Source organism: Chanodichthys erythropterus, chromosome 16 (assembly GCF_024489055.1).
Source record: "Chanodichthys erythropterus isolate Z2021 chromosome 16, ASM2448905v1, whole genome shotgun sequence".
Taxonomy (NCBI): domain Eukaryota; kingdom Metazoa; phylum Chordata; class Actinopteri; order Cypriniformes; family Xenocyprididae; genus Chanodichthys; species Chanodichthys erythropterus.
In genome coordinates, this window is record NC_090236.1 from 15,350,790 (window position 1) to 15,494,968 (window position 144,179).

At 41.5% G+C, this 144,179-nt stretch overlaps 1 protein-coding gene and 1 long non-coding RNA gene across 2 annotated transcripts in view; both read right to left on the minus strand.

Moving 5' to 3' along the window:
- Positions 1 to 217: 217 nt before the first annotated feature.
- Positions 218 to 64,654, minus strand: pex5lb (peroxisomal biogenesis factor 5-like b). The gene is made up of 13 exons (XM_067362937.1): positions 64,568 to 64,654; positions 61,092 to 61,203; positions 60,423 to 60,635; positions 54,715 to 54,844; positions 52,624 to 52,714; positions 49,828 to 49,914; positions 39,595 to 39,714; positions 33,661 to 33,804; positions 23,955 to 24,025; positions 23,120 to 23,338; positions 9,192 to 9,354; positions 556 to 713; positions 218 to 407 (listed from the first exon to the last, which is right to left on the minus strand). The coding sequence occupies exons 1-13, from the start codon at positions 64,634 to 64,636 to the stop codon at positions 218 to 220; spliced, it is 1,767 nt and encodes a 588-aa protein (XP_067219038.1). The 5' UTR covers positions 64,637 to 64,654.
- Positions 64,655 to 139,201: 74,547 nt separating this feature from the next.
- Positions 139,202 to 144,179, minus strand: part of LOC137003640 (uncharacterized) — a 5,082-nt gene continuing 104 nt past the window's right edge. Inside the window, exons 2-3 of the long non-coding RNA XR_010892016.1 lie at positions 140,932 to 141,119; positions 139,202 to 139,225 (exon numbers count right to left, since the gene is read on the minus strand). This is a non-coding gene — a long non-coding RNA (uncharacterized lncRNA). The remainder of the gene's footprint in view (positions 139,226 to 140,931; positions 141,120 to 144,179) is intronic.

Here is a 144,179-nt window from a genome sequence, read left to right on the forward strand (position 1 = left end):
TCCTCTAGTTTCAAAAACCTTCACATACCTCTTCTGTTTGTGCTCTACAGAATATAAACGCCCTCTTCAGTGGCCTCTGAAGAAAGCAAAGGCTGCCCATAAATACAACAAAAATAGCTGTGTACACTCTGCGTATTAAATTGACATCCTGTATTCACTCGAGCCTAACTTTATGCCTACTGTAAGTGAATAATAGATTTCACAGGTCCGAGTTTGATCACATGTCCATGTTGAAGGCCCTCATTAAAAGGTCCAGATCTCCCACGCTTGCTGCCTGGAAAAGTTCTGGCTGGTCCATGAGTGAGAGGGCGATCCGCAGAGCCGCCCAGATGTTGCTGGACATTACCTGATGACTCCTGCTCTTCCTCTGCTGGTGCAGAGCTGTCAGGAAGTTACTCACTGCCTCGCTGCGAGAGAAAAGAGAGAGTTAAAACATTGAAATAAAGTTTCAGACTTTAATTGTTCAGCCTTCTGCTTTAGTCTGCTTTAGTATCCACACTAAGGAGACATACAGTTCTTTTCCATTAATCCTTGCTCATTGGTTCAGTTCATTACCGATGTGCCCCCAGGTTGATGCAGCTGATGCCGAGGTTGTATCTCGAGCGGATGAAGCCTGGCTGGAGCTCCAGGGCTCTGGTGTAGGCCTCCACTGCCTCCTCACTGCGGTCCCCATTTGCCAGTGTGGCCCCAAGCCGATTCCAAAGTAGATAGTCCTATGAAAACACAGAATTGGCAGAGTAAAGGGCAGTCTAGGACAAGTTTACCAGCAAGGACCACTAGGGGGTCGCAAGATGGTATTAATGTTATATTAAACTTTATTTATATCTCAAAGTGTTTTAAAATAAAGCAAAGCATTACAATAAGCGTAAGTCAACCTACCATAATTAAATGATTAGTTCACTTTCAAATGAAAATTAGCCCAAGCTTTACTCACCCTCAAGCCATCCTTGGTGTACAGTTATGTTCAAAATAATAGCAGTGTTTAAAAAACCTGAGTAAAGCTCAAAATCCATATAATAACCTTTATTTCAACACACACAAATGCATTGGGAACACTGCACATTATATTCTTACGGAAGCCCTGAACCGCATGGTTAAAAAAAAAAAAAAAAAAAAAAAACTTGGTAGGGAGGGAAAAAAAAATCGAAAAGTTATCTCGTTATTTCAACATAATAAGTCGTTATAACGACATAATATCTCGTTATTTCAACATAAGTCGTTATAACGACATAATATCTCGTTATTTCAAAATATTAGGTCGTTAAAACGACATAATATCTCGTTATTTCAACATAATAAGTCGTTATAACGACATAATATCTCGTTATTTCAAGATATTAAGTCGTTATAACGACATATTATCTCGTTATTTCAACATAATAAGTCGTTATAACGACATAATATCTCGTTATTTCAAAATATTAAGTCGTTATAACGACATATTATCTCGTTATTTCAACATAATAAGTCGTTATAACGACATAATATCTCGTTATTTCAACATAATAAGTCGTTATTTCAACATAATAACTCTTCATTATCTATCAAGTATGATAAAGGAGGTTTGCTTTTTAACGTCCCCAGTGGCGCAACGCTAAAGTATTGGACCGCCAGTCTAGCTTTTACTGCGATCGCCGCGGTTTCAAATCCGCCTTTTGCCGAGTTCGTTCTTCTCTAGTTTCACATCACATATCAAAAAAGGCATTTATTTTCAAAGGAAATTAAAACAATGTTATAAAAGTGCAAATAACCTGCCTAACGAGTGTTTAATAACATTAAACGTATTTATTGGGCAGGGTTAGCAGCATGTTCGATATTACCCACTAGAGGGCAGAATAACACAGGGAATCAATTAAAGAATGCAATAGTTATGTTGAACTACTGTTACAATTTGGTGCTCCAAAATCACAGAGGTTTATCATGGGAATTTGCGTTCATCCCAGGCTAACCTTTATTGAGGTTAAATTTATTAGACCATAGTAAATAAAACAATTTACAGTGCAAATGTCAGGGGTCCAATCTGATTTGAACTATAATAAAACATAGAGATGCACTAGTCCAGGGGCCAAAAACGTTTTTAAGCTGGGTTTTTTTATTATTATTCTGGGCTTGCAAACAAACTGCTTTGTAATATTTTCCCAAAATTTAATCTGTGTATTTACAAAGTATGTAAGCATGTATGTAATTTAAATTAAAAACAACTGCTCATGCTCATGTGCATAACATCTTTGACTATGATAAAAAAAATGCCTCTAATATCCAAATGCCAGTGTTTGCCTCAAATATCAAAGATATATTTGTTTAAGACCTGTTTGGCCTGTGAAAAAATAAACAACAAATAAATTTGCTTTAAAAAAAAACTGCAACCAGTATCAGAATCAGACGTTTTGCTTCTTATAAAAATTTAAATTGGCCATGATAAATCAAAATAGTAAATAATCATAAAAATCGAATAGACTTTTCACTGTAAAAAAACAAAAAAAACAATGCAGTTTTCTTGCAAATTAATTTGTTGTTCATATGTTTAATATTAATGCAACTATCTGCACACTAAGGTTATTATAAGAAGAAGGTAATTCGGCCCGCATATGGTTCATTTCTTTCCAGTCCGTCCCTCAAACTAAAATGAGTTTGACACCCCTACAGATGCTATTTACACTAAGTGAAAATACCGATACATCCTATTTATACTAAATGACAATAGCAGCATTTTCACGATATGCTATTTATACTAGGTGAAATAGCGATATATTCTATTGACACCATGTAAAAGCAGCCTATCAGTTCTTTGCAAGAAGTGTAAATAGTATTTATGCTGTAGGCTAGTATTGGCAGATAATAATATCAGAGTGATTATATTTATTAAAATTATTAAATGGATGCTGCATTATTGGGAGAATAAAACCCCTCCACTTTCCACCAACCCCATACTCAATGAATACTTTTAATATTATTAAACACTTGTTCACAGCGATCGCTGTAAAAGCCAAAATCTGAAACCACATGTTATTGTTATGCCACTGAATACATTAAATTACAACTGTCCCTTTTTAAACTTGAGTGGCCCAACCAGACACTGGAGCTATACTGTAAAGAGTGTTTGTCAACAAGGGACGCTATTTGCACTTACTGTAAATAGACACTCCGTGTCCTATTATTTCAATATATTAGCACCTATTTTGATTTTTATATCTTTAGAAAATATTACACAACAGTTTGTTTGCAAGCTCAGAATAATAATAAAAAAAACCCAGCTTAAAAACGTTTTTGGCCCCTGGACTAGTGCATCTCTATGTTTTATTATAGTTCAAATCAGATTGGACCCCTGACATTTGCACTGTAAATTGTTTTATTTACTATGGTCTAATAAATTTAACCTCAATAAAGGTTAGCCTGGGATGAACGCAAATTCCCATGATAAACCTCTGTGATTTTGGAGCACCAAATTGTAACAGTAGTTCAACATAACTATTGCATTCTTTAATTGATTCCCTGTGTTATTCTGCCCTCTAGTGGGTAATATCGAACATGCTGCTAACCCTGCCCAATAAATACTTTTAATGTTATTAAACACTCGTTAGGCAGGTTATTTGCACTTTTATAACATTGTTTTAATTTCCTTTGAAAATAAATGCCTTTTTTGAAATGTGATGTGAAACTAGAGAAGAACGAACTCGGCAAAAGGCGGATTCGAAACCGCGGCGATCGCAGTAAAAGCTAGACTGGCGGTCCAATACTTTAGCGTTGCGCCACTGGGGACGTTAAAAAGCAAACCTCCTTTATCATACTTGATAGATAATGAAGAGTTATTATGTTGAAATAACGACTTATTATGTTGAAATAACGAGATAATATGTCGTTATAACGACTTAATATCTTGAAATAACGAGATATTATGTTGAAATAACGAGATATTATGTCGTTATAACGACTTATTATGTTGAAATAACGAGATAACATTTCGATTTTTTTTTTTTTTCTCCCTACCAAGTTTTTTTTTTTTTTTTTCACCATGCGGTTCAGGGCTTCCGTATATTCTAAATCAAAACATGAAGAAAAAAATTATCAAATTTGTTATTACTTTTCAGAAAGTGAAGGAAAAGGAATATTAGGCTGTTCAAAAAAATAGCAGTGTCTGCATTTTTCTTTACAAAGTCACATATTTACTGTATAAACTGAAAAATGCTTAAAGATTTTGCTTTCTTGTGAATCACTGAACTAATATTTAGTTGTATAACCACGGTTTCTGAGAACTGCTTCACATCTGTGTTGCATGGAGTCAACTAACTTCTGGCACCTGTGAACAGGTATTCCAGCCCAGGGCTGGGTTTCCCAATAACGATGTATCTTAGCTCTTAAGAGCGCTTTCTAAGTGCGAGGTTACGAACGCTCGCTGCAATTCCACGTGCGTTTCCCAAAAATGCCCTTAACATGAACGCGCGAGAACGCGCTCTACGTGCTACTTAAGAGTCGCTGTCCGTTTCTCAAGTGCTGAATATTACCTTATAAAATCGTATCCTTTAACGTTTAACCTAATAATCGTCACCTGATGTGGTTTAAAATAAATAAATAAATAAAGATACCTTTCAAAAAGATTAAATTAATGTTCTTCTGGAGGAGGTAGAGCTAAACAAAGATGTAATTTTCAGACGATTTCTTTAAGCTATATATATATATATATATATATGTGAAGACTTCAGATGCAAAAGCCTATAAGTGCCGTCTGAAATGTTCTTCTAAAATTATCATTTTTATCAAGCTTGTATGTTTAGGTTCAGTAATTTCACTTTAATGGCAATTAATAGGTCATTTTCTTTTCCATTAATGTGAAATAACTGAACATAAACATAGGCCTACAAGCTTGATAAAACTGTTCATTTTATAAGAAAATTTCAGATGGCACTTAGAGGCTTTTGCATCTGAAGTCTTCATATATATACACACACACACACACAGTCAAACCACAATTTATTCAGACACCTTGAACATTTCATTCATTATTACAGATTATTCACTATAGTTTTTTTTTTTTAATGGTAGTAAAATATGACAAGATCTCAAATAACACTTTAGCAAAACATGGTCAGGTCAAAGTGTCTGAATAATTTTTGGTTCCAAATTTGTATCAATTTTACTGGTAGTCCACTGTATGAAGAATTTTTGGGCATAATATGTCACAGTTTAATTTATTTTGTCATTCTCACTTACATAAATTAACTATAGTGTCTATATTTTACTTAAATTAATTATAGTTTATATATATATATATATATATATATATATATATATATGTATATATGTATATATGTATATATGTATATGTATATATGTATATGTATATATGTATATGTATATATGTATATATGTATATATGTATATATGTATATATGTATATATATGTATATATGTATATATATGTATATATGTATATATATGTATATATGTATATATATGTATATATGTGTATATATATGTATATATGTGTATATATATGTATATATGTGTATATATGTATATATGTGTATATATATATATATAGTGTATATGTGTGTGTGTGTGTGTGTGAAATCAATCAAACTGTGATTCAGTGTTTTTGAAGTTAATATCTAAACTTGTTTATGTTTTAAAATTTAGTTTATAGTTGAAAAAAGTCAGTCACTTCAGAAACATTTGGAAGAACTCCTATAGTATTTCATAGAGCTTTAGGCCATGGGTGGTAGGCCTATATAAAGCCTATATAAAGGGTATATAGGGTGACAGTAGTACAAATTATGTACTTCATCTAGCCAATTTCTACAGGTGTACAGACAATTTTTTTATTGCAGACATGTTTTATCAGCACTATTTATGACATCATGTGTATTTTTATTTTTTTATTTTCTTCCGTTTTCTTTTCATATTAAACAACAAAGAGGATTTAAGAGGAATACAGTCAAAACCTTAGCTATGTTATACACATTGCACTTGAATAAAGGTGTATTCTGCCGGTTGTCCTGTAGGTGACCTCATAACTCTGTCTTCTTACGATGCACTTAGGGCTTAACGATTACTCCTGAGCACTCGTAGATCTACGATCATTTTCAAGTGCAACTTAAGTTACGATGCTTTTGGGAAACAGACCTTAATATTAAGATCACTCGTACGATCGTTTTTACGATCAACTTAGGCTTACGATGCTTTTGGGAAACGCAGCCCAGGACGATTGCACTACACACCACAATTCCTCTGCATTTCTTGGTTTTGCCTCAGAAACAGCATTTTTGATGTCACCCCACAAGTTTTCTATTGGATTAAGGTCTGGGGATTGGGCTGGCCACTCCATGACGTTAATCTTGTTGGTCTGGAACCAAGATGCTGCTCGTTTACTGGTGTGTTTGGGGTCGTTGTCTTGTTGAAACACCCATTTTAAGGGCATTTCCTCTTCGGCATAAGGCAACATGACCTCTTCAAGTATTTTGATGTACTCAAACTGATCCATGATCCCTGGAATCCGATAAATAGGCCCAACACCATAGTACGAGAAACATCCCCATATCATGATGCTTGCGCCACCATGCTTCACTGTCTTCACAGTGTACTGTGGCTTGAATTCAGTGTTTGGGGGTCGCCTGACAAACTGTCTGCGGCCCCTAGACCCAAAAAGAACAATCTTGCTTTCATCAGTCCACAAAATATTGCGCCATTTCTCTTTAGGCCAGTCAATGTGTTCTTTGGCAAACTGTAACCTCTTCAGCACGTGTCGTTTTTTCAACAATGGGACTTTGCGAGGGCTTCTTGCTGATAGCTTGGCTTCACATAGGCGTCTTCTAATTGTTACAGTACTCACAGGTAATTTTAGACTTTCTTTGATCTCCCTGGAGCTGATCATTGGCTGAGTCTTTGCCATTTTGGCTATTCTGCGGTCCATTCGAATGGTAGTTTTCCGTTTTCTTCCATGTCTTTCTGATTTTAGTTGCCATTTTAAAGCATTAGATATCATTTTAGCTGAGCAGCCTATCATTTTCTGCACTTCTTTATATGTTTTCCCCTCTCTAATCAACTTTTTAATCAAAGTACGTTGTTCTTCTGAACAATGTCTGGAACGACCCATTTTACTCCGATTTTCAGAGAGAAATGCACAGTACAACATTTGCTGCCTTCATCCTTAAATAAGGACCATTTGTTTGACATCAGTTTTTTCACAGAATTAATTGAAATTGATTAATCTCTAATTGAACTCTACACTGCTATTATTTTGAACACACCCATTTCAATTAATGATTCAATTACACATAATCAGCAGCATGCATGTCATGACTATTGTGTCTGTTGGTTTTCTATTACTCTACTACATCTATTAGTAAAATATTTGCCATGTAGAAATATAATTTCTATCAAAAACAATGATTGATCTGGTTAGTGATGTTGGACTGCTATTATTTTGAACACAACTGTATATGACTTTGTTCTTTCTGATGAACACAGGATATTATATTAATATCCTGACACATCCGAGCTTTATAATGGCAGTGAGCGATACCAACGAGTATGAGCTAAAGAAAGTGCCTCCATCCACATTCATCCATCATAAACATATTCCACACGGCTCATGGGGGTTAATGAAGGCCTTCTGAAGCAAAGCAATGCATTTGTGTAAAAAAATATCCATATTTAACAAGTTATGAAGTAAAATATCTAGCTTCCGCCAGACCGCCTTCCATTTTCAACTTAGGAAAAAAGCACAATGCCTCTCACAGTTCAAAAAGCGTAGGCTACGTCCTACGCCTTCCATAATCAACTTATGGAAAAAGCTTAACTGATGAGACGCCAGTTCAGTAACTTGAATACGGAAGGTGGAAGCTAGATATTTTACTTTGTAACTTAAGTATGGATTTTTTTTTTTTTAACACAAACGCATCGATTAGTTTCAGAAGGCCTTTATTAACTCCCCGGAGCCGTATGGAGTACATGTTTATGATGGATGGATGTGGATGGATGCAGTTTCTTCAGCTTCATACTCGTTGGTATCGCTCACTGCGATTATAAAGCTCGGATGTGTCAGAATATTTATTAATATATCTCTGATTGTGTTCATCAGAAAGAAAAAAGTCATATACCGCTAGGATGGCTTGAGGATGAGTAAAGCTTGGGGTAATTTTAATTTGAACTAATCCTTTAATATAACATAAGTTTAAAAATTAAACTTACTTTATAATGATAATAAAAGATAAAACTATTATACATAAAATGCATAACAAAAAATGGAAATTAATATTTATTAGAATTTATAATAAAAGTCAACATATTCTGTATGCTTCAGAAAAATTTATTTCCAAAATCATTACAAGCTAAAGTAAAAAGATTAATTTTTAGCGTTAATTGTGTATAAATTTCAAATATACATTTAACAGTAAGTAGAAAAGGTTACACTATCAGCTTAATAAAAAAAGTACATTTTTTCCAGGTACAATGACATGAAAGCCCATCATTTATTTTTGAAAACAACATATTATCTCGTTAATCATAAAGTATGTTAAATAATGTTTTTTTTATACCATGGTCTGTCTGAATGCTTGATTCTGACTGGCTGGAAGGTGGTTCTTTTCCTCCACATTGTGCATTAAAACCGTTTAATGCACAGCTAGCAATGGATTATACCTTAAATTACATACCACATTATTTTAACAAAGCTAAAAGTGGTTAAACACATTTTTTTGTGTGTGTGTGTGTTTTCAGTTATCCTTTGATTATCAAGTTCAGCCACCTAGCTTGAGTGACTGCCTTTGATTTGGAAATCATGATTAAACTGTACATTTTTTAGCATGCAATGAGGAAAGGGGGATCTTGCACCACAATGACATATCATAATAAATTCTTTTCAAAATTGTTTAAAAAAAAAAAGTAATGACCAATAAATAATGCATATGGTTTGTATGCATGAACTCCTAAATTAAAATGCATTACAGATTGCTATATATATATATATATATATATATATATATATATATATATATATATATATATATATATATATATATATATATATATATATATATATATATATATATATATATATATATATATAATAATATATAATAATATATAATATATAATTTTTTTTTAACAAGTTTAAAAATGCCCAGAGTGCTGTTAGGAGAAAATAAAAGATCTGTAGCATTAAAAATAGTGATGAATAGGACTTTCTGGCTTACCTCAGGTCGAACAGACAGTGCAGCGTTGAAGGCGTCCACAGCTTTGTCAAACTCTGAACTGAGGTTGAAGAGCACACCCAAGCCTGTCTGGAGGTCAGGGTCCACCCCTTCAGTGTTCTGCACTGCTTCCTGATACAGCTCCAACACCTCCACTAGCTGAGAGCTACACACAACACATCATGAACTACAGCAGGGCGATATGACAACATATATCATGATGATGATATAAATTGTCATAGTTGTGATAGTGTAGGGAACAGCACATTCCAGGACTCTTACTACAGCAGTGGAAAAAGGTTTGCTACATTTCGATTGCATCTTGGTGAACTAGCACAAATAATTGTCCAACACCATCAGGTAAGGATGCTAGGACAACTGACAGAAACAGGACTTCTCATTGGCTTCTCAAGGACAGGACTTTTCATTGGTCCACAGCCAGCTACTTTCCTGCACCCATTTTGAGACTAAACCCTAAGGTTTAAAGGGTTAGTTCACCAAAAAATGAAAATTCTGTCATTGATTACTCATCCTCATGTCATTCCACACCTGTAAGAATTTTGTTCATCAAATTAAGATATGTTTTAAACAGAAACGGTGGTGCGTTGAACACCCTGTTCTGATGACGCAGGAGTTGCAACTATGAAAAGGCCATTCTTTGTGTTATTTTTGAAGAATTTTTGGAGCCTGATTAAATCGGTATAAATACGTGTTTAATACTGCAAAATACGCTCAATGTTACGGTCACTGCCCTTGCCGTTCAGGATAAAAGAGAACGTCCCAATCGAGTGAAGGAATTTGTGGAAACTTCTAATTATTGTGATACAACATTTGCCTTGCATTTCAGCATGAAAAAAGACAAACATTTCAGGTGAAGGATAATCCACTTCTTACCTCCGAGACTGTGTTGATCTATATTATTTTTATTGTGAGTATTAGGCTTATCATTTTTCTGATCACTGTTGTTGTGCTATGATATTGTAATATTTACCATTATATAATCAGAGGAGTATTGAAAAGTTTATTAAAGTGTCACTTCACAATACAAAAGCAAAATATATAAGTATAGTATTTTTATGTTACATTAATACTCATTGTGTGAGCTGTCTCTTTAATACCGCGAGGTTTATATACAGGTTGCCGCTGATTGGGCTAACATTTCTGACACACCCACCAATCAAGAGAAAATGTATCTCCAACCCGTTGCACACCGTTGCACACCATTTCCAGGAAACATGTCGTTCAACCCGGAAAACGTAGCAAAACGTTGCGCACAGGTTTGAACTTGAACGTGCCCCAGTTCATATGACTACAGTGGTTCAACCTTAATGTTATGAAGTGACGAGAATACTTTTTTGTGCACCAAAAACACAAAATAATGACTTTATTCAACAATATCTAGTGATGGATGATTTCAAAACACTGCTTCATGAAGCTTTATGAATCTTTTGTATCGAATCAGTGGTTCAAAGCATGAAACTCATGTGATTTCAGTAAACATGTAAAAGTGTTTTGAAATTTCAATGGTTCATGTGACTTTGGGAGCTTGATACATGTTCCGAACCACTGATTCGAAACAAAAGATTCATAAAGCTTCAAAGCTTCATGAAGCAGTGTTTTAAAATCACTCATCACTAGATATTGTTGATTAAAGTTTTTATTTTGTTTGTTTGTTTTTTTGGTGCACAAAAAGTATTCTCATCGCTTCATAACATTAAGATTGAACAACTGTAGTCACAACTGTTTTTAGTACCTTTCTGGGCATTTGAAAGTATAAATTAACTTGCTGTCAATACAGGTCTCACTGAGTCATCGGATTTTATCAAAAATATCTTAATTTGTGTTCTGAAGATAAACGAAGGTCTTACGCGTGTGGAACGACATGAGGGTGAGAAATTAATGACAGAATTTTCATTTTTGGGTGAACTAACCCTTTAAGTCAGCCTCCATAAAAATTCTTTAGGACTTTTTAGGTGCAAGAGCAGTGGCCGAAACAAATAATCCACGTTTGGAAACCTTAAAACTGATGTAAACTAAAGCACATTCATTTCATACTCATTTAGCAAAATAACCCTTATGGAACTAAAATATATGGGAATACATTGTAAATTACAATGTGATATATACAAACCTGATTCCTAAAAAGTTGGGGCACTGTACAAATTGTGAATAAAAACAGAATGCAATGATGTGGAAGTTTCAAATTTCAATATTTTATTCAGAACACAACATAGATGACATATCAAATGTTTCAACTATCATTTTAAGGGAAAAATAAGTTGATTTTAAATTTCATGGCATCAACACATCTCAAAAAAGTTGGGACAAGGCCATGTTTACCACTGTGTGGCATCCCCTCTTCTTTTTATAACAGTCTGCAAACGTCTGGGGACAGAGGAGACAAGTTGCTCAAGTTTAGGAATAGGAATGTTGTCCCATTCTTGTCTAATAGAGGCTTCTAGTTGGTCAACTTAGGTCTTAGGTTAGTCTTAGGTCTTCTTTGTCACATCTTCCTCTTTATGATGTGCCAAATGTTTTCTATGGGTGAAAGATCTGGGCTGCAGGCTGGCCATTTCAGTACTCGGATCCTTCTTCTACGCAGCCATGATGTTGTAATTGATTCAGTATGTAGTCTGGCATTGTCATGTTGGATAATGCAAGGTCTTCCCTGAAAGAAACGACGTCTGTATGGGAGCAAATATTGTTCTAGAACTTGGATATACATTTCAGCATTGATGGTGCCTTTCCAGATGGGTAAGCTGCTGTTGGAAATCTCAGAAGCATAGACCAGGAGACTTTGGGATCTCTTGAAGCAGAAGTTACTCTTTATTGAGAAACACGCTGTGCGTCACTGTGGTCATCCAAAGTCTAACTAAGGCAGTGACTTGGTAGTTCATATACATTCAAGGGGGAGGGATACATAGAGTAGAGGTGTGGACAATCTAAACAAAGGATGCAAATGCAGTACAGGAATCAGATCATTGCCTACATTTCCCAGCCATGATCTAATTAGCATAACTGTGTCATTCAAATGCATAGGTGCTAATCCAATCAGTCTGGCAGTATCACCTATACCTTTACATTATCATAGAGACAAAGGCACTGCTGTATCTTGAGCTTGTCCTGCCAAATGGTCAGGATGTAGGATCCGCAGATCTTAAACAGATTCTTAAATTTGTAATTCCACACTGCCCATGCCACATGCAACCCCATACCATCAGAGAAGCAGGCTTCTGAACTGAGTGCTGATAACAATTTGGGTTGTCCTTGTCCTCTTTAGTCCGGATGACATGGCGTCCCAGTTTTCCAAAAAGAACTTCAAATTTTGATTCGTCTGACCACAGAACAGTTTTCCACTTTGCCACAGTCCATTTTAAATGAGCCTTGGCCCAGAGAAAACGCCTGCGCTTCTGGATCATGTTTAGATATGGCTTCTTTTTTGATTTATTCTTTTTTTGACTTATTCATTGTATTTAATGAATTACCCATAAACTCACTCTCACTATCAAAGTTCTCTGAACCCATCCCCCTAAAACTGCAAACGGCATCCCAAATGTAGCTAGCACACAGGCCAACCTAGGTGTCCTGTTACAGATATATGGTACTTTTATGATCCGGAAGAATGCTGTAGAGACTAGCGACTCATTCTTCCTGAGAAGGACAAATAAACTCTCTTAATCCTATGTATTCTCTATATAACCACTTGGGAAATGTATAAACACGTATCCAATTTTCCCATCTCATGACTTTCCTTTTATATGCTTTATTCTATGTATTAATTCTCTCTTTTAAACTATTTTGGTATTAATGTTCCATAGTTGCAAATGTATAGTTAACTGAGATCGCATTGGCAGCATGTTTGGTATCTACGGACTCCAACTTTCATTTCCTATTTGGTATTTTATGTTACATGTTACTAACTCTGTGACATGTTAGTATTATAAGAATCTAGAAGGTTATTCTCTCATTCATCCAATCCAGTGTCTTATGGTAATATCTTGCTACAGAACAAAGACTCGTAAAACTTCCCTCTGAAAGGGAGACTCCTTATTGGCTCAGACACCTCAAGAGGGTGTGACATCTTCACCCCTTATATTCACTGATCACAAGATCAAACCCCCTTCTCTTCCTGCTCTTCCTCCTCTTTTTCTCTTTTACTGACAAATGCTGACGCCAAGATGACGCTGTAAGAAGCTAGAAGCTTCTAAGGAACTCAAGCTTGTGCCAGGCCTCGGCCTCGGCCTAGACCTTCCATTCACCAAAGATCCTCTGAGTCCAACTGGTTCTCTTTCGTCAAGACAATATCAGCAAAGATTCAACAGAAGCCTCCACAAATTGCATCAGGACAGTTTTAATTCAACTTGGAGAGACATGCAAGTATCAAACTTAGTCTCATTATCAGATACATTGAGTATCCTTACCCCTTTTAAAGAAGGGCCTGTTAAAACTAAACTGATGGTTTGCTCAAGGCTGTTGATCTGCTGAATGTCAAACAATGCTGTGACCTCTTGCTTCCTGTACTCTGCTTTAGCTCTCTCTCTCTCTCTCTCTCTCTCGCTAAACTGTATGCATGTATGTGTGTGAATGTTAGAGTAGTTTAAGTGTTTAGTCTAGTTAATAAAGTCTTGTTCATGTCACATGTAAAGTTGTCTGTGTTTTGTGCTCATATACTGGAGTCCCTATTCATGTCGATCCTGACTACAGGCTTTTAGTAGAATAAGATTATTTCCCATAACCTGGAAATGAACATTTCTTAGAATTAATAAACAATTAACACTGTGTGTTCATTGGACAACAGGTTAATTGATTGTAATATTAATTTTATTACATTAAGTTAATTTTATTAACTGATTCAAATATTAATAATTAATTATAACTAATTATGATTAATTATTCATATTTATTTTTAGCCAATTTGCTACACGGCCTTGACCCTACAAACAGAGATTGTTCCAGATTCTCTGAATCTTTGGATGATATTATGCACAGTAGATTATGATAACTTCAAACTCTTTGCAATTTTTCTCTGAGAAACTCCTTTCTGATATTGCTCCACAATTTTCCGCCACAGCATTGGGGGAATTGATGATCCTCTGCCCATCTTGACTTCTGAGAGACACTGCCACTCTGAGAGGCTCTTTTTATACCCAATCATGTTGCCAATTGACCGAATAAGTTGCAAATTGGTCCTCCAGCTGTTCCTTATATGTACATTTAACTTTTCCGGCCTCTTATTGCTACCTGTCCCAACTTTTTTGGAATGTGTAGCTCTCATGAAATCCAAAATGATATTTGGCATGACATTTCAAAATGTATCACTTTTTAAACATTTGATATGTTATCTATATTCTATTGTGAATAAAATATAAGTTAATGAGATTTGTAAATGATTGCATTCCTTTTTTATTCACAATTTGTACAGTGTCCCAACTTTTTTGGAATCGGGTTTGTAATACATTTCCATATGGGAAACTAGTGCTTATATTTTTCAATATATGCATTGACCATGTATGGCTATATATTGATACATATAACATATTTAGAAATGAAGACAAAAATAGCATTACATGTAATATTCATAAAGTTTTATCCTTTATTGTGTACACATATTGCACATACATGTTCCCATATAAATGTGAATGCACAGAATAAGTTAAAGCAGATGCTTTGCGGCAGACTGTTAAAGGAGAGTAAATAAAGTGTTATTTCATGTGTTTTGCTCAATATTAATATAGGGGAGATCTGTTAGTGTTTAATATTCTATTATTTTGGAATATAAAAGGGTTTCTGGTTTGTCTGAGTTTTTTGGGTGGTTATTGTGCTGAAGAGTAGAGCCTGTGGTTAGGTTGACAATGGCTGAACACCATTAAGACTATAATTAATTTATTTAAAAAGTAATGGCTTTGCACTCTTCAACACAGTGATAGTGTCTTTACTAAGCACTTTAGCACATGCAGGTGTGCTTGTGCTTTTATTAACTATCTTGAAAATATGAAACATTTATAATGTAAATAATTATAAAACATTACAAATATATTACATATATTTAATATATTTAAACATTAATATATTTCTGTGTTTATACTGCATGAGTAAATATATCTGCAGTATATTTATGCACATACAGTACCATATCTGATCACATACATCTATATATTATGAAGTGCATTACTGAATATAAAATTACATACATTATGATATATTAGTAAATATTTTGTCAAATATTTTCAATATGTGACCTGATCCAGCAAAATGAGTCACAGTGACCAAAATTTCAAAATTTAGATTTTGGTATCAATGGAAAGATGAGACAATAAGCTTTAAAATGATATCCTAGTCAAAGTCATACCTTGAATGGTTTTAAAGATATACCCATTTGAATTATGGTCGTCTGCCCTCTTTTTCAAATTGAAAACCTGAGAAAATCGCTTTTAAAGTTTTTTGCCCGTTTTTTTGTTGATATCTTTCAAAATCCATTGCATTTAAAGGGATAAACTATTTATTTTACAGCTTAATTTATATATATATATATATATATATATATGCTATTAAACCAGGCTGAAGCTCAAATTATTTTAAAGTATTTATTTGAATTAACCCTTTAAGACCTGAAGGCTTTTTTAGAGTTCTTTTTTTTTTTTTTTTTTTTACTGAGCGACACACACAAAAGTAAAGACTCATAACTCCAAAACTCTAGCAAGGAGAGTCAAAAGGTAGGTATCATTTGATACAAAAAAATTTAATTTTAAGAAAATATAAATTACATTACATTTGGCCATTTTCTTGCCGAGAAACAGCTGATAACAGACAAAAAAATATATAATTTTTTTTAAATAATTTTTCTTTTTTTATTTGACATGGAATAACTCAGGAACACAATAAGATCGCTAAAAAAATCTTTTTTGGTGATGCTCTCCTATATGTGAGCTGCATCTGGTTCAAATTTCGTGGTGATATTATAAAGAATAGTTTGAAAAATTGTTGTTCATTTTTTCCGCAGCCAGGTGGCGCCAACGGGCGGTAAACTCCGGTTAAGAGGTGCTTCTCAGCTAGCCTGACTACGTCAGACTTCATACTTCCGCTCAATTTCATTTCGCTTCTGTACTCAGTCTGATACAGCGTCAGAGCTTTCTGTTTGCCACCGGTCTGGAAACAACCGGGCCAATCAACGAACAGAGGGCGGGCTGAGAGCCGTGACGTAGATGCTAAGCGCCGAGTTTTACATTGTAGGTTAGAGAAATCGAAAACCGAAACGACCGTGGAAATGGGAAACGAGACACGGGATGCAATTCGCTCTGTTATGGAGAACATTCAACTCTTTTTTCAAACTGAAGCCAGAACAAGAAGAGTGTTTGATAAACATTTATTTTATTAAGTGTTTACAACAGGTTTACAGTGGAAGTTCAATCATAGATTTGAGTTCGATGCATGATGTCTGTGCTTCGATGCGGCTGTACAGGCACAAAACATACGTCATGACTAAACGTATCTGATTGGCTTACGGGTAACCAATGATTTTAAACTTCAGACAAGCGCCCCCTAGCGAGAGAGAAAACACTTCTCTATTATGCCATTCCAGACTCTGTCTACGAAGCAAAGTGAAGTAGCAGAGTCTGGTATTACCAGGCTACTTCTCAGCACTCGTTAGGAGTTTTTCAAAATGGTTAGATGCATTAAAAAGATGAGATTCTAAGCTTTAAAATGATATATATTTTTATGTTATTCCACGTTGGAAAACGAACATGGATGGGTCCGGGATCATTGGATACACACTGCATCCCGGAGAGATGAGAGACATGTTTGTAGCCAAGTATGTTAAATCATTCCGTGAGTAATATCTTGTGATCAACGCAATATATTATATTGATTTTGGATTCATTTTAATCTTGAGAATCTGCTTTAAATATTGATGTGCGATTTTTTTATGATCTGTGCATTTTTCATGAAGTTATGAGCACGTGAAATATACATACTTGTATTCATTTAGCGGCTGTGCTATTTTTGTTGTAAACGCATATTACTCAGACTCATTAGAGGGTGAAAACAACGCAACAGAAGCATGTTGGAGGCTTGATATGAAAGTTTAAAGTCTTTGCTTTTGTATGCAAAAATAATTTTTGTGCTTCCTATATGGATTCAATTTTTATTGGCTTTTAAAGAGAGACACGCAAATGGGAGTTTTATTTTATAAGGCGCGCTAGTCTGACAGGAGGATGGCTGGACCGATCACGTGCCTGTCAGTCGAAACGGGGCTTCTCATTGTTAAAAATAAGCGTTTAGGTCAGTGTGTTTACATTTCTAAGCTTTTTGATTGGTTCTGTACAACGTGTAACACCACATTTGTAGAGCAGAGATAATGCCGTTCCAGGGGATACCGGGAAATGCTCATAAGTGACGAGAGGAGTTGAGAAGTTCATTTCCAGCTAATTTAGTGAAACCATGTCAAATTTAATAGCCATTTAAATACCTTTACTCGATTATCTGGACTACGGAACTTTGGGAGATTATTTCTGAAAGTCTGTTCTTTGAAATTAGCTTAAATTTTTTTTTTTCATTGTTTTTCCACATTATCGGCCCATATCTTAAAATAGAACGTTGCGACTTCCGACTCATTTCGCCAGATCGGGTCACATATATGCAAAGTGGCAACTCCTTATATTATTCAATATATTGTAATATATTAACACAATATATTTTTTCTGTATATTTTCAAATATACTATTAAATCATTTAAAATATTAATCATTCATATTTAGGGAATTCATATATTTGTACATCTTACAAATTCAAGCTGATAACCAGTTCAATCTTTTTCTACCTTGTTTGGACTTAAAGATGAAAATCCTGTCATCATTTATTCATGCTCATGTCTCCAAACCCATAAGACTTTTGTTCATCTTCAAAACAAAACAAAAAATCAGCCAGGATTAAGTCTTAGTTCAATTAGGGCATTTAAGTAGCTTTTATAAACATTCACTAGAAAAAAAAAACATTACTGGTGTGCATCTTAAGATAAAACAATGCCACTGGTATATATTTTAAGGTATGTCAGTGCAAGTTACTTTCAGTTAGAACAGCTCAAACATGCATTTATTCTAGCTTAAGCCTTGTCTGTGAAACTGAGGGTATATCCTAGATCCCCTCACTCTACAACAAATCCATTCAATTTAACGGTATTCAGAACAGAACAAGAAAGAAAAATAAATAGCTATACAATTATATATTAAATTATAAAAAAAATAAAATACAAATTAGACTATAGTGGCATTCATTATAAACAACATACAAATGTCAAAATGAATTTATTTAAAGCGAAGCTGAAACGGCATCAGGCTCACGTAGACTACCTCTCTCAATCGGCACAAATCCGTTTAAATATTCCTGATCATACATTTGGTTGCTAAACTATATTTTTTATGAAAACAAGGCTTTGTACTTCACTCATGTTCTAATATCCACGTAAACAGCATCCTTCACATACGTAAAAATGTTTGGTTGGGTGCTGGGCATGCTGGGCAGTAGCCTAATGATAACCATTTCATAGTCTTCCCAACATTATGAAAAATACCATTGTATTTAAAGGATAGAATTTGAAGGAAACTGTAACTTAAGATGCACGTTTTATTTTTAAAATGTTTTGCCAGTGATGCGCTGGGTCAGACCATTACTTACACTGAAAAAAATAAGGCCTATCTGTTTCCATTCAAAATATATAAACATCCTAAAATATATGTTTACTTTATTGGCAAAATTGCATAAATTTGATTTGTTTAAAGCAAATAAAATACTATTTGGCTAGTGGAAAAAACTGAGAATAACTCTTCTCTGAAAACTTTCTCTTAAAAATATATTTTATATAGTTTTGATTTATTTATTCTAAAACAAGGCAAGGATACTGACAGCACATAGTCCGTATCTCATATTTTCCGAATGTCTTGTACCGTTAAACATGGTATCACATGGATGGGAATATGAGTGGAAATTATATGCAGATGATGTCATGCTTAATAAAACTAGCCATTGTAAGCTCCATATATGGTTCAGTCACAGCACTGGAATGGAGAAGTGCTAAATTGCAATCTCCTCCTCACGAGAAAGGGATAAATGTACCCTTTCAACAAACAATCCTTGTTCTGAGTCTCAGTCCTGTAAGGGTCGGAGTTCAACAGGTTCTGAGTCTCCCATCTGGAGAGAGTTTCACAGAAATGTCATTGTGACATGAGTCTCGGGCCTGCAAAGGTGTGACATTAGCAGATACAATGTTTTGAGTATCTGGCCAGTGAAGGAAGAGACAACAACAAATTCCATGTTCTAAGTCTACAGCTTGTGAGGCAGGCACAGATATGACCACTTTCTGAGCCTCCAGTCTGTGAGGAAAGAGACATTAACAACTACGTTCAGAGTCTTCATCAAGCGAGACAATAACAGATGCAGCATGCCAGGAGTCTGCATGCCAGAGAGACAAAAGCGGATTGACCAAGTTCTGAGTGAATCTATTCCCCACAGAGGCAGAAGACAAACAGACATTTGCAACAAGATTAAGCTCAAGAGAGCAAACCTTCACTTCAAGGCACCTTCGTCTGCATGTTCTAGATTAAGGACCCTCTGCACCTACCTCAGGGCCTCATCTGCATATTCCAGATTTTAGGACCCCTTGTGTTGCTCCAGGAGATCAGGGGGCGGATTACAGAAAGATCTAAACTTCAGAATCCTGTCTTATCTGTTTGGTAACCATAGCAGTTTCAGTTAGGACCTCATTTAGGACAAAAGTAATTACAGAATGACATTTCTTAAGTGCATAATCTTATCTTAATTATGGATAGGAAACGGGTATTACAGAAGCATCCTAACACAACAAAAAATCCTAAAAGCCGTCTTAAAGGGATAATTCACCCAAAAATGAAAATTTGATGTTTATCTGCTTACCCCCAGTGCATCCAAGATGTAGGTGACTGTTTCTTCAGTCGAACGCAAATGATGATTTTTAACTGCAACCGTTGCCGTCTGTCATTCAAATAATAGCAGTGATTGGGAACTTCAACTATAACAGTATATAAAACTTGCTTAGACAAATCCAAATTAAACCCTGCGGCTCGTGACGACACATTAATGTCCTAAGACACGAAACGATCGGTTTGTGCGAGAAACCGAACATTATTTATATAATATTTACCTCTAATACTAACTCCTGTTAGTGAGGTCAAAAAACGCGTTGTGATGACGGAAGTGAAGCTGAACGCAGTTGGACATAGTGGCGTATTAGAGGTAAAAAATTATATAAATATTGTTAGGTTTCTCGCACAAACCGATCGTTTCGTGTCTTAGGACATCAATGTGTCGTCACGAGCCGCAGGGTTTAATTTGGATTTGTCTATGGAAGTTTTTTCGACTCTTATTGTTCAAGTTCCCAATCACTGCTATTGTTTGACTGACAGACGGCAGCGGTTGCAGTTAAAAATCATCATTTGCGTTCGACTGAAGAAAAAAAGTCCTCTACATCTTGGATGCCCTGGGGGTAAGCAGATAAACATCAAATTTTCATTTTTGGGTGAACTATCCCTTTAAGACGGCTTGTGGAGGTGTTGAGTCCAGCGATCCATTTCGATCGTGAAAGTGAAAGTGCCCTATGTGGTCCCATCGCGGTAGAGACCTGCACTCCCGGATCCGCAGGACCGAACGCAACAGAGCGCGGCGCGGGCGGTAAGACACTACTCGCGTGCGAGTTGCAGTCAAATGATCGGGATCAAATGATCGGGAGCGGAACTGAAAAACCGGTCCCATCCGATGTAGGTCTCTACGTTGCGGTGCCCCCACGTTCCCATTTCTCCTCCCCCAGAACGCGATTTCGCCTCTGCCCTCGCGGAGGTCTGTGCATGCCACTGCGTGGAGGTTCATGCCTATTTATTGGGAAAATCTTAGGCCTAAAATTATAGGCCTATGTAGTGTCCCATGCACTGACAGACATTCGCGGTGCTATCTAGGTAGTCCGGTGGCTGACGATTCTGTAATTTCTGTCAAATGCAGGCAAATTTCACTGTGTATAAAACATACAATACACTTCAAATGATTACACACATAGGCCTATGTAAATGTTCATGTGCAATTTTTTTACCTAGGAAGCTCGTATTTACGATAATTCCGATAATAGCATGTGAAGGCAGAATTAATTGACGATTTTGCACAAATTCTAGAAAAAAGATTTTCTGCTTAAGGCTTTTTTACCATTATTTCTTGGCAAATATGTGACGCTGTTGTCGATTTTAAATTTTTAGAATGGTTTTCTCTTTTAGATGGTTACTTGTTAAGTTCAGTGTGTGTGTTTTGCTGCTGTGTGCGTCTGTGGTGCTGAATTCAACTGTTAATATGATTGCTTGATTGCAGCAGTCTTTCTGTCTTTCTTGGGCTTGCTTATTTATTTTTTGTTGGGGGGGCACTTCAAATGTGGTCACCCTAGGGCACTACACTGTGTTAATCCGGGCCTGGTGGAAAGACTTTTGAAGGACCCAGGGGATGTGCTGCGCTTTGATGATAAAATATTTCTATATTTTCGTGAGTGAGCGAAGGTGAAAACTTGCCGAATAAAACAGGCTTCACCTTTTCAATGGAACACTGAAATGAAAAGCACGCCATTGTTTCTCCATTTTGATTTTAGGTTTACCTCAGAAGCAGTTTACATGTTGTTGGTTGCTTGGTAACAGACCTGACAGTTGATTATATATATTTGTGTTCCGAAGATGAAATATATATTTGTGTTCCAAAGATGAACAAAGGTCTTACAGGTGTGGGACGACATGAGGGTGAGTAATTAATGACAGAATTTTCATTTTTGGGTGACCTAACCCTTTAAGTGAACTTAAACACTTATGTTTATGTATAAAATATAATGTGTATCAATTAGTGGTGGGCATAGATTAATTTTTTTATTCTAGATTAATCTGTAATCTTGGAATTAATCTAGATTAAAATGGCTCATTTGAATTCTGCCGAAGACATTCAGAATATGTGTGCTACCCAAATAATGACTAAAGGTAATCCGCCATTTTGTCCGACAAAGCAGTCAGGAGTTAGAAGATTAACCTCAGTGGAGTTAAACTTGAAAAATTGTTTAATATCATAAGTAACCTGCTCTGTCTTGTCTGTCAATGTGTTGTCAGTATCCTCTTTGCTCCGCGATGTATTTTTCACTGTGTGTGGCGTGACGGCGACACGGCTTGTCGGACAATGCAACAGTAACTAAGGGGGGCGGGTCTTTGCGAAGGGTCAATTAGGCTAGGTATACATCCACGCTAAAATATCAAGGTGAAAGTCATCATAGCTTGCGTAGTATAGACCCAGCTCCCAACCCAACTTTGAGAATAGATTAACGGCGATATTTTTTTTAATCGCCCGATAAGAGTCTCACGTTAACACAGCACATTAACGCCGATAACGGCCCACCACTAGTATCAATATATTGAATTCATGCATTAGATCTAAAAGCAGACTAATAAACCTGCTACTGTCTGGGTCGTTATTGTTAATCAAACAAAAAAAAAAGAAAAAGAGAAAATCAAATCTTGACTGAATGACTTTCGTAGCTCCAATAAGGATCCATATTTAATTTAGTGAAGATTAATATAGTGAAGATTATACCGTAATTTATTTTAAATCTATCTATCTATCTATCTATCTATCTATCTATCTATCTATCTATCTATCTATCTATCTATCTATCTATCTATCTATCTATCTATCTATCTATCTATCTATCTATCTATCTATCTATCTATCTATCTATCTATCTATCTATCTATCTATCTATCTATCGTGAAATAAAATTACGCAATCTACGCCACACCACTCCCATCTCACAAAACAAACCTCATACATACAGTATGCTTTATATATGCAGCATGTGGACATTGATTCATGTGAGTGAATGTGAATCGTACCATCCGAGAGTGGGAATGGGGGAGATGGAAGACCCTCTGCGGCTGGGCAATGGGGAGCCATCCAAAGGGCTGCGGTTCTGGAGCAGATGTCTGTATCTGGGGTTGTATCTGATCCAGCGATGAAGAGCCTCACAGGCCTCCGGCTGCTGCCCTGTGTTGGTCAGGCTCACCGCCAGAGCCATCAGGGCCTTCAGATTGTTTGGGTGCAGCTCCAAACATCTATTTGAACAAAGACAGATAGACCAAACATAGCAAAATAAGTGAGGGACTGAGTTGATCCAACATGTTTTTTTTGTTGTTGGTGTTGTTTTTTTCTGATTTTTCCAATAAATGGTGCACAAGGGGAGTGTTCTAAAAAACCTGCTTGAAAGCAATAATTATTTTTGCAAATACCATTTGTTACCACTAATTATGCAAAAGCCCATTAAGCTTTAATGCAATTTCCTCATCCATAATTTAATATGTTTGTGTATTACAGACTTTTGGAGCTGATTGAGATTTTTAAGGCTTTAATTTTAAAATGAACAATTTAAGAGATTTTTAAAACTTGCAGAAACCCTGCAAACTACAAATGTGACTATTTGTACAGCCTTTCACCTAAAAGATGTTTCAATGTTTAGAGAATCAATCTAGCAAAGAAATCTTGATCAATGCTCTTGTTATAAGATTATAAGGTTTGCTGGAGTGTCTACTAAGTGTGTAATCCCCAATGAAAGGACCTTAAAATGCTGTATTTACAACATCTTTCCCCCTTAGAGAACAGAGCATTAATGCTCCTCTGTCATATATCAGACTCAAGCATAAATAGCAAAACCCCTGATTATTGTCTACTCACCTCTGAAGACAAACAATGGCTGCCTGCTCATTCTCATTATCTGCTTGTGTGGTGCCCAAAACCTGCCAAGCCTTTGTAGAGGGAAAAAAAACACACTATAGTTTGAAACAAAACCTCCAAAATTATTAGAGCAAAGCAGAAATAAAAAGTCTTAAATATAAATAGCTTGAAGGGCACTGTAAAAACAGCCTTCAATTATTGGGGCTGCCAGTTTTCTAAAACATATTGTTGTTCCCTTTCTTTATGTGCTTGGCCATTGCATTTAATGGCATGTCACTCTGGGGTGATGGCATTGGACTTTAATGTGGTTTTGTTTCAAATTAAACAGGATCATATTCATAAGCCATCCCAGAGGTTTACGCCATCTGTCTGGCATCACTGTGGCTCATAAAGCATTGGAAATTTCATTAAATGTTCGATGGTGCTGACTGGGCAATAATAAGAGGAAGTCAGGAAGGAAATGGAACTGCACTGTCTGTCACTAATCTGTTTCATCGTTTGTGAGGTGATAAAACATTCTGAGGAAACTGAGACTGGACATAATAGTTACGTTCGAAATCCAAATAAGATCAGCTGATAAGAGGCTGATTTAGAAATATATAATGTCCTTAAACATTCAGTCCCCCAAATTTGTTTGGGTCAGTAATTTTTTAATGTTATTGAAATAAGTCTCTTTTTTTTTGGATTTACTGATGGAACCCAAATGCAGAACAGCCAGGGAAGCTCAAAAAGGTCTTGGTTTCTACAAAGAACACAAGAACACCTGACCAATGAACACAAAGACCAGTGCCCGGTTGCATAAAGCACCTTAAGTGTAATTTTCCCTTAAGATCGCCCTTATGTTTCCCTTAAACTTAAGGGTGTTGCAGAAAATAACCGTTAAGTGTTACTTAAGGGTTTCTTTAGGCGAAACGTCATAAACCCTTAAGAATTTCCCTTAAGTATATATTTTTCACTTAAGTAATGCGTAAGTGTTGCATAAAGCCCCTTAACCTTCATTTCCCTAAGTATATCGTAAGGTTCGTAAAACTTCACCTTAAGTGTTACACAGAGTGAGCAGGTTCAATCCAAGTCGTATAACGTGCCACGATCGGCCGCTTTATATGATAGACAAATTGTACTTTAGCGGTTTATTCACATAAACATTGATGAAATATAACATATCTTATAACATATCTTATATGGTCAACGGAAGCGCAAACGTGCGTGCATCACAAGCAAAAACAAACCTCATTGGTTCTTGCGCGCACATTTGAGCTTCCGACACAGCCGTAATCATATGGATGTCTTTCAATAAATGGACATAAATGATGAGAGAATATTAAAAATATCTTTATTTGTTGTCCAAAGATGAATGAAAGTCTTATGGGTTTGGAACGACATGAGGGCGTCAGGGTGAGTGAATGACGGCAGAAATCTCAATTTTGAGTAAACAATCAATTTGAGTTTCTCGTCTCTTTCATATTTGGTTTTCTTTTTTGTTTTCCTTATCCATATTATGTTGTTTTCTGTGAAAACTTACCACGATACGTATTAACAAATAACGTGTCCATGGCAACAGTAGAATTTTTTAACGGCAAAACCTGGGATGCTGTCGTTAAACACTTAACGGTTTCCCTTACCTAAGAGAACAGTTTAAGAGATTATATGCAACACCCTTAAGTCATTCCCTTAGTTAAGGGGAAATCACGCCTTAAGTGTCATACTTAAGGGAAAAACTTAAGGTGCTTTATGCAACCGGGCACAGGCCCTTGACAAAAAGACATGAGACAAGAGTGCATGGTGAGTGAACGAACACTCAACCTGTGCGCTCACAACAAAAGAAAAAAAAAAAATAGAGTGTGAATATCTGAACCCCGACACTATCCTCCCTTCAAAAGGGATGCCCCCTGTCGTCTCCAATGAGGAACACAAAACACAAGATTGATAAATCAACACAAAGACATACACCAAAACAACACAGATACAGACACAACAACAGAAGACAGACTGGGGTCAGACAGAGACAGGAAGTGGAGGGAAGTAGGGAAACCAGGCTGGTGTTGTGGGTACAATCCAGGAAAGCTCTGGATGGTTCAGAACCCAGATGGATGACCAGGAAGGGAAGGGAGGGTAGAGCTAGGGAGGATCTGGCCACCATGGCCAGACACCGGACAAATTTTACCCACATCTCCTTCTCCTCTTCAGAGAGCGAGACAATGTGGTGGGGTTAGGCAAGAGGTTAAGAGGTGAGATTGAAAGGGAGAGGGGCCCACTCCTCCTACAGAAGCCCCATCTCCCTTAAATGGCAAACATGGTCAACCACTTTTACTAAGTCCATGATTTCAAATTACCCAAAGTCAATTAATGCAACCTCGCCAAAAACCAAGCCCCTGGGCAAATTCATGGAGATCTAGTGAATATAATCCAAAGGTGCAATGATTTTGGCGGCAACTTGACATCCTGCTAGCCTGGGATATGTTATGGGATGACAGAAAACATAAGGGGAACAAATAAGGAAGGAAATGAGAAGGGTAATGATGGAGGAAAGTTGAGTAAAACAAACCAATAAATGAAGGGCAGAAGGGCGTGGTAAGAGAGCACACAGAGAGTGAACGGACACACGTGTGCTCACAACAAAAGACAAATCAGAGAGCATGAAAGTCCAAACCCTGTCAAACCTCTGTCAAAAAAAAAAAAAAGAATAAACCAGACCAAAGTGTCAGAACCCTGTCACTTAGTCACTTATGCTAACTAAAAATAAAGTAAATACTACAATATTGTGAAATCTGAATTTACAGCAGTCATTACTCCAGTCTTCACATGATCCTTCATAATCATTGATTTGCTGCAATTAGTTTAAGTTAGTTTAAGTGTTTGGGGTCAGATTTATGTGTTTTTTTCATATATGTGTGTGTGTGTGTGTATATTTTTTATATATATATATATATATATATATATATATAATATATATATATATAATATAACACAGTACTGTACAAAAAGTCTTAGGCACATTAGTAGTTTTAAGCCAGTTATTTATATCTTTTGCTGTAGTGTATCAGTAGGAAATATCAGTTTACATTTCAAAACATTAATTTTGCTATTAATTGTAACGATCCAGTGATATTTTGTATGCATAAGCAGTCTGACAACAGCCAGTGCTCCACACAGAGAGATCTGATCCCACCATCATTGAATCCATCTGGGAATACATGAAGAAACCGAAAAAACTAAGACTAAATCCAGAAGAACTGTGTCTTCAAGAGATTTTAAGAAACCTGCCTCCAAAGCTTTAAAAAAAAAAGATGTGATCCGAAAAATTATGTGCAAGTGTACCTAGACAAAAGCTGTTTTAAACACAAAGGGTGATCACACCAAATATTGATTTGATTTAGTTAATAACTGATAACAAATAACTGGCTTTATATACTGGCTTTTTAATATTTAAAATATCAGTAAGCTTATATATAAAAATAAAATCATCATTTATTGGGTACTTACAGTTGGGAAGTGGCTGTCCTGAACCCTTTCAACTTGTAAAAATGATATATACTTTTTATTTTTTTTATTTTTTTATTTTAAAGTATAATTTATTTAAGAAAAAAAAAAAAAATGTGTCTCGCAATTTCATGTCAGTACCAAAACTACATATTTTAGTCCATTGGCTGATTTTAGTCCATTGACTGATTTTAACCACATCCCTACATTTTTTAATCAGGAAATATTTCTGTGTCCCTCCCTCTGTTACAACAGAGACACAGGAAGCAGAGATATAAGCAGTTTCGGTGTTTATTGAAGTGACCAGCAGAGCAACAGGTAAGTAGATGGTGATGAAGATGGTTATTGGATTAGAATGCAAGTTAATACTGTCCTTTTTTGTGCTGCAGGTGATGGTGGATGGAGACGCTGGAGATTGCAGACAGGAACACTCACACACACAGGCAGGTAGGAACACGAGGAGAACTGGAGACAATGGAGACGAAGGAGACGATTGAGGCGGGTAAGTATCACTTGGGAAGTCCTTGAGGTAAGCATACAACAAGTTGTACAACGAACGAGACCGGACAATGTGTGTGTGTGAGTGTGGGGTTTTTGTAGTGTGGCTGATGACTGTGATGATGAGCTTCAGGTGGCGGTGATTAGAATTCCGGTGATTGAGTGCGCGGGTAAGGGAGTGAGGTGGAACCTGACGTGTCTGTGACAGTACCCCCCCTCCCACGGCCCGCTCCTGAGGGCCGAGGACCCCGACGTCGTGGTGGTCGTCCTCGAGGTCGTGGGGCAGGTCTGTCTGGGTGGTTGGTGTGGAAAGTCTGTAACAGAGTAGGATCAAGGATATCATTCTTGGGGACCCATGAGCGTTCTTCGGGGCCGTAGCCTTCACAATCCACCAGATATTCTAAGAGACCACCACGGCGCCGGGAGTCCAGGATCTCTCAAACCTCGTAGGCAGTCCCATCGTCCAGGATGAGTGGAAGGGGGGGGCTCGACGGCTGCCACGTCAGGTTCTGTGGAAGGAAGAACAGAAAGGTGGTGAGGTTTTAAGAGTGACACATGGAAGGTTGGATGAATTCTTTTGTACTGTGCAGGAAGTTGTAACCGGTAGGTGACGGGGTTGATCTGTCGGAGGATGGTGAATGGGCCAATGAAGCGGGGACTCAGCTTCTTGCAGGGCAGGCGCATCCTGATGTCTCTGGTGGACAGCCAGACCTTCTGCCCCGGTTGGTAGGTTGGAGCGTGGGAGCGCCGAAGGTCGGCTGTCATCTTGCGGCTGCGCAGGGCTCTCTGCAGCTGGTGGTGAGCTGAGTCCCATACCCTCTCGCTCTCCCGGAACCAGTAGTCGACTGCAGGCACGTTGGAGGGTTCCCCGTCCCAGGGGAACAGTGGGGGTTGGAAACCGAGTACGCATTGGAAAGGTGTTAATCCAGTTGTGGCTTGACGGAGGGAGTTCTGGGCGTACTCGGCCCAACCCAGGTACTGGTTCCAGGAGTCCTGGTGGCCGTGACAGAAGGTACGCAGGAAGCGACCGATCTCCTGGATCTTCCGTTCCGTCTGCCTGTTCGACTGAGGATGGTATCCAGACGATAGGCTGACGGTCACACCCAGGAGGGAGAAGAACGCCTTCCAGACTCGAGAGACAAATTGAGGTCCTCTGTCAGAGACTATGTCTTCGGGGATTCCATAATGACGGAAGACATGATTGAACATTAATTCCGCTGTGGCCATGGCAGTGGGTAGACCTTCCAGGGGGATCAGACGGCAGGCTTTGGAGAAACGGTCTACGACAACCAGAATACAGGTGTGACCATCAGATTCGGGGAGATCCGTGACGAAGTCCACTCCCAGGTGTGACCAGGGTCTCTCAGGAACGGGCAGAGGATTGAGCTTGCCGGTTGGAAGATGGCGTGGGCTCTTGGAGATGGCGCACTCCCTGCAGCCCTGCACGTACCTTCTGACGTCGCTGGCCATGTTTGGCCACCAGAAGCGCTGTTTGAGCAGCGAGAGGGTCTCATTGACCCCCGGGTGACCAGTGCCAAGTGATGAGTGAACGGAGTGCAGTAGTGGAGTGCGTCGTGTCCTGGTGATGTAACGCAAGCCCTGGGGGCAACCCGGCAGAGTGCGTGAGGAGGCATTGGAGGAGGGTAAAGTCTCTTCTGACCATTCAATGGGACTCATGAAGATAGATTCAGGTAGAATGGTTTCGGGGTCGTCATTCTTTTCCTCGGGAGCGTGGAGACGTGAAAGAGCATCGGCTTTGAGGTTCTTGGAACCAGGGCGGTATGAAATGGAGAAGTTAAATCTTGAAAAAAAACATTGCCCATCTGGCTTGGCGTGGGTTGAGTCGTTTGGCAGCTTTCAGATATTCAAGATTTTTATGGTCTGTTAGTACTTGGAAAGGGTGGTTTGCTCCCTCCAACCAATGCCTCCATTCTTCTAGGGCGAGCTTTACAGCTAGGATTTCACGGTCCCCGATGTCGTAATTCACCTCCGCCGGGTTGAGCTTGCGGGAGAAGGCGCATGGATGGAGCCTACTTGGATTCCCCTGCTGCTGTGAGAGGACCGCTCCCACTCCGGTGGTGGAGGCGTCCACTTCTACGACGAATGGCAGGTCCGGGTTAGGGTGGACGAGGAGGGGAGTGGTGGTGAAGGCCTTCTTGAGGGTCTCAAAAGCTTCTGTGGCAGGCTGGGACCAGGACAGAGACTTGGGCTGCTTACGGAGTAAGTTGGTGAGTGGACTGACTATGGTGCTGTAATTCTTGATGAAACGACGGTAGAAATTGGAGAAGCCAAGGAAGCGTTGGAGTTCTTTTATGGTACTTGGAGTGGGCCAGTTCTGGATTGCAGAGACCTTCCCCTCGTCCATCCGGATGCCACTGTGGTCAATCACATATCCGAGGAAATGGACAGAGGGCTGGTGGAAAGAGCACTTCTCTGCTTTCAGGAAGAGATGGAATTGCCGTAAGCGCTTGAGGACCTCCGCAACGTGGTGGCGATGTTCGGCCAAGCTCCGGGAGTAGATGAGGATGTCATCAATATACACCAGCACGAACTTGTGGAGAAACTCCCGGAGCACCTCGTGGATGAAATCCTGGAATACGGAGGGGGCGTTGACCAGGCCATACGGCATCACAAGGTATTCATAGTGGCCGGTGGGCGTGACGAAGGCGGTCTTCCACTCGTCCCCCTCGCGTATCCGGATGAGGTTATACGCGCTGCGGAGGTCCAGCTTGGTGAACACAGTGGCACCGCGGAGATGTTCCAGGGCCGCTGGGACGAGGGGAAGTGGATATCTGAATTTTACTGTGATCTTGTTCAAGGAGCGATAATCGATGCAAGGCCGCAAGCCTCCGTCCTTCTTGGCCACGAAGAAGAAGCTTGAAGCAGCAGGGGAAGTAGACGGGCGGATGTATCCTTGGTTAAGGGCCTCTTTGATATATTCCTCCATGGCCTTCTCCTCCGGTACTGATAGGGGGTATATACGTCCCCTAGGCACTGGCTCACCCGGTAACAGATCGATGGCACAGTCCCATGGCCGGTGTGGAGGAAGCTTGGAGGCACGTTGCGGGCAGAAGACGTCACTGAAGGGGGCGTAGTCGGGTGGAACATCGACGGAGCGCTTTTCCACAGGACTTTCGATGGAAGTGGCATTGATGGAGATATTCTTGGAAGAAGGAGATCTTGAAACTGGAAGTTCTGGGAAGCAGTTGGAGAAACAGTTATCGCCCCACTTCAGGACTTCGCCCGTGCGCCAGGAGATGGTGGGATTGTGGAGTTCCAACCATGGGCGCCCTAGAACCACGTCAGCGGTGGATTCCTCCAGAACCAGCAGATGGATGTACTCTGTGTGGAAGATGCCCACTTGCAGTTGAAGGGGTCCCGTGACATGACGAATCATCTTGCGGCTCAGGGGTTTACCCGTGATAGAGTGGACCTGGTAGTTAGTCGGAGAAGGCGAGGTCTTGAGCCGAGGTGTCGACAGAGGGCGCCGGAGATGAAGTTTCCTGCTGACCCTGAATCGAGGAGCGCCACCACTGGAACAGAAGCATTATCAGCAGTAAGGTTTACTATAGTAGTGAGTGGTTTCATCTGTTGTATAGAGGGAACGATAGCACTCACCACGGGCCGAGGAGGACGGGTTGGGCATGTGGAAATGACATGCCCAGGGGATCCACAATATAAACAAAGATTCAGGGTCAGCCTTCTCTGTCTTTCAGCTGGGGACAAACGGGAGTTATCCACTTGCATTGACTCAGTGGCTGGTTCTGGAGGGCTGACGGGCTCGGATCGACGGAGGGTGGTGGTCAGTGGCTGGCCCTGGTGCTCTAGGAGACACGACTGCATACGAGAACCCACGCGGATGGCGAGTTGGATGAATTGTTCGAGTCCAATGGAGTCCTCGTATGCAGCGAGATGCAACCGCACATTAGGCTCCAAACCTTGTCGAAAGGTGGTGAATGAGGGCTTGTTCATTCCATCCGCTGGTCGCGGCGAGCGTTCTGAACTGCAAGGCATAATCGTTAACAGTACTGTTTCCTTGTTTTAAATTGTACAATTTCTCACCAGTTGAAGAGTCAGTTAGGGGTTTTCCGAAGACTTCTCTGAAGTGGGACACGAATGCAGAATAGGATTGTATGACAGAGCCTTTTTGAGTCCAGAGGGAATCCGCCCATTGAAGGGCCTTACCTTGCAACTGGGAAATTATGAACGCTATTTTCGCCGTATCGGTGGGATAGAAGTGCGGCTGCATCTCCAGGACCAACTCACACCGAAGGAGGAATCCGCTGCAGTCCTCCGCCGATCCTGAGTAGGGCGCCGGTTTGGCCATGGGACTGGCGGTGTAAACAGGTGAAGCAGCGGTGACTGCGGATGAAGAGGCAGCGGCGGTGGGTGCTGGTGACGGTGCTGGGTGTTGAGGAGTGAGTGCTCGGAGCAATGCGTCCACGAGCTCTTGAAACGGGTCCCGGTTGCTCATGCTGATGGGTAGCTGTTATGGTCCGGTCTTCTGTTACAACAGAGACACAGGAAGCAGAGATATAAGCAGTTTCGGTGTTTATTGAAGTGACCAGCAGAGCAACAGGTAAGTAGATGGTGATGAAGATGGTTATTGGAGAAGAATGCAAGTTAATACTGTCCTTTTTTGTGCTGCAGGTGATGGTGGATGGAGACGCTGGAGATTGCAGACAGGAACACTCACACACACAGGCAGGTAGGAACACGAGGAGAAATGGAGACAATGGAGACGAAGGAGACGAAGGAGACGAAGGAGACGAAGGAGACGAAGGAGACGATGGAGACGATGGAGACGATGGAGACGATGGAGGCGGGTAAGTATCACTTGGGAAGTCCTTGAGGTAAGCATACAACAAGTTGTACAATGAACGAGACCGGACAATGTGTGTGTGTGAGTGTGGGGTTTTTGTAGTGTGGCTGATGACTGTGATGATGAGCTTCAGGTGGCGGTGATTAGAATTCCGGTGATTGAGTGCGCGGGTAAGGGAGTGAGGTGGAACCTGACGTGTCTGTGACACCCTCTCATAGCCTCTCTTTCATAGTAGATAGGTACCATCATTTTAGGTTAAATGTGTTCAAAAGTCTGAAAATCTGTGTGTAACTTTAAGGAATGTCACCAAAAAAACTTTTTTTCTGCAATTAAGCAAAATTTTTGTGCGTGTTATTCCATAAAAATTAGTTTTTAAGTGTGTGCAACTGTTCAGAACTGTGCTAGGTAACGATGCGGTGATTGTCATCTTTGTCACTACCGAAACAGTCATGACCAAAACATGTCATCATTGTTTTGGTAATGACAAAGGGAACACACAATCATTAATTCGGGGGAAATAAATTAAATTTTAGTACAGTTATGCAAATCATTATTATTTTAGTATGTTTTAGTGGTGTTTTAGTGGTTAAAATTCTGTAATGTGATGTGGTCTATCATTACTGTCACTACCAAAAATGTGCAGTCACGAACTAAACATGGGATATTTTGTCAAAAATAAAGTATATTGAATTATCAACTAAGATGTTATTATTGTGTTTGGTTCAATTTATATTCAAACTAACAAATCTTTAACTTTGCAATCAGTATGATGAACTTTATGCGTTTTACGCCCATGTCATCTAAGTAGGCCACGTACTAGGTTTTGGAACACAGATAATGTGTAAGATGGCTAAAATACAACTGCTCAATAAATGGGCTGGTCAGATTACAAATGGGGTTCATTACCTCTGAGTCCTGAGAGTCTTGTAAGATGGCTGCCTCCAGCAGTAGTACGGCACTGTTCAGATCCCCGTCCTTGCACTTCTGCAGCCCCTGTTCAAAAGCATTGGTGCAGTCTTTGTAAGGGTTATTGGCATGGAAGTAGTAACCCTGTAAGCAACAGAACCAAAGAACAATCTTAAAGAAAACAATCGAAACCACAAGTAAATATCATGATGATTTTAATAGAATACTTGAGCGGAGAACTCAGAGTAAGCCTCTCATAAATCTAGAGAGGTAGACGGTGGAGTGTTGATAATTGGATCACGCTGAGGTCTTTAATATTGCAGTGAAAAGTGCAGTCGAACTAATCAGTGGCGTGGGGAGAAGAAAAGGGCACAGGAACTCACACTTCAGATGATCCACTGCAAAGCCATATGCCAAACATTCACCACATCCAGTGAGACTTCACAATAAACTTGAAAGCAAATTAAAAACAATTATTTTATTACATACTTTTTCTTAAGACTGTTTAAACTAAAAACTTAAAAAGAATTTTAATTTTAAAGGTAATATTTTCAATTAATTTATTGTGTTGTTTCAAATATTAACCATGAATGAAAGAGTGTAAATGATTGCAACAGGTTAGAGCTAGACAGGCTCTTTAAAAATAACTATTTAAAGGTGCAGTATGTAATATAGACAGCTAGCAATTAAAATGGGTACCGCAGTCCAAATTCAAAATATTGGAGAGAGTTGTTTCCCGCATCCCCTACTTGACTCTCACCCAGGTTGCCAGATTGAGGACACGCAACAGGAATGAACGCAATTGACAATGGAAGGCAACGAGCCTTACATTTTAAGTTTATTAGTTGATTTATCCGCGTTTAACATGTCTCTCGACAGATGGATGCCGAGGCTTTTTAGGTTTTTAGAATCTGCGGTCTCTGACCCAGTTCATTTGCTTGCTTCCATGGCTGTAATAAGCTGTGTTTTCCACCAACTGGCAAGCCCAGAGGTGTTGAAATACTATTGGGTAAACTGGCAGTGGATGGGATCACACAGACCAAAACAAAAACAGACCTTCCAACACAGAACACACATTTTGAAGTAGAATAACTGGCTGTAGCATTGTTTTTCAAAAAAACAAGTATGTTTTCTTATTATTATGATTTTTTTATGCTTTAGTTCAGTCAAAAAAAAAAAAAAAAAAATGACTTACAGAACCTTTAAAATACTAAATGTTGCATTAAAAAATGTCATGCAAAGAGTTTAGCTCCCATCAAGTGAGTCATAATGAAAACAGTGCGCACACTTATTATGATTATTTCAGTATTCTACAAGCAGTGCAAAAATTAGCTTTTGAAGTGTTTTTATTCAATGCGTCTGAAATTGCATGCTGAGTAGGTACTATGTTTAAATTTGAACTTACTTCACGACCATTAAAAATGTTTTATTGTATGAATATGGGTAGTATGAATGCAATTCAGATGTACAACATCCGCCATGTCGTTACTATCACATGACCTACCAGTGTCAGTTGCATCACTGCCATTCATAAATCCACTCCCGTGGCCTCATGGAATAGTAAAGTGACCATTAAATGCACACTTCAGAATCTTGCCAGAAGTAGTAGTTCACCGGGTTATTTTTCGCCTACTGTTTTTCAAATACTGTGTAATTGGATATACTACTCTGTTGGTGTTCTGTTACTTCCCTACTACATAGTAGGATTTATTCATAGTAGGATTTATTTGGCCTATACTTGGACTCACACTTTGATTGAAATATACTTAAAAGTCTATTTATAAAAGTATAGTATAAAAGTACATTGTTTGAAAATATTGATTTATAAAGAAAACAGATATATTCCTATTTCTGAGTATCTGAATTTTTGTGTAGGCTAGTCCACTGGTTGTGTACATAGGAATTTACTTCAAATCTACTTCCCTCTTTCCTCGCCATTGACTGAATTTTTAGGCTATATATGGTAGGGGGTGCTGTTACGCATCTTCTGAAAGAGTACAGAATCTCTGGATCAAAATGCAGGAGAAGAAGAAGCTGAAACAAGCAATAGAAGATTACTCTTGCAAATATAAAATAAAGCGATCATCAAACATTAAACATCATATAAATAAAAACTGCCAAATGTTATGTGGACTATGAGGACTATGAAGCTTTTGTGTTGGACTTGTTCTGCTCCAACTGTGTTTGATCATCGTTCTTAATCCCACCCAGATGTAGTCTTTGACAATAATGCAACTTTCTCAGCTTTTTGTTTAAAATGTTTCCTTTTTTTAAAAAAAAAAAAAAAAGAAGAAAGAAGAAAGAAAGAAAAGAAACTTACCCACATTTAAGTGTTGATAAAAAAGGATTCATGAAGCTAGAATAAAATGTACAGTTCAAGATATTTCAAGTATAAAATATAATACCTAAACAGGAACATAGTAGTATACTTAAAGTGCAAAAATATGATATGATAAAAATATATAAAAAGTAAACTACAAGTGTGATTTTATGTTCACTTAAAGAAAACTTACAAGTATACTTGCACTAAACTAGTAGTTTACTGAGAATATATTTCAAAGTGTACTTTTATATACTAAAAATGTACTACTAGTATTAAACTCCTAGTATACTTATAAGTTCACTTGTAGTACAGATGCAGAATGAGAATGAGATTCTACAAATGAGAAACGAAGCTGTGAACTAATTGTGTACTTAAAGTTTACAACTGTTACAGTTATATTACACTTAAACATATACTTCAATTGGGCCAATTTAGTCCCAAGCGGTGTTAAAATAGTACACTTACAAGTTTACTACTAGTACATTGATACTAGTATACTTACTACATAAAGTATAATAATACATTAATAATAATAATAAAATTATACTTGAATATTACTTATAAGTATACTTGATAAAATGAACTTGAAGTATACTTCTTTTTCGTAAAGGTTAAGCAACCACAATGTCTATCAATGGCATAGAAATGCCCTAGCAACTAGAAACTATGATTAATCAAGCTGTATCTCTAAATGGGCAGCAGCATGCAGAAACTGAACACAAATTTATTTATAAAGCACTTTCAAAAGCATATTGCTGTACATAAAATATAACTCTGGCAGCCTATAACTCTAGCAGTACTTACAAGCATAAAAAACAACAAAAAGTCATATAATTCATCATGACATTTCATATCACTAACATTGATCAGACCCAGCCAAAAGCCAAGGAGAATAAGAAAGCACAGTAGTTTTTGGCTTTATCAGAACGTTCTCTGCCTGTTTGGAAGCACACAATATTGGAACATAAGAGAGAATTTTAGATGAAAGAGAGCATTATCTGACATCTGGATTCTATAACCTTTGAAGTGATAATCTACCCCTGTATCAGTTCTGTCGTCATAGAGAATGCAATACACCAGGCAGTCATTTTGAAACTCATGCAGTTGTGCGTAACAACACCTTTGATTAGTTAACAATAAGCAGAATGGCTTCCACTGATTAATGTTATGTAAACTACATCCACCCACTGACACTTTGTCCTAACCAGGTGCGATGCAATAAAAGCTCCCTTTTTCATGCTCCAGTTTTTGTCCAATCAGCCATGACCAGGACATTTTGTCAGTCATTAAATCTCTTTGGTCCAAAATTCCACTCCATATCAATATCTAGTTCAGTCATGAAACTCTAGCAATCTGCTAGCTATCACATTATTTCATCATCTACATGGCACAGGCTAACTAGCCTATACAGATTCTGCAGCCAATGAGCTTGCTTGCTCTACATTTAAATGGTTCGGTTCAGTGTTTTCTGTAGAAAGCTTTCCTTTAGAAACCCTCCACCTCCCTCAGCTCCACCTGCCTAGATCTTCTACGGGATTAATGTATGTCTATTTATGCAGCAGCAGATCTTACATGCTCACAGCAGTGACTATTAAACTATTGAAATTAGTTACAGTGTGCAATTAAAATTACAATTAAAGTGTTCTTTATTGGTTGCAACATAATGTGGTTCTCAACCTTTTTCCCTTGAAGACCCAATATAGGCTAAGATATTTTTGGTAATTCTGGTGTAATTATGACAAAGTTTTCGAACTAGTTTTATTAACAGAAACTGTGAGTATTCATATACTGTAACAGGGTACCCCCAGGATCCTCCAAATGAAATTCAAGGCTTTTTAAGACCTTTTTAATACCATTTTAAATGAAATTCAATGCCAACTTCGTACCCATTCTGACAGAAGTATGAGGGGAAAATGTCAAATCTGTATAAATTTTGAACCCTAGAAAATAATTAATTCGGCATATATTTTTATACCTATACTATAAATATTTTATTTACCATAGGCCTACTAAATGTAAACAGCAGTGTCTCTCTCATTGTTACAGAGTGTAATATAATTGTATAGGCTAATACTATGATGTAATTGATGTAATACTACTAATGTAATTGATGTAATACTACTAATATACTAATATAATACTACTAATATAATACTATTAATTGCAATAGTCTGGTGAAACTTCTCACCTCCAACAAGGTGCATGGAATAAAAAAAATTAGTAATTTAGGAACAAAACCAGCAACACTCATAGATGCCAGGAAGGGGTCAGAAATAAACAAAAAACTGAAGCTATATATATCAACTTTATTTTGCCAAAAAATAAAAATCTCTCATTGTTATTAGTTTTTAACATTTAGTGGAAGTAGGCTGTTTTCCTTTACTTTATGCTAGCTTAAATAAAATTAAAATCTTGCACTGAACAACACTGTACAGAACAAATACAACCCTTGAATACATTTGTACACTCTTCTGTTTCTTGACATGGTAGCATCGGACGCGTTTCGGTGATAGAAAACGACGCTCGTGACTTTAAGTCGAGTGCTTTTACTGTAATTTAGGCAAGCGCGCTCATAATAGAAGCGACGCGGTTGAGAGCGCGGCTCATGGTTGCATAGCAACGACAGACGCCACGGGAGCGAAAGCGCATTGGAAAGAAGGAGAATGCCGGCGTGGCCGCGTATGTGACGCGTACTAGAGAATAATAATTATAATAATAATAATAATAATTTAGCGGACCGGATTATGTTTTATTTTTGAGATCAGTTGCGGGTCGTAAATGGCCCGCGGGCCGGCAGTTTGAGACCACTGGACTAGACTATCACAGAACGCTGACACAATCAGCTACCCAATGATGATTTTCATTCAATCCGAGCACAGATATTGACTCGTATTACTCGTATAATACTCGTACTCGGCAGAAGTGCTTTATCCGTACCGGATACTCGTTTCAGCCGAGTATCCGGCTCATCTCTAGTAATTTACCTCACTTGCCTAGTAAGCATAGTAACGGGTGCGCGAGCTTTCGCGCTTACTGCTATGACGTGGAGCGCGAGGTGCACTCAACATTACGCTGCATGAATTTTTAATTAGCCTACACTAGTAACAGTTCATTTTGTTACGGTATGAACTTAATCCTAGGAAAAGTTTAAAAAAAAGACCTTTGTAACGAAATCCAAGACTTTGTATACCAAATTCAAGGCTATTAAGGCCTTAATTTTAGATTATCAAATTTAAGACTTTTTCAATGCTTTTAAGACCCCGCGGGTACCCTGTATAACCACAATTCATTTTTGGATTCTAGAAGTTCCTAGAACTGTATGTTCTTCAATAAAAACAAAGTTACTGAGGGAGGTGGGGGGTATGACTTTAGTTTATCTTGATTTTGTGTGTGTGTGTGTGGGGGGGGGGGTTAACATTTAAAGTCAGATTATTTTAATTTATTGCTAATTATTTTAAATCTGAAACTGAATATATTAAATGTTCATATTTTAATAATTATTTAAATACTTTTAAGTCATCCCAAGGTTCTTTGGAAGTTTGCTGCGGTCCTCTAGGGAGCCCTGGAGTGGAGAACCACTGATGTAGAGCATTCTGATTGGTTGTGAATACCTTTTCAGGGGATGAAAAGCTGGGTGGAACCAGGCCTTCACTGTCAGAGTCCTCCAACCAGTTCCTCCGTGCCAACTCCTCCCACTCTGCCTGCATTTTATCCCAGAACTCAGTGTCTGACTGTGGAAGACAGTTAAACAGCCCTTTAGGACAAGCCAGTATTGGAATATCATACAAAACAAAACAATTTTGAATTTGACCCTGTATAGCATTACAGAGAGATGTTATTTGGCATCTATGGAATGCATTTAAGAGTAGTTTTTTTCCCAGCAGGGAATACTGAGGATAGACTTCATAGCATTTGAATTGCTCTGTTTTTAATTGGTCCACATAGGACTAGCCAGGCACACAATCATGCTCTAGTTTTATGAGGACATGATGTTTTTGGCTACATAATCTGCACTGTGATTTTAAGCAGCAAGGTCAAAAGGTCAACATGCTATATTCATCTTTATGGATTCACCAGAATATCATCTGCCAGAAGCACATTTGTGATTGGATTACCAGCAAACCTCTCAGCTTTCATACAGTATCTAATTCTTATCAATCTGAGAGGTCAGCAGAAGCAGTGCACAATGTATGTATATTTATACACTGAGTTTTATGTGTCAGATCAGGTATGATCAGTTAAAAACAGATTTCAACTGTAGTCCATTATTGACTACAGACCCCTAGAGGAAAGTATTACAATAAATGATTCTCTGTATGTGTGGGTGTGTGTATAAATCATAGCTGGGCAGACAAGGAAGAGGAGATAAATATCTATTTGCAGCTCTTTACTTTTATTAACAACAATTAACTAGAACAGGAACACATCAGGGGAAGGATAAACATAACAGCTTTACACACAATAAAGACAATACCAAACAAAGGACTGATCGAAATGAGGGCTTATAAATACACAAGCTATTGAGAACTAAACAAAACACAGGTGAAAACGATAAGTAATCAAAGCAACTAACTAGAAACAAGAACAAAGGAAAAAATAAACTAAGTTTAAATTACACTGTGGCGACCAGGGCGGGCGAGAGCCGTGAGGGAACGGCGCGAGGCCGGTGGCGCGAGTGTTAATGAGCTTCACCTGGGAGGCGCACCGGCCTTGAGTCCCTCACGGAGGAGCTCCGGGAGCATAAAAGGAGGAGCGACTACCGTGGAGGACGAGAGAGGACCAGGCCCGGACTTTATTTTATGTTTTATTATGTTTGTGTGGCCGGCAGACGTCCGCGAGGGTCTGCCGGCATTACTTTAGTTTTGTTGTTTGTTTATTTTTGAATTAAAGTTACGTTGAATGTTCGCCGGTTCCCGCCTCCTTCTTCCCATATCTACTAACCTTGTTACATTGGTGCCGAAACCCGGGAGGAAGGAGGGACATGCTGTCGGAGAGCCTTCGCTGCTGAGGGGGATCGCGGTGCTGCGGAGTTCAGGCAGCGCGGGAGTGAAGACCGCGAGAGGCTGCCCGAGGCGGTGGTACTGGAGCCTAGTGAAAGGTGGGACGGAGAGCTCGAGGCCGTGCCCCTGGGACGAGGTGGGGTGGCTGCCGTCCAAGAGGGAGCGGAGGAGTCGCTGCCGTTCGCCGTGGGCCGGAGCCTGCTGCCGTCCGCCATAAAGGGGAGGAGCAGGGAACGGGGGACTCGCTGCCGGCTGCCCTCAGTCGGAGGAGCCATCGCCGGCCGCCAGGAGGCGGTCGAGGATCGGGCCGTCCACCGAGCGTCCAGTGCCACCGCATGGCACCGCGAAGAAGAGCCTCTCGGCAGGCTGAGGACCAAGCGACAGTGTGTCGGGGAACCGGACCAAGAATTTTTTTTTTTCTTTTTCCTCTCTCCCCTCTCTCGTCCTGTCGCTCCCCTTGCTTCGATCCGTCTCCTTTCTCTCGTCTCGTCTGTCCTTACCCCCAGGTGCTGCGGCCGCCGAGACAGGCCCCGGGGGGGAGTAGAGCGCAGTCTCGGGAGTACCCCCCGGCCTGCGAGGGGCGATGGGGGTATGTGGCGACCAGGGCGGGCGAGAGCCGTGAGGGAACGGCGCGAGGCCGGTGGCGCGAGTGTTAATGAGCTTCACCTGGGAGGCGCACCGGCCTTGAGTCCCTCACGGAGGAGCTCCGGGAGCATAAAAGGAGGAGCGACTACCGTGGAGGAGGAGAGAGGACCAGGCCTGGACTTTATTTTGTTTTATTATGTTTGTGTGGCCGGCAGACGTCCGCGAGGGTCTGCCGGCATTCCTTTCGTTTTGTTGTTTGTTTATTTTTGAATTAAAGTTACGTTGAATGTTCGCCGGTTCCCGCCTCCTTCTTCCCATATCTACTAACCTTGTTACATACACCATTTTCAACTAAAAACAACAACAACATTTTGGCCATTCATTTACACGACAAAGACACTTTGGAGCCCGAAAATGCAAACCGTGCAAGTGCAAATTTTTAAAAACACTACTGTTTAGGTACTGTTATTGTCTCCCTGTAAATGACAAACAAGAATTTGTAAAAACTGTGATGTCATGCGCATGTGTATTATATGTTCAGTCTATAAGGCATGCATGTTAACTTGACAGCCATAACAACAATGGCGCACAACAGGACTGTTTTTGCTGTTTTTATTAACGCTTCTCCAGCAAAGTGGAGATTCACTGCACCACTAATACGAACAGCGGAGACACATTATTTACATACGCCAAATTCTAACATTGCCAACTAATTTTGACTTTGCCAACTACTGGCCAGGCATGTATAATACAGTGTTTTTATTTGTTTTTGTGGATCCATGAGAACGGGGATTGACAATGTTGTCATCTGTACGCAAAACTTTTCAGAAACGTATAGGAAAAACTTTTACGTTTTTAAGTATATTCTTGTGTAAACATACCCTATAACACTCAGGAAGAAAAGTCCAAGAAACAGAAACCAAATGTGACATTGAAATATTACAATTTAAAATAACTGTGTTCTAATTTTAAAATCTTTAAATAGGTCATTTATCCCTGTGATGGCAAAGCTCAATTTTTAGCAGCCATTACTCCAGTCTTACTTCAGTTATACGAGGGTGCTAGAGGGCACCCTAGAGCACCCTTAATTGAAATTGTAATGATAGCTTATTGGCAAAACAGATTTTGCAAATGATCCAGTGCGTATTTGTGTTTGCACATTGAAGAATGATGATGTGTTTTTGCAGTGTAGTCAGGAACTCACCACGTCTTCAAACAAGTTTAAATAAGGTGCGTAGACAAAAAAATCCCAACAGTGAAACACTTCAAGAGAGTCTGCACACTCTACCAAAGAAGTAGTCATCAAATTAAATGTTTCACAATGTGTTTTTACACATTGCGTCAAAGTATCCCATCACAGATCTGTCCGTTTATCTCTTGAACGCAATGACCATGACCATGATCAGATGTGTTTAAGTAAGTCAGAATCCACTCCCTGCTCAAAACCCCAGAGTTTTTGTTCAGTGCTAAGCTATGCATGCTTGTGAATCCTCTCAATATAATGTGTAAACATGTAAATAAGAAATTCATTGTACAGTGTAGACAGCTTCATTGATTCTAACACAACTTTGTGAGATCGGGATGAACTGAGATGAGTGACAGCTTTTTGGTGATTATAAAGCGTTCTTTGTGTGCTTTCTAGGCTATATACAATGCATTGAGAATCTGATTAAAAGTTTTGGTCCTGTACACGCTTCAAAGTTTCGGAAGTGACACCCATGTATAAATGCATGATTCATTTGCAAAAGTAATGACTTGTAAAACTTGTAATCTTGGAAATTTCTTTACATTGCTATTCTTGTTATGGTGGTGCATAGGAGCCGTTGCTTACACATTACATCTGAACTTTAGTAGAGCATGAGGACCCTCACTAATTTCAGAAGCAGCCTTAGTGATTTCATTCTGGAACTGGGCCCTTCTTATTATTATCAACGTTAAATAGTTGTGATGTATTGAACATTTTATGGTTTTTGGAAACCATTAAACATTTATTTATTTCTCTCCCTCTTATTCTATACTGGAAGTGAAAGTGTTGAACCCTCAAGAGATTCTTACAATGTTCCAAAATGCTCCAAAAATTGTTTCCTCTATTCCTTGACTGTCAGTATCACATAGCACTAAGAATTACTTTAATTTGGACTTGCACGGATACAATATAAAGGAATATTCACATGCATAATTCAGAATAAGGTGTTTACATGACAGAATTCTGGCATTTTATTCAGATTTCTAGAAACCTGAATGTCAAGTTTAATCATAGTTTACAGATTGACGTGTTATCACAACATGAATATTCGGATATGATCACATTATGAATAATATTGGAATATTCTTGTGCACATACACAGTCACTCTCACAGTCCTAGCCCATTTATGTTTCCTCAAGTGCTTCTAATCATGACAAAGCAAAAATCAGCATCACCTCCATGAATGAGTGCAATCAACTTTCTTCACTCAAATCTTCCTGGGACTTATTTGATCAGGCAAACACAGCAACTGACCCTGTGAACTCTATTCACACACATGACACTGTTCTAAAGGACTTTCATTAATTCATCTGTGCATTTGTTCAGGATTTGCTAGTCTGTGGTCCATCTACTATAGCATTCTTTGTTTGCTTGCTTTAACTCCCTTAAGAGTACAGCTTGAATAACCCAGTTCTTAAAGCACCACTGACTGGAATATCTTGTTTTTTTTTTTCTTGGCAGCTTAAATTAATCTTGCAACACACAAACAATTGCTTAGGCTTCAACTGTCCTCCTAGAGTTGATTCACTGAGTGTTTGCATTAAGGGGAAATGAGGAGAGAGTGCCGCATCTGCGATGAAGGTACCCACTGGATGGGCCAATTAATCACAGAAAATCCTGCAAGCCATCCTGCAATAGTCACATACAAATTCATCTTTTCCATGATTGATAAACTGGGATAATTCATATAAATAAATGGCCTAATAGAATATGGATGATCAATCTTCCTAGATTGTCTGCATTTTCTTTCAAGCAGTTCTGTCATCATGACGAAGAGGCGCCATGCAGATGCAACACCACAAGGTATCTCCAGAATCATTAATCTGTACTCAAATAATCACCCACTGGCACAGACAACCTCCAAACTAGCTTTACAATTAAATGCATTTAATCCCTGCTTCAGTTTAAAATATGCACTGGCTCTTGTAGCAATTAATCAATAACTCCTTGATATATTCCTTGATAAAGGATAAGGAAAATCTAATTTGAAACATTTGCCAAGTTCTTAGAAATGTTCTCTTTGTATTAGTTTTGGTTTCATGTTTGGTCTCGAAAAACTTTATTGGTGCATTGGAGATCTAATGGCAGACAGGAACGGAGTCTCCAATGCAATTTCCAGGAACTTGGGGAGCCGCGGCGGGTCAGGGGCCTCGGGGAGCCGCGGCGGGTCATGGGCCTCGGGCAGCCGCGGCGGGTCATGGGCCTCGGGCAGCCGCGGCGGGTCATGGGCCTCGGGCAGCCGCGGCGGGTCATGGGCCTCGGGCAGCCGCGGCGGGTCATGGGCCTCGGGCAGCCGCGGCGGGTCATGGGCCTCGGGCAGCCGCGGCGGGTCATGGGCCTCGGGCAGCCGCGGCGGGTCATGGGCCTCGGGCAGCCGCGGCGGGTCATGGGCCTCGGGCAGCCGCGGCGGGTCATGGGCCTCGGGCAGCCGCGGCGGGTCATGGGCCTCGGGCAGCCGCGGCGGGTCATGGGCCTCGGGCAGCCGCGGCGGGTCATGGGCCTCGGGCAGCCGCGGCGGGTCATGGGCCTCGGGCAGCCGCGGCGGGTCATGGGCCTCGGGCAGCCGCGGCGGGTCATGGGCCTCGGGCAGCCGCGGCGGGTCAGGGGCCTCGGGCAGCCGCGGCGGGTCAGGGGCCTCGGGCAGCCGCGGCGGGTCAGGGGCCTCGGGCAGCCGCGGCGGGTCAGGGGCCTCGGGCAGCCGCGGCGGGTCAGGGGCCTCGGGCAGCCGCGGCGGGTCAGGGGCCTCGGGCAGCCGCGGCGGGTCAGGTGGCTCGGGCAGCCGCGGCGGGTCAGGTGGTTTGGGCAACCGCGGCGGGTTAGGTGGCTTGGGCAACCATGGCAGGTTAGGCGGCTTGGGCAGCCGCAGCAAGACAGAGTCCATAGATGACCACGGGTGGCCGGGCACGGTCCCCACCCACAAGCTCTCCACCCTTAGGTATACTGCCCCCCCCCAAAAAAAAGTTCTTGGGGGATTTCAACGGGGTCCGTAGTGGGTTCGTGGGCAAGGAGCGTGTTCGTAGGCAAGGAGTTCAAGTTTGGGCGGTGCTGGCAGAGCACGATGCTTGGGCGGAGCAGGAGAGACCTCTGGAGTGGTCCCCGGACCCACAGCAGGCTCTTGAAAGGCTTCTGAGCCTTGAAGAACGGAAGAAGCCTTCTTCCTCCTCCTCCTCTTCCGAGGATGAGGTGATGGTTCACCGGTTGGAGCAGGTTCTGGAGTGGACTCAATGGCTACATCCATAAGCACCGAAGGGGCGGCCATCCAGCCACTCGTGCTGTAGTCAGTGGGGGATCATTCATGCTGGAACGTAACCTCCTCAACTCTCTGACGAATCCAGAGACGTGACGTGATTCTTGACGTTCAGCAGGGACTTGACTTGGCTCTGGACGATCAACAAAGACGTGACAAGGCTCTGGGGGATCAGTGGAGACATGACGTGGATCTGGGCGATCAGCAGAGACAGGACGTGGCTCTGGGCGATCAGCGGAGACAGGACGTGGCTCTGGGCGATCAGCGGAGACAGGACGTGGCTCTGGGCGATCAGCGGAGACAGGACGTGGCTCTGGGCGATCAGCGGAGACAGGACGTGGCTCTGGGCGATCAGCGGAGACAGGACGTGGCTCTGGGCGATCAGCGGAGACAGGACGTGGCTCTGGGCGATCAGCGGAGACAGGACGTGGCTCTGGGCGATCAGCGGAGACAGGACGTGGCTCTGGGCGATCAGCGGAGACAGGACGTGGCTCTGGGCGATCAGCGGAGACAGGACGTGGCTCTGGGCGATCAGCGGAGACAGGACGTGGCTCTGGGCGATCAGCGGAGACAGGACGTGGCTCTGGGCGATCAGCAGAGACAGGACGTGGCTCTGGGCGATCAGCGGAGACAGGACGTGGCTCTGGGCGATCAGCAGAGACAGGACGTGGCTCTGGGCGATCAGCGGAGACATGAACTGTTGTTGTTGTGATGGTAGCCGCCATTTTGTGCATGTTCCTTGGCGCGGCAGCCATTACGTGATTCACCATGGTGTCACATTTCCCCGTGACACCCACAGTAAACGGAGAGGCAACAGTTAATAAAGCATAATCCATGAAATGACAGGGTCCCTCACGGATGAGTTGTGATTTGAGTGGTTGGCTCACGCCATCACAGAAGAAGTCTATGAGGATGCAGTCAGGCAAATTTGAATACTGTGCAATGTACAAATATTCCTTCACATATTCCTCTAACGATCGTGTACCCTGCGTACTCCACAACAACAATTGAGCAATGTCCATACCGTATAAATGCTCTCCGGGAAAGCTGCTGGATCGTGGTGGCGGCGAAGTCTTCTGTAACGATTCAGGACTCAAGGTAAGATCCATTTGCAAGCTTTTATTAAAGTTAGAGTGGTCGAACAGGCAGGGTTGAACAGCAGCAAACAGGAACAGCAGGGGACAGACAAAATCGTGGTCAGGGTGCAGGCAGTAGATCGAGGCAGGCAGAAAGCATTCACAGTCCAGGAAACAATACACAGTCCAAGGGTATGCAGCAATAAACGGGTAACCAGACAGAATCAAGAACAGATAGGCAGACATGGAATAAACGCTCAGAATTGTTACAGGGGTAATCAAGACTTTGCGGTGAGGTGGTGTGTGTGACATTCCTTTATAGTCGTGGTAATGAGCTGCAGCTGGGTGTGGTGATTAGTGTAGTGATTGGTGGAGTGAGTGCAGGTGATTGGCAGAGAGGATTATGGGGAATGTAGTCCGGGAAGTGACAGGAGCAGACGATAATCGTGACAGTAAGAGAGGCTGTGCTTTATCGTGAATAAGTCAAGGCTAAAGGGCATTGTTAGGAACGACGCGCAGCGGACGCTTCAGCCATGACAGCATGCGATACAGCATTAGACTTGAGTACCATATTGCTTTTATAAAACGGTTACCACACAATACAAATATTAAAGCCAAAAATATGTATCAATGCAACTTTCATAAAGTAAACTTTCACTAAAGCCTTCCTTCCGCCGGAAAAAATAGTCCCTGACCGTGAACAGCAACAGAAGTTACATTATTATGCCATTAGATGGTGGCAAAGACTTTTTGGCAAATTGTCTTTATGAGTGTGTCAGTCAGTAGCGAAGACTTTTACATTGAAAAGACTGAATTGTTGTGAACAAGGAACAAGACACAACTGACAAATGCTTTGATTAACACTGTCAGTCATGGGAAAACCCCTTAACTGTTAAAAGAACAGGATAATACATAGGACATTTAAACAGATTTTTTATTATGAACATATGATTGACCTGAAGGAAAATGCTAAATCTGAATGCAGGTAATAAACTTGCTCACTCAGTCTCTTTTTCACAATACTCTTCTACATAATACAGTAAGCTTCAATGAACAATATCAATTGAGAACATACAGTTTACATTGCTAAGAGTGGTTGCTAAGGGTGTTGTTTTGATACACAGAACTGTAGAGTGAAGCAGTCATAGCCATGTTTTATCATGAATAAAACACAGTTATTGAATCAAGGACAGGAACTAACCATTTTATAATGTGAATTAATTTATAAATATAATTTTTGGGGGATTAAAAAAAAAGTTCAAATTATCTGATATATTAAGAGACTTACTGACCTTGACACGCATCCATCCTTGATATGATATAATTTCCTGTTTTATGTTTAAATGTGACTTTGATTTTGATCACTTGTGGGAGCACTCCAATATAAAAAATATAACAACGTTTTTTTAGTTTTTTATACTTATTGTTTTTGTAAAGAACAGAGGAACAACATACACAAGAAACAAGAAACAAACAAAAAAAAAAAAACACAAAGCTGCCATACATTACATATAATCCTTCAGTCAGCTCAAAAGTACATTACATCAGTCTACACTCATACGCTTTCAAATACAATCACCTAATTTGCAGAGGGGATAGCTGAGCATTTTCTCCATTTGTTTGCAAGGTTTGCTTCTGCAGCCTAAATATATTTGTGAATTTTCAATTTCTCTGTTATTATTTGAAAGTACTCTTCTATTTGAAGGTGGGTCTTCCTTGTACCATTTCTGGGTTATAGCCTTTTTTCTTGTTGCCAATAATATCTTAAATAAATATCTGTCAAATTTTTCTAAAATTAATAAGCCGTTAAGCAGTTTTGCTAAGAAATAATAATGCTACTTAAAAAGTTTTTTCCTAATAGTGAATTTAAAACTACTTAAATTTTTATTTTTTTTTAATGTGGAATTTAATTCTTATAATGAGGCATTTTTTTCTTCAAAACATATTAACATTGAAAAAGGCACTTCAACTATAATATAACAATATAAATTGTTTAATAAAATATGCTTCATAACAGAACATTGCTTCTAATATTTAACCTTACTAAATTATAGTTGATGCATTAGAGTGTGCTAAAAAAGTTACAGTAGTTTCATGCAAGGTAAGTACAGAAAACTTCGGAGAGTTTGCATCACCATATTGACTGGATCTTAGTGGCACTGTTAAATATAGCTACAGCGGCCTTTTACTGGTTTCTTTACTGAGCACATCACTTTAAAATGGATGTCTTATGAATATTACTGCCCAATAAGCATCTCAGAATGGGAGACTAGAGAGGTAAGAGCTGACATCATCACAAAGCTGAGATGTCATTTGTGTTGATGCTGCACTCTTCAGCTAAAAATACACCAATTATGCAGTCTTAACTTACAGGGTGAGACTGACCTTACAGAATGCAAGAAACTGCACTTCCCAGGTGGCCAGATACATTGAGAATAATCCCTGAGGTATGAAGATTACTGTGGCAGCAGAGAAGACTTTCTCCAAACTTTTCAAATGAACACAGCTGTGTTTTTTTATGTGTGTGTGTGTGTGTGTGTGTGTGTGTGTGTGTGTGTGTGTGTGTGTGTGTGTGTGTGTGTGTGTGTGTGTGTGTGTGTGTGTGTGTGTGTGTATGTATGTGTGTGTGTGTATGTGTATGTGTATGTGTGTGTGTGTGTGTGTGTGTGTTCAAGGGGCTCGGTCTCACCTCCACAGCAGCCTTGGCTCGAACAAACTCCTCCTCTAATGAGTGTTGTCTCCCCAGTAAAGAACCGCCCAGCTGGGGCCTCTGCCGCTGTGCACACAGATGGTCATACACACATACAGACAAGGTCAACCAGCAGTCACTCACTACCACCGTCTTTGTCCTCAGATCATGCTGAATAAGCAACCTTAAAGTTATGGCCAATATTAATTTTTTAGTTTACAGTGGTACCAAAATGTATTTGGACACTTAAGCCACACTAAAAAATATATGGGATGATAAACTATCAAACCAAATAATGCTAGACCTTTTCCCTGAACTGTCTATATAACTAACAAAATCAGCATATTGGGAATTAAATTTAATCATCTGGATTCAATGTGATATTTAGTGCCACCCCTTTATTTAGCATTAAACAGTAATTAATGCTAAATAAAAATGCTAACAAGTACTACTATGCAGGGTTGCAATATTGCATTACTCCCTAAAAAAGTAACTAAGTTACTTAGTTACTTTTTATAGAAAGTAATGCATTACTTATGCATTACTTTTTAAAGGTTTAGTTCACCCCAAAATGAAAATTCTGTCATTAATTGACCCTTCGCAAAGACCCGCCCCCCTTAGTTACTGTTGCTTTGTCCGACAAGCCATGGTGCCGTCACGCCACACAGAGTGAAAAATACATCGCAGAGCAAAGAGGACACTGACAACACGTTGACAGACAAGACAAAGCAGGCTATATTAAACAAAGTCCCAGCTTTCAAACTGTGTAGTTTTTTTTTTTAACAAATTTGTGATACACACAAAGTATGTACACAAAAGTGTTTTTTCCTTTTCTCTGAAGTCTGTATATTTTATATTTTTTTTATGCAGTGTGCAAACTGTCAAATGTATATTGGTGTATATGGACAGAAGAAAAAAAAGGACTCTTATTTTGATATTCTGGCCCGGGAGTCGCGAATGGACTAGTGAACTATGCATGCTTCCTCATAATAAGAGGAGCTGTGAAGGAGCAGACGCGACTCTCCCGGTCTTTTCATTTTATCCTGTTTTTACAGGGACAGTAAGCTGTCTGACAGGTCTCCGGAGGTGGGGCCTGCAACAAATTCAAACAATAAAAATGGTTTTGTGGCTCTTTAATGTGTCGTGACCATGGTCGTGACAGATTGCTGTAGTGCCTCACCTTAGGAGGCTCGTGAACCCATCATCTCTTTCTAGTAGTTCATTTATAGCATCAAATAAACATGAATGAATACGAGAATGAAAGTTGTTTCAAACACGGAAAGAAGTCAATATACACAATTTTTCAAGTTTAACTCCAACAAGGTAAATCTTCTAACTACAGACTACTTTGTCGGACAAAGTGGCGGATTCTGCGTTCTGATTGGTTAGTTCTCTTGTCAATCAAACTCCCTGCGAAGGGTCAATTACTCACCCTCATGTCGTTCCACACCCTTAAGACTTTCGTTCTTCTTTGGAAGACAAATTGTGATATTTTTGATGACAGAATGCTGTCAGATTTCCTTCCATAGATTGCCTTAGCAACGACCACTTTGATGCTTCAAAAACTTCAAAGAGAACGGAAAACTAATCCATATGAATGGAGTGGTTTAGTCAAATTTTCTGAAGAGAATCGATCGCTTGTTATGACGCACAGATTTAATTTAGGCTTTTACTTGCATATAAATACTGAATAAACACATGATTAACAAACAAGAACAAACCTCGTCCGGAAACTCAAATGTACTGTGTAACCAATGAGGTTCATTTTCATGTGTTACGCAGCACATTCGAGCTTCCGGAAGATCTCTTTATGAAGTTTTTGAGGCACCAAAGTGGTAGTTGCCAAGGCAGTCAATGGAAGGAAATCTGACAGCATTCTGTCATCAAAAAGATCTTCATTTGTGCTCTGAAGATGAACAAAAGTCTTATGGATTTGGAACAATATGAGGGTGAGTAATTAATGACAGAATTTTCATTTTGGGGTGAGCTAACCCTTTAACCTGGGCTGGGCTTGCTACTTTATTTTTTTTATAACAAAAGTTCTATTTTTGACAAAAGTAAAGGCTCTTTCACACCAAAAGTGAAATGAGTAAGCCTCAGGTTGAAGTAAAATGCAAATTCAACACTGCTACTTTTCTGTCTACCAATTTTCTGCAAAACACGTAGCTTTGAAGTTTGAAGCCAATTTGTGACATTTATATAATCTATTGGTCAGAAGTTTTTGGCTATGGTCAGAGTTGAATGTTAAGCAGCAAAACATTTACATACAAAGATACATTTGCATGTATATGTTTCAGTGTCATGCTTCTGATGTGAACACTCTCATTTGTTAACAAGGGCAACAAAAAAGGGTGCCCATCTGATGCTTGTGGTGTCAAACAGGAGTTATGTTAGATAAGTAGATAGTGTCCAAATACTTTGTCTTAATTTTGAATGGTATATCTATTGTTTAATCATGTAGAGCCTAACAAATATTTTTGTGAAATGTTTTCCTTAAAAAGTGTGCTTGTGCTGCATATCAACAAGATTTTGTTATCTAATGCAGTGACATTTAGTCATTATACCTATTAAATACTTTCTGGGGCCACTGTTTGGAGTTTAATACCATCAGTTTTACTTTCTTTTTTTTTTTTTAATCTAATGGAACAATTCTGTCCCAGGAAGGCCCAGGTGAGAAGGGTTTGTACTATTTTAAGTGCACATAGGAACCATTTTCTGAGTGTGAGAGGAGATGGTGATCAATACGGAATGCTTCTGTAGTCTTTTACATGAGATCAAAGTATCATTAGTGTGTACCTGAGGGACCGGCCCGGGGTCTGACTCCGTGCTAATGCTGAGTTCCAGAGCGCTATGCCTATTAGCGAAATCTGTTTTAAAGTCTGCAGACCTGAAAAGGATGAAATGCAGTGAATAATGATATTATTGCTTGCAATTATGTCAATAATGTACAGAGGCAACTGAATTAATCAATCTAAAATAAATTATACATCCGTGATAAATGATGATGCTATTAAAAATGCATTGTATCGATTTATCTTTTAATGAATGGATGTATTTACCCCCTAAACTCCTAAAGGGTGACTCAGGGTGTCAAAAACACAAAAGGAGTCTACTTGAGGCAAAAATACTAAAATATGTAAAATTAACATTAAAGTATTTACTTTCATACTGGTGTGATGTATTAAAAAAACATTTCTTCTAATAATGCAACATTCACACAGTGGGTCATACAAAAATTCTGACTAATTTAATGTCAGGTTTATCTTCAATTCTGTTGTCATTTATTTTGACATTGTTCTGTTTCCCCACTCTGCTTAGTTTTACGGTGTGTCTGAATTCACATACTGTCTGAGTAGGTACTACATTTGAATTTGAACTTACTTTGCGACCATTAAAATGGTATGTGCATTCTATATAGTATGAGTATGGGTAGTACAAATTAAATTCTACCACATCAACCATGTTGTTGCTCTCACGTGACCTACCTACGTCAGTTGGTTCGCTTCACTGCAATTCATAAATGACCTCATGGGATAGTAATGTGTCCATCGAATGTACACTTCAGAATCTTGCCAGATGTATTAGGTCATCCAGGTTCTTTTTACTTATTGTTTTTCAAATACTATGTATTTGGACATACTATATTGGTGTATTGTTTTTCGCCTACTACATGGAAAGGAAGTTTTCAATTTCGGACGCAGCGTTGTTTTCCTTGGTTACTGATTATGTCCTCACTGGTTTCTAACATTACGTATTGCTGTACCTGTGTCTGGTTTAGTTCCCTTGTTGGCCCTGTTTATTAGTTTAATTCAGTCCCTTGTCAGTTATTGTTAGTACTTTGTGTGGTTTATGACAGATATACAGTATTACTCCTATGATCTCCTATGTGTTCTTGATTGGATTATTAATAATCACTGTTTGATTTTGGAAACTCCTGTATCTAGTTTGTGTGTGATGACCACACGCTGACATTTAAAGGGTTAGTTCACCTAAAAATTTAAATTCTGTAATTAATTACTCACCCTCATGTCGTTCCACACCCATAAGACCTTCATTAAAACAGTTCATGTGACTACAGTGGTTCAACCTTAATGTTATGAAGTGACAAGAATACTTTTTGTGTGCCAAAAAACAAAATAGCGACTTTATTCAACAATATCTATTGAAGGGCGATTTCAAAACACTGCTTCATGAAGCTTCAAAGATTTACGAATCTTTTGTTTTGAATCAGTGGTTCGGAGCATGTATCAAACAATCTCAAACTGTGTCACGTGATTTCAGTAAACTTTGGCAGTGCTCCGACCCACTGATTCGAAACAAAAGATTTGTAAATCTTTGAAGCTTCATGAAGCAGTGTTTTGAAATCCCACTTCACAAGATATTGTTGAATAAAGTCGCTATTTTGTTTTTTGGCACACAAAAAGTATTCTTGTCACTTCATAACAATAAGGTTGAACCACTGTAGTCATATGAACCGTTTTAAATATATCTTTAGTACTTTTCTGGGCATTTGAAAGTCTAAATTAACTTGCTGGGAATGGAGGCCTCACTGAGCCATCAGATTTTATCAAAAATATCTTAATACGTGTACCAAAGATGAACGAAGGTCTTACCGGTGTGGAATGACATGAGAGTGAGTAAATAATTACAGAATTTTCATTTTTGGGTGAACTAACTCTTTAAAGGCTTTTGGGGAATAAAATAAAAAAAATCCCTTTGCTTCCTACTTGTTTTATGCTATTAAAGCAGCTTTAAGTTGCATAAATCTTTACTGGCTCCATACGAGCATGTGTTGTGCATGCGAACCATGTGACTGTACATTAATTACTAAATATGAAAACATATCACATCACGCCACATCACGATGAAGTGGAAACCTGACCATACCACAAAAGCTCAGAGGATGAATGGTTGGATGTGCACCTCTTCCTCTCATATCTCCACTTCCGCCCTCCATTCAAGGCACTGTCTGGGTGAAGGCTCACCTCCTCCCATTTCTCCAGGGGTGAGCTGCTCACTGGAGACAGGACGGTTAGTATGCAGTGAGACAGGAAATAAAAATGACAGGCTGTCAAAAACACTATGTTTTTAATGAAACAACATATCGGTGCAAAAGGTAGATTAAGGCGAACCAGCAGCTGATAAGGATACAGCTTACAGCTCAAGGCTTGCTTATCTCAACCAGGCTACAGTCTGCAGCTGGCAATTGATTAAAGTAGTTGGGCTGTGGAATGATAAATATAGCACAACCAGGAAACATGGCATGTAAGTTTAGCTTACAGTAGCTTAAGGCATAATCTACTGGAAATGAACTTAACACTGCAAGTTGTTTAATGCTTTCCAGAGGATTAAGATAAGCCAGTGTAGCATTTCGTTTTAAACCATTTCTATCATGAGACAAGAAAAAATAAAGACAAAATAAAAATGAATACATTTCTACTTAGAGCAGCAATGATGTGAAAGCCACAGTTTGATGTGTTTAAACCATTTCAATAATTTTCCACCAATTTAGTTCCACTACATTAAATCTAATAATATGTTAATGCAGATGCTAAAGTACAGAGTAACTGCTTCCTGATGAAGTGCCTGATGACATGAAAAAATAGACAACAATGGGCAAAAATCTAATTACACTGAGAGCCTGGATTAAATCAGCTGTAAGTTTAATCATAAGCACCTCTTAAATTGATTAAACGAACTCTACACTTTTCACAATTTCACAAATCCAGGCCTCTTCATAGATTATAATGGACAACTTTACTAATGCGTTATAGAGTTTCATGAATTAACGTTTTGTTCATGGTAGGGAGGTACCATGCTGAAATCATAATCATAATAATATCACATTGCCCAATCTTTCAGAAATTTGTTTTGCACCAGATTGTAAGTCTCAGTACCCTCTGTTGGTAGACTGAGAATCCAATAATCTTTTAACACACATTAAAGGTGCCCTAGAATTAAAAATTGAATTTATCTTGGCATAGTTGAATAACAAGAGTTCAGTACATGGAAATTACATACAGTGAGTCTCAAACGCCATTGTTTCCTCCTTCTTATATAAATCTAATTTGTTTAAAAGACCTCCGAAGAACAGGCGAATCTCAACATAACACTGACTGTTACGTAACAGTCGGGGTGTACGCCCCCAATATTTGCATATGCCAGCCCATGTTCAAAGCATTAGACAAGGGCAGCCAGTATTAACATCTGGATGTGTACAGCTGAATCATCAGACTAGGTAAGCAAGCAAGAACAATAGCGAAAAATGGCAGATGGAGCAATAATAACTGACATGATCCATGATAACATGATATTTTTAGTGATATTTGTAAACTGTCTTTCTAAATGTTCTAAAAGTTACCATCATTTCTTACTGTATTCACAGAGACAAGAGCCATCGTTATTTTCATTATTAAACACTTGCAGTCTGTATAATTCATAAAAACTTCATTCTTTATAAATCTCTCCAACAGTGTAGCATCAGCCGTTAGCCACGGAGCATAGCCTCAAACTCATTCAGAATCAAATGTAAACATCCAAATAAATACAATACTCACATAATCCGATGTATGCATGCAGCATGCATGACGAACACTTTGTAAAGATCCATTTTGAGGGTTATATTAGCTGTGTGAACTTTGTTTATGCTGTTAAAGGCAAGCGCAAGCTCCGTGGGCAGGGGAGCACCATATTTAAAGGGGCCGCAGCATGAATCGGCTCATATTTAATGATGCCCCAAAATAGGCAGTTAAAAAAATGTATTAAAGGGGGGGTTGCATGCGATTTCACTTTTTTAACTTTAGTTAGTGTGTAATGTTGCTGCTTGAGCATAAACAGTATCTGCAAAGTTACAGCGCTGAAAGTTCAATGCACACGGAGATATTGTCTTTTAAAGTTATGGCATTTTATTGCCTACAAAAACGGGTGGTTTGGACTACAACGAGCTTCTTCCCAGGTTGGTGACATCATAAACCCTTGCTATTAAGAAAACACTGCCCCCGGGAACACGCAACAATGTGGGCGAGGCCATGTGGCGCAGCATAATGAAAGCGGAAGAGTTGTTTACACCGAACGCGAGCTGTGCGACGCGACACGTCAAAAGATATAGAACCCATTATTATCTGTGATATTTTCTACACTGGATGCGGCGCTGAAGACAGATTCCTGAATCTACACGAGTTTAATGCTGGATTTACACAAAGACTTTTACTGAAAGATGAAGCAGTTCCCACTTTAAAAGCAGAAGCTGCTGTTTATCAGCCACAAACTGTAAGTACGTTTTATTGTTTGTCTTTTAAACGTAATGTTATAGTTCTGTTGCTATTTTTAATGCATCTAGGATGTATACAAAGAGCAACTCGTTTTTGCTAGCCAGTTAGCTAAATTCTAGTGCAACAAACACCAACAAACGTCTATGTTCATAGACAAACAGTTGTTCATGCTATAAATTAAACGCTACCTTTACAAAAATGCGACTACTCAGGCATGTATTTACTACAGGAAAGCTTTAATCAGGATAAAACTGTATATTGAAAGCTAACAAACAGCAGTGACAGCATCTAAACACTTTGACACAAATACTAAATGAAATACCATTCATAAACATCCTTCAAAAGCCACGATTGCAGAGGTTCTACTTTTTCCTCTTCATCTGGGTCTGATTCGGCTCAATTTGATACAGCAATATAGGCGCTATTATTTACTTTCCACCTAAGCGCGTAACTACGAATGGTAAGGGGCGTGGCGTTTCCGGACGCTTCAGCGAATCACGACAGACTGGGCCAGTTACCAACCTGCTGACCAATCTGAGCACATTGCGTATGTCGGAGGGAGTGGCTTCATAGAAGCAGGAAGTCAAACGAGCCGTTCATATGACAGTGGAAACAGAGGTGTAGAATTAAGATAAAATATATGAAAAATACAGCATTTTTTAAAAAAACGAAGCATTAAGACATGTTAAACTGTGCCCCCAAAACACAATCAAGCCTAGAAAAAAAACATGTAACCCCCCCTTTAAAAGAAAATCAATGGGGTATTTTGAGCTGAAACTTTACAGACACATTCAGGGGACACCTTTATTAGGGACTTATATTACATCTTGTAAAAAGAAACGTTCGATGGCACCTTTAAGATTAGTATAGTCTGAATAACTACATGGTATGATAATAACAGTGTGACACTGCCACATAAGGGACATGTTTTTACCGCTCTGTATATAGCAATACATTTGTGTTTTAAACCTTTGAGTTTTAAACCTTTCTCTTAAGAAAGGTTTGTCTTTAATGAATGGGACCTACATCTAAACGGGGTTCTGGCCGATGATATTCTACTGCCTAGATTATGAAGTACTATTACCCTTCCAGGACTAGCACTTGCACTTTGAATTGTATAACCTCAGGGGGGACATGTTGGACAATCAGCACAAAGAGTTTCCTCAGAACTGTTTTATGGTATGGAACTAACACACTCTATACTTTTAACAGTCTAAGGACCCTTTATATTGTGTTGTATTTGTGAAAATACATATCTGTTATCTGCTGTTTTATTGTCTTCATTGATTACACACAACATACAAGTACTGAAAACAATTCCCCTTTTAATTGTGTTACCTCTGCCGATAAGGCTGAGACAGATCTTGTTTGCACACACCAAAAGAAAAATATCAATGTGAAATGATAACAATATAAATACCTTTTGAAATGGCGCAACACTGCCAACTATTCAACTTTTGATTACGACTTTCAGTATTGAGAGTGACGTCAATATGTACTCTTCAAATAGAGAAATTCTTCTGACCAATGTAATTGCAAGGGATAGTTCATCGAAATACACTTTTGTTCAACTCCAAAACACAAATATGTTTAAATGAAACCTGAGAGATTTCTGTCCCTCCACTGAAAGTCCATTCCACCTAAACTTTGATAATTCAAAAAGTTCATTATAACATTATGCAATATTTGCTATATATTACACCATATTTGATGTGCTATATTATATATATATATATATATATATATATATATATATATATATATATATATATATATATATATATATGTGTGCGTTGAACAATATGTGAATAAAAGCCTAAATTATCTGTTCATCATATAAAGTGACAGCGTCTCTTCAAAAGACTTGGACTTTCAAGGGAGGGAGGTAAAGAAATCCCTCAGGTTTGGTTAAAAATATCTTAATTTGTGTTTTGAACATGAACAAATGTTTATGGGTTTGGAATGACATGAGGGTAATTAAATAATGACAGAATTTTAATTTTTGGCTGAACTACTAATGCTTTACAAGTGAAGTGTGTAATTTCCACACTTCAGTGAGACCATTTTTCTGTCATTATCTGTATACAACAAAAAGAGATCTTGGGAACCTTTTAAAACATGCCATAATTGACAACTAAATTGACTTATGGTGAATTTGAACAACATTATAAAATCATCTTTATTTAAAGCATCAGTCTGTGCCTCTTTGTTGCCATCTCTGCTTGAAACCAGAAACTGCAGTGATTTGTGGAGTTATCTTTATGTGGGTTGTGCATGGGCATGGCTCCTCAGTGCGGATGAATCTAATGTTTGAGGCGTGTGTGTGGGTTGTCATATCAACACACCAGTGTGGATGGATCTTCACTGTACTTTGGAATTATAGATAGGCTATATGTCTTAGAAGTATGTCCAAAATAAGAAGTTTCAGTGGAAAATGTCATCTGAAGAAGTAAGTAACATGTCTGCCAGTCAGTATAATGTGTAACAAATGAAAGTCAATTTCACATTCAGACAGGTGATGGAAACAATAAATTACATAGCAAAACAGATAGCATGAAACAAATAACATAATCATAGTGAACTGAACTATGAACTGAACTGTGTATGAACTGGTATGAACTAAATTCATGTTATTCGTTTTACATAATATAACTCTTCTGCAAACATCTTACGATAGGAATAAGTTCACTTTACCGATATGATTCAGCTCCATACTTGAAAAGGGAGGGGGATATGCTTTTCTTGGAGTAGAGGTGAATTGCTGTTTCTTATAGCTAGCACAAAGTAACTGAAATTTACCATAATGACCATATAACAAATTGAGAAAAAGCACAACAAAGGAAACTCCATAACTGTATGGATTAAGCAAATAAGTGTGCGGCTACTGTTACCTAATTACCCACTGAACCATTGAAATGTCTTACCTGTCCAGGAGAAAAAAGCCGCCTCAGTACCCAGTTGTCAATGAAGATTGTCGTTTTGAACTTTCTTTATTACAAGCCGCCATTAAATTTACAAGTTTAATTACATTCCAGCTGAAAGATCCACCACCTGCAGCATCCACACGTGATATAGCCTACTAGCCAGGACTCCTTCTTTATGTATACAGACATGATGTAATGACACAAAAATAAAAGTCGTATTTCCCATGGAAACCGACAATCAAATTAGAAAACATTATTACAAGTGTACCGTTGTGAATCGGGCTAAGGTAAGTAGATAGTTTTGAACACTAATTCGTTATGTACTCAATAATTGATTTTCATCATTTTTAACCAAAAAAAAAAAAAAAGTTGCGGACAGGAGCTTTAACAAGCAAAATACCTGAATCTAATGAGGCTCTTTCAGGGTTAGAACAGCTGGGGGATGTTGGCTCTGTCTCCACCTGGATCAGCTCCGTCTCTTCAGTCTTCTTCTTACGGAGGCTACTTTTAGAGAAACCATTCTTACGGGACCCACGTGGACTCCGTCTGTCCCAGCTCCACCTTCTCTCACATGGTTCACTCAAGTCCACCAGGTCTAGTGCTGTGGACAAGACTAAAGCACATGGAACAAAACATTACCAACAAAAGTCACACAAATTGAAAACCTGTATGCTCTTATTTTATTAGCCAGGAACACAGGATGAAATATTCCTTTAAAAAATTATTTTCTTAGGTAATATGCAATTATCAATCATAAAGGCCTGGTTTCACAGACAGATTAAGCCAGGATTAGGCCTTAGTTTAATTAGGAGCATTTATTTTAAGTAGCATTTATAAACATGCCTTAGAAAAAAACATTACTGGTGTGCATCTTGAGACAAAACAATGACACAGACATATTTTAAGAGTAAATGCTAAGGAAGACTAACTGTAAAACTACATTATGTAAACAAGCACTGCAATCTAGGACAGACAACTTGGTGCCTAATGGCTATGAGATAGAGGAGAAGAAGAAGTAGAACAGATGAGTGAGGAGGAACAGATGACAGAGCAGTAATTATGAGGGAACCTGCTGTGTTGGAGGTGACTGGCCGTGTGGCTCCATCACTCTTGCTCTCACTCTGGAAGTCATCGATAGAAGGGCTCAGTAATGGACGGCTCTCTTGCTGCTCACTACACAACTGTAACACAAAAAAACAAACATATTTCACTTTAAGTGCAACCATTTCCATAACATATTCATCTTATCTGTAACATTGAAATCTTTATTTTGTTTCCTGTTTTATGTTTCTGGTAAAGTTCCGTTTTATTTTGAAGTTCTTTTTTCTAGCTCTTGTCTTGTCCTTGTTTCTTGTCCTTTTTGTTTTCCAGATGGCTAACATACTTTTTTTTTCTGCTTAATAGACAGACCACTATAAGTAAACCATTTGTAGATTGATTTCCCTAAACAAATGGAAATGCTGTGGTGCTTTCAAAACACTGGCCCAACTAGCCAAAAAGGTCTAGGTTTAGCTCCAGTTGGTAAATGCCGTTGTTGTGTGTGATGCTATCCACCTGCAAACCTCCAAGCAATTCCAGTGGCTAAATGTTTTTAAGAGGTACTTTATTTGTGCCTGATTGAAAGTTAAAAAAATCAATTTTACTGTGTATTTTTTCTTAATCATGAAAATATTCATAACACTTTATATACAGTGTCTTTGTAACACGTTACAAGTACTTATTGTAGTATTAACAATAAATTGTACAAATTAAGTGCAACTAACCCTAAAACAAAGCCTAATCCTAGCCCCATAATAATACAAATTTTAATTAATATTACTCAGTACTTATATAATTACATTTTGATTAATCAAATTTCATTTAGCTAATCACAGTCAGGGCTGTCACTAAAATTCAAAGGGACCGGAATACATTTTTAAAGATGGGTCCCCTCTCCCCTGGGCCCAATGAGTAAGCTATGCCATAGAAGACCTTAGTGGGTCCCAGTCAACACAGGGCCCAGGACATTGATCCTGGTTGTCCCCCAGGCGACGGCAATATTCACAGTTCAAAATGGTCAAATTAAACAGTAACCTTTGTAAATGTTTTTACGTATACGTTAAGTTAAGTTCACAAATCAAACCAAGTTAAGGCTAAAATGTGTATCGTCAATAGTGTAGTTAAGTCACAAAAGCGGCAATTCGTGAGACCAACTTAAACCTGTTGTGAAATCTGCATGGGGAAATATTATTGTAATTCACCTGTGACAATTTGCTGAACAGCAGTAAATGCAACTGCACTTTTTTGTTTTCAGTTCTTAGTTTAACAGCATAATCTACTGCCTTAGCAAAGTTCTAACTGGTAAAGAAAAGTTTCATCCACAAGGCTCATAAATTATTAGTAGTTCTTAGCTTTAGTTTCCCCACCACCTTCATGCTTCCAATCCAATAACTGCTGCAACCAGTTATCTCCATAAATGTTACATCAAATTAAATACTTGTTGCAGTGAGAAAATGAAATATTTCAAACTGAGATTTCTATCCTTTACAGTAAATCATCTAATCTCACAACATAGAGATTGTCTTACACATATGTGTGGATAGTAGTAATAGTTAAAATAGTAATCACTGATTCAGACTAAAAATGACATAACTAGTGTACAACCTCAGTGATGCAATACAGTAACATTGATTTTTAAGAAATATATTTTCATAAATATAATGATTGCAAAGAGCCCATTACATGTCATTTATATACAATACATTTAACAATGAATCAGTCTACAGTGTAGCAGGTTGTGACACAAATTATGACACACATGTCTTTGGAAATAATACAATGGTAAAATCTATGGCTGTCAAAAATTGCTAAATTGCTTAGAAAAAAAATGTCCTTGACATAGGTCAGCACTAAGAGTGTCCCTCACTTCATAACAGAGGTCATAAAACATCGATATGTAGGGGGCACACAAGTGAATCCATTTATTAGCCTTGGTAACGACCTCTTGGTAATGTGTAAAAACACATGAGGTATATCTTGAGATCCTGCAAGCAAACATCTTTTAACACTCTAGAGTGAATTCACTAAAGTAAAGTTGCAACACTTCTGCTTACTATTTCAGTGTTTCTTAATTAGTATTTCAATTATTTATTTACTAACCGCGCACAATCCAGTTTAACTAAATACACAGGTGTTTATGTTCATTCTTTTCATCAAAATAAAACCTCTTTTCTATGCATATTAGGCTCATTATATTGTGCCTAATTCCCAAAACCCAATGCTATTTGTCTGGCATATTACAATTGTGCTATGACCACCCACAGAAAAAAAAGAAGCCAGTAATAAATGGAATTTTATTTGAAAGGGATTTTTGTGCATGTTATATCGATAATAGTAGAAGTAACTCACTCAATGATTGAGAAAGGTGTTTTATATAATAATAATCCATACGTGTGATGCAGTCAAGTGAACTTTCAACATTTTAAAGAACAATTCAGATGCCTGAACTGCAATGGTGGAGTTCCAGTAAAGTACGTCAGACTGCGGTAGTCTGTTGCATCCACCACAACCAAGCATGCAATTGCATTCAGCCAAGATTTGTTAAAGATTAAAGATTCATAATTCCATAAGTGATAACAGAACATTACATTTTTAGTTAGTCCTGTTTCTGAATCCAGATAAACTTCATATTCCCCAACTGTTTCATACCTGAAAGTAACTTCCTCATTGGAATTATGATTAAAATAGGCCATTAATTGCTCAATTTTGTATTTGTGGATTCGAAATTCAATCTAAATAGTATACGATAATATACACCAATTACTTTCAATTTCACTTGGTCTTTTTTTTTTTTTTTTTTTTTTTTTTGTAAAGGATGAGATGGCAAGTGTTTTTCAGCCCATTTTCACAATACACAATCTCAGCAGTAACTGGCAGTAAATTCTCCATTGAGCAGTTCATCACTATGTATTGAGAAATGCATGGCTCTCTGCCACATCCTCAGTGGAATAGAACCAAGCCTTCCAAATCACAAAATAAATAAAAAAATAAATAACATAAGCCAGCAAGAATCTATATTCACAAAATCCACATTTAATTTGCCTCCTACAAACAAATTATTCCCAATGTGAGAACAAACAGCAAGTAACATCAACATGCAGCTCGGGCTTTGGTAAAAACAGGTCACGTACATGCGAATCAAAGCCAAGACAACAACATAAATAAAATTCAAGCAACAGAACATTTAGCAGCTGTTTATGGGGAGAATAGCACTCACATAAAGCAAATGCCACTCTTGTTTGTGTCGTGAAATACTGAATGGTCCCAAAGGACCATTCCATTGCCATGGGCCTTGATGACATTATTTAGTGTGAACCCCATAGAGCAGCTTGCTTTTGACAACAAGAAGCAACTTTAGCACTTCCACACACATGGCTCATGTGTGTCACGTAACACTAACGGATATACAAAACAGGGAGCACCAAGCTCTCGGGTTTACTACACTTCATCACACAGACACACTAACACTTGGTGCTCCCTGTTGGTGGGTGTATGTGCTCAGCCCACCTTGGTTTTCACGGTGAGCAGGGGTTTTCCATCTGAAGATGCCTTACTTGGTAGCTCCTTCAGCACCATAGCAACCGCCCTAGAGTCTTTCTCCTACAACAGTGAAATCAACAGTGAGTTGTGTCAGTTTGTGTTCGAATTCTTGCAGCGATTGTGTGGGCTCCTTGAAAAATACTAATAAAGCATTACCAATTCAAATGAAATGATAATTTGCAGGCTTACAAAAAAAAAAAAAAAAATCCCTCTTTCTTGATTTTTAAGTCATTTTTTGTTGATTGAAAAAATTACAGTTCACCCAACTGACACAAAACAATGTGCATGACTAGCATGATATCATCTCTCAGCTCTACAGCACAAAATAAACGAGTAGGGATGCACTATGTATCGGTATAATATTGTATATTAGCCAACATTTTTGGCAAAATTGTTTTGTTTTTTTTTTGTTATCGATATTGGTCAATAAGTTAATCTTTAGGAAGATTGAATTAATAACACCAATAATTTAACACTTCAATAACAATGTTAAAATTTATTTGGACTAAATAGTATTTTAACATTGGCCATTTAAAAGTTATCAACCAGAGCTGCGTTTCCTAAAAGCATTGTGATCTAAATTGATCATAGAGAGTATTGGTGGCAATGGTCTCCACAATCAATTTGGGCTGTCAATGCTTTTGGGAAATGCAGCCCAGAACATGAAAATAATTATCAATGTATCAGTAATATCAGTGCATCCCTATAAGTAAGTTCTATTTGATACGAAAAAATGAGTTATCATTGCCAAAACTGTGCCACAACAAAAAATTTATCTTCAGGAAAGACATGCTACAGTAGATGGAGTAGTAAACCATTTCATAGCATTGCTCTATTCAGGGATACAGTGACTAGACACCATCCAAAAACATGGGGCTTACAACTGTGCTTTTAACAGCCTCCACGCCACTCATACAGATCTAAGCACTTAAGCCACCATTGGGACGCTGAGACACGGAGTGGAAACAATTCACTGGTGATGTTTAACAATGCAGACTGGCATTTAAACCCCAATGTATTTGTTGATTTGAACAACTACACTGTTGGCCCCATATTGCAATCCAAGGTAATCTAACTGTGCTGTTTTATAGTGACCAAGGAAGTGATCCTCTAATGTAACACTCCATGGTCCAACAAACAAAACAACACCTAAAAGAAACTCTGGAGACACATAAGAAATGAAGGGAACTTTGAAAAAAGATACTATCAATAAGTTTGCGCTTTTAACCTTATCATTTAAAAAAAGCTTATAATGGTACACTCTAAAACATGCTGGGTTGTTTCAACCCAAATTTGGGTCAAATAGACAAACCCAACCATTGGGTTAAATTTTTAACTTAATTTTTGATCTGCTGAAGTTTACATTTTTAACCCAACAGTTGGGTTTGTCCATTTTTGACCAAATTTAGGTTGAAACAACCCAGCATGTTTTAGAGTATAGGCTGTTGAGGGTGATTACCAAGTTGTTGCTATGTGCTTGCTAGTGTTGCTTGGGTGCTTATACGTATAGACACTAGGGTGTTTCTTCCAGACAGGCTGGTCTGAGTATTTCAGAAACTGCTGATGTACTGTGATTTTCACACACAAATGTTAACAAGCTATATCTATCTCCTAGTTCCCTTTCGATACTTCACTCGTACTGCGTATGGGGAAAAGTCTCCCTTTTTCCCCGTCACTGAAGCCTTTTTCAATAACGCAGTGTAACTGCATCGTCATTGGTTCACTCATAGACAAGTTGTTGAACCAATGACGGCGCGGCATAGCTGCGCGACCTATGGCGAGAGAGCGCGCGAACTTTCCCGCCGAAATGGGCAGGGCAAAGGGCTATATAAGCAGGCGTTTCGCCATAGGATTTCAGTCCTTTCTCCTTCAGCAACGACAACGCATCTCTTCGCTGATCTCCGGCTGAAGCCTGAGGAAGCTCGCCGCCTTCAAGAAGCTCCCGCCGCCGTCTGAAGAGGCCCCGCAGCGGACCCAGCTGAACTCGCCGGTCGGAGACAGTGGCCACCTTCTCAGCGTGTCTCCTGCCGCCATCCGGCGCGCCTTTGAGAGTTTCTCCGCGGCTTATTGCCGCTCTAAAAGAGCGTTTTCCTCAGCGGTTCTACCGCTCTAAAAGAGCTTCCGCGGCCCTCGCCGCTCTAAAAGAGCCCCCCCAATCGCCGTTATAACGGCGGCGGCGTTGCTGCAAATGCCGCGCCACTCTTGTGGCACGTGCAGAGCCCCTCTGCACGATGATGACGGACACAGCGAGTGCGTCGCGTGCCTGGGCAAGTCCCACGCCGACGGCGCGCTCGCTGGAGCCTCATGCCCGCACTGCGAGAGCATGAGCCTCGGTTCCCCGCCGGCCAGGAAGAGACAGCGGGGTAGAGCGACTCAGCGCCCGGAGTCGTGTGAGCTCACGCCGGCCCAGCCCCCGCGTGCCTCGCCTTCTCCCACTAGAGAACAATCTCCCGTCTTGTTCTCCCGACCAGAGCAGCGTCCCTCTGCAGATGCGAGCGACCTTGTCTCGTTTGGAGGATCTGACGAAGAGCCCGACGACTCCATGTCTCTTGAGGCTTCTGAAGCGGAAGGATGGGCTGGCGAGCTGGATGAACCTGCTCCCCCGCCTCTGGAGCCCATTGAACACGGCCAGGGTATGGATGACGAGCTCTTCCGCATCCTATCCAGAGCAGTGGAAGAGTTAGACCTAGACTGGGCCCCGCCGGAGGAGCCATCACGCAGCCGCCTGGATGAGTGGTTCCTGCCAGGCCGCCGCCAAGCCCATCGCCAGCGTTCCGCTCCATTTTTTCCCGAGGTGCACGAGGAGCTTACGAAGTCGTGGCGCGCTCCGTACTCCGCCCGCCTCCACACAACGCACCGTTCTGCCCTCACTGCTGTCGACGGCGCAGAAGAAAAGGGCTATGAGCACTTGCCACCCCTAGACGAAGCGGTGGCAGCTCACCTTTGTCCTCCCGCGGCTGTGGGGTGGAAAACCAAGAGAGCCCTGCCTTCCAAGCCCTGCAGAACCACCTCTACACTGGCTGGAAGAGCATACACCTCTGCTGGCCAAGCTGCTTCAGCGCTTCACACCATGACGATCTTCCAGGTGTTCCAGGCCAAACTCCTCCGCTCCTTGGACAAGTCCGGCACTTATGCACCTGCCTTCAAGGATGTCCGCAGCGCCACCGATCTAGCCCTGCGGGCCACGAAGGCCACTGCCCAGGCCATCGGGCGTTCCATGGCCAGTCTGGTTGTGCTTGAGCGCCATCTTTGGCTCAACCTCACGGAAATCAAGGACCTGGATAAGACGGCCTTTCTGGACGCCCCGGTCTCCCCTTCCGGTCTCTTTGGGCCAGCGGTGGATAGCTTCACTGAGCGCTTCACAGCAGCACAGAAGTCGTCTCAGGCCATGAGACACTTTCTGCCCAAGCGCTCCAGCTCTGCGTCTGCTCCTAGCCGCCCCAGGACTGCGCCGGCTCAGCAGACCAAGCCTGCCCCATCCACCTCTCAAGCAGCACCGCCTAAGGAGCATCGTCAGCGTCCTCGCCCCGCTAAGTGCCAATCCTCCTTCCCGAGACGCCAGGGACCCCGGCCCAAGATTGTGCTGGACCCGGTGACTCCGAAGACGTCCTGATCCAAAAGCAGGAAGGAAGAGGGTCGGGGAATGTCTCGTTACGACTGGACCACCCCAAAAGCTCCCTCGTGCAGTCTCCCCTCCGCCTCGTTTAAATCCGGGCATGGGAGAAATGCTCTGTGTTGTAGCTGGGCCCACACTTGTTGCGCCCAAACAAAACACCGTTTTCACGGCGAACACTATTTTAGTTCCTCAAAAAGAGAGCAAATTTCCTCTTCCACCTCCTTCGGTGCACGGCCCCCTTCCCAGCGGCCCGTCACCCGACATCATTCAACCCCTTGACACTCGGGCCGAGGCCTGGCAGGCCATCCCCGACGTGTCAAGTTGGATCCTCGGGATCATAAAGCAGGGCTACTCGCTCCAATTTGCGCGACGGCCCCCTCGCTTCGGAGGGGTGCTTCAAACCTTGGTGAACCCGGACGACGCCCCTGTCCTCCGGGCTGAGGTCATGACCTTACTGAAGAAAGGGGCTATAGAAATAGTTCCCCCTTCAGAAAGCGAGTCAGGCTTTTACAGCCGTTACTTTCTGGTCCCCAAAAAGGATGGTGGCCTCAGGCCCATCCTAGATCTCAGACTTTTGAATCGCTCCCTCATGAGACGGAAGTTCAAAATGCTGACGCTGAAGCAGATCCTCGCACAGATTTGTCACGAGGACTGGTTCTGCTCGCTGGATCTGAAAGATGCATATTTTCACATCCAGATAGCCCCCCTTCACAGACGATTCTTGAGATTCGCATTCGAGGGAGTGGCATACCAATACAACGGTTCTGCCCTTCGGGCTGTCTCTGGCTCCTCGCACTTTCACCAAGTGCATGAACGCGGCGCTTTCCCCTCTGAGACAGATGGGAATCCGGGTTCTGAATTATCTCGACGATTGGCTCATTTTGGCCCATTCGCGAGTCGAGCTGGAACACCACAGATCCGTGCTCCTCAGCCATTTACAATGCCTGGGTCTCAGGGTCAACCTAGCCAAGAGCTCACTGCTCCCCAGCCAACACATTTCGTTTCTGGGGGCAGTCTTCAACTCAGTCCGCATGACGGCAGTAGTCTCGCCAGAGCGCGCCCTGGCGATACAGCAGCTCGCGGCTTCCGTCAAGAACAAAGCCTATCTTCCTCTGAAGCTCTTCCAGAGGCTCTTAGGGCTGATGGCTTCCGCCTTCCCGGTTCTGCAGCTCGGCCTTCTTCGGATGCAGCCGCTACAGTTCTGGCTGAAATCCCGGGTCCCCCCACATGCCTGGCGGCACGGCCGCTTGTGTCTCAAGGTCAATCGGGCCTGTCTTTTAGCCCTGAAACCTTGGACGAACCCTGCTTGGTTCAGTCTTGGGGTACCCCTACAGGCGGTGTCACGAAGGACGGTGCTCTCGACGGACGCATCCAACTCAGGTTGGGGGGCTCTGTGCGAGGGCAGACCGGCCTTCGGCTCGTGGTCCCACGAGGAGAGCCATCTCCATATCAACTTCCTCGAAATGTTGGCAGTGATGAAAGCCCTGCAAGCCTTCCAGGCTCACTTGACGGGACGCCACGTCTTAGTCCAATCGGACAGCATGACTGTGGTGTCATATATAAATCACCAGGGCGGTCTTTCGTCCAGTCGCCTATGCGCTCTGGCGAAACGTCTTCTGGAGTGGGCAACACCAAAGCTTCGGTCGCTCAGGGCGACTCATATACCTGGCAAAACCAACCTGGGTGCAGATATGTTATCACGGAGCAACGTCCCCTCAGACGAGTGGATGCTCCATCCCCAGATGATTCTCAGGATTTGGGAGCTCTTCGGGAGAGCAGAGATAGACCTCTTCGCCTCAGAAGACAACTCTCATTGCCCAACATATTTCTCAAAGGAAGTCGATGCGCTGGCCCACACCTGGCCCAGCACACTCCTTTACGCATTTCCCCCGATCGCACTGATCCCGCAGGTCATCAGGCGAGACAGGGAAGACAGACACAGAGTCCTCCTAGTGGCCCCGCTCTGGAGGAGCCAGACTTGGTCCTCAGAGCTGTTCAGGCTCTCCACGAGAGCCCCATGGCCCATTCCCCTGAGGCGGGACCTCCTCTCTCAGGCGAACAAAACAATCTGGCACCCACAGCCAGAGCTCTGGGCTCTACATCTCTGGTCCCTCGATGGGAGCCGACTAACCTTCCCAGGGACGTACTAGAGACCATATCTCAGGCGAGAGCCCCGTCCACGAGACGCCTCTACGCCCAGAAATGGTCGGTCTTTGTTGATTTGTGTTCCACACGCAACATAGACCCCATAGAATGTGACGTATCTCCGATACTGTCCTTCTTACAGGAGCGTTTGGATCTGGGGCGCGCCCCCTCAACGCTCAAGGTATACGTAGCAGCCATCTCAGCGTTTCATGCTCCTATCGCTGGCCAGTCAGTGGGTCGAAACAGCCTTGTGGTTCGTTTCCTAAGGGGTTCTAGGCGGTTAAATCCTCCTCGTCTTCTTACTGTTCCCACTTGGGACCTTTTCTTGGTCCTTAGGGCTCTCAAAGGTACTCCCTTTGAGCCGCTGAGTTCAGCTGACCTCAGGCCATTAACCCTGAAAACCGCTCTGCTACTTGCACTAGCATCAGTCAAACGCGTTGGTGACTTGCAGTCCCCGTTTAGAGCCCAGGTCATTTCGCTCTCTGCTCTTCCTCCCTCCACTGATGAACAGGAGCTGGAGTTACTCTGCCCTGTCAGGGCATTGAGGACCTATGTAGAGCGATCGCAGCCTTTCAGGCAGTCAGATCAGCTCTTTGTCTGTTTTGGTGGCCGCACCAAGGGGTCCTCGGTCTCAAAACAACGTCTCCCGCGTTGAATAGTCGACGCGATTAATCTCTGTTACTCCTCCTTGGACATGCAATGCCCCTTAGGAGTTAGGGCCCATTCCACTAGAGGAATGGCTTCCTCCTGGGCTTGGTCTAATGGAGTTTCCATTAAAGACATCTGTGAGGCGGCTGGCTGGTCCTCGCCGTCCACTTTTATCAGATTTTATCATCTGGACGTTCCGGCCTTACAAGCCCGGGTCCTCTCGGTGTAACTAGGTGGCCTCTTCAAGTTCCACCTCTCACCGTCTAGGAGTTATCGCCTCCTTGTAGTGTAACAAGGGTTTACGACGGCTTTGCCTTCCTACTTGTTCTCTTGGTCCCCCTTCGGTGTCCAAAGCAAGTTATGTCGTTCCCTGCCGTGGCACGGCGCGGTTGAATTCGTTCCCCATACGCAGTACGAGTGAAGTATCGAAAGGGAACGTACTCGGTTACTAACGTAACCTCGGTTCCCTGAGATACGGAACGAGTACTGCGTTACTTGCCGTGACACGAGGCTGCGGCTTCAGTGTCGTCGCTTCAGTCGATTGGCCTGAAATCCTATGGCGAAACGCCTGCTTATATAGCCCTTTGCCCCGCCCATTTCGGCGGGAAAGTTTGCGCGCTCTCTCGCCATAGGTCGCGCAGCTATGCCGCGCCGTCATTGGTTCAACAACTTGTCTATGAGTGAACCAATGACGATGCAGTTACACTGCGTTATTGAAAAAGGCTTCAGTGACGGGGAAAAAGGGAGACTTTTCCCCATACGCAGTACTCGTTCCGTATCTCAGGGAACCGAGGTTACGTTAGTAACCGAGTACGTTTTTACTCTTTCTTGAATAAATAAGTATTTTTGTTTCATCTTTGTTTGTGCGTGGTCTAACTCATAACATTCTGTGTGTGAAAATGCCTTGTTGATGCCAGAGGTCAGAGGAGAATGACTAGGCTGGCTCAAGCTGATAGAAAGGCAACAGTAACTCAAATAACCGCTTGTTACAACTGAGGTATGCAGAAGAGCATCTCTGAATGCACACTTCAAACCTTGAAGCAGATGGGCTAAAGCCGCAGAGGACCACACCGGGTGCAACTCCTGTCAGCTAGGAACAGGAAACTGAGGCTAAAATTCAAACAGGCTCACCAGAATTGGACAATAGAAATTGGAAAAATGTTGCCTGGTCTGAAGAGTCTCATTTTCTGCTGCAACATTCAGATGGTAGGGTCAGAGTTTGGCGTAAACAGCATTAAAGCATGGATCCATCCTGCCTTGTATCAATGGCGCAGGCTGCTGGTGGTGTAATGTTGTGGGGGATATTTTCTTGGCATACTTTGGGCCCCTTAATACCAACTGAGCATTGTTTAAACACCACAGCCTACCTAATTATTGTTGCTGACCATGTCCATCCCTCTATGACCACAGTGTACCCATCTTCTGATGGCTTCTTCCAAGTCAAGTCAAGTGAAGTCACCTTTATGTAACGAATGTGTAGCGGTTATTAATCAATTTATGGATGAAATATGAATATAATAATTCATAAGGTTATGAATAAATTATGATTCATATATCGACCCAAAGGGGAATTAAACATATAATGAATCAATTACAACGAATTATAATCAATTACATATATGATTAGTTCTGGTTTAATAATTATTTAGAGAAACTGTTCATTTGTCCAGCAACTAAGTCCCTCACAGAATATTATAAACAGAGTTATTCTCTGGCCATGAAAATAACTTATAGCATCCAAGCATAAAGCGATCGAAAAACGTTAAAGTGACTTGGTTTTCAGCTGAAAGAACAAACAGAACAATCGAGCGTGAATAACGTTTTAAAATATGCAAACTACGAACACAGATGTTATACATCTAAATATATATACAAGAATATACACACATATGTACAAGAGTGGAAGTAGAGAAGGAAAGAGAGAAGGAAAGAGAGAAGGCAAGTAGCAAACTCACAACCAGTCCTAAGCCAGCACGGAAATCAGTTTCATCATCTAAGATTGAGAAACGGCAGTATACTTGCATTGGTTGCGTGTGTCGAATTTCAGGTTAGCGCTGGTGCAGTTCGTTGGCTTTCTCCGTTCCGCGGGAAGGTTTAAACTGAGGACTTGAGAGTGAGTTTCGCTGGAAGATGGCGGTCCCGAGGCTGAGCGCGATGGCAGCGCGTGGTCACCGGAGATGTCCGGGAAAAACGTGCACGAGATGCTCGTGAGACAATCGGGAGAGAGCACTCTGGAGAATCTTGGTGTTCCTTTTTATGACAGATAGGCCGACACACCTTCTTGAGGTGGCATGGCCAATGACATTGATGCAAAGTTGGCAGGCAAGCTCTTTCTTTGTTTGGTCTCCTAGCTGAATTTGCATATTTAATGACTATCAGATCGGATTTCATGCTGGAGTACGTTCTTCACAGTATCATTAAACACATCGAAAAATACATTTGTCAGCTGTGTGACATGTCTCAGTGAATAGCTCGTGTCCGGAGCTTTACGGAGAGACCAAACTCGACAGATCAGAAAGGCATAGACAAGAAGTTATAGTTTACAGACAGAATTCCACTATTAAAATGCACACTAGCACAAATACACTCATTTAAACACTAGGAAACATGCATAGGCCCTAAAATATATAAAATATATATTTCAGCATAGTGGTAGTTTATACAGTTAAAAATGTATGATTGTGTGTTTCTGTGTGTGTCTGTGTGTGTGTTTTTGTGTGTCCCTGTGTGTGTGGGGTGTTGGAATGTGGATCTGGTCAGTCTCTGGGGGGGGTGCTCCTTTTGAAGTCACCAAAGTGAGGAAGTTGCCGTTTCCTGTTTACCCTCACAGGTCCACAAACCTGCCGAAGTCACAGTCGTCCGGAGCCGAGTTAGTGATTAACAAACAAAGTTCATCAGGTTAACAGCGTTCTGAAAACTCCAAAGTTTATTGACTATGAACGGATCCATCCAGACGTTACATTTATTTACAGTATATAGTGCTTTTACAATGCAGATTGTGTCAAAGCACCTTTACAGTAATAACAGGAAAATAATTTTGCCTGCACAGCAGCTCTGGAAGAAAATGGTGTCATTGTCCAGCTTAAGTAAGTTCAGTATTGATTCATTCCATTGTAAAAATCATTAGTTATTAATTTAGTTAATTTATCTATACATCAGCTCCGGAGAAAACAGTGATGTCATCGTCCAGCTCAGTTCAATTCTTATAGAATGGTTGAATATCAAGTGTCCCCAACTAAGCAAGCCAGAGGCAACAGCGGCAAGGAACCTAAACTCCATCAGGTGACAAAAATTTTGGGAGAAACCAGGCTCAGTCAGGGGGCCAGTTCTCCTCTGGCCAACAATGAACAGTGCATGATTATGATTTAGGTTGCCAACGAGGCATGATTATGAACAGTGCATGATTATGATTACGGGTCATAGTCATAATGGGATTGGAACAGTCAAAATATTTAATAGTTCCACCCGGTTGAAGATCAGATTCATCACGCTGGTATGGAAACGGTTACTTTTCTTTTTTTTATTCAATTAAACAATGTATTTGAGAGCAAAAACGATAACATTGTAATTTAAAAATAAAAGATTGCAAATAAAGTCTTCTTAAAGCTCTTAATTACAAAAAAACTCTTTGCAATGCGAGTAAATGTTTGTTTTTCTTTGTACAGTTTTCATTATGCACACACATAGTTTGTGACTCTAAAACCTTTGCTTGAAGGTTTAAACGTTTTGTATTCAAGTGGGTGGTATCTCAGAACCAACATGAAACGCCTGTTTCTATTGGTCACTCTCGCTTGGCACAATTAATTGACCACGCCCACTACGCATTCCCACCAGTCTGACTTTGACAGAGAAGGGTTGTTGTGACAGCCATCTGGCATCGCAGGGTGCGTTAGATATAACACAGGGGCTTAATGCCCTAACAAAATATAAATTGTTATCATTATTTACAGTACATGAACAATTTTATGGACCATATATGGAACTTAACATTGCATAATACAGTTACATGAGCCATTTCAGAGTGCTCAGTCTTTCTCAGCCAGTTCAAGGGAGTGCTAAATATGACAGTGGCTGATGAAAAAATCCAAAGTTTGATTATATTTCACTGTACCAACCTGTTTTTATGAACTCTACACACTTTCTGCCCATTTGGCACAGTCCTTCTTGGCCATGTCCCTTTGATCCTAATATACATTTACCTACATTATCAAATGTCTTACTAAAAACAAAACTTTTTTTATGGCCTTATGTGATTTATTCTGCCAAAATTCATCATGTTATATATACACATATATATATATATATATATATATATATATATATATATATATACACACATCTGGTAAAAGATGCATTATAGCTAAAATTAGCATCAAATCCACGAATTGCACACACAAAATGCCTCACATCTCTTGCAAAATGAAACACTGCATTCAAAATATCACAAACACATCTCAAAATCAAACTTCTATAGTCTTAAGTTGCTATAGAAACAGTCAGTGTTCATAAACGTTTGCTTAGGACTGCACATTACCTTGGTCCAGCCTGAAAAATGCATTTTTTTGTCATTATCAGAGTGTTTAGAAACAAAATTTATGAGACAGTTGTTGTCAGATTTCATTGGTGACTTCAAATATGAAATTTAATCGTAAGCGTGGCGAACAGTTTTGGAGAACTTGATGTTTCCCCATTCAAAGAGTTAGGATCTGCACTTTCATGTCCAAGAGGCCGCCGAGTGAAATGTCTTGTCTTAAAAGGACTTTGATAAGACATAAGTCATTGTAATATCTCATAGTGAATGTAAACAACAACAACTCGTACCACTAGAGATCTTTAAAAGTTAACGGGTTATGTAGCTACATACTCTTCAGAGTGTTCTTATATGGTTCATTACATTAAACCTTGTTTTAAACATGTCATGAACCATTAAAAAAATATGTTGCTCTCCATGCTACAACCCTACTCTCTTTCAGAGCCAAATGGGGTCCAACCCGGTTCTAGCAAGGTGTACCTAATAAAGGTAAACATTTACATCCTTGTGTCATTCAAACCCATAAGACTTGAGGAAGCTCAAACATGAAATTGTGACACAGGTGAACAAGCCTCATTGCTTCTTCTCACGTGTCAAAGCCAGCACGTTTATGCTTCCATTTATTAAATTCATACTTTTACAATGTCTTTATAAACGTTTTGAAGTTCAAAAGTTTTGGTTGGAATGAATTTATCAATGGAGGGACAGAAATCTCAGGTTTCATCAAAAAATACTTCTATTTGCTCTCGGAAGATGAATGAAAGTCCTGTAGGTTTGGAATGACATGAGGGTTGAGTAATGAATGACAGAATCATTTTTGGATGAACCATCCCTATTAAAATAAATGGTGCAACCAAATTAAGTACAGTTAGTTATAAACTAGTAGTTACCAAGCCCCTACTGTGAAAAATGCATCCCAATTAAGGTAAGGCTGGTTCAACAACAGAAATGGGTCCCTCAGTTCCCTCCTTCAATGTAAATATTTGGGACAGTGCATCCTCTATAAGCCGCATAGTTCAAGGTAACATTCATGTTTGTAACATGAATGGTGTGGGAAATTTTACACTTTTTCGTGGTAATAAAGCAATAACATGTCCCAGCACCAATAATAATAATTACACTATCAGAAAAAAGGTACAAAAGTGCCACTCAGACCATACCCTTTCAAAAGCAACTAATAAGTAACATTTAATCACTAATATGCACCCTTTAGGGGTAAATAAGGTACAAAGGTGTACCTGTTGAAGGTGTACCACCCCAGTGACAGCTTTTGTACCTTTTTTTTCTGAGAGTGTAGATTAGATTATATGTATGCTCTTTGAGTTTAAGTAAAAACTCAAAATATGTTGAGTCAGTAACAGTCTTTTGAAGAATTGTGCTTTCTTTATATACCCAATATTAGCAAGGCCAATTCATTATTCATTTTAAGAGGTTAGGAATATGTTCACAATTAATAGTTTAATAAGACAGTGTTTGAAAGAGAGCTAAGTATTAAAGGATATATAACAAGCTGTATGGCAAAGATGACCTTTATTTAGGCAGAAAATGTCAGGTATTTATGCACACTATGTTGGCTCTGAAGTTTCTCTCAGACCTGTCTGTAATCATCCATCTACCTCTTTAGTAACGTTGTCTTCCCACAAAACTCACAGTGAGTGACATTTCAATCCTGACAACTACTCCATCAAGCTCATGTTTAACCTTTAGAAGGTCAGGCATCCGAATGCAACTAGGACACACCATCCCATTACATTTAAAAATCCATATAATATAACCTCAGTAACACACCTTTAACTTCTAATATTGTCTGAAAACCTGAAACATTCATGATAAATGATTTATTTCTAAACCATAAACACCTAAACCAAGCACAGAGTAACAAGTAGTGATGCCTGATTCTTGAACAAATCATCTTTAGAGCTGATTCGCAGCAAATCGAGCTAGATCACGTAACTTGAGCTCCGGGCTGATGACCCAAGACACAAAGACTGCATGCTACTTGCCATTGGCGTAATTGTGGTTTCTATATTCATCGGTGATTGTATATCAAGAGCAGGGACATTTTGTCTGCATTTTGTTTTGCGATTTAAACGGAGCAATTATAGTCTCTGCTAAATGAGAAACTTCAGAGCCAACATAGTGTGCATAAATACCTGACATTTTCTGCCTAAATAAAGGCCATCTTTTCCATACAGCTTGTGTTATCTCCATTAATACTTAGTTTTGGGGACAATATCAACCCTGGCATAAAGTGGTGGGGACATGTTCCACCCATCCCACATGCAAATTATGCATTACCTTGCACAGCACTGAATGAACCAATGAGCCTGTCTTGCAAGCGAACCTACATGTGTAACATGTATGCTCTGTTTTGGTTTAGTTTGCTTCTGCCTTGCTGATAGTTCAGCACAGGAGACTGATTGTGAATATGATGTCCGACGCAATGCAGTTTGCTAAGCAGTTAGGCTTTCCATAAGCCTCCTTAGTTGCTGCTTTTTTTAATGGAGTATGTTAGGCCTCCTCTCATCCTCCTCTCAGTCATTCTGCTGAGGCCTCTGCTCTCCAGAGCTCTGCTCAGATAGCGTCATCAAGTAGGTAGGCTCTCTGTAAGCCTCCTTGATCACTGTCTTTACAGTGGAGCATTGGTGGATCTCCTCTCAATACAGAGACATTCTTCATAGGCCTCCGCTCCCCGGAGCTCCGCTTGGATAGCAACAGCAGGTAGTTAGGCTCTCTGTGAGCCTTGTTGGTAAACTGTTCTGAGTATGGGAAACAGTTAGGCCTCCTCTCGCTTTAGAGATCATGCTATCATGCTAAGTCCTCCATCCTTAGAGCTCCACCAGGCAGTGGTGCTGAGATGTTTGCGAGCCTCTGTGGCCACTACTTTAGAAAGGAAGTCTTGTGTCCTCTCTGAGTTATAATGAGCCTCTGCTCCCTATGAGCTCTGTCTGAAAAACAGTTTGAATTGTTAGGTTCCATTGAGCCTCCTCTGGAAGCTGTTTTGGGCTCTCACTTTAAAAAGTTGTCATGGTGAGGCCTTCATCCTTTGAGCTTGACCAGGTAGTGATGCCAAGTTGTTAAGGCTCTTTGTGAGCCTCCTTGGCCACTGCTTTAGGTCTGGAGCGTTGTTAGGCTTTCTCTTGATATGAGAGACCTCCTGTGAGGCCTCTGCTTTCTAGAGCTTGTAATAATTCAGAGGATAGGCTCACTGTGAGCCTACTTGGAAATGTTCTGAGACATAGATGGCAGGCACTAATGCCAAGTTGTTAGGCTCCCTTTGAGCCTCCTTGGCTACTGCTTTGTTATAGAGCATTGCTAGGCTTTCTCTTTCCTAAGATAATTGTACATTCAGGCCTCTGTTCCCCCAGAGCTGCCCTGAGAAAAGAATGCAGTTAGGCCTCCTCTCATTTTAGAGAGTCGTCATTCTGAGACCCCCGTTCTCTGAAGAAAATTATGCAGTAGCATTGAGTTGTAGGCTCCCTGTCCAAGCCTCCTCTGGTGCCCCTGGGTTGAAGTGTTTTTTAACCATTTTTGTCTGCTCCCTGAGCTGTTAAGCCTCCTTGACAGGTGTTGGATGTAGCTAGAGAGAGAGAAAGTCATTATGCCAAGTCCTCCATCCTTTGAGCTCAGACAGGGGCTAAGTTGCCAGGCTATCTGTGAGCCTCCTTGGCTACTGCACTTAAACCGGATTGTTGCTATTTCTCCTCTCACTATAGGGAGTTATCCTGCTGAGACCCTCGCTCCAGAGAGCTCCGCTGTGGTAGCAATTCCCAGTTGTAGGCTCTATTTGAGCCTCCTTGGAAGCTGTCCTGAGTGTGGAACGTAGTTAAGCCTCCTGTCGTTATATAGAGTCGTCATGCTGAGGCCTCCATTCTTAGAGCTCGGCTAGGCAGTGGGGTAGTATGACAGGTTGTTTAGGCTCTCTGTGAGCCTCCATGGATACTGACCTTAGTGTGGACTGTTGCTAGGCCTCCTCTTTTTATGAGAGTCATTGTACTGAGGCCTCCGCTCTGCAGAGCTTTGAGGGGTCAGTTAGATCAGGTTGTTAGGCTCTCTAGAGTCTCCTTGATAGCTGTTCTTTATATGGACATGGTTAGGCTTCCTCTCACTTGAAAGTCAGTTTGTTGAAGCCTCCATTCTTAAATATATAATTGAGATGCTGGCTCTGCATCAGCCAATCAGGGCTCTTAGGTCAACAAATCAACTTTTTCTGGAAGTCCCAAGGTCACGGCACAAACACAGGGGTGACCAGGCTTTTTCTGTTGCTGGGCCCAGACTCTGGAATAAGCTTTCCGCTAATATGCGCTAGGGCTGGGGGATATATCGCATGTGACTGTCACGCACATTTTTTAAGTAAAGCCGGTTCCCTGATTACCGCTAAATCGCCATCACCTGCTTTCAAATGGAGCAGCATTTAATAGACAGAACCGTAGTTCACTGACAAGCCACGCAATATCGCGTTCATATCGCAGATGAATCGCCTTCGATAATGAACTTGATATTGCGTGGCTTGTCAGTGAAATACGGCTTTTCTGACAAAATGCGTGTGACAAACACATGCGATATATCCCCCAGCCCTAGCGCATATTAGCAGGATGCGCACTATCACCAACCTGGGCCTTTTCAAAGCTAAGCTCAAAACGTATTTATTTAGACTGGCTTTTAATATCTAGCAGTTGTGGTGGCATTTTGTGTAATTTATTTATTTTCTTGTTGTTGCTTTTTAATTTTTGTTTACATTGTTTTGTTTTTATTGAAAAGCACTTTGGTTCACCTTGAGTGTTGTAAAGGGCTGTATAAATAAATGCTTATTGACTGATTGATTGATTGACTGATTGACTGATTGACTGATTGACTGATTGACTGATTGACTGACTGATTGACTGATTGACTGACTGATTGACTGATTGACTGATTGACTGATTGATTGACTGATTGATTGATTGATTGAAGCCAGAATAGGCAGTAGTGCCAGGTTGCTAGCTATTTCTGAGCTTTTTTGGCTGCTGCCTTTGGGTTAGAGTGTTGCTAGGCCTCTTACTTAAGGACTCCGCTCTTCAGGGCTCTGTCTGAATAGCGGTTCCGAACGGTTAGGCTCCCTGTGAGCCTCCTTGGATGCTAGCCTGAATAGAGAACATGGTTAGGCCTCCTCTCTTTTAGAGTCATCCTATTACAGCCTCCGTTCTTTGGAAGCTCCGGTCTATGACAATATTCCCTCAAAGGTGTTTGTAGGAATACCAAGCTCTTGAGCTTTGCCTGTAAAGGATTTTTGTAGCTCAGGTTCTGGCCATAGGGAATTAGTCACAATGCTGGTGTGTACCTTAGGGATGGGAACTCCTTTGAGTCTTTGACTTTATGTCAGCCAATAAGGCACTCATCCCTTCTGCATGGCAGAATGGGTATTTGTTCCCCATGGCACCCTGTAAGGGACGCAGTGCGAGTTTCCATTCGAAAGAGAACTTCTCAGGTTACACATGTAACCATGCTTCCCTGAGAAGGGAAATGATACACTGTGTCCCTTTGCCATGCTTTAGGTATTCCTGTGCATGTCTTCTTCAGACAAGAAGTGGATGACATATTTCACAGGTGCCCTTTCATACTCACAGTCGCACCAGTAGTGACGTCATAGGCTGTCACTTCACAATGTCAAGTTCATTGTCGTGTTTAGACTTGTGTTTCAGACACCGGTCATGACAGAGGCATTCCCCATAGCGCCCTCTAGGGGACGCAGTATCTCATTCCCCTTGTCAGGGAACTGGATACCCAACTCATCGTCATCGTGCAATTACTACAACAGCCACAGCATGACAAAAGTACATTTTAAATTTATTAAATAATCTTTTGTCAAGCTTTATTTTGATGTGTTGACTAACATACTAAAGCACATGTAAAGAACATGCTTATATTTTTTACTCTAGTGTGGTATTCGATATTGCATTTAAAGTTATATTTTAAATGTACTAGATTACAACTTCATTATTACAAATATATGTAATAAAAGTAATTACAAATATATTTAAATACATGACATTCCTGTAATTATGTGAAAGTTGCTGCATGACATCTTAAAAACACTATGCATGAGGCACATGGTGTAGCACACACATCAAAGACGTTGCATGTTTTCATAATTTAAGTTTAAATGAAGACTTTCAGATACAAAATATAGATACAAAAGCCTCTAAGTGCCATCTGAAATTTTCTTCTAAAATGAGAAGAAATTTTTATCAAGCTCGTATGTTTAGGTTTGTAATTTCACTTTAATGGCAATTAATATGTCTTTTTCATTGTCATTAAACTGAAATAACTGAACATAAACATGCAAGCTTGATAAAAATGCTTAAAAATTGAAAATTTCAGACTGTACTTAGAGGCTTTTGCATCTGAAGTCTTCAAATATAGTGCAGATGGATTCAAAAATGTGTAAATAGGACAGTTTTATTAGCAGTGGGAAACAGTGGGGGGAAAAAAAATCCAGACTATAGACCAAAATGTGCACGGTCATGTCATAATAATAACTGCTTTGGGAAGTGATAAATTCATTTCTCACACATGGTGATGAACTTGGGTTGTGTTGACTGGGTGAAAGTTGATCACGCCAAAGAAAGGATCTGCAAGCAGAGGAACTGTAGGAAGTGCTAACACAAGCTGTAAATGATTGTAAGTTCAGAACAGCTTATTTATAGTCCTAAGACCTGCTTGATATTAGCATAGTTTGTAGCTTCTGTTATGTCTAAGACTTAATTTACACAAAATGGATTTTGGTACTTCTAATCAGTTTATCCAACTATTTAAACATCAAATTATATATTAGCATATCAAAATATCTACTTTGTTATAGCTGCTCAAATTACCCTCGAAGGTTTTGACAATCTGCTAATAATCCTTTAATTACGTTATAAGACAACTAATCAAGAAAGCTACAAAGTGGGTTAAGATTTATAGAATTTTATGACTAATCATATGCAAGATATGGCTGTAAAATCGATTAATCACATCTAACATAAAAAGTTTGTGTTTATATAATATATGTGCATATATATTATATATATATATATATATATATACATACATACATACATACACATATATTATGTAAACACAAACTTTTGTGTTAGATGCGATTAATCGATTTTACAGCCCCAATCCAGGGTTTGAATTAACACCAACTAACGCGCCAAAATCAACCGTGCGGAAAATGCATATCAACTCACTGGCCAATTTGGCCGGTTATGATTAATAAATTATATCCTCCAACAAGGAACTTCCAACTTTAACAAAACAAAGCCTAAACAGGGTCACACATTTGACAAGAAGCATCATGTATTCTAATACATTGTTTTCTATGATTGTCTATTGATCTGTCAGCGGCCTTATTTCTGTTTTATTTCATTTTTATGGCATCCGCAAATAATGATTGACTGTTGTAAAACTAAAAGCCATTCAATGTTTAAAAAGAAGATTTAATAATAAATATATTTTATAAATATAAGCAGTGGTTTTGATGATCTGGTTTATTTTTTATATAGCGCTTCGGCAGTCACGTGACCCATTCCGTTGACACCACCATCCTGGCAGGCAGGGACAGCCAGGAGCGAATATGAAATGAATGGCGCCAGCATCAGTTTCAAGGCAACAGAGTTCACTGTGCACTTTAATTAAAAAAACATAGTAGTATCCTGATATGTACAACTACCTCATCAACTTTCCCTCGTCCTACTCCGGAGACTCTTTAAAAGCCTCCAAAAACCTCCAAAAACCTGGAGGGGTACAAATGGACACAATCTAATTTTCTGATGAATATTCAACTTTGGAGTCTGCCTGCTAAAACCTGCTTCATCTTCATTGGAAGGGTAAGTCAACTGTGTTGTTAGGTAACGTAATCGTCCCTAGCAGTCCTTCTTTGTAGGTAGCCGGCATAGCTATATCACCATGAGTACAGCAGACATCATAAATGTCATAATATCTTTCCAAATTTTTCCCAGACATGAAAATATCCAAATGAGGTGTCATTAGTTGCCCCCTGAAATAATCAATTATTTTTATTTTTATAAAATTTTTATGGAAATGTGGGTCTTTAATGTTCAGCCACAATTGTGACCAGTGGAATAATGTGTAACGTTATGTTATACTGAAAATATTGCCTATCAGCACAATTATTTTACACATTTTAAAATCTTTCATATAATTTTAGGGTAACTATTAAACAAAAACCCTTACAACAAGACAAAAAAAATTAAAAATACAAATACAACCATCTGTTGTTTTATTGTGTTGGTTAGCACGTTTTATTGTAGTGAACCATTTCAGTCGCCTATCGGGATCCTTAGCAATATGATAAAATTGTTTTCCCCTTTGCTTTCCCCTACCTGTTCTAGCATCCTGGCGCACAGCAGCTATCCACCATGTTGAAATAGTAAGGTTTGTAAGGTCTAAACATGTCTGGTTTAAATTATTGTTCGACCACTATCGATATCAATGCTACAGCTGCTCTAGCGCTCTCCTGATGGCCTGCCAAAATGGCGGAGTTTGCGTGACGTCAACCTCCGGAGCTCCATTTTGGTTTTGGCCAGTAGAAGTTCATAATGGCTGGTAACTTTTAGTAGACATTTAGTAGACAAATTGGTTATTGAGTCAAAAAGTTATGTCAAATAGTTATAAACATAATAAAACAACACCATAACATCCCAAGCCTGGTCCTTCACTGCCGTCACTCCTCCTTTTACTCCTTCATGGGACTCGAGATTGGTATGTCATGCAGGTAACGCTTAATAACACTCGCACTGTTCCCACAGCTCTCTGCCCTGCCCTGCTCGCCACATTTAGCTTTTACATTTTCCTCCTTAACAGGAGCTTTATAATGCCAGCTTAAAGCATTTCCATTCAAATGAGTGCAGGCAGTCTGTGTGTACGTTATGAGTGACATATATAGTGTGACTGCCAGTGGTGTTATTTGGCTAGAGTTTGAAGCATAGAGTTTAATTTTTTCCACATATTGTTATAAATCGGCAATGTTTTCTAACTCTCCACCATTTTTGAAAACAAAGTGATGGCCAAGTATTCAAGCAACATGATCTTATGAGTATTCCTAGTACATAAGATAAAGAGTGTTTTTTTCCTAAATATAATGTGACTCAAAAAAAGCACATTAACAACTTAAATTTTACTCCATACCTCACACAAAACTATACCGCCAGAGAGGACTGTACATGCAACACGTCATCATTTGAATGACTTTGGTACTGCTTTTTAACATTTTAGCTGTTATTTAAACCTAGCATGTTTAACTCGGCATAATGGATTGATTTATGCTATTTAAAGGTGTCCTCGAATGAAAAATTGAATTTATCTTGGCATAGTTGAATAACAAGAGTTCAGTACATGGAAATGACATACAGGGAGTCTCAAACTTTCCTCCTTCTTATATAAATCTCATTTGTTTAAAAGACCTCCGAAGAACAGGCGAATCTCAACATAACACCGACTGTTATGTAACAGCCGGGGTGTACGCCCCTAATATTTACATATGCCAGCCCATGTTCCCAACATTATGAAAGGCATTAGACAAGGGCAGCCAGTAACGTCTGGATCTGCACAGGTGAATCAACAGACTAGGTAAGCATGCAAGAACAATAGCGAAAAATGGCAGATGGAGCAATAATAACTGACATGATTCATGATAACGATATTTTTAGTGATATTTGTATATTGTCTTTCTAAATGTTTCGTCAACATGTTGCTAATGTACTGTTAAATGTGGTTAAAGTTACCATAATTTCTTACTGTATTCACGGAGACAAGAGCCATCGCTATTTTCATTTTTAAACACTTGTTGTCTGTATAATTCATAAACACAACTTCATTCTTTATAAATCTCTCCAACAGTGTAGCACTAGCCGTTAGCCACGAGAGCACAGCCTCAAATTCATTCAAAATCAAATGTAAACAATATAACAATACAATACTCGCATAATCCGACGCATGCATGCCGCATGCATGACGAACACTTTGTAAAGATCCATTTGAGGGTTATATTAGCTGTGTAAACTTTGTTTATGCACTGTTCAAGGCAAGCGCGAGCTCTGTGGGCGTGGAGCAGGAGAATTAAAGGGCCAGTAGCCCTGAATCGGCTCATTTATAATGATGCCCCAAAATAGGCAGTTAAAAAAATTAATTTAAACAAATCTATGGGGTATTTTGAGCTGAAACTTCACAGACACATTCATGGGACACCTTAGACTTATATTACATCTTTTTTTTTTTTTAAGTTCTAGGGCACCTTTAATTTTTACTGGAATACTATCTTATTTTTACCTCATATGTGGATTAATACTTCCAGATGTATACATCCATTTGTATTGTATGTGTCAAATGTCAGTGAGATTGACCGAGCCACTAACTTATGCCTGGGTAATATAAAAACTACCCAACCATGAAAAAAAATAGAAAGTATGCCTTTCTGTAAATGTTAAGCACTAATTCCTACACATAAACAATGAGACCATGCAGGGTGATTCAAGTGAAATAAGTGCACTGTGACAGTAGTGTTTACTACATTTAAAATGACAAAATAAATGTTCCTGGGGAGAAAAAAAAAAAAAAAAAAAAATCTTCTAATACTGACTAGTTGCCCACTTCACATATACAAATGCCCACCTCAGAACAGCATCCTATAAGGCAATTGTTATCACAGATTTCTGCATTGCACACAACATCTCTTTTGTCAAACGTATGACTCATTTGATATTAAACAGGCTATACACCTACATGCTAAACTTGTGATTTCTGTGAAGCCAGAAGAAAAACATAATTCCAAACTTCTAGTTTACACATGTCAAGCAAAGATAACAGCTTCTGGTAAGAACAAAAATATTCTGTTACCTTGAAAATCCTCCAAGCAATACCTTGGAGAATGAAGCAACCTAAGGCTGCATCAATCTTTGCTCAAATCCGAGGTCAGTGTCGGCTCCACTGCGGCCTACCAGAGGCTTATTAGCATTAATCATTCCTTCAGCAACCATACTCTATTCAAAGTTAGACAAAAGCCCCAGTTTTTTATGTATCCATGCAATTGTCTCTTCACAGTGAAGAGCACACTTACACAAACTATGAGACAGTTAACATTACTTGAAGTCCTGACAGGATGTGAGTTTAAAATATGTGCACCATGCTTATAGGTAAAAGAGAAAAGGCCTGTGCTATTTTCACTGTGCTTTTTTTCAATTTACAATAATCCTCTGCATTTTGCACCTACTTTCACCAGGGAATATGTGTGCCATCCACAGAGGCTGCTGTGTCAGATGGCATTATGTGGTCTGTGGCGTGTGATCCGGTTCAGGAAAAAATGGCACAACAGCTGCAGTGTCATCAGCCAAATCCAGATGCTTTAAGTGATTAGCAGTTTAAGCTGCAGTGACGAGCAACCTGCCTTAGGGTTCACATCTGACCCACTTTTTGAAGGCAGGAGAGGATGAATTCCATAGTGAGCGGCCATATGTGTAGGCCTGCCTTCAGCTCTCCCAGGATGCAATGACATTTAAGTATACTGTGTTGAATTCATAAATGGGATTGATACATTAGCTTAAAATTGGTAAGTTCAGCACAACAGAGCTCAGTATTAGTGACAGTTTGAAAATCTCTCAGGTTACTGGAACATTGTGAGCTAAATGAGTGAGCAATGTCAGTTGATCAATGTTTTATGGTACAGTTCAGCTTTCATTGAATTTCAAATGCTGTCGTCTAATTTCTAATGTTCCAGTGCAGACCACACTGATCCAGCGGGCTGTTATTCAAACATCAATCAGTGTTTCTGCGTTTCCAGTAGATTTTTTTATGGTTTGTTATGTGAAAGAATATTAATGTTGCATCACTGTTTTAATTGTTATAATAAGTGCTCCTGTTGTCTTACTCTCACATTGTTTTGGGTTTTATTTCTTGTTTATATTTTCATATGTTTATTTTGTAATTCTCACTTGCATGCTTCCTGTTTGTCATGTGCTTCCCTTGCTCCTTATAGGCTTGTTCGACTTGACGCAGCTCTGCACAGACCAATCAGTGTATGGTGTGAAAGTACAGCAAGAGCAATTTTAAAAGCATATGGAGCCATCTGCTCTCTAATCACTCTTGTGGTACTTTGATGTCATACACCGATAGGTCTGTGTAGGACTGCTTCAAGTCGAACAAGCCTTATGTTATCCTGCCATGTGTTCTCCTTGTCCATGTGTCATGTTCTCATTGGTTGGTCTAGTTATGTGTGCTGTGTTCTCATTGGCTCATTGCTTGATTTTGCACAGGTGTTCCTTGTTAGTCATTAGTCTCTTTCATGTTTCCATTGTTCCCTGTAAACCTCTGTTGGTTTGTTTCATGTTTATAGTCAAGTTTAGTTAATGGTTATGTTTTTTGGCCAAGTTTAGTTTAAGTTATCGGTTTGTTTTAATCACATTTTGGATTTATTTCAATAAAACTGCACAGTGCAATTAGTGATGGGAAACCGCGGCTTTCTGAAGCGTTTGAGGATTTCATCAAATTGTGCCAAAATACGGTTCATCTAAGCTTTTAACACAGTGCGCATTAGTGACATCTGGTGGTCAGACTTGTTTTCTTCAACATATCTAACAAATCATCACTGAGCAGATCTATGGTTTGAAAAAGCATGTGACCAAACAAAGCTTCGGAAATCTGTGACAAGAGTAGAATCACTCTTGGATCAATACATTTCTATCTAATCTCATCTAAATGAATTTGTGACAATAAGACCCCACTCATGTCATGTGTAGCCTGGTCAACACATATTGATCAATAATACAAAATATACAAGGATGTGATCATATTTGACGTGAGTAGTTTTGGGTGAGCTGTTTTGTTCCGTTCGGGGTCCCTGAGACCCCAGCAATAAAATATGATTAAATCCATTTTCCTTTTATGCATCAGGTGGGGTCGCGAAGCACCAATTTTTTCAAAATCAACTTTCTGATACTGCATAACATTTGAAGCTTCAAACATCATCAATCTCGTGGTATTGTCATTTTGATACAAGCATCAGTACAGTGTGTGATGCAATAGTGCTTTAAAAACCGCATCAGAGCATCAGAGCCCCGGTATCAACTGTCCCATCACTACTGGGCTCATCAAGCTCGCCCCCAGTGGACTTGATTGCACTTACAAGCAGTTTTTTTTTAGCTTCTACATTTTTGTTGTTTGATCCATTTATGATTTTCTCCAAGGCAACAGTACTTATTAAATGTGTTAATTTTTCAGCCTTGAGTTTATATCAAATGTTTTGACCCACTGTCATGGTTAGTCATGCAAGCTTTTTTCCAGAGGTTGAACTCAAGAAATTTAACTTCCCACCATTTCCCTTTCTTTTGCTGGGACAACTGCAGTATTCCAAGAACAAATTCTCTACATAACGGTTTAGTCAAGGTGAATTTTTATGATAAAAAGGGAACACATCAAAGGGCTTTCTCACCATTCTCTTTTTTAGTCTCCCACAACCCCACACATGGCTGAACTAATGTACATTCAGAAGGCAAATCCTAAGCTATGCATACATGGAAATAGCTTTATCAAAGGAGGTTTAGGTAGACATAAGGGCACCCTCTCAAACATTACTTTCTCTCTTCTGAGAATTTAGGAAAATTTAAAGTTCTCCCTCATATCAGTGAGAACCAAGGTAGTTGAATGATTGAACTGTACTGAAAATAAACTAAGCATTGATCATGCTCAGAGTCTTATATGCAGATTCAGAGCACGCAGAGATCAGTGGGAAGCTTGTGTAACATCCATAAACTACAATAGCACCATTTGAGCCTGTATACTCAACTTGATATTTTAAAACATGTTTTAAAACATCACACTGTTCCTCCTTCTGTGCATCTACAATAATAGACAGAAACCGATGAGGAAAAAGAAGCAGCCACAAATTGTGATGCAGAAAATTAGTTGTAAACATACAAAATACGATTTTGATTTTAACCGCAAACATGCATTTTCCTTTGTCCAATAATGAGAAATGTGACACAGACCTGTGGTCTTAAACCATACTACTCAGATTTACAGCTTGGTGAGACGTAAGACATATTTATATTGAGGACTCGGAAGCAAACCACACTTAATGGCAGTTCCCTGAAGTGCAAGCACAGCATCATCAGTCATGTGAACGGCAGCAGGCGATATCTAAGTTCATCTGACTCTATGAAGGTCAAATTCCTTCCAAGTCCAAAACATGGATGTTGAGCCTGCAGTCATGTAGGGTTAATGACTTCAATGCTCATTTAATGAATCCACTTTTAATGGATGAAATGTCTTATTTTCTAAGGAAAATGGAAATAAATGCATTTAAACTGCTTAAAGTTCTTCAAAAAGGTGCAACACATTTATACAAATATATCTTTGCATTTACAAAATGAAAAAAGGATATTGAGGAAACACTGTATAATAATAATAATAATATAGTAAAAGGAACTATATTTTAACATATAGTATATTTTATATTTTACCATATAGTAAAGCCTTTTGAAAGTTATCTTACAATAATATGACATAAAAACAACACTTTTTTGAGGCCCTTTAAAACAACAGTGTTTTATTCAATGCATGAGACAAATATAACCAGAACATAGTGTTCAGTTTAACGTTTCAACGGGACAAAATAATGCCTTGAAACACTCTTTTCTTCAGAGTTAACGTCCCCCACATGCAGTTCATGCTTATGTCGCAAAATGTGTTTTGCCCATTGCTCACGTGCTAAAATAGAACTTAAAGAGTGAGATTTGACTGGTGAGAATAGCATAAACTCCTCAATTTGAAGATGATTTAGTTTACACAAGCGCACGTGCCGGTAGATGAGATGCTTCACGCGCCGTTGGCCAATAATAGATAAAATATGCATGCAAGCTTACCTGTGAATGTCCCTGGTACATATTCAGTCCAAGTGCTGAAAACACCCGCCGTGTGTTGGTACCCACTACTGTAAATTGTCAATGAGGAGGAGAAAGAGGAACGGAGCTATCCCTGAGTCTCGGGTACGGAGATGTTTTCATGCTCCGGCTGCGTCCACGTGAGGATTCCTCTTACAGGACCTTTCACGAGACCGTACATCCGAGCTTCGAGGTAGAAGGTTCACTGCGTGATACGGCCAAAGCAGTGTGGTCTTCCTTTTTTTCTCCTCGAGATATTTCTCTCCTTAGTGGAAATGTTCGAGTCCCAGCCCACTTGAGCGCGGAAACGCCTTATTGAGCAGTATGTCACCTCCCATGAATAACATTCAACACTCAAGATGTTCTGCTGCTGCTGCTTGAGAAGGACGTCGGTACAGTGCTGTACACTTTTATTAATGTTCTTTATACGGCGGAGTGATAAGAGAAAATATGCTATGTTACTCTGGTGATATTAGAAACACTTTAAACAGTCTTTCACATACAGTGCACAGATGAGTACACCCTCGGAACAAATACAAAAATGTATTTTCTTTATGATCACTAATACAATTCATGGAAAGATGGCAAAACTAAAATGTATTAAACATATACATAATAAAAATTGAGAAATATATGTCATTAATAGTCATAAAATAAGTAAATTAGCCAATTTTGTTTGAATTAAGGATTGCAGAAATGCAGTACACCCTAGATTTAATTCAACTAATGTATAATATTCTAGTACTTATGCCCTCCATAATTTTGAATATACTGCTTTCACCCTTCTTGGCATTAAGTGTACAAGTTCATGACAAATTGTCACGTCTGTCCTTTAACTCCTGGATGATGAGCTTCTTAAATGCCCTGATCATTAATGGGGATTGTTGCTCAACTTGCCTCTACAGAATCCCCCACAGGTGCTCGTCAAGAGTGTTAAGATTGAGTTCAATACATGTCCACAGAAGGATTTTTCACCTTGGGAGAATGCATATCCTCATTGTCATTTTGAAAAAATGCCCAACAATGCAGGGAATGAGGAAAGGGTAACATCTTCTGTTTCAAGTTTGTGTATTAAATTACACAGTGGTGTGGGAATTTATGACAGCATTGATCAGAATCTATATTTTGTAAATATGGGCTTTGAAAATGGCTAACTGACTTGTGCTTTGGCTACAGTAGGTAGTTCCAGTGAGAACAACAATGCATGTAATTTCTGCAGGCTGCATCTTACTCTGTGGGATAAACAGTCACTCTTAATAGCTTTTGCTGACTCTGAGACACATTGTTTTTGAATTTCCATTGTTTTTGAATTTCTGTGTTTCTTTTGCTATATTTTCACACTTAAAACAATGATTTGGTAATCCTCTTGTACCACTGTCCTGTTTTGTGCTAAGAAATAAGACTCCTGACAGTTCTCTCCCAAGTGCTTCCATTGTTGACAGCATTAACACATTTAAAGGTCCCGTTTTTCTTGGTTTTTTGAAGCTTTGTGTTTATAGTGTGCAATATAACGTGTTCATGTTTCGCGTGTAAAAAAAACACAGTATTTTTCACATAATTTACTTATCTGTATACCGCTGTTTCCAATGTCATAAAAACGGGCTGATGACTTCCTTGTTCTATGAAGTCCCTCCTTCAGAAATACGTAACGAGTTCTGATTGTGCCAGCGGTTCCTGTGTTGTGATTCGACAGCAGCTTAGCGCACCCAGAGCCATAGAAAGCGCACCTTGCCCGGAAAGGTCACGCCTCTTACCATAATGTGTGCTGCACATAGTTTTACATGTGGATTATTGTGGTGTTGTGCCGAATGAACACAAAAGACAATATTTCCCGAGAGACTGAACTCTTTAATCTCCACAAGCAGCGACAGAAAATGTACAATGTTAGCACTCACTCAGAAGAGTACCTCATACGGAAAACAGCCATATACATAAACATAGTCCCCTCTTGTGGCCATTATGTGCACTGCAGTCCAACATTAACTATTGCAGTAAGGATCCTACAATTATAATTTTCGGGAACCGAGTTAAACATAAATTTTAACCATTGATCTCTAAGTACAGCATCCCTGGGAAGGCCAAACAAAGGTGATTGGACTGCGGGATGAAAGTAACACCGTTTCGACAACATGGCGACAAACACACTCTACAAACGCAACTCTTGCTCTTCTACATGGGAGCACAACAAGACCACGCCCCCTTTTTTGTGTATTCCTGTAGGCAGAGGTTAGTCAAAAAACTGTTTTAGTGACGTCATTAAAGAAGTAGAGGGATGTAGTCCAAACTGGCCGTTCGATGTAGGCGACTTCTGTTAAATAAAATATCTTGCTTGTGTAGCGTATGCACACGTATCAGGATAATCAATAAACTTTGGAATGTTCAGAATGCTTTTAGCATGCTGGACTGGGTTGTAAAACCCCCCCAGAGACTGACCAGATCCACATTCCAACACCCCACACACACAGGGACACACAAAAACACACACACAGACAGACACAGAAACACACAATCATACATTTTCAACTGTATTTGTAAACTACCACTATGCTGAAATATATATTTCATATATTTTTAGGGCCTATGCATGTTTCCTAGTGTTTAAATGAGTGTATTTGTGCTAGTGTGCATTTTAACGATATAATTTTGTCTGTAAACCATAACTTCTCTCCTATGCCTTTCTGACCTATCGAGTTTGGTCTCGCCGTAAAGCTCCGGACACGAGCTATTTACTGAGATATGTCACACCGCTGACAAATGCATTTTTCTATGTGTTTAATGATACTGTGAAGAACACACTCCATTTGGAGATCTGAATTGATAGTCATAACTCATGCAGATTAAGTCGTGAGGCCAAGCAAAGGAAAAGCTTTCCCGCCAACTTTGCACCCATGTTATTGGCTACCCCACCTCAAGGAGGTGTGTCGGCTTATCTGTCATAAAAGCAAGGACGCCCTCTCTCCCGTGTTCTCTCCCGATTGTCTCACGAGCATCTCGTGCACGTTTTTCCCGGACCCCTCCGGTGACCACGCGCTGCCACCGCGCTCAGCTTCGGGATCGCCATCTTCCAGCGAAACTCACTCTCGTCCTCAGTTCAAACCTTCCCGCTGAACGGAGGAAGCCAACGAACTGCACCAGCGCTAACCTGAAATTCGACACACGCAACCAATGCAAGTATACTGCCGTTTCTCAATCTTAGATGATGAAACTGATTTCCGTGCTGGCTTAGGACTGGTTGTGAGTTTGCTACTTGCCTTCTCTCTCTTTCCTTCTCTACTTCTATTCTTGTACATAGGTGTGTATTTTCTTGTATATATATTTAGAACCTCTGTATTCGTAGTTTGCATATATTAAAACGTTATTCATGCTCGATTGTTCTGTTTGTTCTTTCAGCGGAAAACCCAAGTCACTTTAACGTTTTTCGATCGCTTTATGCTTTAGTTATTTTCATGGCCAGAGAATAACTCCGTTTATAATATTCTGTGAGGGACTTAGTTTGCTGGACAAACGAGCAGTTTCTCTAAATAATTATTAAACCAGAACTAATCATATATGTAATTGATTATAATTCGTTGTAATTGATTCACAATATATGTTTAATTCCCCATTGGGTCGATATATGAATATAATTATTCATAACCTTATGAATTGTTATATTCATATTTCATCCATAAATTGATTAATAACCGCTACATTTCGTTACATATATTATTTGGTGGAGAATGCGGGCAACGTTTTAAACTTGGTTTTCGGTAAAAGAGCAATGTAGAATAATTTTGTATGATTTAACTTACATTTTTATTTATTACGCGTTTTATTCAGTGAGAAGACGCACGGGTCCTCACTACGCACCGTTAACAAGCTGCTGTTTGTGTCTAGAAACACTGCAGGCATAGCCTTGGTTGACCGTGAAATACACTGCAGTCCATTGATATCTCAAGCTCGTATCTGTGAAGGACGACAATCTTTGCAGTAAGTTACAGTTTTGAATATTAATTTCCGCTTGAATAAACGAATTGAATCGTGTTCAGCAAGTTTAGAGGGTCGTGGCGAGATTCCTGCGACCACTCTTTCGAGGCCTCATTATATTTACCCGCTACTGAATCTGAATTTCTTGTGTCGTCCAAAAATTCACAATAGCCGGTTTGCTCCTGGGTTACGTCGTTTGGACTAGCTACCCAAAACCACGTGATCCCCGTTACAGATCTAATCGGAAAAGCAGTCCGTCTGGTTTATCGATTGATGTGTAATAATTTGGAGCTCGTATCAGCATTCTGATCCAATGTTGATTAGTAACAGCGGCGAAGCAATCCCGCAAAAGTTACATATTCGCGTGCATTAAAGTTTGCACCAAAGGGACTGATTCCCAGAGTTGTGTACCCGTGAGTAAAACGGTACACATATATTTATGAAAGAATCCGCTGAGGTTCTATAGTTGTAATCGTGACCGTGCAGTTAAAACAGCGTAAGGGTCAGAAACCCACAAGCGCGCTCGTTTTTGTATCACGAATTAAAGAAAGGGGATGCAGTAACTCTGACCAGACGCCAGAGGGCAGTCTGCTCAGGTGTGCCACCCCTCCCTACTTATTGGTTGTGTGGACTCAGTGACGCCACCGCGTGGACGTTCTGAGTTAAAGCCGCTCCATACTTTGAACTGAAATTATCTCCAAGTTATCTTTTGCTTCTCTATACTGCGGGGAGTTGTAAAAGTAATTTGCTTTTGGTGGTTATGCTTTCCAATCATTGTTGGAATGTGGTTTACTGATTTAAATTTAATTTAAACACGTTTAAATTTTTAATTTAAATCGTTTCCCTTCCAACAAGGGAATTCACTTTCTGAGAGTGCGCCCTGGTGGACACTGTCAGATAAGTCAATTCTCTTTTCCCTTGTATTCTTTTTCCTGTATTCACAGATCTACTTTATTTTATTTTATTTCAGTTTATTTATTTTATTTTTATTCCACTTTGTGTTATTTCATCCATTCCCTTTTTGTCTTTTCTCTCTCTCAAGTTATTTCTTTAGTTTACTTTGGAAATTCATTCCCTTTATTACTTAATGTTTTATTTTATTCACTCTTAGTTCTGGGTCCTGTGTGTTATTGGCTGGCAATAATATTCACGCACACCCAAGCCTCCCTTATTTCATACACTTATTTTTGAATTTAATTAAATAACATTTAATTCAATTTTAAAATTAAGTAGTGTCAATCAGTTGGCATTTTGCTATCAACAAGCAATTCTCTTTAGGAAAAATCTGCAAATAGGGAAGGCTTTCTCTTTTCTTTCTCCCATTCTGTTATTCTATGCACTCATTTAAATTTAATTGAACAAGTTTAATTCAAATTTGAATCAAGTGCCTCTGAATTATCCTCTTTTCGCTTTTTCCCATCCTGTTATTCTATGCACTCATTTAAATTGAATTGAACAGAGTTTAATTCAAATTTGAATCAAGTGCATCTGATTTGTTTTTGTTTTCTGTTATTGTTACTTTTGTTCTGCTTCTAGCTAGTTCATTTTAGACCCCTACTCTTTTATCCTACACACTTAATTAGTTAAATTCTATTTAAACAAGATTTAAATTGAGTTTTAAATTTACAATTAAGTCGTGTTTACCTGATTGTTTGTGCACTTGCAGATAAGGCCCTTTAGCGCCCTGGGGTGAGCTGACGGTTGCTCCAGTGAGTTCCAGTGAGTGGAGCTACCTGGCCTGGCGCTTCTTACACTAACCGTGTGTGAATCGTGGACATTCTGACCTCGTATCACGGGCAACACGCAAGGACATCAGCGAGTTGTGTATCAGGTACAGGGAGGCAACGAGACCCGGGGTGACAACAAGCGGCAATTTTGTTTAATTTCCCTGCTCAGGCTTCTGCATGACAGAACCGCCCGTTGGAGTAACTGCCCGTAAAGGGGACAGACTCTGAGTTCAGGGAAAACTCAATCTTGACTGGTCACTCGGGCCGTTGGCGCAAATACCTTGCCAAAGTGCGCAATTGTGCTGGTGTTCCCTGTTTGAGAGGTTGCACCGTGGTACAAAGGGGACAGGTGGCCACGGACACCGCAGTAGAGTGTTTGATCATCGAGGAAAGGTGGCCTGCCATTGAGTTCTTATCTGAGCACCCACGATTCACCCAGGCCTACGACATACAGTCACTTCACCTAATTGAAAGCCACAGAATATTACATATTCTTCAATTACTCAGGTGCGGGCCAACCCTTAGGCTCTCGATCCATACCATCCCTCTAGGTTTTATGATGCAACCGTGCACTCGCCTGACACCGTCATAAACCCAGCTGGAATAGGAAGTTTAAGTTTCACTTCTCCCCTCTAGCCCTTCTGTTTTAGTTTATTGCGATTCTATTTTGATTCCTTTCTATTTGTTTACTGCTCTATTTCTCATTTAATTGCATCCTCCCTGTTCTGTTTTGCTTCTCTACTGTGTTTGTTTCTTTCAGTTCATGTAAAAGCAGAGCCTGTGAGAGCCATCACGGAAAACTGAGTAATAGATAGACGACCGAGCAGCGAGAGTCATCAAAGGACTCTTAGGGCTACCGCCTGTCAAAATCTTTATTCAAATCCGGCACTCACCCACACAAATTGACCCGCGTGGTCCTTTTGGCTATCGACAATTAAGTGTCTAGCCTACATTCCACTAACTGTCTGCACCAGTTAACTGGAACCAAACCAAAGAATTATATAATCATGCATTATTATAAGTCGTTAGCCCTGCGCGTGCTTGCATTGGTTCTGTTTGTGCTGTCTTTCTCTCGCCAACAGCAAGCTAACGTGTTCAGAGCAGCCAGCCCCAGCACCCATGGGGACGGACTCAAGACCGGGTTGGGCTCCCTGACCAGCACAATCCTGCCCAACGACGCTGTGGATCCCCAGCACCTAAGCAACGAGCAGCTGGACGACAACCTGAATCGACTAATGGCCCACGATCCAATGCCGAGCTACAAAGAGTGGGCGAGAGTCATCCGAGCCATCGCCCACAACCTCAAGCTCCAGGCGGAGGACGCCCGGAGGAATCAGGCCCAGATTCATCGTCACCACGATCAGCGACTCGTCGAGACCCAGGACCAGCGTTGGACAGCGGACGAATCCAAACCCGAGCTGCAGGAGGAGCTGCAAAGACTTCAAAAAGCCCTTGCAGAGCTCCACCTGGAGGTGGAGCGTAGAAAACTGACTGGAAAACTCCAACACAGCGAAGCTCCCCTAGCCAAAGCAGAGACTACACTGAAAGACAGACACACTAAAGCCCTGACCTGTGAAAATCATCTCAAACAGGCCCAGAAAGGAGTTATGGCTCCGAAACAACAAAGAGACTATGTGAATGAACTTGACACTGGTTACAGAGTACTGAAAAGTGGCATGGGAGGGGAAACACACATCACCGAGTTTCCCCTAACCAGTCAAGAAGCCCTAATTCCAAATGGGGTTAAAAGTCCACTGCCCAAAACGTCCAACGGCCAAGAACCTTCGCCAGCAGCTGTCACATCCAACTGCCAGCACCTGCGACAGGTTCTGATCCAAAAGCTTTCTGACCCTGCATCAGATCAAGGGCTCCCTGCTGCCATGGACCTAAAACGGGGCAGACTGAATAACCCATACACTTTCTACAGCCGAATGCAAAGAGGGTACTACGGAGCACGTAACCAGCCAGCAACGGAGGAAGATTTCATCTTCAACCCTCTGCTTCTCCGAGAGCTGCACCCTGCGGTGAGTGATCATCTGGCAGCCTTGGCCTGCTCAAGCAGCATGTCTATTCAGCAGCCGCGAGACTTGGTCGACGAAGCTCAAGCCAAGCAGAGAACTGCGTCTAAAAAGACTGTAGAAATTCCAACCAGTTACCCAGACTCCGATCACTGTCCAGAAACCTGTCCTTACCTTTTTGAAAGACTGAGAAATGAAGCTGAAAGACAAACTCAGACTCTCAAGTCACAAAGATGTGAGCTGAATGTGCAGTCGCACAGTCCAAATGAGGTCCACCTTGAACACACAGCTCCCACACACCACACCATTGGTCGAGTGAGCCTGGTACCTCCTGTGTGCGTAGCGCAAATGGACACGTTTCTCTGTTCCACTCACAAAGACCTGCTAGACTGTTTTGAGCCCTTATTGAACGCCAGACCACTGAAAATCTGGGCTCAAGTGTGTGAACTTCTGCCTTCCCAGTCACCCAGGCCACCTGAGCCAGACGGTCAGGTCACAGAGGTCGCGGGAAATCTCCCAGCTAACCGCGGGAACCCGGTCTTAGAGCACAGTTCAAGTTCGCTACCCGGCACACTTCAACCCACCATAGACTGTAGCTCCCTCTGCTCCAAGGTCATGACAGACTCACAGCTGAATGATGTAACTACAACAGACATTATTCTCACACTGTGGGCAGACAACTCAGCCTTCAGCCACACGCTGTTAAATGCCCTCATTGAAGGAACACCGGACCTCCCATTTGTCAACATGCAAATACGCTTCCCATTGGACTTTCGTCTGTCAACCATGATGACCGTCAAGGACATCTGCGTTGTGAACTTCAAATGGAACAACCGGCATTTAACCCATCACTTCCTGGTCCTTCCAGACATCCTGATGCACTCTAGTGCTCATACGGACAGTGCAAATGAGTTGTTGTGGGCCCCAATGACTGTACAGCTTCCTGTTGTTCCTGTCAACACTGCCAACTTCCTGTCAGGCCAGACTATCCAACAGGTCTGCATCCTGATCAACATACAGGAACCTGTAGTACCACCTTACACCAAAGGGGGTGCTGTTTGGATCAACATACAGGAAATTGTAGTACCACCTTACACCAAAGGGGGTGCTGTTTGGCTCAACAGGCAATGTGGTCAAACCCTAAGCCACATGCTGGGCTCCTTCACACTGTCACCTGAAGGCGTGGAACTTGGACTTGCTCTAAAAGCCACACCGCTAACTGAAGTGTCACCCTACGTAGTTCACAGCTGGCTCAACGAATGCATGGTCACAGACATCAGCATTCCCAAAGCCCACCATCTAGAATGGATAATGGACCACGGCCCCTATGACTTTGAACGCAAGTTAACAGTCATTAACTTAATACCAGCTGCCATGGTCCCAGAAGGAAGCTTAAGCAACACAAGTTTCACAGCATCCTTCAAGAGCATCTCCATCACTTCCATCAAACTGGTACCCACAGAACAGGTGCACAGAACGGAGCTGATGGAGGACAAACACCTTGCAGTACCCACAGTCGCTAACCAGCCTGCCTGTGAAACTCAGGAAAGCGCTGCACCTCGGACAGCCAACCTGACAGCTTACACTACAACAGAGGAGCCCTTCCCAAGGTTTGAGCCTAAAGGCCAACAGATCCAGAAAGATGCAAGTGCGCTAAAGAATGATGCAGACTGTCGAAGACTCAGAAACGTCTTGCACAAATTCAAAGTGACATTTGACAAAGACCTTTTATGCTGTGGTCTCACTAAACTTCACACAGTGCATAGTGCAACACACCCAAATGCTCCTCCCACCTTAATCAGGCAGTACGAAGGTCACATCGCCCCACATGAACCAGTACAGGAGGTTGTTCATTCAACAGAAGGAAAAGGTGTTATCTGCCCATGCAACAGCACCTATTCAGTCCCTACCTGGTCCATTGTCAAACCAGACAGCAAGTGGCGACCCACCAGCGACTTCAGGAGGCTGAACCAGCAGGTGCCACTGCCACAACGTGCCAGAAAGCACAAGTCTGCACGGAGCGGAGATTCAGCTGCCTATCAAAACTGCTATAACAGCACACCAGCGTTGACACTTGAGATACTGGTACCCCAACAACAGCGACCAGCCTGTCACAGATACCTCAAAGAGAATGCATGCCAAGGAATGCCCACGGCCTATGTCGATGGACGTTCCTACAACCATGAGGGCATCCCACAGGCAAATGCAGGGGTACGATGGTTGAGAAACCAACCCTGCCAACCACAGAACAGCAGGTGGGGTCCCCAGTCATGTCAATATGGTGAAGCAGCAGCTACCCTCAAAACCCTTCACGTCTCCTCAGCTCATAACATCAGGGAACTCATGTGCACAGACTCACACGTTGCCAGACCTTGTTTCACATGCCATCTTCTGGGCTGGAAACAAACTGGTTTCAAGACTGAATGCAACAAGCAGGTGAAACATCAACACATGTTCCAGACACGTGATCACCTCACCCAAGCACACGACATGATCGTTTACTGGGAAAAGGTGAAAAGATGCTTGAAGCAACCAGGGCGTGACAAAGGTGTGAACGACCAAACTAATGCCCTTGCCAAGACTGGCACACTGCATAACAAGCTATGGTCACACCCACCCCATTCACCCACCCTTAGTGTGGCAACAACAACCCGCAGCCAGCGGACTGTTCCTGCAACATTTCCCACCTTACTGCCACTGCCACTGACAACCAAACTTTCCAACATTTCCATTCGACATGTTTTGTACCACCACTCAGACCCCTCCAACCTCCCGTTCCCGGCATCTGGTCCCACGGCGGCCCCTAGCAACAAACGACTGCACGAAACCGACCACATGCTGCGTGTGGGAATAAACTTTCTAAAGTATGTCCCTGATGTCCTCACAGCGCCAAAGCTTGTACTGCCACAGGGCCAAAAGGGGGGTGAACTGATATACACCCACGACACACCATGTGCCAAACACCATGGCACCAGAACTACGGACGAGACATTAAAACAAGTGGCGCACTGGCCCAGCATGCAGCAAGATGTGGCAGAGCACGCCAGAGGATGTCAAGTTTACCGTCATGTCCAGACTGCAAACGCAAAGCACCGAGCTTCACTGCAAAACCGAGGAATCACATTTCCACGGTCAGTCGACCAGAAAGACTGGACGGTAAAACCTCCTCTGATGCTCATGGCCATCACAGACACCGTACAGGAGTCAACTCAGGTGTTCCCCACAGAACTACTGATGGCACGGCAGGTGCCACTGCCGTTGCATCTGTACCAACCAGGAGACTTGAGTCTCATCACAGCCTGCTCCCCTCATCAGCAGCACAACAAGCTCCGCCTACAACTGAGAAAGCAACTCGCAACACAGAGCCAAACCCTGCAAACCACCTGCAAATCCTGGAAAGGTATTGCGGTGGTTCTCCGCACTCACAGTTTCCTGCTGATCCAAACTGCGAACTCAAGGAAGCAACTGTTTACAGTCCTCCAGAATGACTTTGCCCAAAATCAGCTGGTTATAGCTCTGTTGACAGACCTGCTGCGAGAAATTAGCTTCTCTATGGACAGAGTGGCTATGAATAGGAGTCCTCAGTATCCTACACAAACTGTGCTGGACTTTGCTACTGGCAGACCCAAAGACACGGTCAATGTCAGGTGGCGGCAACGTAACACCCATGCCAAGAAACACACCTCAGTTGCGGTAGCCTACCACAACAGCAACCCACGGCTGTGCCCGGCTCCCCACTTTCGCAGGTGTAGTTTCACCAAAGACTTTCAGTACTTCTGCCCAAACCAGCTCTTCCTCAGAAACCACACTGAAGGAATGGGCCGGTTGCAGCCCATGACCAGCGACACACGCTGCCCGGCCAAGCCTCGCACCCCAGTTATCGGAACACAAGCCGAGACTGTGGGTGATCGACTGCTCATCCAAACCCCTACTCATGCTGCCATCCTAATCTACAATCAGCACAACACCGCCACTCGTGTCAGCCTGCCCAATCCAAGTAAGTGGATCCAGGTACCCCTGGGTTCCATCCCTCACCGCAGCCATCTGGCGGTGCACTGTCTCTCAAGCAAAGAGGACCAGTCAGAACTGGAAATCCCATCTTCCCCCAGGGATCACCATCACACCTTAGATCCAGGAATGGAACTGAGGATTGACAAAGGGGGGTCCCAGCTAAGTGACAGTACTCCTATTGATGCACCCCTCCAAGCACTCTCACGACTGCCTGTCCTGACCAGCCCACCTAAAGCCCAAGCTTGGACTCCTGCCAACACAACCCGTTGCCTCTCCATGGCAATCAAGTACTCACTCGCCCTGGGCCTGGCCTTCATCCTATCCCAAGGGATCAAAGGGATGCAAGAATCCATGGACAGGTGCTTATCTGCCCTCCCTCAAGGACCAGTAGGAACCACCTGCTGCGTGACCATCCGGATCCATGTGCCATCGAACTTGGTTACCGTCCAACGAAGTCCGCACAGGAACTTCGTTGGCCGAAAGGGGGAATCTGTAGCGTATGCACACGTATCAGGATAATCAATAAACTTTGGAATGTTCAGAATGCTTTTAGCATGCTGGACTGGGTTGTAAAACCCCCCCAGAGACTGACCAGATCCACATTCCAACACCCCACACACACAGGGACACACAAAAACACACACACAGACAGACACAGAAACACACAATCATACATTTTCAACTGTATTTGTAAACTACCACTATGCTGAAATATATATTTCATATATTTTTAGGGCCTATGCATGTTTCCTAGTGTTTAAATGAGTGTATTTGTGCTAGTGTGCATTTTAACGATATAATTTTGTCTGTAAACCATAACTTCTCTCCTATGCCTTTCTGACCTATCGAGTTTGGTCTCGCCGTAAAGCTCCGGACACGAGCTATTTACTGAGATATGTCACACCGCTGACAAATGCATTTTTCTATGTGTTTAATGATACTGTGAAGAACACACTCCATTTGGAGATCTGAATTGATAGTCATAACTCATGCAGATTAAGTCGTGAGGCCAAGCAAAGGAAAAGCTTTCCCGCCAACTTTGCACCCATGTTATTGGCTACCCCACCTCAAGGAGGTGTGTCGGCTTATCTGTCATAAAAGCAAGGACGCCCTCTCTCCCGTGTTCTCTCCCGATTGTCTCACGAGCATCTCGTGCACGTTTTTCCCGGACCCCTCCGGTGACCACGCGCTGCCACCGCGCTCAGCTTCGGGATCGCCATCTTCCAGCGAAACTCACTCTCGTCCTCAGTTCAAACCTTCCCGCTGAACGGAGGAAGCCAACGAACTGCACCAGCGCTAACCTGAAATTCGACACACGCAACCAATGCAAGTATACTGCCGTTTCTCAATCTTAGATGATGAAACTGATTTCCGTGCTGGCTTAGGACTGGTTGTGAGTTTGCTACTTGCCTTCTCTCTCTTTCCTTCTCTACTTCTATTCTTGTACATAGGTGTGTATTTTCTTGTATATATATTTAGAACCTCTGTATTCGTAGTTTGCATATATTAAAACGTTATTCATGCTCGATTGTTCTGTTTGTTCTTTCAGCGGAAAACCCAAGTCACTTTAACGTTTTTCGATCGCTTTATGCTTTAGTTATTTTCATGGCCAGAGAATAACTCCGTTTATAATATTCTGTGAGGGACTTAGTTTGCTGGACAAACGAGCAGTTTCTCTAAATAATTATTAAACCAGAACTAATCATATATGTAATTGATTATAATTCGTTGTAATTGATTCACAATATATGTTTAATTCCCCATTGGGTCGATATATGAATATAATTATTCATAACCTTATGAATTGTTATATTCATATTTCATCCATAAATTGATTAATAACCGCTACATTTCGTTACATATATTATTTGGTGGAGAATGCGGGCAACGTTTTAAACTTGGTTTTCGGTAAAAGAGCAATGTAGAATAATTTTGTATGATTTAACTTACATTTTTATTTATTACGCGTTTTATTCAGTGAGAAGACGCACGGGTCCTCACTACGCACCGTTAACAAGCTGCTGTTTGTGTCTAGAAACACTGCAGGCATAGCCTTGGTTGACCGTGAAATACACTGCAGTCCATTGATATCTCAAGCTCGTATCTGTGAAGGACGACAATCTTTGCAGTAAGTTACAGTTTTGAATATTAATTTCCGCTTGAATAAACGAATTGAATCGTGTTCAGCAAGTTTAGAGGGTCGTGGCGAGATTCCTGCGACCACTCTTTCGAGGCCTCATTATATTTACCCGCTACTGAATCTGAATTTCTTGTGTCGTCCAAAAATTCACAATAGCCGGTTTGCTCCTGGGTTACGTCGTTTGGACTAGCTACCCAAAACCACGTGATCCCCGTTACAGATCTAATCGGAAAAGCAGTCCGTCTGGTTTATCGATTGATGTGTAATAATTTGGAGCTTGTATCAGCATTCTGATCCAATGTTGATTAGTAACAGCGGCGAAGCAATCCCGCAAAAGTTACATATTCGCGTGCATTAAAGTTTGCACCAAAGGGACTGATTCCCAGAGTTGTGTACCCGTGAGTAAAACGGTACACATATATTTATGAAAGAATCCGCTGAGGTTCTATAGTTGTAATCGTGACCGTGCAGTTAAAACAGCGTAAGGGTCAGAAACCCACAAGCGCGCTCGTTTTTGTATCACGAATTAAAGAAAGGGGATGCAGTAACTCTGACCAGACGCCAGAGGGCAGTCTGCTCAGGTGTGCCACCCCTCCCTACTTATTGGTTGTGTGGACTCAGTGACGCCACCGCGTGGACGTTCTGAGTTAAAGCCGCTCCATACTTTGAACTGAAATTATCTCCAAGTTATCTTTTGCTTCTCTATACTGCGGGGAGTTGTAAAAGTAATTTGCTTTTGGTGGTTATGCTTTCCAATCATTGTTGGAATGTGGTTTACTGATTTAAATTTAATTTAAACACGTTTAAATTTTTAATTTAAATCGTTTCCTTCCAACAAGGGAATTCACTTTCTGAGAGTGCGCCCCCTGGTGGACACTGTCAGATAAGTCAATTCTCTTTTCCCTTGTATTCTTTTTCCTGTATTCACAGATCTACTTTATTTTATTTTATTTCAGTTTATTTATTTTATTTTTATTCCACTTTGTGTTATTTCATCCATTCCCTTTTTGTCTTTTCTCTCTCTCAAGTTATTTCTTTAGTTTACTTTGGAAATTCATTCCCTTTATTACTTAATGTTTTATTTTATTCACTCTTAGTTCTGGGTCCTGTGTGTTATTGGCTGGCAATAATATTCACGCACACCCAAGCCTCCCTTATTTCATACACTTATTTTTGAATTTAATTAAATAACATTTAATTCAATTTTAAAATTAAGTAGTGTCAATCAGTTGGCATTTTGCTATCAACAAGCAATTCTCTTTAGGAAAAATCTGCAAATAGGGAAGGCTTTCTCTTTTCTTTCTCCCATTCTGTTATTCTATGCACTCATTTAAATTTAATTGAACAAGTTTAATTCAAATTTGAATCAAGTGCCTCTGAATTATCCTCTTTTCGCTTTTTCCCATCCTGTTATTCTATGCACTCATTTAAATTGAATTGAACAGAGTTTAATTCAAATTTGAATCAAGTGCATCTGATTTGTTTTTGTTTTCTGTTATTGTTACTTTTGTTCTGCTTCTAGCTAGTTCATTTTAGACCCCTACTCTTTTATCCTACACACTTAATTAGTTAAATTCTATTTAAACAAGATTTAAATTGAGTTTTAAATTTACAATTAAGTCGTGTTTACCTGATTGTTTGTGCACTTGCAGATAAGGCCCTTTAGCGCCCTGGGGTGAGCTGACGGTTGCTCCAGTGAGTTCCAGTGAGTGGAGCTACCTGGCCTGGCGCTTCTTACACTAACCGTGTGTGAATCGTGGACATTCTGACCTCGTATCACGGGCAACACGCAAGGACATCAGCGAGTTGTGTATCAGGTACAGGGAGGCAACGAGACCCGGGGTGACAACAAGCGGCAATTTTGTTTAATTTCCCTGCTCAGGCTTCTGCATGACAGAACCGCCCGTTGGAGTAACTGCCCGTAAAGGGGACAGACTCTGAGTTCAGGGAAAACTCAATCTTGACTGGTCACTCGGGCCGTTGGCGCAAATACCTTGCCAAAGTGCGCAATTGTGCTGGTGTTCCCTGTTTGAGAGGTTGCACCGTGGTACAAAGGGGACAGGTGGCCACGGACACCGCAGTAGAGTGTTTGATCATCGAGGAAAGGTGGCCTGCCATTGAGTTCTTATCTGAGCACCCACGATTCACCCAGGCCTACGACATACAGTCACTTCACCTAATTGAAAGCCACAGAATATTACATATTCTTCAATTACTCAGGTGCGGGCCAACCCTTAGGCTCTCGATCCATACCATCCCTCTAGGTTTTATGATGCAACCGTGCACTCGCCTGACACCGTCATAAACCCAGCTGGAATAGGAAGTTTAAGTTTCACTTCTCCCCTCTAGCCCTTCTGTTTTAGTTTATTGCGATTCTATTTTGATTCCTTTCTATTTGTTTACTGCTCTATTTCTCATTTAATTGCATCCTCCCTGTTCTGTTTTGCTTCTCTACTGTGTTTGTTTCTTTCAGTTCATGTAAAAGCAGAGCCTGTGAGAGCCATCACGGAAAACTGAGTAATAGATAGACGACCGAGCAGCGAGAGTCATCAAAGGACTCTTAGGGCTACCGCCTGTCAAAATCTTTATTCAAATCCGGCACTCACCCACACAAATTGACCCGCGTGGTCCTTTTGGCTATCGACAATTAAGTGTCTAGCCTACATTCCACTAACTGTCTGCACCAGTTAACTGGAACCAAACCAAAGAATTATATAATCATGCATTATTATAAGTCGTTAGCCCTGCGCGTGCTTGCATTGGTTCTGTTTGTGCTGTCTTTCTCTCGCCAACAGCAAGCTAACGTGTTCAGAGCAGCCAGCCCCAGCACCCATGGGGACGGACTCAAGACCGGGTTGGGCTCCCTGACCAGCACAATCCTGCCCAACGACGCTGTGGATCCCCAGCACCTAAGCAACGAGCAGCTGGACGACAACCTGAATCGACTAATGGCCCACGATCCAATGCCGAGCTACAAAGAGTGGGCGAGAGTCATCCGAGCCATCGCCCACAACCTCAAGCTCCAGGCGGAGGACGCCCGGAGGAATCAGGCCCAGATTCATCGTCACCACGATCAGCGACTCGTCGAGACCCAGGACCAGCGTTGGACAGCGGACGAATCCAAACCCGAGCTGCAGGAGGAGCTGCAAAGACTTCAAAAAGCCCTTGCAGAGCTCCACCTGGAGGTGGAGCGTAGAAAACTGACTGGAAAACTCCAACACAGCGAAGCTCCCCTAGCCAAAGCAGAGACTACACTGAAAGACAGACACACTAAAGCCCTGACCTGTGAAAATCATCTCAAACAGGCCCAGAAAGGAGTTATGGCTCCGAAACAACAAAGAGACTATGTGAATGAACTTGACACTGGTTACAGAGTACTGAAAAGTGGCATGGGAGGGGAAACACACATCACCGAGTTTCCCCTAACCAGTCAAGAAGCCCTAATTCCAAATGGGGTTAAAAGTCCACTGCCCAAAACGTCCAACGGCCAAGAACCTTCGCCAGCAGCTGTCACATCCAACTGCCAGCACCTGCGACAGGTTCTGATCCAAAAGCTTTCTGACCCTGCATCAGATCAAGGGCTCCCTGCTGCCATGGACCTAAAACGGGGCAGACTGAATAACCCATACACTTTCTACAGCCGAATGCAAAGAGGGTACTACGGAGCACGTAACCAGCCAGCAACGGAGGAAGATTTCATCTTCAACCCTCTGCTTCTCCGAGAGCTGCACCCTGCGGTGAGTGATCATCTGGCAGCCTTGGCCTGCTCAAGCAGCATGTCTATTCAGCAGCCGCGAGACTTGGTCGACGAAGCTCAAGCCAAGCAGAGAACTGCGTCTAAAAAGACTGTAGAAATTCCAACCAGTTACCCAGACTCCGATCACTGTCCAGAAACCTGTCCTTACCTTTTTGAAAGACTGAGAAATGAAGCTGAAAGACAAACTCAGACTCTCAAGTCACAAAGATGTGAGCTGAATGTGCAGTCGCACAGTCCAAATGAGGTCCACCTTGAACACACAGCTCCCACACACCACACCATTGGTCGAGTGAGCCTGGTACCTCCTGTGTGCGTAGCGCAAATGGACACGTTTCTCTGTTCCACTCACAAAGACCTGCTAGACTGTTTTGAGCCCTTATTGAACGCCAGACCACTGAAAATCTGGGCTCAAGTGTGTGAACTTCTGCCTTCCCAGTCACCCAGGCCACCTGAGCCAGACGGTCAGGTCACAGAGGTCGCGGGAAATCTCCCAGCTAACCGCGGGAACCCGGTCTTAGAGCACAGTTCAAGTTCGCTACCCGGCACACTTCAACCCACCATAGACTGTAGCTCCCTCTGCTCCAAGGTCATGACAGACTCACAGCTGAATGATGTAACTACAACAGACATTATTCTCACACTGTGGGCAGACAACTCAGCCTTCAGCCACACGCTGTTAAATGCCCTCATTGAAGGAACACCGGACCTCCCATTTGTCAACATGCAAATACGCTTCCCATTGGACTTTCGTCTGTCAACCATGATGACCGTCAAGGACATCTGCGTTGTGAACTTCAAATGGAACAACCGGCATTTAACCCATCACTTCCTGGTCCTTCCAGACATCCTGATGCACTCTAGTGCTCATACGGACAGTGCAAATGAGTTGTTGTGGGCCCCAATGACTGTACAGCTTCCTGTTGTTCCTGTCAACACTGCCAACTTCCTGTCAGGCCAGACTATCCAACAGGTCTGCATCCTGATCAACATACAGGAACCTGTAGTACCACCTTACACCAAAGGGGGTGCTGTTTGGATCAACATACAGGAAATTGTAGTACCACCTTACACCAAAGGGGGTGCTGTTTGGCTCAACAGGCAATGTGGTCAAACCCTAAGCCACATGCTGGGCTCCTTCACACTGTCACCTGAAGGCGTGGAACTTGGACTTGCTCTAAAAGCCACACCGCTAACTGAAGTGTCACCCTACGTAGTTCACAGCTGGCTCAACGAATGCATGGTCACAGACATCAGCATTCCCAAAGCCCACCATCTAGAATGGATAATGGACCACGGCCCCTATGACTTTGAACGCAAGTTAACAGTCATTAACTTAATACCAGCTGCCATGGTCCCAGAAGGAAGCTTAAGCAACACAAGTTTCACAGCATCCTTCAAGAGCATCTCCATCACTTCCATCAAACTGGTACCCACAGAACAGGTGCACAGAACGGAGCTGATGGAGGACAAACACCTTGCAGTACCCACAGTCGCTAACCAGCCTGCCTGTGAAACTCAGGAAAGCGCTGCACCTCGGACAGCCAACCTGACAGCTTACACTACAACAGAGGAGCCCTTCCCAAGGTTTGAGCCTAAAGGCCAACAGATCCAGAAAGATGCAAGTGCGCTAAAGAATGATGCAGACTGTCGAAGACTCAGAAACGTCTTGCACAAATTCAAAGTGACATTTGACAAAGACCTTTTATGCTGTGGTCTCACTAAACTTCACACAGTGCATAGTGCAACACACCCAAATGCTCCTCCCACCTTAATCAGGCAGTACGAAGGTCACATCGCCCCACATGAACCAGTACAGGAGGTTGTTCATTCAACAGAAGGAAAAGGTGTTATCTGCCCATGCAACAGCACCTATTCAGTCCCTACCTGGTCCATTGTCAAACCAGACAGCAAGTGGCGACCCACCAGCGACTTCAGGAGGCTGAACCAGCAGGTGCCACTGCCACAACGTGCCAGAAAGCACAAGTCTGCACGGAGCGGAGATTCAGCTGCCTATCAAAACTGCTATAACAGCACACCAGCGTTGACACTTGAGATACTGGTACCCCAACAACAGCGACCAGCCTGTCACAGATACCTCAAAGAGAATGCATGCCAAGGAATGCCCACGGCCTATGTCGATGGACGTTCCTACAACCATGAGGGCATCCCACAGGCAAATGCAGGGGTACGATGGTTGAGAAACCAACCCTGCCAACCACAGAACAGCAGGTGGGGTCCCCAGTCATGTCAATATGGTGAAGCAGCAGCTACCCTCAAAACCCTTCACGTCTCCTCAGCTCATAACATCAGGGAACTCATGTGCACAGACTCACACGTTGCCAGACCTTGTTTCACATGCCATCTTCTGGGCTGGAAACAAACTGGTTTCAAGACTGAATGCAACAAGCAGGTGAAACATCAACACATGTTCCAGACACGTGATCACCTCACCCAAGCACACGACATGATCGTTTACTGGGAAAAGGTGAAAAGATGCTTGAAGCAACCAGGGCGTGACAAAGGTGTGAACGACCAAACTAATGCCCTTGCCAAGACTGGCACACTGCATAACAAGCTATGGTCACACCCACCCCATTCACCCACCCTTAGTGTGGCAACAACAACCCGCAGCCAGCGGACTGTTCCTGCAACATTTCCCACCTTACTGCCACTGCCACTGACAACCAAACTTTCCAACATTTCCATTCGACATGTTTTGTACCACCACTCAGACCCCTCCAACCTCCCGTTCCCGGCATCTGGTCCCACGGCGGCCCCTAGCAACAAACGACTGCACGAAACCGACCACATGCTGCGTGTGGGAATAAACTTTCTAAAGTATGTCCCTGATGTCCTCACAGCGCCAAAGCTTGTACTGCCACAGGGCCAAAAGGGGGTGAACTGATATACACCCACGACACACCATGTGCCAAACACCATGGCACCAGAACTACGGACGAGACATTAAAACAAGTGGCGCACTGGCCCAGCATGCAGCAAGATGTGGCAGAGCACGCCAGAGGATGTCAAGTTTACCGTCATGTCCAGACTGCAAACGCAAAGCACCGAGCTTCACTGCAAAACCGAGGAATCACATTTCCACGGTCAGTCGACCAGAAAGACTGGACGGTAAAACCTCCTCTGATGCTCATGGCCATCACAGACACCGTACAGGAGTCAACTCAGGTGTTCCCCACAGAACTACTGATGGCACGGCAGGTGCCACTGCCGTTGCATCTGTACCAACCAGGAGACTTGAGTCTCATCACAGCCTGCTCCCCTCATCAGCAGCACAACAAGCTCCGCCTACAACTGAGAAAGCAACTCGCAACACAGAGCCAAACCCTGCAAACCACCTGCAAATCCTGGAAAGGTATTGCGGTGGTTCTCCGCACTCACAGTTTCCTGCTGATCCAAACTGCGAACTCAAGGAAGCAACTGTTTACAGTCCTCCAGAATGACTTTGCCCAAAATCAGCTGGTTATAGCTCTGTTGACAGACCTGCTGCGAGAAATTAGCTTCTCTATGGACAGAGTGGCTATGAATAGGAGTCCTCAGTATCCTACACAAACTGTGCTGGACTTTGCTACTGGCAGACCCAAAGACACGGTCAATGTCAGGTGGCGGCAACGTAACACCCATGCCAAGAAACACACCTCAGTTGCGGTAGCCTACCACAACAGCAACCCACGGCTGTGCCCGGCTCCCCACTTTCGCAGGTGTAGTTTCACCAAAGACTTTCAGTACTTCTGCCCAAACCAGCTCTTCCTCAGAAACCACACTGAAGGAATGGGCCGGTTGCAGCCCATGACCAGCGACACACGCTGCCCGGCCAAGCCTCGCACCCCAGTTATCGGAACACAAGCCGAGACTGTGGGTGATCGACTGCTCATCCAAACCCCTACTCATGCTGCCATCCTAATCTACAATCAGCACAACACCGCCACTCGTGTCAGCCTGCCCAATCCAAGTAAGTGGATCCAGGTACCCCTGGGTTCCATCCCTCACCGCAGCCATCTGGCGGTGCACTGTCTCTCAAGCAAAGAGGACCAGTCAGAACTGGAAATCCCATCTTCCCCCAGGGATCACCATCACACCTTAGATCCAGGAATGGAACTGAGGATTGACAAAGGGGGGTCCCAGCTAAGTGACAGTACTCCTATTGATGCACCCCTCCAAGCACTCTCACGACTGCCTGTCCTGACCAGCCCACCTAAAGCCCAAGCTTGGACTCCTGCCAACACAACCCGTTGCCTCTCCATGGCAATCAAGTACTCACTCGCCCTGGGCCTGGCCTTCATCCTATCCCAAGGGATCAAAGGGATGCAAGAATCCATGGACAGGTGCTTATCTGCCCTCCCTCAAGGACCAGTAGGAACCACCTGCTGCGTGACCATCCGGATCCATGTGCCATCGAACTTGGTTACCGTCCAACGAAGTCCGCACAGGAACTTCGTTGGCCGAAAGGGGGAATCTGTAGCGTATGCACACGTATCAGGATAATCAATAAACTTTGGAATGTTCAGAATGCTTTTAGCATGCTGGACTGGGTTGTAAAACCCCCCCAGAGACTGACCAGATCCACATTCCAACACCCCACACACACAGGGACACACAAAAACACACACACAGACAGACACAGAAACACACAATCATACATTTTCAACTGTATTTGTAAACTACCACTATGCTGAAATATATATTTCATATATTTTTAGGGCCTATGCATGTTTCCTAGTGTTTAAATGAGTGTATTTGTGCTAGTGTGCATTTTAACGATATAATTTTGTCTGTAAACCATAACTTCTCTCCTATGCCTTTCTGACCTATCGAGTTTGGTCTCGCCGTAAAGCTCCGGACACGAGCTATTTACTGAGATATGTCACACCGCTGACAAATGCATTTTTCTATGTGTTTAATGATACTGTGAAGAACACACTCCATTTGGAGATCTGAATTGATAGTCATAACTCATGCAGATTAAGTCGTGAGGCCAAGCAAAGGAAAAGCTTTCCCGCCAACTTTGCACCCATGTTATTGGCTACCCCACCTCAAGGAGGTGTGTCGGCTTATCTGTCATAAAAGCAAGGACGCCCTCTCTCCCGTGTTCTCTCCCGATTGTCTCACGAGCATCTCGTGCACGTTTTTCCCGGACCCCTCCGGTGACCACGCGCTGCCACCGCGCTCAGCTTCGGGATCGCCATCTTCCAGCGAAACTCACTCTCGTCCTCAGTTCAAACCTTCCCGCTGAACGGAGGAAGCCAACGAACTGCACCAGCGCTAACCTGAAATTCGACACACGCAACCAATGCAAGTATACTGCCGTTTCTCAATCTTAGATGATGAAACTGATTTCCGTGCTGGCTTAGGACTGGTTGTGAGTTTGCTACTTGCCTTCTCTCTCTTTCCTTCTCTACTTCTATTCTTGTACATAGGTGTGTATTTTCTTGTATATATATTTAGAACCTCTGTATTCGTAGTTTGCATATATTAAAACGTTATTCATGCTCGATTGTTCTGTTTGTTCTTTCAGCGGAAAACCCAAGTCACTTTAACGTTTTTCGATCGCTTTATGCTTTAGTTATTTTCATGGCCAGAGAATAACTCCGTTTATAATATTCTGTGAGGGACTTAGTTTGCTGGACAAACGAGCAGTTTCTCTAAATAATTATTAAACCAGAACTAATCATATATGTAATTGATTATAATTCGTTGTAATTGATTCACAATATATGTTTAATTCCCCATTGGGTCGATATATGAATATAATTATTCATAACCTTATGAATTGTTATATTCATATTTCATCCATAAATTGATTAATAACCGCTACATTTCGTTACATATATTATTTGGTGGAGAATGCGGGCAACGTTTTAAACTTGGTTTTCGGTAAAAGAGCAATGTAGAATAATTTTGTATGATTTAACTTACATTTTTATTTATTACGCGTTTTATTCAGTGAGAAGACGCACGGGTCCTCACTACGCACCGTTAACAAGCTGCTGTTTGTGTCTAGAAACACTGCAGGCATAGCCTTGGTTGACCGTGAAATACACTGCAGTCCATTGATATCTCAAGCTCGTATCTGTGAAGGACGACAATCTTTGCAGTAAGTTACAGTTTTGAATATTAATTTCCGCTTGAATAAACGAATTGAATCGTGTTCAGCAAGTTTAGAGGGTCGTGGCGAGATTCCTGCGACCACTCTTTCGAGGCCTCATTATATTTACCCGCTACTGAATCTGAATTTCTTGTGTCGTCCAAAAATTCACAATAGCCGGTTTGCTCCTGGGTTACGTCGTTTGGACTAGCTACCCAAAACCACGTGATCCCCGTTACAGATCTAATCGGAAAAGCAGTCCGTCTGGTTTATCGATTGATGTGTAATAATTTGGAGCTTGTATCAGCATTCTGATCCAATGTTGATTAGTAACAGCGGCGAAGCAATCCCGCAAAAGTTACATATTCGCGTGCATTAAAGTTTGCACCAAAGGGACTGATTCCCAGAGTTGTGTACCCGTGAGTAAAACGGTACACATATATTTATGAAAGAATCCGCTGAGGTTCTATAGTTGTAATCGTGACCGTGCAGTTAAAACAGCGTAAGGGTCAGAAACCCACAAGCGCGCTCGTTTTTGTATCACGAATTAAAGAAAGGGGATGCAGTAACTCTGACCAGACGCCAGAGGGCAGTCTGCTCAGGTGTGCCACCCCTCCCTACTTATTGGTTGTGTGGACTCAGTGACGCCACCGCGTGGACGTTCTGAGTTAAAGCCGCTCCATACTTTGAACTGAAATTATCTCCAAGTTATCTTTTGCTTCTCTATACTGCGGGGAGTTGTAAAAGTAATTTGCTTTTGGTGGTTATGCTTTCCAATCATTGTTGGAATGTGGTTTACTGATTTAAATTTAATTTAAACACGTTTAAATTTTTAATTTAAATCGTTTCCTTCCAACAAGGGAATTCACTTTCTGAGAGTGCGCCCCCTGGTGGACACTGTCAGATAAGTCAATTCTCTTTTCCCTTGTATTCTTTTTCCTGTATTCACAGATCTACTTTATTTTATTTTATTTCAGTTTATTTATTTTATTTTTATTCCACTTTGTGTTATTTCATCCATTCCCTTTTTGTCTTTTCTCTCTCTCAAGTTATTTCTTTAGTTTACTTTGGAAATTCATTCCCTTTATTACTTAATGTTTTATTTTATTCACTCTTAGTTCTGGGTCCTGTGTGTTATTGGCTGGCAATAATATTCACGCACACCCAAGCCTCCCTTATTTCATACACTTATTTTTGAATTTAATTAAATAACATTTAATTCAATTTTAAAATTAAGTAGTGTCAATCAGTTGGCATTTTGCTATCAACAAGCAATTCTCTTTAGGAAAAATCTGCAAATAGGGAAGGCTTTCTCTTTTCTTTCTCCCATTCTGTTATTCTATGCACTCATTTAAATTTAATTGAACAAGTTTAATTCAAATTTGAATCAAGTGCCTCTGAATTATCCTCTTTTCGCTTTTTCCCATCCTGTTATTCTATGCACTCATTTAAATTGAATTGAACAGAGTTTAATTCAAATTTGAATCAAGTGCATCTGATTTGTTTTTGTTTTCTGTTATTGTTACTTTTGTTCTGCTTCTAGCTAGTTCATTTTAGACCCCTACTCTTTTATCCTACACACTTAATTAGTTAAATTCTATTTAAACAAGATTTAAATTGAGTTTTAAATTTACAATTAAGTCGTGTTTACCTGATTGTTTGTGCACTTGCAGATAAGGCCCTTTAGCGCCCTGGGGTGAGCTGACGGTTGCTCCAGTGAGTTCCAGTGAGTGGAGCTACCTGGCCTGGCGCTTCTTACACTAACCGTGTGTGAATCGTGGACATTCTGACCTCGTATCACGGGCAACACGCAAGGACATCAGCGAGTTGTGTATCAGGTACAGGGAGGCAACGAGACCCGGGGTGACAACAAGCGGCAATTTTGTTTAATTTCCCTGCTCAGGCTTCTGCATGACAGAACCGCCCGTTGGAGTAACTGCCCGTAAAGGGGACAGACTCTGAGTTCAGGGAAAACTCAATCTTGACTGGTCACTCGGGCCGTTGGCGCAAATACCTTGCCAAAGTGCGCAATTGTGCTGGTGTTCCCTGTTTGAGAGGTTGCACCGTGGTACAAAGGGGACAGGTGGCCACGGACACCGCAGTAGAGTGTTTGATCATCGAGGAAAGGTGGCCTGCCATTGAGTTCTTATCTGAGCACCCACGATTCACCCAGGCCTACGACATACAGTCACTTCACCTAATTGAAAGCCACAGAATATTACATATTCTTCAATTACTCAGGTGCGGGCCAACCCTTAGGCTCTCGATCCATACCATCCCTCTAGGTTTTATGATGCAACCGTGCACTCGCCTGACACCGTCATAAACCCAGCTGGAATAGGAAGTTTAAGTTTCACTTCTCCCCTCTAGCCCTTCTGTTTTAGTTTATTGCGATTCTATTTTGATTCCTTTCTATTTGTTTACTGCTCTATTTCTCATTTAATTGCATCCTCCCTGTTCTGTTTTGCTTCTCTACTGTGTTTGTTTCTTTCAGTTCATGTAAAAGCAGAGCCTGTGAGAGCCATCACGGAAAACTGAGTAATAGATAGACGACCGAGCAGCGAGAGTCATCAAAGGACTCTTAGGGCTACCGCCTGTCAAAATCTTTATTCAAATCCGGCACTCACCCACACAAATTGACCCGCGTGGTCCTTTTGGCTATCGACAATTAAGTGTCTAGCCTACATTCCACTAACTGTCTGCACCAGTTAACTGGAACCAAACCAAAGAATTATATAATCATGCATTATTATAAGTCGTTAGCCCTGCGCGTGCTTGCATTGGTTCTGTTTGTGCTGTCTTTCTCTCGCCAACAGCAAGCTAACGTGTTCAGAGCAGCCAGCCCCAGCACCCATGGGGACGGACTCAAGACCGGGTTGGGCTCCCTGACCAGCACAATCCTGCCCAACGACGCTGTGGATCCCCAGCACCTAAGCAACGAGCAGCTGGACGACAACCTGAATCGACTAATGGCCCACGATCCAATGCCGAGCTACAAAGAGTGGGCGAGAGTCATCCGAGCCATCGCCCACAACCTCAAGCTCCAGGCGGAGGACGCCCGGAGGAATCAGGCCCAGATTCATCGTCACCACGATCAGCGACTCGTCGAGACCCAGGACCAGCGTTGGACAGCGGACGAATCCAAACCCGAGCTGCAGGAGGAGCTGCAAAGACTTCAAAAAGCCCTTGCAGAGCTCCACCTGGAGGTGGAGCGTAGAAAACTGACTGGAAAACTCCAACACAGCGAAGCTCCCCTAGCCAAAGCAGAGACTACACTGAAAGACAGACACACTAAAGCCCTGACCTGTGAAAATCATCTCAAACAGGCCCAGAAAGGAGTTATGGCTCCGAAACAACAAAGAGACTATGTGAATGAACTTGACACTGGTTACAGAGTACTGAAAAGTGGCATGGGAGGGGAAACACACATCACCGAGTTTCCCCTAACCAGTCAAGAAGCCCTAATTCCAAATGGGGTTAAAAGTCCACTGCCCAAAACGTCCAACGGCCAAGAACCTTCGCCAGCAGCTGTCACATCCAACTGCCAGCACCTGCGACAGGTTCTGATCCAAAAGCTTTCTGACCCTGCATCAGATCAAGGGCTCCCTGCTGCCATGGACCTAAAACGGGGCAGACTGAATAACCCATACACTTTCTACAGCCGAATGCAAAGAGGGTACTACGGAGCACGTAACCAGCCAGCAACGGAGGAAGATTTCATCTTCAACCCTCTGCTTCTCCGAGAGCTGCACCCTGCGGTGAGTGATCATCTGGCAGCCTTGGCCTGCTCAAGCAGCATGTCTATTCAGCAGCCGCGAGACTTGGTCGACGAAGCTCAAGCCAAGCAGAGAACTGCGTCTAAAAAGACTGTAGAAATTCCAACCAGTTACCCAGACTCCGATCACTGTCCAGAAACCTGTCCTTACCTTTTTGAAAGACTGAGAAATGAAGCTGAAAGACAAACTCAGACTCTCAAGTCACAAAGATGTGAGCTGAATGTGCAGTCGCACAGTCCAAATGAGGTCCACCTTGAACACACAGCTCCCACACACCACACCATTGGTCGAGTGAGCCTGGTACCTCCTGTGTGCGTAGCGCAAATGGACACGTTTCTCTGTTCCACTCACAAAGACCTGCTAGACTGTTTTGAGCCCTTATTGAACGCCAGACCACTGAAAATCTGGGCTCAAGTGTGTGAACTTCTGCCTTCCCAGTCACCCAGGCCACCTGAGCCAGACGGTCAGGTCACAGAGGTCGCGGGAAATCTCCCAGCTAACCGCGGGAACCCGGTCTTAGAGCACAGTTCAAGTTCGCTACCCGGCACACTTCAACCCACCATAGACTGTAGCTCCCTCTGCTCCAAGGTCATGACAGACTCACAGCTGAATGATGTAACTACAACAGACATTATTCTCACACTGTGGGCAGACAACTCAGCCTTCAGCCACACGCTGTTAAATGCCCTCATTGAAGGAACACCGGACCTCCCATTTGTCAACATGCAAATACGCTTCCCATTGGACTTTCGTCTGTCAACCATGATGACCGTCAAGGACATCTGCGTTGTGAACTTCAAATGGAACAACCGGCATTTAACCCATCACTTCCTGGTCCTTCCAGACATCCTGATGCACTCTAGTGCTCATACGGACAGTGCAAATGAGTTGTTGTGGGCCCCAATGACTGTACAGCTTCCTGTTGTTCCTGTCAACACTGCCAACTTCCTGTCAGGCCAGACTATCCAACAGGTCTGCATCCTGATCAACATACAGGAACCTGTAGTACCACCTTACACCAAAGGGGGTGCTGTTTGGATCAACATACAGGAAATTGTAGTACCACCTTACACCAAAGGGGGTGCTGTTTGGCTCAACAGGCAATGTGGTCAAACCCTAAGCCACATGCTGGGCTCCTTCACACTGTCACCTGAAGGCGTGGAACTTGGACTTGCTCTAAAAGCCACACCGCTAACTGAAGTGTCACCCTACGTAGTTCACAGCTGGCTCAACGAATGCATGGTCACAGACATCAGCATTCCCAAAGCCCACCATCTAGAATGGATAATGGACCACGGCCCCTATGACTTTGAACGCAAGTTAACAGTCATTAACTTAATACCAGCTGCCATGGTCCCAGAAGGAAGCTTAAGCAACACAAGTTTCACAGCATCCTTCAAGAGCATCTCCATCACTTCCATCAAACTGGTACCCACAGAACAGGTGCACAGAACGGAGCTGATGGAGGACAAACACCTTGCAGTACCCACAGTCGCTAACCAGCCTGCCTGTGAAACTCAGGAAAGCGCTGCACCTCGGACAGCCAACCTGACAGCTTACACTACAACAGAGGAGCCCTTCCCAAGGTTTGAGCCTAAAGGCCAACAGATCCAGAAAGATGCAAGTGCGCTAAAGAATGATGCAGACTGTCGAAGACTCAGAAACGTCTTGCACAAATTCAAAGTGACATTTGACAAAGACCTTTTATGCTGTGGTCTCACTAAACTTCACACAGTGCATAGTGCAACACACCCAAATGCTCCTCCCACCTTAATCAGGCAGTACGAAGGTCACATCGCCCCACATGAACCAGTACAGGAGGTTGTTCATTCAACAGAAGGAAAAGGTGTTATCTGCCCATGCAACAGCACCTATTCAGTCCCTACCTGGTCCATTGTCAAACCAGACAGCAAGTGGCGACCCACCAGCGACTTCAGGAGGCTGAACCAGCAGGTGCCACTGCCACAACGTGCCAGAAAGCACAAGTCTGCACGGAGCGGAGATTCAGCTGCCTATCAAAACTGCTATAACAGCACACCAGCGTTGACACTTGAGATACTGGTACCCCAACAACAGCGACCAGCCTGTCACAGATACCTCAAAGAGAATGCATGCCAAGGAATGCCCACGGCCTATGTCGATGGACGTTCCTACAACCATGAGGGCATCCCACAGGCAAATGCAGGGGTACGATGGTTGAGAAACCAACCCTGCCAACCACAGAACAGCAGGTGGGGTCCCCAGTCATGTCAATATGGTGAAGCAGCAGCTACCCTCAAAACCCTTCACGTCTCCTCAGCTCATAACATCAGGGAACTCATGTGCACAGACTCACACGTTGCCAGACCTTGTTTCACATGCCATCTTCTGGGCTGGAAACAAACTGGTTTCAAGACTGAATGCAACAAGCAGGTGAAACATCAACACATGTTCCAGACACGTGATCACCTCACCCAAGCACACGACATGATCGTTTACTGGGAAAAGGTGAAAAGATGCTTGAAGCAACCAGGGCGTGACAAAGGTGTGAACGACCAAACTAATGCCCTTGCCAAGACTGGCACACTGCATAACAAGCTATGGTCACACCCACCCCATTCACCCACCCTTAGTGTGGCAACAACAACCCGCAGCCAGCGGACTGTTCCTGCAACATTTCCCACCTTACTGCCACTGCCACTGACAACCAAACTTTCCAACATTTCCATTCGACATGTTTTGTACCACCACTCAGACCCCTCCAACCTCCCGTTCCCGGCATCTGGTCCCACGGCGGCCCCTAGCAACAAACGACTGCACGAAACCGACCACATGCTGCGTGTGGGAATAAACTTTCTAAAGTATGTCCCTGATGTCCTCACAGCGCCAAAGCTTGTACTGCCACAGGGCCAAAAGGGGGTGAACTGATATACACCCACGACACACCATGTGCCAAACACCATGGCACCAGAACTACGGACGAGACATTAAAACAAGTGGCGCACTGGCCCAGCATGCAGCAAGATGTGGCAGAGCACGCCAGAGGATGTCAAGTTTACCGTCATGTCCAGACTGCAAACGCAAAGCACCGAGCTTCACTGCAAAACCGAGGAATCACATTTCCACGGTCAGTCGACCAGAAAGACTGGACGGTAAAACCTCCTCTGATGCTCATGGCCATCACAGACACCGTACAGGAGTCAACTCAGGTGTTCCCCACAGAACTACTGATGGCACGGCAGGTGCCACTGCCGTTGCATCTGTACCAACCAGGAGACTTGAGTCTCATCACAGCCTGCTCCCCTCATCAGCAGCACAACAAGCTCCGCCTACAACTGAGAAAGCAACTCGCAACACAGAGCCAAACCCTGCAAACCACCTGCAAATCCTGGAAAGGTATTGCGGTGGTTCTCCGCACTCACAGTTTCCTGCTGATCCAAACTGCGAACTCAAGGAAGCAACTGTTTACAGTCCTCCAGAATGACTTTGCCCAAAATCAGCTGGTTATAGCTCTGTTGACAGACCTGCTGCGAGAAATTAGCTTCTCTATGGACAGAGTGGCTATGAATAGGAGTCCTCAGTATCCTACACAAACTGTGCTGGACTTTGCTACTGGCAGACCCAAAGACACGGTCAATGTCAGGTGGCGGCAACGTAACACCCATGCCAAGAAACACACCTCAGTTGCGGTAGCCTACCACAACAGCAACCCACGGCTGTGCCCGGCTCCCCACTTTCGCAGGTGTAGTTTCACCAAAGACTTTCAGTACTTCTGCCCAAACCAGCTCTTCCTCAGAAACCACACTGAAGGAATGGGCCGGTTGCAGCCCATGACCAGCGACACACGCTGCCCGGCCAAGCCTCGCACCCCAGTTATCGGAACACAAGCCGAGACTGTGGGTGATCGACTGCTCATCCAAACCCCTACTCATGCTGCCATCCTAATCTACAATCAGCACAACACCGCCACTCGTGTCAGCCTGCCCAATCCAAGTAAGTGGATCCAGGTACCCCTGGGTTCCATCCCTCACCGCAGCCATCTGGCGGTGCACTGTCTCTCAAGCAAAGAGGACCAGTCAGAACTGGAAATCCCATCTTCCCCCAGGGATCACCATCACACCTTAGATCCAGGAATGGAACTGAGGATTGACAAAGGGGGTCCCAGCTAAGTGACAGTACTCCTATTGATGCACCCCTCCAAGCACTCTCACGACTGCCTGTCCTGACCAGCCCACCTAAAGCCCAAGCTTGGACTCCTGCCAACACAACCCGTTGCCTCTCCATGGCAATCAAGTACTCACTCGCCCTGGGCCTGGCCTTCATCCTATCCCAAGGGATCAAAGGGATGCAAGAATCCATGGACAGGTGCTTATCTGCCCTCCCTCAAGGACCAGTAGGAACCACCTGCTGCGTGACCATCCGGATCCATGTGCCATCGAACTTGGTTACCGTCCAACGAAGTCCGCACAGGAACTTCGTTGGCCGAAAGGGGGAATCTGTAGCGTATGCACACGTATCAGGATAATCAATAAACTTTGGAATGTTCAGAATGCTTTTAGCATGCTGGACTGGGTTGTAAAACCCCCCCAGAGACTGACCAGATCCACATTCCAACACCCCACACACACAGGGACACACAAAAACACACACACAGACAGACACAGAAACACACAATCATACATTTTCAACTGTATTTGTAAACTACCACTATGCTGAAATATATATTTCATATATTTTTAGGGCCTATGCATGTTTCCTAGTGTTTAAATGAGTGTATTTGTGCTAGTGTGCATTTTAACGATATAATTTTGTCTGTAAACCATAACTTCTCTCCTATGCCTTTCTGACCTATCGAGTTTGGTCTCGCCGTAAAGCTCCGGACACGAGCTATTTACTGAGATATGTCACACCGCTGACAAATGCATTTTTCTATGTGTTTAATGATACTGTGAAGAACACACTCCATTTGGAGATCTGAATTGATAGTCATAACTCATGCAGATTAAGTCGTGAGGCCAAGCAAAGGAAAAGCTTTCCCGCCAACTTTGCACCCATGTTATTGGCTACCCCACCTCAAGGAGGTGTGTCGGCTTATCTGTCATAAAAGCAAGGACGCCCTCTCTCCCGTGTTCTCTCCCGATTGTCTCACGAGCATCTCGTGCACGTTTTTCCCGGACCCCTCCGGTGACCACGCGCTGCCACCGCGCTCAGCTTCGGGATCGCCATCTTCCAGCGAAACTCACTCTCGTCCTCAGTTCAAACCTTCCCGCTGAACGGAGGAAGCCAACGAACTGCACCAGCGCTAACCTGAAATTCGACACACGCAACCAATGCAAGTATACTGCCGTTTCTCAATCTTAGATGATGAAACTGATTTCCGTGCTGGCTTAGGACTGGTTGTGAGTTTGCTACTTGCCTTCTCTCTCTTTCCTTCTCTACTTCTATTCTTGTACATAGGTGTGTATTTTCTTGTATATATATTTAGAACCTCTGTATTCGTAGTTTGCATATATTAAAACGTTATTCATGCTCGATTGTTCTGTTTGTTCTTTCAGCGGAAAACCCAAGTCACTTTAACGTTTTTCGATCGCTTTATGCTTTAGTTATTTTCATGGCCAGAGAATAACTCCGTTTATAATATTCTGTGAGGGACTTAGTTTGCTGGACAAACGAGCAGTTTCTCTAAATAATTATTAAACCAGAACTAATCATATATGTAATTGATTATAATTCGTTGTAATTGATTCACAATATATGTTTAATTCCCCATTGGGTCGATATATGAATATAATTATTCATAACCTTATGAATTGTTATATTCATATTTCATCCATAAATTGATTAATAACCGCTACATTTCGTTACACTTGGTATTAAACTTTGAGCTTTAAAATTTTGCAGATTTTATTTATACTCTAACAACAACATTACACACTTACTAAAGTTTGAAACATGGGATCACGAAGAACGGGACCTTTAATTGTCAAGTAATTACTTCTTTTGAAATGTTTTGGTTCAACATACTTACCTGTTGATCAAACATTGCCTTAAACTTACACCAGAACATTTTTTATTTAATTTTATTTAGTAACTTTTAGGAGGGTGTACTCATTTTTGCTAAAAAAAACATTTTATCACCTTGATAAGAAAATCTTATTTTCCTGAATAATTTAGCTTCTTTGGTAATTGATTAAGCAGACTTGCTGGAACATCATATCTCTAAAGAACCCGAACATGTCTTCTAAGTAGTAATTGCTGACTTTCAGAAGTTTCAGAGGGGGTGTACTCATTTATGCTGTGCACTGTACATTCTATAGCCTAATTTTATTTATTACAAGCTAAAAAGAGTAGTTATATATATTAGTAGATATTAACAAAGTTATTCTTTATTATGCAATACTTAATAAATAAAATGTTACAATACTGTAAATCACACTGTAACAACACTTAAGTTTGACATAGGCCTACTGAAATATTCTAAAGCTTTGTGATTCAAGCCAAATTCACAAAAATATGTTCAGGCCACATTTCATCATATTTTTAGGGATATTGTTGCTGTTATGCATTTTTTTATTAACCATTATCATCACTGATTTTCTATCATTTCTTTTTTATTTAATTTAAATTAGCATACATTTGTAACAAGGCAGACTCAGGGAGATCCATTTGCAGCTTTATTAAGAATATCGTAGTCGTACAGGCAGGGGTCAGATACCAGCAAAGACAGTGTCAGAGTCAGTAACTAGGCAAACAATCAGGGCAGACGGCAGGCAAGACAGGGTAAACAGTAAACAGGCAGAGATAGCAGTAGGTGGGCAGCAGGTAGTCAACAGGGGTAATAGGCAGTCCAAGGTCAAACACAGGAGATCAAACACTAGATATAATGCTCAGAAATGTAGCAGAGGCAAACAAGACTTCGCAAAGCATGATGGGGCATGAGAGTCTTTTATAGTCCAGGGGAAATGAGGTTCAGAAGGAGGTGTAATCAGTCCTGGTACGGGGAGTGGGAAATGTAGTCCAAGGGTGGTTAATATTCTGGCGAGGGTGCCCTCAGGTGGTGATCGGAGGGAGCCACAGAGGCCGAGTTTGTGACAGAGCCCCCTCTCTGCGAGTGGCTCCTGAAGCGAGGAGGCGGACGACGCCGGGGTCTTCCACGAGGGCGAGGGGCCGGACGCTCCGGATGGGTCCTATGAAAGTCGTTGATGGGACCTGGATCCAGAATGTCATTGGCGTTGACCCAGGACCGTTCCTCCGGGCCAAACCCCTCCCAGTCGACCAGATATTGTAGCAGTCTGCCCCAGTGTCTGGAGTCCAACAGCTCGTGAACCTGGTAGGCCTCCTCACCATCCACGATGAGGGGAGGAGGTCTCTGGTCACTGGCCTTCTCTAGGTTCTCCTCTCCTCTCGGACCACCTGCGGGCTTAAGCAGAGAAACATGGAAAGTGGGTGAGATATGGTATTCTGGGGGTAGTGCTAGACGATATGATACAGGGGTGATCTGACGGGTGATACTGAATGGACCTGGACCACGTACCTGGGACTGAGCTTTCTACTGGGTAAGCGGAAACAGAGATCCCTGGTGGACAACCAGACCCGATGACCCGGGCAGTATTCTGGAGGAGCCCGGCATAAGCGGTCAGCCTGTTCCTTCTGTCGTCTAACCGCCCTCTGCAGATGCACATGGGTGCTGTTCCAAACCTCTTCACTTCTCTGAAGCCAATGGTCCATGGCTGGAAGATCAGTGGGCTCTCCTGACCAGGGGAATAGAGGAGGTTGATATCCCAGGATGCATTTAAAGGGCGTGAGTCCAGTGGATGGCTTGAGTAGCGAGAACAAATACAGACTCCAGTCGGACTGGTTTTGATGGCAGTAGGAGCGGAGGTATCGTATGAGCTCCTGGTTCATCCTCTCCGCCTGGCCGTTGGCCTCTGGGTGATAACCGGAGGTTAAACTGACAGTTATATTGAGCTTCTGGAAGAAAGCAGACCACAATCAGGAGGTGAACTGGGGACCCCGGTCAGAGGCTATATCCTCTGGCAATCCACAGAACCGAAACACGTAGTTGCAGAGATGTTCTGCTGTCTCAAGGGCTGAAGGGAGCTTGGGCAGAGGGATGAACCGGTGTAACCAAGGGAATAGCTTGGGTGGATTGCCGTGCCGCTGAGACAGGATAGCCCCTATACCTGTACTGGACACTTCTACCTCAACAATGAATTCGTGCTCCGGGTCAGGGTGATGCAGGATGGGAGCAGTGGTGAACAGCAGTTTTAGCTTCCGGAAAGCCTCTGTAGCGGGGGTTGACCAAACCAGTTTAGAATTTCCCTTACTGAGCATGGATGTGAGAGGGGCTGCAACCAGACTGAAATTTTGAATGAAACGCCGGTAGAAGTTAGCGAATCCCAGGAACCGTTGCAATTCCTTTATGGTAGTTGGTTGTGGCCACTTCACCACTGCCTGGACTTTGTTGTCATCCATGGCCACCCCCTCCGCACTGATGATGTAAACCAGGAAAGCGGTGGAGGTCTGGTGGAACTCACATTTCTCAAGCTTGGCATAAAGTTGATGTTGAATGAGGCGTTTTAGAACTGCCCAGACCTGCTGGACATGATTGGAGAAAGTGTCAGAGTAAATCAGTATATCGTCGATGTATAGGATGACCCACTTGCTGAGCGGAGCTGTTCTAAGGCTGCAGGAACCAATGGCAGTGGATAGTGGAATTTTACGGTAATCTCGTTAAGACCCCGATAATCTTTGCATGGTCTCAGTCCACCATCTTTCTTTTTGACGAAGAAAAAGCCTGCTAATGCTGGGGAGGTTGATGGTTGGATAAAGCCCTTGGCAAGTTCCTCCTCTATGTAGTGCTGCATAGCCTCTGATTCGGGTTGTGACATAGGAAAGATACGGCCCTTGGGAGGAGTAGACCCCGGAATGAGATCGATAGCACAGTCACTAGAGTGGTGTGGTGGTAGTTTGGCGACCTGGGTCTTACTGAAGGCCTCAGCTAGATCTTTATATTCGGTGGGGAGCTGTTCGTAGGTCTGTTGGTTGGACGATGATGCACAGGTGGTGTTAGAACATTGTGGGGATGGGATACAGGTTTGGCGACAATGATCGGACCAGTGTGTTATTTGGTTCTCTGCCCAGGAGATTTGTGGGTTGTGTTGGCGTAGCCATGGTAATCCGAGGATGACTGGATTTAGTAGTGAGTCTATGATGTAGAAACGCAGCGTCTCTCTGTGCAATGATCCTATCTGTAGAGAAGTGTCGTCAGTGGTGTAATTGACCTGTCCAGTCCCCAGGGGGCGTCCGTCTAGCGCTGCCGCTGATAACACAGAGTCACAGGGGATTAGTGTAATGTTCAGAGATTTGGTGAAGTTCAGATCCATAAAGTTCCCCACAGCCCCGGAATCAATCATGGCATGAATGTGAAGTTTCATCTTTATGTGATAGCACAGCGGGTATTTCAATGGTTGAAGAAGAGGATCTGTGACTCACCCTGGTGGACTCTCGGCTGGCTGGACGAACGGGACACAAAGCTCTCATATGACCGGCCTGGCCACAGTAAAGACACAGGAAGTTTGAGCAGCGAGCGTGCGGAACGTGAGGGCGTAATGCGCTGCAGTTTGCCTCCCCTGGCGGAGCACCAACATCAACTCACCGGCCTCCTTACCCCCCTCAGTGTGCTTGATGATCTCTCGGAAATGTTGGAGGAATTCATCTAGTGAGGTAATCGCGGTTTGACCATTATTCCAAACAGTGGTTGCCCATTCCAGTGCTCTCCCCGTGAGTAGTGAGCAGACAAAAGCGATGCGGCTGGCATCAGTGGGATATAGGGCAGGTTGTTGTGAGATAAACAGTGAGCACTGTAACAGGAAACCCTTACACCTAGCTGGTGATCTGTCGTACTTCTCGGGGAAGGCGAGGCGTGGGCTGCTTGTTGTTGTCACGGGCGTGGTAGCCGCCATTGGCAGCGTGGTTGATGGCGGGCTGGTGTCAGCGGGAGTGAAGCGCATGCTTTGCAGCGTCTTGACCAGTTCCTCGGTAATTGAGGTTAGACGAGTGAGTTGTTGCTGATGGACAGCTAGAACACTCGCCTGGGTCGATAGCTCGGTAGACATACGTTGTAAAGCCGCTGAATCGGGGTCTGGTGAAGTCTTCTGTAACAAGGCAGACTCGGGGAGATCCATTTGCAGCTTTATTAAGAATATTGTAGTTGTACAGGCAGGGGTCAGATACCAGCAAAAACAGTGTCAGAGGCAGGGCGAACTCAGAGTCAGTAACCAGGCAAACAATCAGGGCAGGCGGCAGGCAAGACAGGGTAAACCGTAGACAGGCAGAGATATCAGTAGGCGGGCAGCAGAAATGTAGCCGTGGCAAACAAGACTTCGCAAAGCATGATGGGGCGTGAGAGTCTTTTATAGTCCAGGGGAAATGAGGTTCAGGTGGAGGTGTAATCAGTCCTGGTACGGGGAGTGGGAAATGTAGTCCAAGGGTGGTTAGTATTCGGGCGAGGGTGCCCTCAGGTGGTGATCGGAGGGAGCCACAGAGGCTGAGTTTGTGACAGAGTCCCTCTCTGCGAGCAGCTCCTGAAGCGAGGAGGCGGACGACGCCAGGGTCTTCCACGAGGGCGAGGGGCCGGACGCTCCGGATGGGTCCTATGAAAGTCGTTGATGAGACCTGGATCCAGGTGGTGATCAGAGGGAGCCACAGAGGCCAAGTTTGTGACACATTAAAGACAGTACAACAGATACTACCATGAGAACTATCATTATAAATGGAGAGACAGAAAGAGAGAGAGATGGGGACATTTTTACAATTTTACTTTTTCATTCAATTAGGCCTATTTTGCATTACAGTAATGGCTTTTTTATAATCACAGAGCAAAACACTTTAATTGGCCCGTAATTGTCGAATAGAATAAATTACTTAGCTAATTCTGCTATTTAACCACATTTGATTTATTCTCCTTTGATGTTTCAATAGATACTTAAGGAATTTATAGCATATAAATTCCTTGCTTGGACCTATTAGTACAGTAGTACCCTGTTCATTCCATCACTGTCTCATTGGAGGCATTCATTATGATTGATTGTCTCTTGCTCAGTGTAGCAGTCCAAGCTTAATCAAAAGTGAGACACACAATGACCTATTCACTCTAACCCTCTAACACTTTTTTTTTTTTTTTAAGCTGACATGTAATCAAATATTTCTCCTCCCTGAGCCATGACTAGCAAATAAGGACATAGAAATCCTCAATAACTGCAAACCCCCATTCTTCTATCCCTCTGATTTATTTATTTCTTTTTCTGAAAATGGTTCCAGTAAATCCACATCCTAAAGAGTATTATGTGACAAAAAAAAAAGAAAAGAAGTCATATGATTATAGATGTAGGCTTTATATTTCCAGTGACAATTATGCAATACAACTACATCTCATTGTACAATTGCACAGCTTCACAACTTCACCTCATTTCTTGATCAAGATCTTTAATAGCCTATCTGTTGTGTTTAATATGCAATACATTAGCCATCAATTGTTCCCCTTTAAATTCAAGTATTTCAGAAGCTAGTTCTCATTCAGGAACATTGTCCCAAGGGTTATCACCATTTTCAAAAGCTTGCACTTTGTAACCCATTTTCAAAAGTTTGCATTTTCAGGCACCCAAAACGCCGTTGTCTTGTAAATGAACGGCCAAAATGTTTAAAAAGTTTTCCATTTTTAGTTGAGAAACAGTGTCCAACTACGGGTGTCCTGTAAACAGCCCCTAAAATGTGTCTTCAAAAAATCTAGTAGGAATAAATTATTAAGAAAGCGCAATACACTGGGTACAATGTAATTCATTCAATGATCCAATGGGCTATATGCACAGAGCGTTCTTTAGAACGCAATACACTGGGTACAATGTAACAAGTTTTTATCAGTGTCGGGGGTAATGCATTACAAGTATTGTGAATTATGTAATCAGGTTACTTTCTGATTAACGAGTTATTTTTTTCAAATATGTGTTGTTCAAATGTGTGTTTTTACAATTGTGCTGAAATCATTGATCTTGCGCTGCACTGACAGACAGTGGCTGTGATTACAAAGGGAAAGTGCAGTGCTCACTTTCTGTGTCATTCATTCACAAGAAAAGTTATAGTTTTTAAGATTTTTTGAGTATTTCATACTTCACATTGACAAAATGAATTTTTAAACCTAGTTATTTTATAATGTTACCATTTTTTATGGACCGAGTACAAGTACGTTACTTTTTTTTTCTACTACTTGCCGATACCGATGCCTATAGAGTACCCCAGGGATGATGTGTTTTTGTAGGCCAACCCGGAAGTTAGCGGGTTCCCTCGATTGAAAGCCTATGCATTTTTCCCATAGACTTTTGGAAAATCGCAGAAAATAAGCTCTGTGTTTAACAAAGGGTTATGACACTTACACGTTTTGTCTATCAAGATAATCTTTACAAGTTAACACAACATTTATAGATTTTGAAGCCTAAATAAAGTTGTCAGATATAAAAGGCTAACAGTAGGCTATAAACGTTATCTAAAAACATGCTCGCTGATTTTGCCTACAAAAATGCGTCATCCCTGAGATACTATACATTAATCTCTCTCTCTCTCTCTCTTGGTGATGTTGCAGTTTTCCAAGCACAACACTGAATGAATGTAGGACAGCTTCTTCATTATTACTCTAGTGAAAAAAGTAATAATTTTTATGTGCTTGTCACAAACTTAGAGAACAAAAATTTCACTGTGTCCAATAACCTTCAAATGTCATAATTACCAATATATATAATTGTTATATAAAAATACATTTACAAACAAATTACAAACAATACAACAAATAGTATAGAGATACAAATTAAATAAACTTGTTATTCAGATACAGTAGGTTTATTTACCATGTAAACACTTATTTAACATATTTTGTTGTTTTATTAACATAAATGACAAATATAGGCTACGGTCCTTTTAAGACCGAATCCATGGATAAGACACATATCTTGTTTTCACCCAAACGTTTACGTCCACTTAAGCCATAACCGACTGTATTTACGTGAGATACTCCACACTGATCGCGCGCAAGAGAGAGGGCGCTTCTGGTCTGTCATTCAGCGCGATTGAGCCTATCCCTGCTTCACTAATCAATAACGAATTGTGATTGAAAGCATGCAGTTCGCAATGTGTGTGTTGTCATCATTAATATGTATTTCCACACATTTGAGGCTGATATTGTTTCTGCTGCTGCTGCTGGTGTCTCTGTGCATGGAAAATTCTGTCAGTTACGTCACGTGAGGTATCGGTCTTTGGTATCGGGGTATTTTTATGAGTACGAGTAAATTAATCGGTACATGAGCTTGTTATCCCTAATATTTAGTCAAAAACGAAGTGAAAAACGATTATAGGAAATGGCTGATATATGCGCAAATAAATGCTACTTTGCCGCCACTTGCTGGTTAAAGTGGTAATTATTGTCTTTTATTTTTAAATTAGTGTTTTCTATTAAATGTGAATTTCCTACATTTTTAAACATTCGGTTTTACAATGGGGACAATCTCAGAAGGATGAACAAATGTTTGCGGTCATCACATTGAAAAACAACATTTGAAGTGCTGGGGGGGGGGAAATGCGTGCGTGTCTAACTACAGACACGCATTTTTAAACGGTCCCAATAGCTTCGTCTTTATTGCAATCAATAAAACTGTTTTATTGGCAAATTAGGTAAATGTGATAACTGCATTAAAATATGAATACAACATTACAAAGTCAACCATTGATGGTTTTATGTCGATGTACAGCGAGTACAGAATGAACAGCTAACAGTTCACTGGAAATGCCCTAGCTGGCTTAACGACAACCAGGAAGTAACCGTGCATAAGCAAAAATTACTTTAGATAAACATCACATTTGTGTTTCATTTTTATTTTTTATTTTTAGTATTGAAATTTCTCCTCCTGCATCATATTCTTCTGCCATTCAGAATGGCTGCACAGCTGAATGGTTTGTTTGATCAGCGCCCTCTACTGTACAAGCGTGAATTTGCATTTCTTTCAGCCTGAGGCTTATTCTTTTCACTTTTGGTGTAAAAGGGCTTTCACATTGTGCAAAAATAGACACAGGTGAGAAAAAGTAACGTAAAAGTAATAAAATGTAACATTACTTCGCATAAAGTAACACAATTAGTTATTTTTTAGGGAGTAAAGCAATATTATAATGCATTATTTTAAAAATACATTTCCTACTTTTTGCACTTTTTACTGTGTGGATTTCCCTCTTTTGTAATTCTTGAATTCTTTAGTAATTCATTCTGATCATGTTTTGTAGGCATAGAACTGTATCTGCATGAGAAAACCTTTTTTTTATGATATTATTAATTGACATTAAGCATTTGCTCATTGCACTGGTCTCAATTGGAGTTGTTCAGGGCTGCATTTCCCAAAAGCATTGTAAGACTAAGTTGATTGTAGAACAATTGCCACCAATGGAGCTACGATCAACTTAGGCTTACGATGCTTTTGGGAAACGCTACCCAGGTCAGTCGTTCTCTGTGCTGTTAAGTGTGCTGGCTGATTTGACCTCACAGCTATTAATGTGAAGCCCTGATATTAGCAGTGGACATTTTCTTAATTTTCTCTTTGAACAGTTTATCCAACAGTTTACCCATACCAGACTAATGCAATGCTTTCTACAAGTTATATTACACACATTATATAAATACAAACATAATACATTAATAAACTATTGTACACAGACAATGACATTATATAAATTACATGCATATAATATTGTCACATATTATGAAGAATATGCAAATTATTGCAAATTGCAGATCACTGCATATTATGCAAATTATCTAAAATGAAATATAATATGCAATATGTGTAAACTTAATATTGTTTATATATTTATTTATTTGTTTTCTCTAAATATAGATTTCAGGTCATTACATCACATCAACATTTTTTGAGACTATTTAACCAGATATATTTACTTTTCCATTGAGTCCAAAAGGTGCTAGTTTCACTAACTTTACCACATTGTGTTTAAAATAAATGTGCACACCCGCAATTGGTGAACCTCAATGAATGTCATGACATAGCTATCTTTTCATCAAGGCTTTTTAAATTAAGACACTTGCTTGTAATTGTCACTTCTTTCAACAGACCTCTCTCTCTCTCGAACCATCATACAAAAAAAAAAAAAAAAAAAAAAAAAAAAAGTTTAGGCTAAGTTAAACTTAGCCCACAAATTTCCATGTCCTGAGGACAGACATTCATATGTAACTGACTCTAACATCTTCCTCTTTTTTTTACAAACAACTCTAAAGTGACGAACAGAAAAGATGGAGAATATGTCATCAAAGTCAAACTTGAACTCTCTACACTGTTGGCACAGATGTCCTTGTGTTCTCCTGTGTGCAAACGGAGTCAAGCTGGAAGCTGGAAATGAAAAGATTACATATGAAGACTCTGTCCCAGAGCAGACTGAAGAACCTTAATTAATGAACATCTCTGTGAGTGTGTTTGCCTTAAGATTTCACAATTTGAAATGTAAATTTTTATTATTAAAACATAAGGCAAGCCTGCCTGAGCCAAGTATTAAGCAATATTATATGAGCAAGAGTGTTGTTGTTTCAATTATTATAGGTTGTGATTTGGTAATCACAGCTCACATTCAGTATAAAGAACAAGTGAGAGTGTCATATAAACAGTTCAATAAACAAGTCATTAAAGGGATAGTTTACCCAAAAATGAAAATTCTGTCATCATTTACTCACCCTCAGGTTGTTCCAAACCTGTATAAATTTCTTTGTTCTGTTTAACACAAAGGAAGATATTTTGAAGATTGTGGGAAACTGAACTGTTCTGGGGCCCCATTGACTTCCATAGTAGTTTTTGCTACTATGGAAGTCAATGGTGCCCCAAAGCAGCTTGGTTACAAACTTTCTTCAAAATATCTTCCTTATGTTCAACAGAACAAAGACATGTATGCAGGTTTGGAACTTGAGGGCAATTAAATTTTAATTTTGGGGTTAACTATCCCTTGATGTTCGGTAATTTACAATTTAGACATTGCCAGTTATTTTGTGTATTTCTATTCCCCTAATGAAAAGTTTTCAGCATCATTGCACAGTAGTTGTTCTTAAATTCTCAATGAGTCACAGTGTTGAACAAATCTGTTGAGTTAATAATTCAATGACTCACTCATAATGACCGTTACTTGTGACCACATACTGCCAAAACAATGTAACCTGCAGAAAGAGTCACTGAAAAATCCATTAATGCATATACTGTCAGTAGCTCTCCTTCCATCCAAAGTTGTGAATTTAACTTGGAATATTGCATAAAACATTCATGAAAATAAAAACAGCATTTCCGTCCCAGTGACAAATCCCTTATTCTTTTGAGATTTTCTGTTTTTTTTATAATGGGTTTTTTTCAATTTATGTGTAAAATTAAGTCTGTGGTAAACATGACTTGACTATACTTTGTTTTGTTTTGCACACTTACAATATGTACGTAAAAATGTACATTACTGCACCACTCTATTAACCCTGTCATCATGTAATCTTGCGTTCAGATGCCATGGTGTTTGGGAATGCAATCATGTGCCACTTCTGGGAGGTCATTATACCAAATCATTCTGATGACAGATATTGGATCAGGCATTTCAGAATTATCAAACCAACAGAGTGTCACAGATCCCTTGTTTCCCTGGACTACATTTCCCATCATCCTCCTGTTTCTTCACCTGCACTCACTTCCCTCTTCTTCTCCCCATCATCACTGATCACAACACCTCACGTAAAAGAAGAACGGACCTTTAAAAACGACAGGATATCCACCAAAAGCATGGATGCTTTCTTCATCGCCCTGGCTGCAACTTCTCCCATGCCTCCCACTTCCATGACGGCTGGTGATCGTCTAATCGGGCTTCTGCAGGTTGGTCGTTCGCTGGAGAGGTATGCGGAGGAGTTCGTTGAGCTCGCTTTTTTGACTGACTGGCCAAATTGACTTTTAGTTTAATTGTTTAATTGACTTCTCCAGTCTCAGCCGCCGAGCCGGTATCTCCAGTCTCAGCCGCCGAGCCGGTATCTCCAGTCTCAGCCGCCGAGCCGGTATCTCCAGTCTCAGCCGCCGAGCCGGTATCTCCAGTCTCAGCCGCCGAGCCGGTATCTCCAGTCTCAGCCGCCGAGCCGGTATCTCCAGTCTCAGCCGCCGAGCCGGTATCTCCAGTCTCAGCCGCCGAGCCGGTATCTCCAGTCTCAGCCGCCGAGCCGGTATCTCCAGTCTCAGCCGCCGAGCCGGTATCTCTAGTCTCAGCTCCAGCAGCCGCCGAGCCCTCAGCTCCAGCCGCCGCCGAGCCAGCCGCTCCAGCCGCCGCCGCTCCAGCCTGTCACGAGCCAGCCGCTCCAGCCTGTCACAAGCCAGCTCCAGCCATAAACTTTGAACTTCTTATCTCCCCGCTGGTCTCCAGCTCTGAAACTGTGTTCCCTCCCTGCCTCCCTCCCTCTCCCACCTCCTCCCATTTCTCTCCACACGTCACCTCCACCTCAAGCCCCTTCGTCCAGTTCTCCACCTCGGCCCTCTGTCCCATTACCTCCACCTTGGCTCCAACCTCCCTCGTCTCCACCATGGCCCATCAGTCCACCAGCTTCACCAGTCTCCATCCTTGCTCCAGTCAAACATTGGTCATCCATCAGCCTACCCTCACCTCAGGACTGCACTCCTCCGTCTTCACTCCGTCCCTCCATCCCTCTGTTCGTTTGGGTTCTGCACTCCCTCCTGTTCTCCCTGTGTCGTCTGTCGTCCTGGCTCCGCTGCGGCCTTCTGGAGCCCTGCCTACGCCTTGGTTGGCGGAGCCGCCGGTGTCGCCATGGTCCGACAGCCCTTAAGCGTTGCCTGGACTCAAAGACTTTTCGGCTGCCCAAGGCCCCTGACCCGCCGTGGCTTTTGGACCCGCCCTGGAGACCTCCACTCCAGTCCGCACCTCTCCCTACACCTGCATGAGGTCTCCAGGGCACCCACCCCTTAAAAAGAAATTAAGGTTTTTGATGAAAACATTCCAGGATTATTCTCCTTATAGTGGACTTCAATGTTCTCCAGACGGTTGAAGGTCAAAATTACAGTTTCAGTGCAGCCTCAGAGGGCTTTAAACGATACTAGACGAGGAATTAGGGTCTTCTCTAGTGAAACGATCGGCCATTTTCTAAAAAAAAAATACAACTGTATATGCTTTATAAACGCATATTATCGCCTTGCACGTGCTTCCGCTTTCTGTATTCTTCAAAAAGCTGCGCCTGCGCCTTCCCTATTCTACTTATGGAAAGAAAATAAAACTGGCACTACGTTCGTTCCGTAAGTTGAATAGGTAAGGCGTAGGACAGTGGTCGCCAACCCGTCGATCGCGATCGACCGGTCGATCTTCATCACTGTTCCAGTAGCTCGTGAAAACAACAGAAATATGAGTGCAAAAATACATTACATTTCTCCAGTCTTTGTACTGTATTTTTGTATTTATTTTTCTGTTATTTTTTTGGGAGCTACTGAGACAGTGATAAAGGTAAATAGCCCTCATTATGTCTGAGTCTGTAAAAGGCCGTTAACAAAAGGCCAGAGACGCTGAAGACGGACGCAAAGAGGAGAAAAGTCTGTAGCAGGCAGAGCAGCTCACTATTCACGATGCTCGAAATATAGGAAGAAAATATAAATATTGAATTAGGAGTGAAGGGTTATATGAATGCATCTCTAAAAGGAATTACGGTCTTCAGAAAAAAAAATTTATGCTAATGGCATTTTATTTTACTCTTACCTCTGAATAAAGTAGCTAATTATTAACGCATTTCAGCTTTGTTTACAGCGGTAACCAAGGAAACGCTGTATCACTGCTGCTCCATAAGCGCCACCTGCTGTCAGAGAGTGAATTTGCGTCTCATTCAGCCTGCTGTTTTTGTTTAAAGCTTTTTTTTTTGTGTAGCATATAATTTCAGAAAGATAAAGTCAGACCGTTCTGTTTTTGCTTTAAATCTTGAAATTAAATCTCAATTAATTCAAATATTCATTGCTCATGCAATGTGATAGCATCTTTGTTTGGATTGTGATTAAAAAGCAGTGGTTCCCTCTAATTTTAAAATGGCTATGTATTTATGTTTATAATAATAACAAATAATAATAATAATAATAATAATAATGAGAATCTGCCAATTTGCTTGTAAAAAATAAATAAATAAATCAGAATCTAAATTGGCCTCGAAAAAAAATACTAAATACAATCTGGGCTGTCTTTTTCTATCAAGTAGATCTTGTCTTTCATAAAGGTCGAGGTCAGGGATCTTGGGCTTAAAAAGATTGGTGACCACTGGCGTAGGACATACAGCATAACAGAACCACGAGCAAGGCAATGTGTTTATAAAGCATTGTATTTTTTTCGAAAATGGCCGATCGTTTCACTAGATAAGACCATTATTCCTCGTCTGGTATCATTTAAAGCCCTTTGAAGCTGCACTGAAACTGTAATTTTGACCTTCAACCGTCTGGAGAACATTGAAGTCCACTATAAGGAGAATAATCCTGGAATGTTTTCATCAAAAACCTTAATTTCTTTTGTACCAAAGAAAGAATGACATGGACATCTTGGATGACATGGGGGTGAGTAAATTATCAGGAACATTTTATTTAAAAGTGGACTAATCCTTTAATAATTGACAAAGTACAAGGGAAACACAGGGACTACACGTACACAGGTGCTAACAAGACACACCTGGAAAAAATCAGGACTAATCAACAGGGAAAACTACAATGGGCTACATAGATGGCACACGGGAAGAGGAAATATAACAAAAGTCCAGACATGACACAGGAACCTATATAAGGAGCACAAGAAAAGAGATGTCCCAGTGCTGTTCAAATTTGAGGCCCAAAACTAACTGTTACGTGATGAATTTTGGACACTGTAATAAGTAAAAATGCACAGTTGTTGCCTTAGAGTGATTTTACCTGACCTGAAAAATTACTTTCATTGTTACCATGAAGCACACGGTGCCCTGAAAAAAAACTATTACACTGACCATCCTGAAACTAAAACCAATCTGAAATGATGTCATTTAAAGTACCGGCAGATCTTATTGGCTCTTCTTTTTATTTGACCCACTTGACCTGAGGTTGCTTAGACACTGGTGAACAGGCCAGGACTTGGATGCATTGAAGTGAATGTCAATGAATGAATGCCTCAGCCCAGGAGATGCCAGATGGGGCTGATGTCAAACTAGTCAAAGGTCACACAATGACAGCGCAGTGAGCATCACATGGGTTTTCAGAGTATTATGGTCACAGTGTTAAATTCATACATCCACCATCTGCCATTGTGACAAGCAGGGATAAAAAGTGACAGATTCAGCACAGGATTTAGAGCAGGAAAGTCAATCATGTCAGGTATCTCTGACACATAAACAAATACACTGTGTACCACACATGCTGTGGGAACCCTATTTGTCCGACTGACTTGTGTAAAAGATTTTGAAATAAAAAGCCATTTTCAAAGTAGTCTTGATAAAAAAGACAGTAATTGATTGTCTTAGCATCAATGGACACACCAAAAGAACTTTGGGGGAAAGATGAGGATGGTTGGAAGCAGACAGGCAGCTTTGCATCATTATACTTATTTCTGACTCATTGCATGTTTGATGGAATTGATTTTCGTGAACTGTGGGTTGCGATAAAAAGTCTTCTTTGCATAAATGTTCCAGCATTTTCAAGCAATTAAATAGTTTATTTAGCTAGGATGGCAGTGACTTGAGTGAGAGAATGTGTGATGTATGAAGTCGACAATCTCTCTGCAGTTTTGAGGGCAGGTTGCCCAGTACAGGAAGTGAGAGATAGAAATGTCTGGCATTTGTAAGGGCCAATATGTCACACACACTGAGATTCAGAAAAAACAAGCTACTGCAATTAATCCTGCAGTTGTGCAAATGTTCTCAAAGGTGAATTTTACAAAGCCTGTCATAAACATTTCACCCCAGAAATATACTATTTTTAATTTTTTTGTATTTTAACTATATTAAAGAAATGTATATTATTTTTTAAAAAATAAGATATTTTTAGGACCCTTAAAGGGCTAGATCACCCAGAAATGAAAATAATGTCATTTATTACTCACCCTCATGCCGTTCCACAACCGTAAGACCTTCGTTCATCTTTGGAACACAAATTAAGATATTTTTGTTGAAATCCGATGGCTCAGTGAGGCCTCCATAGCCAGCAATGACATTTCCTCTCTCAAGATCCATTAATGTACTGAAAACATATTTAAATCAGTTCATGTGAGTACAGTGGTTCAATATTAATGTTATAAAAGGGACAAGAATATTTTAAGTGCACCAAAAAAAAAAAAATAATAATAATTTATATAGTGATGGCCGATTTCAAAACACTGCTTCAGGAAGCTTCGGGGCGTGATTCTTCTGTGTCGAATAATGATTCGGATCGTGTTTCAAACCGCCAAACTGCTGAAGGCTGCATTTACACTGCAAGTCTTAATGCACAAATCCAATCTTTTGACCACATCCGATTTTTTTGGCCAGTGTGTTTACATTCACTTTAGACACGACTGGTATCCGATATCTGTGTTTACATTACTTTCTGCCCCAAAATGATCGTCATTGATCGTTTCAAATGCACATAGTAGATCCTCGGGTTTTGAATGGCCGTGCTTTTAAAATTATTCATGGAGTGGCCATCATTAGCCTGTCAGAATGGATAAGTTAACAGCTGTCATGGATGTATTGCAACACAAATTCTGACTGAACGTATATAGACCGGAAAATAAAGGTAATTTGTGTTTGATATTTTATCTACATTTATTAGTTTTAGAATTCCATTTTTTGAATGAATTCGAGCGAGAAAACATGCTTTATTGGGAGTTTAATAACTAATTGTGTTTTGCTGTGTTTGTGTGTAGTGGAGGAGAGAGACATTATCTTCAACAGAATTGGAGGCATGCAGATGGACACTGCTTTCAGAAGGAGTTACCTCACACTAGGCCATCTGAACCCCCTAGTCACCCCCAAAGTCTAGGTTGTTTGACTTGTGTAATAATCATGCCCTGGCCCGCTTAAAGAGGTGGGCTTGGGCACGGATCTACAGGCACTCTATGCATGTAGTTTGAGCCTTAACCGTACTGGTGAACGGAACGGCTACTACTTATGTGTAGGATTGTCAAGGTATCAAAATTTGAGCAGTCATTATCAATATTTGTAAAATGTTGTGATTCTTGTTACCAATTTTGGTACCAGAGCAAAAACTATTGAATTAAGTACTTTATAAAATGTTGTTGCATTTTGTCTTGTCCGTTGGTTATCACTGTCAGTCGTCACAGTTTCCAATTCAGTCGCACATTTAAATACGGTTGTCAATCCAGAAACTTTGCAGTGTACTGGCTGAGCAGCAAGAAAGCAAGTAAAGAGCCCTCCCTTTATAGTCATTAAGGCTTTCAGACTCAAAAGTGCAAGCTCCCTGAATTCTGCACCCCTAAAAAATCTTTCTGTCTTAATTGAGCAAAGTGCCCCTCTCGCCGTTTGATGGCTTGGAATTACAATGGGAATCGGATATGCGTGTTTAGACGTAGGTCACATGTTCAGAGATCAGATATGTATCAGATTTAAAACAACATTTGGAAGTGGCTCAAAGTCACGTGACTTTGGCGCTCCGTACTGCTGATTCGACACGCTGATTAATGCTGACTTTATGTGTTTGTTTATATAATTTTTTTTTGCAGCAGCTGAGGCAGATTGCTGGCAGGATGGGGTCTGGCCCTCGAGGGGCTGGGCTGGGCTTGAAGCTCCTTATCAGAGCCGGAGCACTTGACTATGGGGTCAAAGAAGCCACATACACAGGTAAAACTCATGCTGAAAAATAAAGGAGGATCACATACATAGTATGGTCATTTTTAAATAACGAATTAAAGTTCACCCCAAAATAATAATTCTTCTGTCATTATTTACCTGCTCACTGTTATGAAGGGAGACTCAGGCAGGGGATCCAAATGCAGCGTCTTATTAAATGTAAGCGTGGTCGTACAGGCAGGGTAAATCAGGAGCAAACAGGTACAGCAGAGGGTAGGCAGAGTCGTAATCCAGGTACAGGCAGAGGTCGGGACTGGCAGATATCACTCACAGGTCGGTATACAAAGCTAGGGTCAGGACAGGCAGCAACAGGTCAATAAACAGGGAACAGGCAGGAACGGTAACAGGGAACAGGCAGACAGTAAACACAAGGAAATGCTCAGAATTGCAACAACAGTTAACAAGACTTCGCGGTGAGGTGGTGTGTGTATGAGTCTTTTATAGTCCAGGTAATGTGTGGCAGCTGGGTGTGGTGATTAGTGTGGAGTGATTGTGAAGTGAGTGCAGGTGATAAGCAATGGAGGATCATGGGAAATGTAGTCCGGGATGTGACAGGAACAGACGTGATCGTGACACTCACGTAGGGCTGCACAATTATTAATCGCAATTAATCGTGTGCTAAATAAAAGTCTGTGTTTACGTAATATATGTGTGTGTTATGTGTATATTAATTATATAAATACACACACATGCATGTATATATTTAAGGATGTTATATTTATATATAAAATATTTATATTTATATATAATATAAATTGTATGTAAATATATATATTTATTTATACATGCATATATTTCTTAAAGATCTACATGTATGTGTGTGTATTTATACATAATTATTATACTCATAACTCTCCGAAGCTTCCTGAAGCAATGTTTTGAAATCGGCCATCACTATTATATGTTGTTATTTAGTTTTTTTGGCGCACCAAAAATATTCTCGTCGCTTTATAATATATTGAACCACTGTACTCACATGAACTGATTTGTTCCGAAGATTAACGAAGGTCTTACGGGTGTGGAACGGCATGAGGGTGAGTAATAAATGACATTATTTTCATTTTTGGGTGAACTAACCCTTTAAGGTTCTTGTTATGCTATGATGTATAAGTAGCCTACTGCCTTTATGTTGATTTAAATAACAATGAAATAAACAAAAAAACATTGCGTGGTAGCTATCAATTGCACACTGCCTTTAAGCTTATTTAAAGAAATTAAATTAAATTAAATTAAATTACAATAGCATTTGCATTACAATAATGTGAATCTAATGAACAGGCTATTATAGAGGTTTTCATGAGAATCACCTGATAATCAACAGACAGAAAATTAAGTTTATGTAGAAAAAGATAAGTGCGCATGTGACTGTTACATACGGGTCCGGTCCGTGTACGTTTTGATAGTTTGTTTTCCAATTTGAAATGAAATACGCAGAAACGAGAAAACGGTCGTTTCCCGTTTTTTCATTTGTTAAGAAAAAACGGAAAAACAAGTTTTTGACTCGATTTTCGTTTTTTCGGGTCACGGATAGAAAACGGAAACACGACTTCAAAACTCGTTTTCTACATGTGGGCGGTCATTACACGCCACTTTCAGCCGATTGGTCAATCAAATCTGAGCCAGTGACGTCATCTTCAGTTCGTTCAACAAAATAACAGTCCTCTGCCGCTACATCAGTACTCAGTAGATGTCATAAATCGGCTTTCTTCTGTGCAACCTAACGCGTACTTCACAGAAATATGTTTGCACAGATTAAAAAAAAGTTTAAAAAACCTACAGTAAATTTAATCAAGTCTGTTTTTAAGCTGTCATTGTGTTTTTAAAATGTAAAATGTAAATTCCTCTACATCTGTTACCAAGCGCATGACATCCTTTGGGCTACTACAACCGATCAATAGGAATGATATTCTCTATTATAGATCAGTGGCTATGCACTCATTTTTTTTTTTATTATTATTTTAATGTTGTGTTTATATTTTATACATTTAAATTCAATCATTTAGCAGACGCATTCCTTCCAGTAGACTATGCAGTCATAATAGAAAATAGGCAATCCACTAGGTGGCAACACCTAATAACGGTATCACCATCGGGGGGCTTTTTTTCCTTAGCTTATAAATGGCCATGCAGATGTTATCTCTTAAATTAAACACTTTTATGAACACAGTGAACATTATCATATGTCACAGTTTACTTGCTATCCTCACTTTTTCTGTCTTTCCTTCGCTTTTGAATGAATTAGCTATAAATGGCCCTGAACATCCCAGCTAACCAAAATACGTGACTGTTACGTAACTGCAACGTAATTTGGTGACCAAACTTTCGTCGTAAGGTGCCTATACATCGCCACAACCAGGGGCGCAACTCCACATTTGCTGAGGGGTATGCAAAATCATGGTTGGTAGCACAACATATGTGTGAACCTTTTTGACTTGGTTAGTTTTCTAAATTAATGTCATAAAATTGTCATCTGATTTGATCTTCATCAAAGTCACATGTATAGACTTAACACAATGTGACTCCCTACAACACAAACAATATTTTTCTTTAATGCCTTTATTGAACAGAATTAAACAGAAGCAAGCTTTGAAGAAAAGTATCTGAGCATTGTTTTGTTTTTTTTTTACCAGGAAGAGCACGCCTGTTTTTTTAGAGTTGTTGTTCACGAGTCCTTGTTTGTCTTGAGCAGTTAAACTGCCCACTTTAAACTTTTCACTTACTTTTTTCAAAGCACTGTCATATGATTATATTTTTGTATGTTATTATGTTAACTGCATTGTGTTTGTCTACTTGTGACTTTGATGAATATATGACATTGAGCAATTATTGCAGAGTCAATTAGGCTATTCTCACATTTTCCAATTTTCTTGCCTCTTTATACTATCCTATCTCCTAATCTCTAATCTTACAGAAAACATCCTGTATTTTACTGTCGATTTAAAACGTTACTTAGATTAATCACGGTAAAAAACAAAACAAAAAAAAACCTACAGTATGTCATCTGACATTACATTCTGTTGCCTGAAGAAGAATATAATGCAGGGCAATAACTCACTATGTTGATAGAGCTTAATGCAGTTAGAATGACCATAAAACTCAAGAATGTGAGTGCTGTGTTTGTGCCAAATATAACGAGTCCAGTGCAAAATGCACATGCAATACTGATTTTATACAACAGTTCAGTAAGTTTATATTGTGTTATTTTAGACAAATTATTGTCTTTTTTGTTTAATTTTGCCAATGAAACTATAAAGACAAAGCAGAACTGTTCGTCTCCACATAATACACAGCAGTGTTTCATTTCTGAATCTGCATTTTGAACGTAAAAAGGTGGTTCAGCGAACCAT

What these genes read in the sequence shown, in the direction of transcription:
- pex5lb (XM_067362937.1), bottom strand. Translation starts at nt 64,636, where the DNA reads ATGGTGCTGAAGGAGCTACCAAGTAAGGCATCTTCAGATGGAAAACCC. An exon ending in AAGACTCTCAGGACTCAGAG is followed by an intron (nt 24,026 to 33,660) that starts GTAATGAACCCC and finishes CCCTCTACAAAG; the next exon opens with GCTTGGCAGGTTTTGGGCAC. An exon ending in CCCATTCCCACTCTCGGATG is followed by an intron (nt 9,355 to 23,119) that starts GTACGATTCACA and finishes TGTTGTGTGTAG; the next exon opens with CTCTCAGCTAGTGGAGGTGT.